The sequence below is a fragment of the Aythya marila genome (assembly GCF_965140915.1).
Source record: "Aythya marila genome assembly, chromosome: W".
NCBI lineage: Eukaryota > Metazoa > Chordata > Aves > Anseriformes > Anatidae > Aythya > Aythya marila.
In genome coordinates, this window is record NC_139081.1 from 13,401,272 (window position 1) to 13,545,450 (window position 144,179).

The 144,179-nt window shown below is 43.3% G+C and overlaps 2 protein-coding genes across 2 annotated transcripts; one reads left to right on the forward strand and one right to left on the reverse strand.

The window, feature by feature from the left end:
* Window positions 1-5,613: 5,613 nt before the first annotated feature.
* Window positions 5,614-34,403, forward strand: LOC309889509 (very low-density lipoprotein receptor-like; the record flags this gene model as incomplete). The annotated part of the gene is made up of 2 exons (XM_082782358.1): window positions 5,614-6,788; window positions 34,289-34,403. 2 exons carry the CDS (start codon window positions 5,614-5,616, stop codon window positions 34,401-34,403), a joined length of 1,290 nt encoding a protein of 429 aa, XP_082638484.1.
* A 943-nt stretch (window positions 34,404-35,346) lies between these two features.
* On the reverse strand, window positions 35,347-54,258 carry LOC309889510 (oncoprotein-induced transcript 3 protein-like; the record flags this gene model as incomplete). Its single annotated transcript, XM_082782359.1, has 3 exons — window positions 35,347-35,355; window positions 52,825-53,001; window positions 53,605-54,258. 3 exons carry the CDS (start codon window positions 54,256-54,258, stop codon window positions 35,347-35,349), a joined length of 840 nt encoding a protein of 279 aa, XP_082638485.1.
* Between the last annotated feature and the right edge of the window lie 89,921 nt (window positions 54,259-144,179).

The following is a 144,179-nucleotide window of genomic DNA, read 5'->3' on the forward strand; positions in this document are numbered from 1 at the left end:
CAGCAGAAGTCAAGCACACCCTTGCAGTACCCTTATCTCTCTTGTCTGGCTACTGCAACAATCCCCAGGCATAAATAGATCAGCTTCAACGCAGCAAGAGGCTGAAGAGGGATTTGTATTAGCCCAGGTGCAGAGTGTAAGGTTTGTAATGAGTACTTGGAAAAAGCATGAGTGAATCAGTTCTTGCAGCAGAGGTACAGAAGAAACCCAAGACAGCAAACCAAAGACAGGCCCAGAAGAGGTCTAAAGACAGCAGAAAGCATAATAACCAATAGGCAGAGGAGATATTTTCAATGCTTTTTCATTCTTTCAAAGCTGATCTCTTCTTAAAATGGACACAGACTGCTTTTCAGTGAGGGGAAAAGCAATTTGTGGTGAGACCTTGCTTATGTCTTCACCCAGAAAATTCCCAAAGAATTTTTACTTTCACAGAAACTTTACCCTGCTCCCCAGAAATCACATTCTAGGATTTCTTTCTGTTAGTCTCTATCTGTTTATCTGTTACTGGAACCACAATGTGGCCCTGGAACCCAGACTCATCCTAGACCTGGAGGCCTGCCAAGGTCTCCAAATCTTTTACAACTGGTATTTCATTCAAGTGATTTATTCACCTAATCAAAATGTAAATAATATATACAATTTCAGGACTTCAAAGATTCTGTCTCCCATGGTGGGATACAAATACCACCACAGTTTTCATAATGCTAGTGATAGCTGACAGTAGCTGTTTAGTAAAATAAGCTCTGGCTGACTCACACAGAACATGTCTCCTGGAAGCAAGAACTATTAAGAAACCAGGCTAAATGTCATAAATGAAGCAAGATTCAGAGCTCAAATAATATGGGTAGACATAGGTGCTACTGTATAAATATTAATTAATTAATAAATAAGGAAGGAAGAATTTAACTCAGAAGGGCTTCTCGCTGTTGTAGTGGTGTTTGGGCACAAAAACAAAGTGAATGAAAAGGCTCCCCAGTATGCTAAGTAAGCCATATTTCAAATTCAGTTGCAAGAGTACCTTGAAAGGTTTTTATGTGATAGATTTGATTGAATAAAATGAAATCAAACAAGAATTGGTGTTTCAAAATTCATTTCACAGTGTTATACTAATAAGTTACTATTTTATATCAGGATGAAAATTAAATAAGAATTTCACAGTCAGCAGTGCCTTCCCCCATTACCTGAAGGAACAAAGAGCAAGATCTGAAGCACATTTTTGGCCTCCACTGATTATAAACTATATCAGAAATCAAAGATGTGGCAACCATTTTGGGAAACAACTGATGAATGTGTCCAGAATGTCATAGTAAGACAGTCTACTTAAAGCAGTAACAAAAGACAAGAAAGAGAGAGGTGGTAGATCCATTTCCAGATGAGATCCATAAACAATGGGTTAAAAAAATAGTTATACTGGAGGGATATTTTGGAATATACGATTTGATAGAACAAGATCATTGTATTAACAACAGTGAGAATGAAATTATGACAAATAAGAATAGACAATCAAGAAATATAACAAAAAAGGAGTGCAGATAGAAAAGCCTGAGCACAGCACTGAAGACTAGGAAACACAAAAGAATAGATTTGAACTAGTCATTGAAATGGACCAGCTGCTTAGCAAGCAGAAGAGAAACATTTTGTGAATCTTGGTGCATTTTACTAGTTACTTTGAATTACAGAGGCAAACAGCTGACCTTGGAGAGCACTTCTAGTTCACCCCTCTTCTACCACCTTTTTTTTTTACTAACAATCTTTTCAATCAGTTGAGTTAGGCTGAGTAGGAGTACATAAACATTTCCATCAGATCTCTGAACAGAGCAACATGTTTCTGGCTTTCTCCCCAAGCTGAAGCTTGAGATCAGTTTGTTAAGAAATCTGTCAGGGAACTGTTAGTTCCCTGAATCCTCTCCCTCTGGCAGAGCTTTTAGCCTGAAAAAAAAAGCCACGTGTACTGATGTGTAAAGCCCTCCCTCCGATGGAAAATCTACATTTTTACCCTTACTGGGTATATGGGCACATGACAATGGTAAGATTCTCATTTGGGATCATTCTTACTTGACAAGCTCTGACTAGCATATTCACTTGTTGTAATAAGCAGTCAAGTTTTTTTTTTATAATAGATGCCACAAACAAAAGGATGACCCAAAAAGCTGATGTGAAAGGTGGCAATGCTAAGCTGGCAAAGGCAGTGTGAGTGCAAAACTTCCAGCAGAAGACTGATTTATTCCTTGTCAGACCAGAGCAAATCTGTATCCTCAACTATGGCATCAATGTCTATGTTTAGGTACTGAAAAAGCTAATAATAGTTTATCATAACTGGTAAATAGAAGATTATTTCCCTGGAATTATCTAAGCAGGATTGCTCTACTTATAAAATGTTGTTTCTTTATAGTTAAACACAGTGTTGTCTTGGTATCAATGTCTCCCCCTTGCTAGGTTTGCAAAGCCCCAGTGTAATCCAAGGGAGACAGTGGAGACAGGCATTAGGACCAGAATGTTAGATTTATAATGAACCTATGGGACTGGCACCAGATTAAGCCAATATCTGCCGTTACTATGTCATATGGATGTATTTGCTTAGCGCATCCATACCGTGATGCAAAAAGAGAGCAAAGCCACTTCATATGATGATCAGTAATTGTCTATGCTGTGTTAACCTGGCTGATTGCAGATTGTGAACACCCATGCAGTAATTTTGTGGCTTAATTAATTAAAAGAGATTAAAAGAGATTTTAAAAAAGCAGAACAGAATCGAAAGTTTGACACACAAAAACAGTCTTGCTGCATCCCATCCTGCTTTATGCTTCAGTGACATTTTCCCTTAGGAGACCACTCAAACACACACCAGCTGGTAATCTGTCTACTGTCCAAAGATGGGCTGTTTTACCAGTCTCTGGTACCTTGTATAATTATTCACACCTGTGAAAGGTCACTGTAAAAATAAGGCACATCAGAGCTGCACTGTTTAACACCTACTGTGTACAGATGTAAATGGCCAGCCACTGTGGAAAGCAACTGAGAAGGGATCCAATATGCTACACTAATTAAAAGTCTGACCAGACATAACTAGAGAAAAACAGAGAAGAAGAAGACTCAGTTTCTTATTTATTCAGTAGTCATCTGAATGCAGATGATTTTTTTTTTTAAAGCATATTTACACTTTCTATAACACCAGAAATAAACACAGCAACATCAACAAAACTTCCCATAATTGCCAATGAATGTATTATCTATATCAGAAATATGTTTCTGTACAGAAACTCATGAGTCACAAAGACTTTTGCCATTGCATCAAACAACATCTTAAATAAATGATGTTCCCAGGAGTGCCAATGTGAAGGTTGTAGCAAAAAATCATTGTTCAGATGGTTTGGAAACTTAGCTGAAAAAAGATAAGTTCACAAAACAGCAGATTGTACCTGATTACTCCAGTAGCTTCCTGATAGAATGATATCTGGTTTTCTAGACAAAAGAGATTTGAAAAGCCTAATTTATTTGGATTCTCTTACAGTGTTTGATAAAATGCTACCCAAGGCACAATCTACATACTTGGTGAAGAGGTTCTTCACCGAGAGGGTGGTTGCACACTGGAACAGGCTCCCCAGGGACTTAGTCACTGCACCAAGCCTGTCTGAATTTAAAAAGCGATTGGACTGTGCACTTAGTCACATGGTCTAAACTTATGGGCAGACCTGTGTGGTGCCAGGAGTTGGACTTGATGATCCTTATGGGTCCCTTCCAACTCGGGATATTCTATGATTCTATGAAGATGGAGAATTGTAGAGAAATCACTGGGTGGGAGAGGTAGTGGCTAAAGAGGAGACAGCAAGGGTTAACACTGAAAGACAAATTATTATTCTTCAGGGACAAAATGGTCCTGGACCACACTGTTTTCCTGCTCATGCTGGCAGAGGGCACCATCTTTCCTCACTTAGTACAGAAGAACATCAGAAGGGGGTTCAGGCACTGCATATGGCATGACCTTGGATACTTGCTTAAGAAAAATACCGTGTCATTCAATAGCATGGTGAAAAATTATGAATCCTGAGAGCAACTATCTCAATATTTTGATATTCTGATAAATGGAGTGTTTATCCTTTGGAACAATTGAGAAGGAGATGACCTAGAGGCAGTAGATGGTCACAGCCGGGAGTTGTAGATTGACAAACATGGTCTAATACTTCGCAAAAGGAGGAAAGAAATAAAGACCACTGGAAGTGGTACTTGTTGAGGGATTTCTTGAAACAGCAAAAATCCCATGGCTTGCGGTAGCTGAGCAAACCAAGCTACCAGGGCAACTATGAGAAGTTCCCATGACAGTGTTCCCACATCACCCAATTGAGGAATTCAGAAAAATATTGTTACCAGTAGCTGGCTTCAAGGACAAGGTCTATGTGACTGCTAATCACAAGGGGTTGTTTTCTTGCAGGTGGGGTTGTTTTCTTGTAGTTGTTTGTCTGAGTGCTTTTGACCAATAATCTTGTGTGAAACACTGTCCACCCCTGTTAAGTTCTCTATAAAAGTTAGGCTATTCGGGCAATAAAATGGAGCATGATCTGACTCTGCTGGTGTCTGTTGTGCTTTCGGCCGTGCTTCCTGCAACATATGGCGCCCGAACAGGCTGAGACCCGAACAGGCTGAGGCCGGGACATCGGAGTGGCGCCGGGACATCGGAGCGGCGCCGTGAGATCCGAGGCACACGGCAAGCCGACCACCGCACAGAGAGAAGCATTGAAACACCCTACTAACCGACCTGGGCAACGGCCTCGGGGTGAGAAACGGGACGCGGAATCGCGGGGGGACGCGGGAAACGGAATCGCGGTGGGACGCGGAATCGCGGTGGGACGCGGAAAAAGGAATCGCGGTGGGACGCGGAATCGCGGAGAGACACGGAAAAGGGAATCGTGGAGAGACGCGGAATCACGGAGAGACGCGGAAAAAGGAATCGCGGGGGGACGCAGGAAATTTGAAGTAATCGCATGAAATTGAAGAAATCGCGGTGCGATACGGGACATCCGAGATCGAGTTGCTACGGGAGATCAGAGGCGTCAGTGGACAACGGCAGCCGACCCTCACCGTGTGGCGAGTCGGCACAGAGCAGAGGGGCGGACATCAGGACCCTGCAGCCTGTCTGACGTAACCATGGAGGCAGCGGCAGCAGCGGCTGTGCTGCTTCTCTCTGGCATTCTTTTTATAAGAAGTTTATCTTGCAATGCAAAAAAGACTATTCGTCCCCAGATCGGTGTTATAACTATGTTTCTGGATAAGATTCCGTGGGGTTGCCACATTCTACAGATTACTAATGACAATTTAGCTCTATTGCAGGGCAGGAGTGCAGAGACGCAGATTACACTGCCAAATGACCACCGGCAGGCTCATTCACAAACAGCTTCTAGGGTTGCAGCTGGCACGGCCTGCAGCCGTATAGCAGACGTTACACTCTCTTTCCTAACTAGTAATCATGTGTCTCATCCAGTTGTGGTGAATGGTCAGTGGCAAAAAGAAAAGGGGGAGAGTAAGGGGCGACAAAGACAGAAACGGTACCAGGAGGATGCCACTGACACTAACAGCATGGGTAATAGTAGTAGTATAAATGACACAGGTGCAGGGTGGATGCTGCCGCACTGCGGGGCACTCTGCCTGCTGCTTGCCCTCGCCTGCCTGTGCACTGCTGCCGACGGTGCTAGAGCAAAATGTGAAGACTGCTTAGATGGCAGTGATGAGAGTGCTTGTGTGAAGAAGACGTGTGCTGAATCTGACTTTGTGTGCAACAGTGGTCAGTGTGTGCCAAATAGATGGCAGTGTGATGGGGATCCGGACTGTGAAAATAGGTCTGATGAGAGTGCTGAGCTGTGTCATACGAGAACATGCCGGGTAAATGAAATCAGCTGTGGTCCTCAGTCAACCCAGTATATCCCAGTGTCCTGGAAATGTGATGGTGAAAAGGACTGTGACAGTGGAGAAGATGAAGAGAATTGTGGCATTGTGACTTGTAGTGCAGCAGAATTCACATGCAGTAGTGGGCAATGTATTTCCAAAAGCTTTGTCTGCAATGTTCAAGATGACTGCAGTGATGGTAGCGATGAGCTGGAGTGTGCACCTCCTACCTGTGGTGTTCATGAGTTTCAGTGCAAGAGTTCTACCTGCATCCCTATCAGCTGGGTGTGTGATGATGATGCTGACTGCTCCAACCACTCGGATGAATCTTTGGAGCAGTGTGGCCGCCAGCCTGCACCTCCGGTGAAGTGTTCTGTGAGTGAGGTGCAGTGCGGCTCAGGTGAATGTATCCACAAGAAGTGGCGATGTGATGGAGATCCTGATTGCAAGGATGGAAGTGATGAAATTAACTGCCCTTCTCGGACCTGCAGGCCAGACCAGTTCAGATGTGAAGATGGGAACTGTGTCCATGGGAGTAGGCAGTGCAGTGGTGTGAGAGACTGTCTGGATGGCACTGATGAAGCAAACTGTAACAATGTTATTCAGTGCTCTGGACCCGGCAAATTCAAGTGCAGAAGTGGAGAATGCATAGATATCAATAAAGTGTGTAACCAGCAGAGAGACTGCAAGGACTGGGGTGATGAGCCCCTGAAGGAATGCAACATAAATGAATGTGACTGTCCAGCTGGGTTTGAGTTTATAGACAAGAGAAACTGTGGAGACATTGATGAATGTCAAAACCCTGGTATCTGTAGTCAAATGTGTATCAACCTGAAAGGTGGCTACAAAAGTGAATGTAGCCGTGGCTATCAGATGATTCCTGCGACAGGAACCTGGAAAAGGCCATACCGGTACAAAGACACAAATAACACCTGTGATTACAATGACGCTGCTAAGCAGGGTTTAGGGGTTTATAGCATGGAGACAAGGGGTAACAACTACAGTGTTTGGAACAATTGTACAGCTTTGGCCTTACCTCCTGATGTGCTTCTGATTTGTGGGGATGGGGACTGGCAAGGTATTGCTGCAAATGCTATCAGATGTCCATGTTACTTAGATAAACTCATTGTATTTGCTCCTAGCTTGTTACAGTTGCGTGAGATCACCAGACATAAATGGGCATTGCTTGCATGGGATTGCAATGATAATGTTGAATTGTGTGGGGTTGCAGCTAGAGCGGCATTAGCAATTTCAGTGCCTGGAGTGGCATCTGCAGCTGCACGTAACAACTTAGAAAAATTGGTATGCTGGGCCGAGAGGCAAGCCTATGCCACGACAGAGATACTTGAGGAGATGTTACCAGATCAAAATAGTCTGCAACATCTGCTTTTACAGGATCAAGCTGCTATTGACATCTTGCTTTTGGCCCAAAGGAATGGGTGTGAGGACTTTAAGGGAATGTACTGTTTAAACCTTTCTGATCATAATGAGTCAATTCACAAATCCATTACTTTCCTGAAAGAGCACATGAGAAAGATTCAATATGGTATCAATCCTTTCAATCAATGGTTCACTGACTTGTTTGAAACAAGGTATAGATGATTGCTGGGTTTAGTCACAAGGGGATTAAGGATTTGGTTTATGGTGGTGGTAATCATCGTTGTGTGTTGTAAGTATAGCTAAAGAGTCACTTGTAAAACTGCTGTGTCGGGCTTGGTTTGCTCAAAAGAAGAAGGGGGAATTGTTGAGGGATTTCTTGAAACAGCAAAAATCCCATGGCTTGCGGTAGCTGAGCAAACCAAGCTACCAGGGCAACTATGAGAAGTTCCCATGACAGTGTTCCCACATCGCCCAATTGAGGAATTCAGAAAAATATTGTTACCAGTAGCTGGCTTCAAGGACAAGGTCTTGTTACCAGTAGCTGGCTTCAAGGACAAGGTCTATGTGACTGCTAATCACAAGGGGGTTGTTTTCTTGCAGGTGGGGTTGTTTTCTTGTAGTTGTTTGTCTGAGTGCTTTTGACCAATAATCTTGTGTGAGACATTATCCGCCCCTGTTAAGTTCTCTATAAAAGTTAGGCTATTCGGGCAATAAAATGGAGCATGATCTGACTCTACTGGTGTCTGTCGTGCTTTCGGCCGTGCTTCCTGCAACAAGTACTGGTGAGGAAGTCCTCTGAAGAAATGTTCATGAGAGATGTACCAATTGTGCAAGAAGTTATAGCAGAATAGGACAAAGAAATTCTTGCAAATGTGAGGCAAGAACTAACCGTTTTTGAGATGCTTCTCCTTCTGAAGTAAAGGGAAGTTTAGTAAATTTATGCAGCAGATTATATGAGATACCTGTAGTTGTCAGGTCTGAACTCAGTGGTTCAGATCTGTGGAATGTAAAAATGTCATTTTTAAAGTTACTTGTGTGAGAAAAATCTCAAATAATTTTCTTCAGACAGGATCTTCTGTGAAGCTATTTTATTCGCGATTGCAATGAAGGGCATCCTGCCAATTAGGAGTGCATTTTAGTAAACAAATCACAACCTTTTATTCCCTATTACCCGACACCTGATCACCTCCCCTGTTTCCTTATTGGCTGAGTACTACAGGTTCACAAGCTACTTGACGCTCCTCTATACCATATATGTACATTTTTTCTTTTTTTCAACCCTTTAATTTATCCTTTCTAATGTTTTGAGAACTTCTGATCTTTGTTTTTTACTGTTTTCACACTGCTCATCCTGTTTTTCTAAGTCTTCTACCTTATGTGGTGGTTTTACTCAGGTGGGCAGCTGAGCTCCACCACAACCGCTCTCTCACTCCCCGTCTCCTCAAAGAGGAAGGGGGAGAAAATACAACACAGAGAGCTCGAGGTGTGAGATGAGAAAGGTTTAATTAAAGGGAAAGGGAATGGGGAGAAAAAGAAACAACAGAAAAAATAAGTCTGCACAGAAGCACAGAGAGAGGGAAAAAAAAATATTCTCTACTTCCCATCAATGAGCGATGTTCGGCCACGTCCTGGGAAGCAGGGCCTCAAAACACATAGTGGTTGTTCAGGAGGAACAGCCCCCTCCCCCACGAGAGCCCCCCTTTTTATTGCTGAGTGTGACATCAGGTGTTACGGAATATCCCTTTGATTGGTTTACGTCAGCTGCCCTGGCGATGTCCCCTCCCCATCACTTGCCCACCCCCAGCCTGCTGGCTCTTGGGGGCTTGGAAGGAGTCCTGATGCTGTGCCAGCACTATGCAGCAATAGACACAACACTGGAGTGATATCAGTGCTGTTCCAGCTACGAGTGCAGAGCACAGCACTGTGTGAGCTGCTGCAGGGAAAAAGTGACTCCAGCTCAGACAGACCCAACACACCTTATTTTGGAAAAGCGAGGCCTTCTACTGTCCACTTATCTACTTAGCATTTTTCCTTGTTATGACTACACAGCTGTCTTTGAATACAGAAAATTAGTTCTCTACTGCAAAAACACAAATTAGTTTCTCACACTTGCAGCCCTTTTTGCCCATTATTTCTCATACAAATTACATGTTTTGAGCTTAGGTAGCCTCTTTTTTCTTCCTAATGCTTACCCACAGCCCCCCTCATTTTTGCAGGCTAAGAGATTAAATTGTTAGAGCATTCATCTGTTTTGGTAGGCTGAAACCCAGGTGATCACACACTGCACAGTGAGGTATGACAACTCCAGTTGAGAAGCCATCTTGAGGCAGAGTAGCAACTTCCTCTTCAGCATGACTTGTTGTACCATCAGCTGTTAACTCAACCTGATGGCTTCTGGGCTGGAGCTTGTTCACATCTGAGGAGCCTGAAGAATCTGCCTATTCAGTTAACCCTCTCCACAAGTGTTGCTTTTCATTTAGGAGCTAAAGATTGGATTAACTGAAGACACTGCTGTGCTAAGGGCCATTCAAACACTTGCCCAAAGAAAATGCAGCGAAAGCCAAAGAGGCTCAAATGTTTGTAACAGCCAAAGTCATACCTTCTTAGGAGCTCTGTCATCAAATATAAAGAATTTGTGATATGCACTTTTTTAAAATTTTATTATTTTTATCATTTATCAATTGAATATAATTCATCATAGCTTACCAGAGAAAAAATAATGTACAGGGTATACATGAATTCCCCCTGTTTAAATATCAAACCAGAAACTGACAAAGGGGCAGGGAGATAACAATCACACAGAAAAAGTAAAGAGGATTCAGCATGAAAGGAGCATTCAGCAATTCAGCCTATTATGTCTCCATTAATGGTTTTGCAGAATCAGATTTTATCTGTCCAAAATCTGCTCCAGTTTTTCTTTGATTCTCTTACAGTCAATATTTCTCTGTTCCTATTAGTCTATAAAAAGGTTGGTCTATTCTGCAAATTTTATTTGTACTTTCAAATATCAAAATGTCTTCTTTTTTAACTGCAGCAAATTCTTCTACCTTGGAATTTCAGCTTATTTCACAATCTGGCTGCCTATAAACAATTACACAATGAACTGGCTCTTTCAACCAGCCTGATTATAAGCAGAGAGACACTGCTTTAAAAAAATTACTTCATTTTAATCTCTTTGCAGAATTACAGATTAATGCAAGATCAGTCAAGGTAAGAGGACTGAGACACGAGACACCCTGTGCTAAACTTTCTCATAATTTCAGACTCTTCAGACAAAGTAGTTTTGAATTCACTCCTTATTTTCCAGATCATCAGCTTTAATTGTAAACTCTTCATCATTACAGCCTATGGTCAGCATGAAATCTTAACAACTGTGGAAGCTTTTTAAGTCCAATATACAAACCTCCAGTGCCTAAAGGGTTCAGAAGGAAAGCTTTCTTAACCTTTTGTGTCCACGTTGGCTACCAGCTCCTGAAACACTGCTCTGGAAAGTGTTTTGAGATCTCTGAATGAAAATAAATCTCTTTCTCAAATCCAGAAAATATACAAAACCTGTAAAGCCATTCATGGTTTATTTGAAATGCATCTGTGCATTTGAAATGCTTCCTCTGCTATTTTCTGTAAGAGAAACCCTGAACCATGAGAAGTAATGAAGACATTTCACTGGTCAGAAGGCAGCACTGTCAGTGAACATATCAAAGCCTGATCACAAAAACAGAAAAAGGATAGAAATTTTCATGAGTTGTTTGAACCCATCAACCCAGAAAGTGAGATGTTTGTTCATCGGGCCAAAATATTCAGTTCAACCAGATTAGCAAGGTTTCTATGATCACTCATCTTTATTCTGAGAAACATTTTTTTTCTGTATGAAGGCTTCAGAAATTAGAATGCTCTATAAGAATAATCCTCATTAGAAATATGAAAAATGTGAATTTCTGTAGGGCTTCTTTGCAGCCTTTATGTCTAGGAGTGCAATTTAAATCAGCTGAAAATATCATTGTTAAGAAATACCAGCTTTAGTAAAGATAGAAACACTGAACATGAATCCTGATTAGAATAACAGTTTGGACCAGGGTTTGAGAAAGTTAGAATAAGGCTTTTTTTTTTTCCTTGTAGAAATAGCAAATTTTGTCCAAACCTATTACTTTGATTCAAGTTTGCAGTGTAGGGATGAGGTTAACTTTGCCAAGCATAACAGTAGATTAGGACTAGGTGATCTTGGAGGTCTCTTCCAACCTTGACGATTCTGTGATTCTATGCTTCTGTGATCTATTGAAATACAGCACAAAGGTTTCAGCAGACAAGACGATGAAAGGCCGGCCCTCCGCATGGCCCATAACCTCTGATTAGGACATTCACTGAAAATATAGGAGTTGTTCATTCAAATCCACGCTTTGAACTTTTCCTCTGTCTTTTCAGAAGTCTCCCACATTCTCTGTGCCTCAGTTTTCCACCTCTTATGGGAAAACTATTAGGTGACCAGAGCCTACAATGCTGTAGGCTTTAGAAATGCTTAAATTGTGCAGGAATGACACAGAACAAAAAATGAGTGCATGGCGTGGTTGGTTCCATCCCACTGAAAGGTGATCCCCCTGGGGTTAGATGGGTCATCATTGCACAGCCATGCAGATCAGTACAGTGTGGAACAAGCACATCATGTCATAGGATCCTACCATCATTTTGTAAAGTGGATGTATGCTGCCAGTGCAAATTGATTCTGACAAGAAGGAAAATAATAATAACACCATCCACTAGACCATCTGCTCCTTCCTAACAAAAAAATCTTAATTAGCTATTAGAGATATAGATATAGATATATAAATATAAATATAGATATGGGCTAAAGTTGCACCAGGGGAGTTTTAGGTTGGATGTTAGGAAGAACTTCTTTACTGAAAGGGTTGTTAGGCATTGGAACGGGCTGCCCAGGGAAGTGGTGGAGTCACCATCCCTGGAAGTCTTTAAAAGACGTTTAGATGTAGAGCTTAGCGATATGGTTTAATGGAGGACTTGTTAGTGTTAGGTCAGAGGTTGAACTCAATGATCTTGAGGTCTCTTCCAACCTAGAAATTCTGTGATTCTGTGATTCTGTGATATAAATATATATATTGATATAGATATTTAATATGCATCACAGCAATAATTATTTGTGGATATTGTACTGCAGCTGAAACCAAATGCAAAGAACAGACACCTGTAGTCTGAGCTAGTGTGGAGCAATGTAGCAGAGTCATTAAAGCTGCGCTGACTTGTGCTGGTTGAGCATACGGCCCATAATATTTAGAAACACAGTATTAAGAATGGTTATGCTCTAAAACTTAATAAAATTACAAATCAGAATATCTCTAGTGAAATTAATGACCCAAAATATTACAGTCAAGCAGAAGTCAGCCTTGTCTTGAATTCTGAAGGTCATTTGTAGTCATAAAAATACAGTTTTATGCTTTAGAGATTTGGAACAATAATAAGGCTAAGGGGACATTTGGCAGTGAGGGGGTGTAGTGGGTTTACGTGGCAAGGTTTTGGTAGCAGGGGGCCATAGGGGTGGTTTCTGTGAGAAGGATCTAGAAGCTGCCCCGTGTTTGGTAAGGGCCCCACTGCTGACCAGAGCCGAGACAATAAGTGATGTTGTTTTGCGCCTCTGTGAGAGCATATTTAAGACAGGGAAAAAAACACTACGCTACACAGCAGCCGGGAGAGAGAGAGGAGTGAGAAACAGCCTTGCAGGCGCCGAGGTCAGTGAAGAAGGAGGGGGAGAGGTGCTCCAGGTGCTGGAGAAGAAGTCCCCTGAGGCCTGTGGTGAGGACCATGTTGAAGCAGGATGTCCCCCTGCAGCCCATGGAGTACCACGGTGGAGCAGGGTTCCATGCTGCAGCCCGTGGAGGAGACCACGGTGGAGCAGGTGGCCCTGCACCGACGGAGGCTGCCGCCTGTGGAAGACCCCTGCCGGAGCAGATTCCAGACCGGACCTGTAGCCCGTGGAGAGGAGACCATGCAGGAGCAGGTGACCTGGAAGGAGCTGCTGCCCGTGGGGGAGCCAGGTTGGAGCAATTTTCTCCTGAGGGATGGACCCCGTGGTACGGACCCATATCTGGAGCAGTTCTGGAAGAGCTGCTGCCTGTGGGAAGCCCATGCTGGATTAGTTCATCAGGGACTGCATCCCGTGGGAGGGACCCCACAGCACAGGGGATGAGTGACCGAGAAGGAGCGGCAGAGAAGTGCTGTAGACTGACCATAACCCCCATTCCCCTGCGCCGCTCGGGGGGAGGAGGTGGAAGAGGGTGGATGGGGGGGGAAGGTGCTTTTGGTTTCTTTTCTTTGTTTCTCACTTCTCTAGCTTGTTAGTAATAAGCAATAAATCTTACTGTCTCCCTATGCAGAGTCTGTTTTGCCCGTTACAATAATTACTGTGTGATCTTCTTGTCCTTATCTCAACCTTTGAGCCCTTTTCATCATATTTTCTTCCTGTTCCTCTTTGAGGAGGGGAGTGAGAGTGCGGCTGTGGTGGAGCTCGGCTGCCCACTTGAGCAGAACCATGACAGGGGGGAAAAAAAGATCATGTCTCCTCCCATAATGCAATTAATTTTCTGAAAAATACTTTAACTGTCTATCTCTATAGACTTATTAAACATGAACAAACAATCAAACTTGACAGCATTGGTGGACAAAGGAAGGGCGATGGATATCATCTACCTGGATTTGAGCAAAGCCTTTGATATGGTCCCTCACCACATTCTTCTCTCTAAATTGGAGACGTATGGATGTGAAGGATGGACTGTTAGGTGGATAAAGAATTGGTTGCCTTGTTGAAGCCAAAGGGTTGTGGTCAATGGTTCTATGTCTGTGTGGAGGCCGGTCACAAGTGGTGTCCCTCAGGGGTCGGTCTTGGGACTGGTGCTCTTCAACATCTTTATCAATGACATAGATTACGGAATCAAGTGCACCCTCAGCAAGTTTTCATGACACCAAGCTGAGTGGAGCAGTCAATACAATAGAAGGAAGGGATGCCATCCAGAGGGACATCAGCAGGCTGGAGAAGTGAGCCCATGAGAACCTAATGAAGTTTAACAAGGCCAAGTGCAAGGTGTTGCACTTGGGCTGGGGCAGTCCCAGGTATTTATATAGACTGGGCAAAGAAGAAATTGAGAGAAGCCCTGCGGAGAAGGACTTGGGGGTCCTGCTGGACAAGAAGCTGGACATGAGACAGCAAGGCGCACTTGTAGCCTGGAAGGCCAACTATGTCCTGTGCTGAATTAAAAAAGGGGTGACAAAGGGGTGGCCAGCAGGGAGAGGGAGGTGATTTTCCCCCTCTACTCTGATCTTGTGAGACCCCACCTGGAATACTGCATGCAGGCCTGGGGCCCCCAGCACAAGAAGGATGTGGAGCTCTTGTAATGGGTCCAGAGAAGGGCCACTAAGATGATCAGAGGGCTGGAGCAGAGAGGTTGAGGGAACTGGGATTGTTTAGCTTGGAGAAGAGAAGGCTCTGGGGAGACCTCATTGCGGCCTTCCAGTACTTGAAGGAAGCGTATAAACAGGAAGGGGAATGCCTGTTTCTATGTGTTGATAGTGATAGGACAAGGGGGAATGGTTTTAAACTAAGATGGGAGATTTAGGTTAGATATTAGGAGAAAGTTTTTCACTCAGAGGGTGGTGAGGCACTGGAACAGGTTGCCCAGAGAGGTTGTGGATACCCCATCCCTGGAGGCATTCAAGGCCAGACTGGATGCAACTCTGGACAGCCTGCTCTAGTGGTTGCCAACCCTTCCCAGAGCAGGGGGGTTGAAACTAGATGATCTTTAAGGTCCCTTTCAACCCAGGCCATTCTGTGATTCTATGAAACAATCAAAACCCCACCCTAGTGACATTCAAAATAAGCTTGTGGCCATTATTAGATACATTTCTCCCTTGAGGTACATTCTGAGGGAGGTCATATCTGCATCCCTTCATCTTAGTGTCTGAATAATTAACGCTTCTGTTTGGGGTTTTCTCATGTGCAGAAGCAAACCCTCAAATCTTGTGCATCCTGTAAAGCTCAAGGCAAGAAACAGGAGTCAGTTGTAGAGTTGCAAGGCATTATAAGCAGCCTACATGTGTAACTTGCTTACAAATACCTCATCAATCTGGAGGCTACAATGCCCATATGCCTCTTCTGCCAATTTGTTTTAACTGTCAAAGAGGTTGTTTTCAACGGATTCAAGTGACAGCTCAGAAATCCATCTTAGTGGATTGGCAGGGCCTGGGAACTGTGTCTCTGAACTGTACAAAGGTCAGTCATTTAGTTTCATACTGGTTCACATGATTTATACATTCTTCAGCTCTCAATTCAGAACAGCCCATGCCTCCTCTGCTAGTCAGGTTATAATGCCTGTCTAGGGATTGCTCCCTCCTGTATAGCTTGTACAACTACAAAGCACAATGCTGGTGCTAAAGTAGATCAATACAATATTATTATTCTTATATCAAAAGGAGCAACATATAGGTGTCCTGTGAAAGTAAAATCTGACAAAAAGACTTGTCAAACATTCACTGGACCCCCCTCTGTCTGGTGGTTTGAGCTGCATTTTTGGGCATAGGTATAATAGAATCAGCACTCAGCCCTTGGTATAAGCAAAGAAAGACACATGATGAGAGATAAAAAGAAGAAAGAAGGAACCCACGAGGAACTTCTCTAGTGAGCAATAGGAATACTTAATAACACTAAAAACTTAAGATGTTCTAGTATATTCATTTTGGGGGGTAAAGAAGGCAACTTCTGTATAGGCAGAGGAATTTGTTTACCAAGCTCCCACAGTTTCAAAGGATGCAGCTGAGATCTCTGGGTTCCCAGTCCTGCCTCACTCCACACAATGTGGCACCTGTCACCCCTACATTTCTTCACCCATGCAGGGTCCTCTGTACTAGGAATAGTCAGGAGAATTCAAAGGTAGCCTACAAAGTTTCCCTGCAAACACCATCAGAGCAAATACATTGTCTAGGACTTGCTGAGAGATTTGCATTTGTGATCAGCAGAATGATTCCATCCCAGAACATTTGGCAAATTTCATGGAAAGAAAGGGGAAGAGGTACTGTTGTGGTTTAACCCAGCCGGCAGCTAAGTACCACACAGCTGTTCGCTCACCCTCCCCCCTCCCTCTCTGGGATGGGGGAGAAAATCAGGAAGAAATGAAAGCCTGTGAGTTGAGATAAAGACAGTTTATTAAGACAGGAAAATAATAACAAAAATAATAATAATAATGATAATTATTAGGAGGAGGAGGAGGAAATGTGTACAAAACAAGTGATGCACAATGCAGTTGCTCACCACCCGCTGACTGATGCCCAGCCTATCCCTGAGCAGCTGCCCCCCCCCCCCCCCCCCCCCCCGGCCAGCCATCCCATATTAATTGTTCAGTATGACATCAGATGGTATGGAATACCCCTTTGGCCAGTTTGGGTCAGCTGCTCTGGGTCTGTCCCCTCCCAGCTCCTGCTGCACCCCCAGCCTACCTGCTTGCAAGACAGTGTGAGAAGCTGAAAAGTTCTTGGCTTGGTGTAAGCACTGCTCTGCAACAATTAAAACATCAGTGTGATATCAACATTATTCTCACCCTAAATCCCAAACACAGCACCCTACCAACTACTAGGAGGAAAATTAACTCTATCCTAACCAAAACCAGGACAGGTACTCTTTTTCTCTTTCCTTTCCTTTCCTTTCCTTTCCTTTCCTTTCCTTTCCTTTCCTTTCCTTTCCTTTCCTTTCCTTTCCTTTCCTTTCCTTTCCTTTCCTTTCCTTTCCTTTCCTTTCCTTTCCTCTTTCCTTTCCTTTTGTTATAAATGAGGTCTCAAGTCAATCTGAATTTTGTAATATTTATAAAACAAATATTTATAAAAGGTATAAAAGCTATAAAAGGTATAAAAGGCATCAAACATTCTAAATATACAGAACATTGCTTTACATACTAAACCCGAGTATGCCTATACATACGTACAATCAGGAAAGCTAACAAACAATTCTTTAAGTTCCATAACTTACTAAAATCGAGTACGCCTATACATTTGTACAATCAGAAAAGGTAACAAACAATCCTTTAAGTTCCATGACTTAACAGTCTTCATTTTCCATTCCTTTTCTTGATTACTAAGAAGTCTCCATTTTCCATTCCTTTTGAACAATATGTCTCGCTTTAAGTTATCAAGCAACTTGGTCTTCAGGCCTTATGTATCCCGTTCTTCCCAGACTGAAGAAAAACATATCCATCTCCTTTTCAAGGCCAATAGGCCTGGGTCAAAAGGCACGTTCTGGTTAACAGGGGGCGTAACAGCAAAGGCCTTCAATGGCTGTAGCAGCAGAGGGGCCGATGGCGTAGCAGTCGGATCAGTAAAATAGCCCACAGCTCCTTCACTGTCTGGCAAGCCACACTTTTGTGATTGTGGCCCCACATGGCTCTTTAAGGCCTCAGAGACTGCTCACCAGGTGCCGAGCAATCCCACTGCAACCTTGCCATTTTCAGTTGCAGAGTCCCACACCTTGACCGCAGTTTGGTCCCATATTTCAGGCTCATAAACTGTCCAATTGTTAATAAGGAGAATAAGCTCTAAGGTTACCAGGACAGTCTTTGTTCCTAAGGACGTATGATTCCCCATAATGCACAACTGCTTACCAGTGAGAGGCAGTTGTGTGCATGGGTCCACTTCTCTCATCTTGAGCTTCTCTCCAGCTCTGGTGTGCCTGTTTCCAGCTATTTTCTGTACGAGCTTCTCTGAGCAGTTTGCTGAGTTTGGCCTAACCTATCTTCATGAGGCAATCAAAATGCCTGTTCCCGTCCTGGTCTGCGTTCTGCCAGCCTGTTCCTCTTCACTTCTTTTTCCTGATTCTTTATTGATGTAACTTCATCTTGTTGCCTTTTTCTTTTTTTTTCTTTTTTTTTTTTCTCTTGAGGGCAGTTTCCCCTCTTATACCCTTCTTCCCACAGCAGTTCTTTTCAAAACAACTTTTCATTGGTCAAACAACTTTGAATGTAACAACAACAGCAAACACCCAGAAACTTCCATGCCTTAATGGCTGGAGAACAAGAGACCATATGGAGAACAAGAAACCCGAGACTGCATGGAGTCTCCTGAATCACCCTTCTTTGTTCCCTCTAAACTCTTTTACATTCCTGATGGCCTCGTCCTTAAGAGTCTAATGTTATCTCAATCACGGGGTTTTCCAACCTCCATGGCCACATTCTCAAATCTCCCCTTTCTTTATTAATATCAACCATTTTCTCGACACGAATTACCACTCTATATATAACACTTTCCTTTCCTTTCCTTTCCTTTCCTTTCCTTTCCTTTCCTTTCCTTTCCTTTCCTTTCCTTTCCTTTCCTTTCCTTTCCTTTCCTTTCCTTTCCTTTCCTTTCCTTTCCTTTCCTTTCCCCTTTCCTTTCCCCTTTCCTTTCCCTTTCCATTCTTGCCTTGCCCTGCCCTGCCTTGCCTTGCCTTTATGAAGTGCCATAGCAATTTTCTTCTCTTTCCAAAAATTTATTTTTCCTACTTTTAGGTGGTCCATTATAGCTTTACATGTGTTCTAGCAATCCAAGTACATCTGTAAAAGGTTTGTTTGGAAACAGAGTGTTATAAATGGCTCAGGATTCAAAATAGGATTAAATAAAAAAATAGGATTTATTGAAAGAATATAAAGGAATAGAGGTAAGCAAACAGCGCTGGGTGCACCGGGAGTCTCCGCTCCACCAGGACACACACCAGTTACATCAAGCAGCTGATTTTTATGCTCCTAGACTAATACATATTCATGACTACTTCTAAAAAAATATAGATTATTAAAATTATCTTCCGGGGTGCAGTCCCTCCTACTGGAGCATGCGCAGTCTCCTCTCGGGTCTCTTCTGGGGGTCTCTAGGGGTCTTTCATGCTGAAGGCTCGTAGTCTTCCTCTCCCCCTTTGTACTTACTGGGCACCATACCAAGTTTACGGAACATCTTCTTCAAGTCTTGTCTCCCAGCCGCCCTTCAGCTTCTTTCTCCTTCCTCTTTATCTCTCGGCCCCCCCTAACCAGATACCAAAGATCCACATAGTATCCCATAACAGTCACTAGTTGTTATCAGTTGTTCTGAAACTCCCAGACATCAAACACAAACAGCTTCACGAGTAATTAAAACATTCTTCCCCAGCCATTCACAGACACATCTATAGCAGTGTTAGAAATAGAAGTCCGGAATAACAAAAGCAAACAGCTTCATAAATTTAAGGAGTGATAAATTGACTAGAATGAGGGGGAGACTGGGACACACTGCATCTGTGGTTCAAGAATTGAATTGCCAGTGCAGGGCCCAGAGGCAGACAGCATTCAAACAGAATTGTTCTTTATGGACACGAATTGTTAAAACATTCCTCACAATCCCTTATCTTCTTTTTAATATCAACAATTCGTGTCACTTCTGTTGTTAATAACTGGATTTCATCAGTCCATTCTTGGAGGGTCCAATTCTTAAACATCATAATTGACATATCCCCTTCCCTTTTTAATGAAGTTATTACAAATGTACTATTTATCACCCCGTGTATTAATAACGTAAGGCAAGGTATCATACAAGGTATATAGAATAACATAATTACACCACATGACAATAAAAATAACACTCTTTTAACCCATGGTCCACCAGGCAGTCATGAAAATAAATCCCATTCCATATCCTTCCAGGTTTGTGTTTGCTCACTCACCTCCCCCCCTTCCTTCTCTGGGATGGGAGAGAGAAATGGGAAAGTGAAGCCTGTGAGTTGAGATAAAAACAAGAAAATAATAACAATAATAATAATAACAATAATGATGATAATAGTACTACTAGTAATAATGTGTACGAAACAAGTGATGCACAATGCAATTGCTCACCACCTGCTGTCCGATGCCCAACCTAACCCCGAGCAGTCCGGCCCTCCTCCCAGCCTGCCTGCTGACAGAACAGTGAGAAGCTGAATTTGGCTTGGTCCTTGGCTTGGTGTAAGCACTGCTCTGTAACAATTAAAAACAATTAAAACACCAGCATATTATTAACATTCTTCTCATCCTAAACCAGAACATAACATTCTATCAGTTACTAGGAAGAAACACCCTTTTTATCAATCTTTAAATAGCAATTCCTAAAGCTAAATTTTCCATAGACTTCTCCTTCTTGTGCTAGTAAATAATCCAAAGCTAGGCAATTTTGATACAAAGCAGTTCTCATCTTTATAACTCATTTAAATCAGTTCTCATCATTTATAACTATTTCTATTACAGCTAATAACCTAATTATTCTATTAAGTATATATACTGGGGTCCTATAGCCCCAGGATCTGTCTTCTGCCCACGTAGCTGGATCATAATAGGCAAATGCCTTCAGTCAAGGAGTTAGGCCCGCTTTCAGGGTCACTTCAGGCTTGTGTTACCGTTCGGCCTGTCAGGGTGATCCAGCTCCTGTAAAACGAATCACAATTTTATATAGGTTTAAAAAAAAGTTTTTTTTATGTTATTTTCTCGGGACAACCTGATCTTAGTGTGGGAGAAGTCCGGTCGAGGCCCTCTCACTCGGCAGTCAATACCCATAGGGGTTGCCTCCCTCGGTAGACCATACACACCGCAGTGGAGGGTCCTGCCCCGGTCTTGCCTTCTCCCTTTCCTCCCTTTAGGCTTGTCCCCTTTATTTGGCATCCTTAATTCATGCAGAGCCTCGTTGCCAGAATATTAGTTCTCCCTTAGCTTGAGTTTCAGTTTCCCAGGAGCGGACTCAACCCTCCAAGTTTCAGTAGTTACTGGTCCTTTTATTCTGGATGCGTGGGTCCCTTTCCGCAGTTCTCACAGCTGTTTCAGTAGTCAGTAAAACAAGGTACAGTCCCTCCCATCGGAGGTTCAGTGATTCTTCCCTCCCATGGCTGCTTGTTGAAACACTTTCTTTTTTATCTTCTGACAAGTTAAATAACAGTTATCTAATTTGCTTTGCCGTATGGCCCTTTCCAGGTTCCTGTAGCAGGATTCATCTGATAGCCACGGCTACTTTCACATTTGTAGCCACCTTTCAGGTTGATACAGATTTGACTACAGATACCAGGGTTTTGGCATTCATCACTACCTCCACAGTTTCTCTTGTTTACAAACTCAAATTCAGCTGGACAGTCACATTCATTTATGTTGCATTCCTTCAGGGGCTCATCACCCCAGTCCTTGCAGTCTCTCTGCTGGTTACACACTTTATTGATATCTATGCATTCTCCACTTCTGCACTTGAATTTGCCAGGTCCAGAGCACTGAATAACATTGTTACAGTTTGCTTCATCAGTGCCATCCAGACAGTCTCTCACACCACTGCACTGCCTACTCCCATGGACACAGTTCCCATCTTCACATCTGAACTGGTCCAGGAAGGGCAGTTAATTTCATCACTTCCATCCTTGCAATAAGGATCTCTGTCACATCGCCACAATTCTCTTCATCTTCTCCACTGTCACAGTCTTTTTCACCATCACATTTCCATGACACTGTTCTCATATGACACAGCTCAGCACTTTCGTCAGACCCATCTTCACAATCCGGGTCCCCATCACACTGCCATCTGTTTGGCACACACTGACCACTGTTGCACACAAAGTCAGATTCAGCACACATCTTCTTCACACAAGCACTCTCATCACTGCCATCTGAGCAGTCTTCACATTTTACTCTAGCACCGTCGTCAGCAGTGCACAGTCAGTCGAAGGCGAGCAGCAGGCAGAGCGCCCCGCACCGTCACCTGTGTCACTTATACTACTCCTATTACCCATGCTGTTAGTGTCAGTGGCATCCTCCTTTTCTTTTTGCCACTGACCATTCACCACAACTGGATGAGACACATGATTACTAGTTAGGAAAGAGAGTGTTACCGTCTGCTATACGGCTGCAGGCAGTGCCAGCTGCAACCTTAGGTTTGTGAAAGAGCCTGCCGGTGGTCATTTGGCAGTGTAATCTGCGTCTCTGCACTCCTGCCCTGCAATAGAGCTAAGTCGTCATTAGTAATAGTTATAACACCAATCTGGGGACTAATAGTCTTGTTTGCATTGCAAGATAAACCTTTTATAAAAAGAATGCTAGAGTGAAGCAGCACAGCCGCTGCTGCCGCTGCCTCCATGGTTACATCAGACAGGCTGCAGGGTCCTGATGTCCGCCCCTCTGCCCTGTGCCAACTCGCCTCACAGTGAGAGTCGACTGCCGGTGTCCACTGACGCCTCTGATCTCCCGTAGCAACTCGATCTCGGATGTTCCGCAATTACTTCAATTTCCCCGCGTTTTGCAGCTTCTGTCAGGTCTATTCTGTGTCTCTCAGAGCCGTCCGTGGCTCTGCAGCGTCTCTCAGGGCTCTCTCCGTCCAGCGGTAGTCCCTCCGTAGTATCTCAGGTCTCCCAGCGCCACTCAGGTCTCTCGGTGCCGCTCCAGTCTCTCGGCCTGTTCAGGTCTCAGCGAGTCCAGGTCTCGGCCTGTGCGGGCCTCATATGTTGCAGGAAGCATGTCATATCATGCTCCTGCCTTTTTCTTGTCACAGTCAAAACATTTAAGAGCAAAAATAGGATACACAAGATACACAAGATACACCGGGCACCACCACTCAAAACTTGGATAAAACAGCACTTCTTTTCAGTCTGTCAAGCACTTCGTTCGTCTCTGCCCACTCCCTTTGCGGACAGTACGGAACAACAGATCGGAACTCTGCACTCGCTTTGCAGCAACGCTGCGTCTCACTCACACAGCACAATCGCACATGGAGGCCTCCAGCACATCTCATTCATACCACAGGAATATAACTTAGAATGATAACCAACCAAATAAGTATTGTCTCTGACTGTGTTCTTCGTGAAGTGACTTGTAACACTTTGTTTCAAACCCTTACACTTACACAAATACTTTCAACACAAAATACGTACAATATGCATATATTACAATATACAAAATTTCAACACAAAATACATACATAAAAACACATACAATTATTAACACTCCAGTTAGTATCCCTCCAGCAGCCGAAAACATACCGTTTGTCTGCAGCTTCAGGAGATCTTTGCTCCTGCGGTGAGCAGCTGAGAGTGGAGTCACCTCCGAGCAAAACACTCAGGGTGCACCTAGGGGCATCCGCACTGCAGCCGATCCCGCAGCCGAGCAGAGTGTCTCCTGCCTGGCTCACCAAAATGACTCACAGAAAGCTGACTCCACAATCAGTAAGATTGTAAAGTAGGTATGTTTACTCAGTTCCATGCAGCACGGGGCAGGTAGTCCCACCAAAGTCATGCACGCCTAACGTGGCAAATTGCTCTAGTAAAGAGTTACATATACATGAACATTCCTATACATATACATATGCATAACCTGTCCCTTTGTGAACAGTCCTCCTTATCTCAGACCCCTTGATTAAAGTCTGAACCATGAGGTTGTTTTTGATCTGGTTCTCGGGATCCGAGAGGCTCCTGTTATCTGGAGGTATAAGTGCAGCACAGGCACAAATGTAGCACATATTCATTCTTAATCAATTGCTCTCTAATTTCTAATTCCAATATTTCAGCTTGCTCTTTTCCGGATCCACAGGTATTCTACTATTAATGTTCAAAGCCTGACAGCCTGACAGACCCCGTCCTCCGTGGATCAAAATACATGGGGTCTTAAGGGTTCTTTTGGTCATTCTATCATAAAATACTGGATCATTTTCAATTTACTCTTTAATTTTCTGGGGCCCCTATTGTTCCAATTTCTAATCATTATTCATAATGGACTTTTTGGTCATATATCTGGTAATTTGCTCCCTTTCTGGTCCTTGGTCTTCGATTTTATCTGACCCATCCGGGAATTTTACTAGTGGCAATTCCCACAGCCCTTGGTTGCCCCCAGTGAGAGTGTCTTGCAGGGGGTTTAGGACCTATCACCCACCCACGTATCACTCCATTCACCAGCCCAGCCCCCCCGACAGGAGATTAGAACCAGTGAGAAAACAAAAAGACCTCCACGCAGACTTTAGAAGCCTCAGTTACACTCTCACACACAAACACGGGCAACCGTACCTTTACCCAACCGGACGGTATCTTACGAATCAGTCGTCTTCGTCCAGAGTCCAACCGGACGGTATCCACAAGCGTCTTCGTCTGGGATTGAACCAGACGGTATCCAAACGACTGTCGTCTTCATCCGGTTCGATTCCGGACACCGGAATCCAACCGAACGGTATCCAAACGACCCTGTCGTCTTCGTCCGGATCTTCGCGCGCAGAATTACGGGCAAAAAACAGCCGGCAAGGGAGCTCAAAAAAAAATCAAATTCTTTGCTTACCTTTATTCAGGTTCAGGATGGCATTAGTCCCGATCTGACTCAAACAGGAGCCACCAAATGGTGGGGCGCCTCTCCTAGATTAAATCAGAATTCAGGAACTATAGCCATCCCGGACGAGCCCCCAAATTGTTATAAATGGCTCAGGATTCAAATTAGGATTAAATAAAAAAATAGGATTTATTGAAAGAATATAAAGGAATAGAGGTAACCAAAGAGCGCTGGGTGCACCGGGAGCCTCCGCTCCACCAGGACACACACCAGTTACATCAAGCAGCTGATTTTTATGCTCCTAGACTAATACATATTCATTACTACTTCTAAAAAATATAGATTATTAAAATTATCTTCCGGGGTGCAGTCCCTCCTACTGGAGCATGCGCAGTCTCCTCTCGGGTCTCTTCTGGGGGTCTCTAGGGGTCTTTCATGCTGAAGGCTCGTAGTCTTCCTCTCCCCCTTTGTACTTACTGGGCACCATGACAAGTTTATGGAACATCTTCTTCAAGTCTTGTCTCCCAGCCGCCCTTCAGCTTCTTTCTCCTTCCTCTTTATCTCTCGGCCCCCCCTAACCAGATACCAAAGATCCACATAGTATCCCATAACAGTCACTAGTTGTTATCAGTTGTTCTGAAACTCCCAGACACACGAGTAATTAAAACATTCTTCCCCAGCCATTCACAGACACATCTATAGCAGTGTTAGAAATAGAAGTCCGGAATAACAAAAGCAAACAGCTTCATAAATTTAAGGAGTGATAAATTGACTAGAATGAGGGGGAGACTGGGACACACTGCATCTGTGGTTCAAGAATTAAGTTGCCAGTGCAGGGCCCAGAGGCAGACAGCATTCAAATAGAATTGTTCTTTATGGACACGAATTGTTAAAACATTCCTCACAACAGCAAAAGCCTTCGATGGCTGTAGCAGCAGAGGGGCCGATGGCCTAGCAGTCGGATCAGTAAAGGAGCCCGCAGCTCCCTCACTATCTGGCAAACCACACGTTTCTGACTGTGGTCCCATGGTTGTTAAAACATTCCTCATAAGAGGAAAAGAGAAGCCTGAAAAAGTAAATACTTTTCAGTAAAGTAATTGCCATTTCAGGATATCCTATGTTTCATCACAGCCTCCTGAACTTTCTTCAGAAAGCTTTAGCAGATCAGTCACCCCACACCAGAATGTATCCCAGTATAAGGAAACATTCCTGAAAACAAACTTTATACCTTTACATAGTGCCAGGTCTAAAGTGATAGGTAGGAAATGACCTGATGCTGTTGGTTCTGGTGTGTGCGATTTTTTATTTTATTTTTTTTTGAAGACATTAAGTCCAAGACAAAGAACAAGGTTGAGCTGGGTGGTATCCCATTTTACTCAGAGACCTCACCTCGTGCCAAGTACACTGATGTCTGGTTATCTGAGGAGCTGAGACATTATTGCCAGACAAAAGAATAAATCTAGTAAGATATGCCTAATATGCCATTTCATATACTACCTTGCCAGTGAGGTCAGTAAAATACAAAAGAGACTGCTTTCCTCCTGGTTCATGTACCCTCTGTGAAGGAGTGAAGGAGATCAATATAAAAGGGTGCTACCTACACAGATCTACATACAGATGGTATACGGTTTATTTCATACAACAGCAAATGAATTCTGTATTTCGCACACATTTCAGCTGGACAGGAAGCTCTCATACTGCATGCAGGTAAGGGAGGTGGTAAAAGTGATGCCTGCCTGTTTTCCTGCATTCCCAGCACATCATGTATGATTTGCAAGGACAGCTCTGTGGCATGTTAAAGGCAATGTGCAATCCTTTCACCAAAATGCCACAGGAGACAAAATCCTTTTGTCTCATAGGAGAAATGAAAGAGTGCTCCACTGCCTTTTGTAAATGGCAGCCTCCCATCACAAGTAGAGACTGTGAACAGTCCAGAAGACACTGCTAACTTTGTGCTTCTCAGCATTGTTAAAATGAAGGCAATGGAGCCAATTTACTTCTTTTGATGATCCTCAAATTAAAGCAGCAGAGACAAATGCAAAACTATGTTTAATTCAAACTTTTGAGTTATTCATGCTGAGAGGCATTTCCTTCTCAAAATCTGAGACAGAAATTCACAGCAAACAGCCACACAGTAGAATGAAATATATAGAATAGGATTGTTTGGCAGCTGTCAATTCCACTTTTGTTTATGGAACCAATATCTTACAGGAATTACTCCAAATCCACCAAGTTCATGATTATTATTAATGGCATTAAGCATTGTTAGAAATGGCTCAGTCTTCAAAATAGGATTAAATAAAAAATAGGATTTATTAAAGGAATAGAGGTAAGCAAACAGCGCTGGGTGCACTGGGAGTCTCTGCTCCACCAGAACGCACACCAGTTACATCAAGCAGCTGATTTTTATGCTCCTAGACTAATACATATTCATTACTACTACTAAAAAAATAAGTTATTATAATTAGCTTCCGGGATCCAGTCCCTCCTACTGGAGCATGCGCATCAGTCTCTGGTGGTCCCTCTGGGGGTCTCTAGGGGTCTTTCATGCTGAAGGCTCGTAGTCTTCCTCTCCAACTTTTTTTCTTGTCCTTCCCCTTTGTACTCCTTGGCAGCGTGTCAAGTTTACACAGCATCTCCTGCAGGTCTTGTCTCCTAGCTGTCCTTCAGCTTCTTTTTTTTTTCTTCTTCTTAATCTCTTGGCCACCTGGCCAGATATCAGAGGCTTGCATAGTATCCCATAACAGTCACTAGTTGTTAGCAGTTGTTCTGAAAACCCCAGACATCAAAGACTTCATACAAATACAAATAGCTTTCTTATTGACACTTCACGAGTAATTAAAACATTCCTCACCAGCCATTCACAGGGACAGTCACACCTATAGCAGTGTTAAGTCAATCTCGAAGAAGACAAAAAAAAAAGGCTGTAACTGTTAGAAATAGGAGAAAAGAAAAACAGAGCTGAGTAAACATACCTACTTTACAATCTTACTGATTGTGGAGTCAGCTTTCTGTGAGTCATTTTGGTGAGCCAGGCAGGAGACACTCTGCTCGGCTGCGGGATTGGCTGTGGCGCGGATGCCCCTAGGTGCACCCTGAGTGTTTTGCTCGGAGGTGACTCCACTCTCAGCTGCTCACCGCAGGAGCAGACAAAGACCTCCTGAAGCTGCAGACAAACGGTATGTTTTCAGCTGCTGGAGGGATACTAACTGGAGTGTTAATAATTGTATGTGTTATTCTTAAATGTCCAGGTATTTTGTGTTGAAAGTATTTGTGTAAGTGTAAGGGTTTGAAACAAAGTGGAATAAGTCACTCCACGAAAACACAGTCAGAGACAATACTTGTTTGGTTGATTATCATTCTAAATTATATTCTTGTGGTATGAATGAGATGTGCTAGAGGCCTCTCTGTGTGATTGCATGATTGTGCTGTGTGAGTGAGACGCAGCGTGGCTGCAAAACGAGTGAGGAATTCTAATCCGCGGTTCCATATTCTCCGCGAGGGGACTGGGCGGAGATGAACGAAGTGCGTGACAGACCGAAAAGAAGTGCTGTTTCATCCAAGTTTTGAGTGGTGGTGCCTAATATATAGGCCTGGCGGTGTATCTTGTGATCCTGTTTTTGCTCTTAAATGCTTTGAGTGTGACAAGAAAAAGGCTGGAGCATTATCTAAGTAACTAACAGTTGAGAAGTGTTGGTGTATTTGCTGCAGTGTTTGGTCAGTTTCCCAAGTACTGGCGGGGGGGGGGGAAGGGGGCTGACTGATTATCAAAGCAGAACAGAGAGAGTCATTTCTTTGGTGGTTCAGGCTTGAGCCCTGGGAATTTGGTAAGAAGGGGGAGAGCAAGTTTATTTAGGCATCAATACCTTTTAAACCCCCATATTGACGGATACACAGGAGTAATTCCTTGTTTTGTATGGGCTTACTAACAAAGTGCATGAGAAAAATTGGCATTCGGCTTGAAATTCAGTCCTGTTGAAATGTAAATTTTTGTGGAAAAGGTGGTAATGTTTGTCTAGAAGACTGGAGGCTGCGAGCTTCAGCTGTTTTCCTAAAGTTCCGTGGATTTATGATTGAAACGGGGCTCATTAATGATTTGAAATAGTAAAGTTTGTATGTGGGAAGAAGAGTTTAATCCCAGAGAATTGGGACATTTGGGAAGATTAGGAAAAGATAGAAAAAAACCTGCAGTAAAAAGGTTTGCATGGAAATCGAAACAAAGGACAGTAACTAGTAAGGAATAGTAATAAATAAATAAATAAATAAATAAATAAAAGGGAATGGGAAATCAAGGAAATGGATAATATCCAAAACAAAGACGTTTTAAAGAAAGCCTCCTTGGGTGCATATTGGCACATTCAAAGGATATTGTTAGAACTGGGGGCACAGAAAGCAAGAGGACTTTCACTAAGTATTGCAATCAGTGGTGGCCACTATATAAGCTAAAAGGCCACTTTATGGATCAATCGACTATAACACAATCTTGCAATTAATGTTTTTGAGGAGAGAAGGAAAATAGGATTAAATGTATTATACTGATATGTTGTTTCAGCATCTTAGAGGGAAAAGGAGTGGAATTAAGTTGGCCCCTGACTAAGCCTTTGGTGTTGGCATGAGAAAAGTACTGGCTAGAGAAAAATAAAGGAAGGGTTAAAAGGGTTGTTGAAGGTGTTAAAGGTGTAGCATGTAGTATTTAACAAAGCGAGTTGAATGAGCAGGGGAAGAGGATGTAGGAATGTTAATAGTTCTGCCTCAACAGGAGGCTGTGATATCAAAATCACCGGTGTGAGCCCTTTGGGGCAGAGGGACCATGATGGGTCCGAGAGAGTTGTCATGGAAACAGAAAAGCAGTTAACCCTTAAAACAACCTGAGTGAGCTCAGATTGCCAATGGTACTGCTCAGGAAACTGCTGACAATTGCATTCCCCTGACCAACGCCACACTGAGAGTATAGGCACCCTGGAAATAATGAACGGTAAATACCAAAATCTGGTTAAATTGGGAATGGAGAATCTATTCCAACAAGATCCAAAAGAAACCCCTATGGAATTTTTGGACTGACTTTGAAATGCAATGGAAAACAAAACAAAAGAAACAAACGAAACTGGAGAAAATAGGGGCTAAATTAGAACAAGGAAAATGGGCACTGCCAGACAGGCGAGAGATATTGCCAAAAATTTATGTGTAGCAAATATTGGGACGTTTGCATGCACAAACACATTGGGGTACAAAGGTGTTAAGTGATCATTTACTAAAACAATTTGGTTGCACTGTTGTTTTTTTTGTGTGTGTGTTTGTTTTTTTTTTAATAGCAAAGCAAATTACACAACATTGCATAACTTATCAGAAGATAAAGAAGAAGAGTTTCAATGAGCAGCCACATTTATTACATGTAGATCTATAGAAAAGCCACAGTTTGCAACTGTGGATTTCAGTGGGAAAATCGACTGAAATTGCAAATGCACTGGAGATGTTGGTCCAAGTCTTTTGGGAATTGGAAAGGACTTCTGAGAACCTCTGTGCTTGATAATGACTTTGTTTCATATGCCTTCTGGTGGGCTGCTTCTGCTCCATAAGCAATCACCGGCCCTATCTTTCCAAACATATTCACTGTTAATCTAGACTTGATTTAATTTTCCTGTGACTTTCTTAATACACTATCATTATTTTTTATTTTTTTTTAAATAATATTTTGGACATGTAGAATTGTGGTCTACAACATTTAGTCTTTATTTGCACCCGTGTAACAAAAGTGTAAGTACTGCTAAAAGTAATACAGAGAGGACGAGTTTTCACAGTGTTAACATGTATGTTTGGCTTCACACACCCAACCTTTCTGCCTATGTGTAGAGCAGTGACAATTCAAGTATTTTTTACTCCACTACTGTGGAGGCTTTAACTGTCAATGAAATAAATAGCGACGCCCTGTTGGTGATTAGTAGGAGCAAATAAAACTTAACTTCAGCACTGTAAAAACAAAACAAAACAAAAAACAAACAGCTTATAGGCCTTTTGAGAAAGTACAAGTTGATTTCACTGAATTGCCCAAAGTAGAGAGGATGAAATATCTATTGGCAAAAATAGATCATTTAACACAATGGGTAGAAGCTTATCCCGTAGCACAAGCTACAGCACAAATGGTGGTAAAAATTCTATTAGAACACCTGATACCTAAATATGGGATAATCCAGTACATTGATTCTGATCAGGACACACACTTTACTTCTAAAATAATAAAATTATTATGTCAATCATTAGGTATTCAGTGGGAATACCATACTCCATGGCACCCATAAAGCTCAGGGAAAGTAGAAAGACTGAATCAAACAATAAAACAACAATTGGCTGAATTAATGATCGAGACACAAATGCCCTGAACGAAATGCTTACCATTGGCACTTTTAAACATAAGAACTAAACCATACAGTGAGACTGGATTATCACCATATGAAATGTTATATGATATGCCTTATTCTCAAGGGATGCCTCTAGGGAACAATGTAGTTGAGGATCGTAGCATCCAGAAATATATAATTACTATTGGAAGGAGATTACAAGAGCTAAGAGAAATTGGAATGATGGCTCAAACACCACCTTTAGGATTTTCTATTCATAAGATACAACCAGGAGACAAGGACTTAATAAATAAACCTGGAGGGAAGAATCATTGAACCCCCGATGGGAGGGACTGTACCTTGTTTTACTTACTACTGAAACAGCTGTGAGAACCGCAGAAAGGGATTGGAGCCAGGCATCCAGAATAAAAGGACCAGTAACTACCGAAACTTGGAGGGTTGAGTCCGCTCCTGGGGAACTGAAACTCAAGCTAAGGAAGAACTAATATTCTGGTAACGAGGGTCTGCATGAATTAAGGATGCCAAATAAAGGGGACAAGCCTGAAGGGAGGAAAGGGAGAAGGCAAGACTGCGGCAGGGCCCTCCACTGCGGTGCGTATGGTCTACCGAGGGAGGCAACCCCTATGGGTATTGACTGCCGAGTGAGAGGGCCTCGACCGGACTTCTCCCACACTAAGGTCAGGTTGTCCCGAGAAAATATCATAAGAACATCTTTTTAAACCTATATAAAATTGTGATTCATTTTCCAGGAGCTGGATCACCCTGACAGGCCGAACGGTAACACAAGCCTGAATCGATCCTGAAAGTGGGCCCAACCCCTTGATTGAAGGCGTTTGCCTATTATGATCCAGCTACGTGGGCAGAAGACAGATCCTGGGGCTATAGGACCCCAGTATATATACTTAATAGAATAATTAGGTTACAAGCTGTAATAGAAATAGTTGTAAATAAAACTGGAGATGCACTTGGATTAATTGCAAAGCAAAATACCAAGATGAGAACTGCTTTGTATCAAAATCGCTTAGCTTTGGATTATTTACTAGCACAAGAAGGAGAAGTCTGTGGAAAATTTAACTTTAGTAATTGCTGTTTAAAGATTGATGATGAGGGTGTTTCTTCCTAGTAGCTGGTAGAATGCTATGTTCTGGTTTAGGATGAGAAGAGTGCTGATAATATGCTGATGTTTTAATTGTTGCAGAGCAGTGCTTACACCAAGCCACAGACTTCTCAGCTTCTCACTCTGTCCTGCCAGTGGCCAGACGGGGGGTGCAAGAGCTGGGAGGAGGGCCGGACTGCTCAGGGTTAGGCAGGGCGTCGGACAGCGGGTGGTGAGCAATTGCATTGTGCATCACTTGTTTCGTACACATTATTACTAGTAGTACTATTATCATCATTATTGTCATTATTATTATTGTTATTATTATTATCTTGTCTTTTATCTCAACTCACAGGCTTCACTTTCACGTTTCTCTATCCCATCCCAGAGAAGGAGGGGGGGAGGTGAGCGAGAGGCCGTGCTGCCTGCTAGGTTAAACCACAACAGAAAGAAAAGCTGTAAATGAGCTTGTAAAGGAAATGAAGAAAATTGCACATGTCCTAGTTCAAATTTGGAATGGAATCGATCTAAGAGGATTATGGGAGGGGGCTTTATGGGTGGTGATTGGTTTGCTAAAATAAGGATGGTTGTATTGGGGATATGGGGAGGATTGTTAATAATTCCATGTTTAATACCTTGTATTACCAGACTAATACACCCAGTTATACAAGGAATGCAAATATCTGCGGTACCTGTTGACTGAGCACCAGGGAAAGAGAAAACCCATTCCCTGATGATAATAAAAACAAACAAAGAATCAAAATTGGTATCAATTGGTATCAAATCAGCAAGTATTGGCTTGATTAGAAAGGAAAACACGAATCAATGCCATGAAAAAGGAGATGGGGGATTGTGAGATATGTTCATCTGATTCGTGTCAGTATGGAACAATGCTAGGGCCGCATGGTATGATGAATGTGACCTTCTGTCTTACATACCCTTGTATAACCACAAGTCTAAGAAAAACAGAATGGTTAATGTATATAATTCTTGTATCTTGCAAAGGAATTTTTTAGCAATTCGTGTCAATAGAGAGCTTGAAGGAAAATGTACTTGTAGACTTTTCCTTGAAGTCTCTGATATCTGGGGGGGGTGGTTCAGAATAACTGCTAACTATTATTACTGTTGCATGGGACACTATGCAAGTCTCTGATGTCTGGCCAGGAGATTAAGGAGATGGGGGAGCTGAAGAACAACTAAAAGACAAAGCTTGCAGGGGACATTGCATAAGTCTCTGACATACAGCCAAGTTGGGCAAAGGAGAAGGACAAGAGGGAGGAAGACTATGAGCCTTCAGCATGAGAGACCCCCAGAGGGACCACCGGAGACTGACACGCATGCTCCAGTAGGAGGGTTTGGATTCCGGAAACTAATTATAATAACCCTGTGGTTTTTTAGAAGTAGTAATGAATATGTATTAGCCTAGGAGCATAAAAATCAGCTGCTTGATGTAACTGGTGTGCGTTCTGGTGGAGCGGAGACTCCTGGCGCACCCAGTGCTGTTTGCTTACCTCTATTCCTTTAATAAATTGTAAACTTTCATTATAGTCCTATTTTGAAGACTGAGCCATTTATTACATGCAGGAACTCATTAAGCAGTGGTAACTTGTAGAGGGGACCTCAGTTTCATTGCTTTTGTACTCCTAGCATCCCTCTGCCTCTGATGACTATCATGTCTACCTCTGCATGTGGGAATCATGTTTTCATATGTGCCTTTGCAAACTGCCTTGCTTCCTCCTGGTGACTTGGTCTGTAATAAATGATGACCTTTAGGCCAGCAGAATCATCTGTGCAGCCACATCTTAATTTGCATTAATGTTAAATAATGTGTACAAAAGCATAAGGGAGTCTGCATCCATCTTTCTTTTTCTTTCTTTCTTTCTTTCTTTTCTTTCTTTCTTTCTTTCTTTCTTTCTTTCTTTCTTTTTTAAAATTTTATTTTCCAAAAGATTAAATTTGTATGCATGGTGTGGAATCTCCACGGTTTTCACTTATCTGCTACAGAGCTTGAACTTCAGTCTTTTGGTCCAAAGGGAGAAAAATCAATAGTATCATACAGATACACAAGAAACTTTATTAAAGTAACCATGGGCATCTCCGCAACCTTACCCTATCAAGTTGGCCTGCTAATTGGTTTGCAGCAGTGTGGCTGCCATGAAAATTACCCAGGTATGTCTTGTGAAAATCTGGCTCTATCAGCATCAAGAACACAAACATCCAAAGGTTGCTTCCTAGTTGTTGGGAACAGAAAATGAAGCTTGTTAACATTCTGCTGTTGCTTCTTCTAGGGAGAAAAAACACTGCTACAGGGAGCTGTCCTCTGGCGGACTGAACAAAGATGATCAAGCTTCTCTCTGCTCACTTCCACTCATCCACAAGGATTTCATTAACGGGGAAGCCTGAAAAAAAACCTGCCAGAAGTGTCATTTCATACCCTCCTGAAGTCTTTAGTTTGGAGCACTTCCCTTATTCATCCCTCACAACATAGTATCTCTCCCTTTTACACATTGTCTCTGCTCTTTGCAGCACCCTGGTTTGTAGCTATGCTAAAGCAAAGCCAAATTCAAAATGGCCTGAAAAATCATTGGTGTATCCAGGCAAGAATGAATTAAAATGTTGCAAGAAATGCCGATTATAGATACAAGAGGGAGACAACCACAATTTCTAAATCCCCCCCAACACTGTTCTCCAGTCCAGAAAGCAAGAAAGGCTTTGGCTATCTGCATGAGTTTGCATTTACATCTTTAAGGCAAAAATGTGACTTGAAGGAGCATGTTGCCAGAATGAATCAATGCCAGCAAGAAGCTGCAGCAGATCCAAAAACATCTGTGTAAGAAGCCTGCACTGCTGAACAGATTCAGTGCCCATCAGGTATGTTATCGACACTGCCCAGGGAACAGGAAAGGATCATCAGAGGTCTTCAGAAGGACCTGTGGGGTCTCTGGAAAGCATGAAGAAGTCATGGAGCCTTGTTGGGGTCCCAACTGGGCTGTGCTCTGCTCTCTTCCTGGCCAGCTCTGCTCCAGAAAGTGAACTGGTTCCTCTGGACTGGATAGTGGCCACAAGGAGGGGAACTGAATAAGGGAATTGTTTTTCCCAGGTCCAGCTGCCTGGGAAAAAAAGAAAAGAACACAAAATGGATAGAAACACTCAGAGCAATTTTACCTAGCCATCCCTTGAACACAGGACAGAATAGTTACAGATTTAGGTAAATAACCAAATTAGCACTGAGATACTCCCTAGAGTATTGCCTTCTATCAGTTTTTGACAGGATTCCGTGGTGGGAAAAAGAAAAAAAAAAGAAAAGAAAAGAAAAGAAAAAGAAAAGAAAAGCCTAACTACTTGTTCAATCCATCTGAAAGGTCAAACGGACAGTAGAGGATGTTCAAATACAACTTTTTGTTTTTCCAAGTCTTTAATTCAGGATGTCACCCGTAATACATTAAATACATTAGTTTTGTCCAGCAATAATGACCAGGATCTTCAGCTGCCAGGCTCTGAACACGCAATGAATATGGTGCTGTCCTCGTCCCTAAGAAACTGAGAGCTAAGTAGTTTTCTGCTACATAGTCAGTCTTCCATAACGAATACTTCACTAAGACCAGCCAAAACTCAAATACAAACTGTTGTCCATGGAATAAAGTGTGTCCAATGCAATGTCAAACACACAGAAGGTACGTATGGTTTACAGTCACTCTTGGCCCTGTTCAGTCTCCTGCCCATCTTATCTTAATGATGGAGCCTCTCCATAGCATGGAGGCTTTGCCTGTTTTTGTGAGCATGTAGGCACCATGAAGTGCTAGGATCTCCCTCCTGGCGCAGCAGAGTTGGAGCTGGCCATTCATAGCAGCTCCCTATAATTCACACAGCAGTTCTCAAGAAGCAGGTTAAACTGCCTTTAGGGTTGATGTGTGGCCTTCTTGTACCAAAAGACATAGCTCATGGTTTTACACTGAGCTAACTGTTTGCATTGATATAAGGCCCTGAAGACTAACTCAAAAATTTCTGCCTGTGTTGATGTTGCTGAAAAAATGAGGTACACAATTTGTCACAGAAAGCATATGGAGAACTCATAGAAGGAATAATGCCAAAATTGCACCTTTTTTATTCACAGTTTATTATGAAGATAATTATAATTTCTCCAGCCAGCTCCCTAGGGATGTTTTCAACTTTTCCATATTGGGATGGAAGGAAGTCAATTAGGGATCAGTCATGCAAAATCTTCCATCTTGGCCAGAGTAAAATATTAGGCTTCTAAGGGGTCAATAGATTAGGAGGAAAAAATCTAAGAAGGTGTGAAATCTGGCCTCATTAATTAATTTTGAAAGAAATGTAGGATTTCAGCATGAAGTTTGATGTATAATCTTTTTCCTTAATATGAAGTGCTTGTGTCAAACTATAAGAGTCTCATCTGCTTGTCCTGTTCTCTTTTCCATTAGTCTATTCACTCACACCAATAGATCATCCCAAATTTTCAAAAAGAAGAAAGATTAATTTTCTGTTAGTCATTTATTACATCATTAAAAAAAATATGTTTCTAAGGAGAAAAGCAGATTTTTTTGTTTGTTTGTTTGTTTTTTCAGGTGAAATGGAGGACACTGGATAGGAAAACAAATTGATTCAGAAAGCAATTGAACTTTATGAATAACTCAGATCTCTTCAAACTGGTAATGATTTGCAATAGTTTGTTATTATGCTACAAGTGTCTGCTAAAACGTCTCTTCCTCCACTTCACACACAGATGTACACACTTTAAATACAATATTAAAGACACCTTTGACTAGTAGGGATCCTGTCAAAGTATGCTAATCAAATCCAGCTTTGATTACATGCTTACTTTTCTGCTCATCCCAATTGTAAAGCTAAGCTGTAATTAATACATTAGAGGCTGGTGATTATACAGTATTAGGCTGAACATAAAGAGTGAACATAGAGCATTATATTGCATTTTAATAGATCAGACACTGTAAAGAAATAAGATCAACTCACAAGGTCTGGTATTAGCAGACCACTAACTTTTGAGAGGTGCCTGAAGACTGGAGGACAGTCAATGTCACTCCGGTCTTCAAGAAGGGCAAGAAGGAGGATCCGGGAAACTACAGGCCAGTCAGTCTCACCTCTGTCCATGGAAAGGTGTTGGAACAGCTTGTTCCGGATGCCATCTCCAAGCAATTGGAAGAGAAGAAGGTTATGAGGAGTAGTCAGCATGGATTCACCAAGGGGAAGTCATGCTCGACCAACCTCGTTGCCTTCTATGATGGCATCACCAGCTGGGTAGATGGGGGGAGAGCAGTGGATGTCATCTACCTTGACTTTAGCAAGGCTTTTGATACTGCCTCCCACGACATCCTGATAGCAAAGCTGAGAAAGTGTGGGATAGAGGAGTGGACAGTAAGGTGGGTTGAGAACTGGCTGACTGTCTGAGCTCAGAGGGTGGTGATCGGTGACGCAGAGTCCGTCTGGAGACCTGTGACTAGCGGTGTTTCCCAGGAGTCGGTGCTGGGTCCAGTCTTGTTCAACAACTTCATTGACGACCTTGATGAGGGAATAGTGTCTGCCCTCAGCAAGTACACTGATGACACAAAGCTGGGAGGAGTGGCTGAGACGACAGAAGGCTGTGCTGCCTTTCAGCGAGACCTGGACAGGCTGGAGAGCTAGGAAGGAAGAAACCAAATGAGGTTTATTAAGAGCAAGTGTAGAGTCCTGCACCTGGGAAGGAACAACCACATGTATCAGTACAGGCTGGGAGATGACCTGCTGGAGAGGAGCTCTGAGGAGAAGGACCTGGGGGTCCAGGTTGACCATGAGCCAGCAGTGTGCCCTCATGGCCAAGAGGGTCAATGGGATCCTGGCGTGCATTAAAAGGAGTGTGGCCAGCAGGTCAAGGGAGGTGATCCTCCCCCTCTACTCGGCCCTGGTCAGGCCTCACCTGGAGTACTGTGTCCAGTTCTGGGCTCCCCAGTCCCAAAAAGACAGAGATCTCCTGGAAAGAGTCCAGCGGAGGGCCACAAAAATGATACGGGGCCTGGAGCATCTTCCCTATGAAGAAAGGCTGAGAGACCTGGGTCTGTTCAGCCTGGAGAAAAGAAGACTGAGAGGGGATCTCATCAATGTGCATAAATACCTAAGGTGTGGGAGACAGAGGGATTTGGCCAACCTCTTTTCAGTGGTTTGCCGGGACAGGACAAGGAGTAATGGTCACAAGATAGAGCACAGGAAGTTCCGCACCAACATGCGAAAGAATTTCTTCACGGTGAGGGTGACGAAGCACTGGAACTGGCTGCCCAGGGAGGTTGTGGAGTCTCCTTCTCTGGAGATATTCAAGACTCGTCTGGACACCTACCTGGGCAGCCTGCTCTAAGGAGCCTGCTTTGGCAAGGGGGTTGGACCCGATGATCTTTAGAGGTCCCTTCCAACCCCTTCGATTCTGTGATTCTGTGATTATCTTGGTGACAATCTTGATCAAAATTGATCTCCTGCTACCAGTAATGTCTCTTAAATGTGAATGATTGGGTGCTTATACCCTTATACCTGCGTATGAGGACTAAATAGGTGATCTTTCCCTTTTAATTTTGTGGAAATTGAATTTTAAGCCATGTCACACAGTAAACTATTATTATTTCTTTGGAAATGGGTCTGATAGGTAACTGCCACGGCAGAGATGGTGTGCCTCCAGGAAGTAGAGCTGCAAGCTCCCCTCCCTCCCTGCTTGCCTGCGCAGGGACACCCCACAAGAAGGACAGACCATATAAAAGAATAAGCGTTGCAGTATTAACTGACACCCTACTGCCAGACACTCCATATAAACTAGAGGAATCCCTTCAGATTCCTTGTCAAGGATATGCTAAGGTCTTTTTTTTATACTCCTGCCAGCAAAGAAAAAAAAAAAAAAAGAAAAGAAAAAAAAAAGCAAGATTTCCATAATCTGAAATTGAAATACTTTGAACTAGAAATGTGACTCCAAGAAAAGTTCTAGCATTAAGTGTTATAGCATAGGAAATCTCACAAATTATAACAAATAGTGAAAAGCTAAGATGAGGAAAAAGTAGCCGCCTAAGATCCTGAACCTCCTTGTGTTTTTTTTTCTGAAATAAAACTGGAGCTATTGTATTAGAAACAACAACAAGAATAACAACAAAAACAACAGAGGTCCAGACCTTCAAAGTCCACTTGGCACCATAAAAAATTCAGTAGTTAATCCTTTGAAAAGTGCTATACCTCAAAACATTTTTTATTAAAAACAACAAAAAAAAAAAAGACAAGGAAAGGAAACGAAGGTTCAGCTCTAAGGAGTTTTATTTTGCATGCAGGAACCAATTGCATTTCACTGCAGAACCACACAAAAGCAATGCTCTTGTTATATATGGAGTGGTAATTCCTGTCAAGAAAATGGTTGATATTAATAAAGAAGGGGGAGATTTGGGAATGTGGCCATGGGGGTTGGAAAGCCCCGTGGTTGAGATAACATTAGACTCTTAACGACCAGGCCATCAGGAATATAGAGTTTAGAGGGAACAAAGAAGGGTGATTCAGGAGACTCCATGCAGTCTCCGGTTTCTTGTTCTCCAGCCATTAAGGCATGGAAGTTTGGGGGTGTTTACTGTTGCTGTTATTTTCGAAGATGTTTGACCAATGAAAAGTTGTTTTGAAAAGAACTGCTGTGGGGTGAAGGGTATAAGAGTGGAGCCTGCCCTTGAGATAAAAAAAGGCAAAACGATGTGATGAAGTTATGTCATCAATAAAGAAGCAGAAAGAAGGAATGTAAAGGAACAGGCTAGCAGAACGGAGACCAGGATGGGAACAGGGACGTTGATTGCCTCATGAAGATTGGTTCGGCCAGACTCAGCAAACTGCTCAGAGAAGCTCATACAGAAAGTTGCTGGAAATGGGCACACTGGAGCTGGGAAGAAGCTCAAGCTGAGAGAAGTGGACCTGCGCACACAATTGCCTCTCGCTTTTAAGCAGTTGTGCATTATGGGGAATCATACGTCCTTAGGAACAAAGACTGTCCTGGTAACCCTACAGCTTATTGTCCTTCTGAACAATCAGACAGTTTATGATCCTGAAACATGGGACCAAACTGAGGTCAAGGTGTGGGACTCTGCAACTAAAAATTACAAGGTTGCAGTGGGATTGCTCGGCACCTGGCGAGCAATCTCTGAGGCTGATCCGACTGCTACGCCATGGGCCCCTCTGCTGCTACAGCCATCGAAGGCTTTTGCTGTTTCGCCCCCTGCTGACCTGAACGTGCCTTTTGACCCAGGCCTCATTGGCCTTGAAAAGGAGATGAATATGTTTTTCTTCAGTCTGGGAAGAACGGGATACATAAGGCCTGAAGACCGAGGTGCTTGATAAGCGAGACATATTCTTCAAAAGGAATGGAAAATGGAGACTTGTTTGTAATCAAGAAAAGGAATGGAAAATGGAGACTTTTAAGTCATGGAACTTAAAGGATTGTTTGTTAGCTTTCCTGATTGTACGTATGTATAGGCATACTTGTGTTTAGTATGTAAAGCAATGTTCTATATATTTAGAATGTTTGATGTTTGTGTGTGCATGTTGGTGGAGCGTAGACTCCCCACACACCCAGCGCTGTTTACTTGCCTTTTATACCTTTTATAGCTTTTATACCTTTTATACCTTTTAGAAATATTTGTTTTATAAGTATTACAAAATTCAGATTGAGTTGAGACCTCATTTATAACAATAGCTTTTATAGCTTTTATACCTTTTATAGCTTTTATACCTTTTATACCTTTAATAAGTATAAATATTACTAAATTCAGATTGAGTTGAGACTTCATTTATAACACTCTCATGTTGAGCTCAACCGTGCTATAGCTGTGGCATTTCCACAGATCATAACAAGATCATATGTGAAAGCCTAAATTATGCAAATGAAAAGGCTCCACTAATACTGTTGAAATATTCCTGGAGTGTACACTTGACAACCTGAAAGTTCATTTCACACCACTAATGACATCATCCCTAACACAACTGTCATTAATCAAGCAGTTTCCATGGCAATGCCCTAGTACAGCTGTTTATTCATATAAAGTACTGCACCTACTTAGTTACATATACAGACAGATCACTAGATTCCTAGGTACTGAAATTGAAATAATTCAATTTTTAGTGTCTCTCTTTATGAAGTGATTCTGCCAGCTATAGGAATTACCATATCAATGTGACTTTGACAGGGCCTGCTGCAAAAGACATATTTTACAGGCACTTCATGTCAATTAGAGCCCTAACTGTTTCATGGAATAATCAGTCCTGCCAGATTAAGGTCAGGCAGCAAGGTAATTTAATTGGTGCCATTATATCTAGGTGGAAAAAATGCTCTAATAAAGTGCACATGCTGTAGCTGCCAGTGAGGAAGTGCTATGCAACATAAAAGGGATTGCCTTCCTAAAGTGTATGGGCAAACCATTTGAAGAGAAAGAAATAAAATGGAAGCAACTTCAGATGCTTTGTTTCCAAAAAAAATCCAGTGTGTTAGACCAAGGGGGTAATTTTATTTCACTTGAAGTGGTGTTATTCACAGGGGAGGAGTATTGAAGAAAAATAAATAGGAAATGGGAAAAAAAATCCCCTCACTCTATGTACATCTTCTTATCCCCTGTGGAATGATAAACATCTTAAAAAAAAATCTCTAAAAATCAGAACAAAGTCTCTTGTTCCCAGTGTGAGCAGGAACCTCCCCAGCCTTCCCCTGGGGAGTGGGACTGGGAGGCTTACTCCTTCCTTCTGCCAAAACTATGAAGTTCACCAAGGCCCAGGTTTTGCACCTGGGGCACAACAACCCCAAGCAGAGCTACAGGCTGGGAGATGAGTGGTTAGAAAGCTGCCTGGCAGAGAAGGACCTGGGAGTATTGGTTGATAGCTGAATATGAGCCATCAGTGTGCTCAGGTGGCCAAGAAGGCCAACAGCATCCTGGCTAGTATAAGAAGCAGTGTGGCCAGCAGGGCTAGGGAAGTGATTGTCCCCCTGTACCTGGCTCTGGTGAGGCCGCACCTCGAGTACTGTGTTCAGTTTTGGACCCCTCGCTACAAGAAGGACATGGAGGTGCTCGAGAGAGTCCAGAGAAGGGCGACCAAGCTGGTGAGGGGTCTGGAGAACAAGTCTTACGAGGAGTGGCAATGGTTGCTGGTTTACCTGAGTAAAACCACCAGAGTTCTGTATAATCCAAAGTGTTTACAGTTAGTTGTAAGGACTCTGTAGATGGTAGCTTTTATGTATCACTAGGGGGTTTTGTTGTTGTGCTTTTTTTGTTTGTTTGTTTTGCATAGGAATAAGTGTATTCCTAAAGTACATAAGACTGGTGAAGTCTGCATCCCTATTTATTATCCCTAATAAACTACTTGGTTTTTTTATGACTTCACCATTAAATAAAAAAAATGTCTGCTTAGAGTCACACTTACTATGTTGTGATGTGAAAACTAGTCATGAACAAATTGAGCCCAAAAAATCAGAACTGAGAAAATTTTCTTATTTTTTGAGTGAAAAAAATGTAATATCGAACAAAATTTTGTGAAATTGTACCAATTTTGCAAAGTTGAAGCAATGGAAAAAGATCAGACTCTGAGCCCTTTGAATTTCCCTATGAGTATTTCAAAAGACTCTATTAATTACTATTTCCTTTTACTATCCACTCAAGCTTACAGTGGAACTATTTAAAAAAAAATAGGAAAGATTTTTTGCAGCTATGAATATTGCATAAACTAACTGAATTAAGGTCAAGCAAAGGTAGATAATAAATGGAAACGAAAGTTTTTTGTCAGTATTATTTTCTTTTAAATATGTATGCTATAACATTTTGGCTCAACATCCCATCTGAACAGCATTTGATCAGCCGTAAATTATCCATTAAAAACTCCATTAATTCCATTATAAATGTAGTTTATTTTGCAGCATTTGATTCAGCGTTGGTCATGAATGCAGGAACAGGACATAGAATTCAGCAACTGAAAGCATCTCAAAGCTATTAGCTGTATCCTTCCTTCCTTCCTTCCTTCCTTCCTTCCTTCCTTCCTTCCTTCCTTCCTTCCTTCCTTCCTTCCTTCCTTCCTTCCTTCCTTCCTTCCTTCCTTCTGTTATATATGTTCATCTGATTCGTGTCAGTATGGAACAGTGCTAGGGCCGCATGGTATGATGAATGTGACCTTCTGTCTTACATACCCTCGTATAACCACAAGTCTAAGAAAAACAGAGTGGTTAATGTATATAGTTCTTGTACCTTGCAAAGGAATTTGTGTCACTAGAGAGCAGTTCTGTCTGTCTCTGGGTCCTGCACTGGCAATTTAATTCTTCCACAGATGTGGTTTCTTCCCTTTCCTCCCAGTGTCCCAGTCTCCCCCTCATTATAGTCAATTTATCAAATCTTCAGAAGTATTCCTCAAATCCATGAGCCTATTTGCTTTTGTTTTTCCGAACTCTTATTTCTAGCAGTTACAGCCTTTTTTGTCTTCTTTGTGGTTGATTTAGCACTGCTATAGGTGTGACTGTCCCTGTGAATGGCCTGTGAGGAATGTTTTAACAACACTGAAGTGTCAATAGAGAGCTATTTGTGTTTGTATGTTCTTTCTTTGAAGTCTCTGATGTCTGGGGGTTTCAGAACAACTGCTAACAACTAGTAACTGTTATGGCTTCTGAATGGGACACTATGCAAGCCCCTGATATCTGGCCAGGTGGCCAGGAGATTAAAGAGAAGAAAGAAAGAAGCTGAAGGACGACTAGGAGACAAAACTTGCAGGGGACGCTGTGTAAGCTTTTGACATGCTGCCAAGGAGTACAAAGGGGAAGGACAAGAAAAAACCTGAGAGGAAGACTACGAGCCTTCAGCATGAAAGACCCCCAGAGACCCCCAGGGGGACCACCGGAGACTGATGCGCATGCTCCAGTAGGAGGGACTGGATCCCGGAAGCTAATTATAATAACTTATTTTTTTAGAAGTAGTAATGAATATGTATTAGTCTAGGAGCATAAAAATCAGCTACTTGATGTAACTGGTGTGCGTCCTGGTGGAGCGGAGACTCCCGACGCAACCAGTGCTATTTGCTTACCTCTATTCCTTTAATAAATTGTAAACTTTGATTATAATCCTATTTTGAAGACTGAGCCATTTATAACACTTCCTTCCTTCCTTCCTTCCTTCCTTCCTTCCTTCCTTCCTTCCTTCCTTCCTTCCTTCCTTCCTTCCTTCCTTCCTTCCTTCCTTCCTTCCTTCCTTCCTTCCTTCCTTCCTTCCTTCTGTTATAAATGAAGATACAACTCAATCTGAATTTAGTAATATTTATAAATGGCAAGTAAACAGCGCTGGGTTCGCGGGGAGTCTACACTCTACCAACACGCACACACAACTGTTGAACTTTCTAAATATATATAGACATATTCGCAATATATAGACAATATATAGACAACTTTGCCCAGCAACCAGCAAATCCCCAGCAACTTCCATGCCTTAACTGGTGGAGAACAAGCAACCTGAGACAGCAAGGAGTCTCTTGAATCACCTTTCTTTGTTCCCTCTAAACTCTTTACATTCCTGATGGCCTCATTGTTAAGAGCCTGATGTTATCACCAGCCATGGGGCTTGTTGACCCCCATGGCCACACTCCCACATCTCTCCCTTCTTTATTAACATCAACCATCTTCTTGACACGAATTATTACTCCATATATCACACTTCCTCCCTCCCTCCCTCCCTCCCTCCCTCCCTCCCTTCCTTCCTTCCTTCCTTCCTTCCTTCCTTCCTTCTTCAACAAGCATCTCTGCTTTGAAAAGCCTGGCTTGTCATAGCTTTTCCCTGGTCTGGAAGAACGACCAATTCACTGTTGAAGCAATTCACCATCATTTCAATGCTTGTGAAGCCGTGAGCTGAGATGCCTACTGTGGTCTGGTTGATGAGGTCCTGCTCAACCAGTAAGCAACAAGTCCACGTTTATATCACTACTGTTTTCATGAGTGTCTGCAGCCACTACTGATTCATGGAAACTTACTCCACAGTCAGCAAGATTGTAAAGTAGGTATGTTTATTCAGCACTGGGCAGCACGGAGGGTAGTCCCACCAAAGTCGTGCGCACCTAACGTGGCAACTTGCTTTGGTTATATGCAGTAAAGAGTTACATATGCATGAAGTTTCCCAATACGCCTATACATATGCATAACCTGTCCCCACTTAGTATTAAAATTAGCTACAAGAAGTCATTTCCATAAATTCCTCTTGTCTGCGCTTGCTTGGTGCCTTGTGGTGGTGGGCTCTGAGGGTCGTGGGGATGAAGTAAGATGTCTTCATCAGGGTTGAACTTTTCACCTCATCTCTTTGTGCATGCTCTCTGAGGCCTTGGTCACAATCTAGGCCATAAGGTTGTTTTGATCTGGTTCTTGGGGTCCGAGGGGCTCCTATTATCTGGAGGCCTAAGCGCATCACAGGCACAGTACATTGCAAATGTAGCACATACTCATTCTTAATCAATTGCTCTCTAATTTCTAATCCCAATGATTCACTACTAGACTATGCTGAGGCCATCAAACTGGGCAACATCCTTTGAATATGGAAAACATCCTGCCCCTTGCTATGGGATCTTCATAAGGAGTTCGCAAGCAAATAAACTGCAGCTTCACTGTGACTTTAGCTATTTCTAATTTTACACTTGATATGCTAGTTACACCTTCCAGCTAGGCCTACACATCTGACTGGGCTGGAGGAGATAAAAAGGGTTTTGATGAGTTACACCTAGTGGTATAGTGGTAAGTATCCCCGCCTGTCACGCGGGAGACCGGGGTTCGATTCCCTGACGGGGAATTAGAAAAAATTTGTCGGCTGAATATGAGCCAGCAGTGTGCTCAGGTGGCCAAGAAGGCCAACGGCATCCTGGCTTGTATTAGGAACAGCGTGACCAGCAGGGCTAGGGAGGTGATCGTCCCCCTGTACTCAGCTCTGGTGAGGCCGCACCTCGAGTACTGTGTTCAGTTTTGGGCCCCTCGCTACAAGAAGGACATCGAGGTGCTTGAGCGGGTGCAGAGAAGGGCGACGAAGCTGGTGAGGGGCCTGGAGAACAAGTCCTACGAGGAGCGGCTGAGGGAGCTGGGCTTGTTCAGCCTGGAGAAGAGGAGGCTCAGGGGCGACCTTATCGCTCTTTTTAGGTACCTCAAGGGAGGCTGTAGCGAGGTGGGGGTTGATCTGTTCTCCCACGTGCCTGGTGACAGGACGAGGGGGAATGGGTTTAAGTTGAGCCAGGGGAGTTTTAGGCTAGATGTTAGGAAGAACTTCTTCACTGAAAGGGTTGTGAGGCATTGGAACAGGCTGCCCAGGGAAGTGGTGGAGTCACCATCCTTGGAAGTCTTCAAAAGACGTTTAGATGTAGAGCTTAGGGATATGGTTTAGTGGAGGGCTGTTAGCGTTAGGTTGGAGGTTGGACTCGATGACCTTGAGGTCTCTTCCAACCTAGAAAATTCTGTGATTCTGTGATTCTGTGACCTGGGCACACATGCTCTAGTAAGGCCACTTGCATCTTACAGGAGCCCTAAGTGCCAGGGAAGTGGCTGGCTGAAGATATGGGAGGCAGCAATGAGCAAACAGATTGATTTTCTGCTTGTTTTATGAAGTATTACTACCTCTCTCTCTCTTTCCCCCCTCCCCCTGAAACATGGGATTAAAAATTAGAGAGCGATTCAAGATCTCAATACTACATTCCTTACCTTTAAACAATGTAACTGCAAAAACATTTTTATTCCCAAAATCGCAAATGTAGCACTTACTCATTCTTAATCAACCACTCTCTAATTTCTAATGCCATGTTTCACCCCCTCTTTCTTTTCTCTTTCTCCAATAATTCCTTCCTTTTCAGTTCCTTCTGATAGGAAATAACTTGTTGCCTGAATCCATAGAGAGACAGGAAAATTGTTCAATTAAAGTGATCACAAAATCACGGAATCATCTAGGTTGGAAGAGACCTCAAGATCATCAAGTTCCACCTCTGACCTAACACTAACAAGTCCTCCACTAAACCATATCACTAAGTGTTGGGAATTGGCATAATTGTTCGATCTAAGCTTGCTTTAAGCAACCAGGGTAGGCCTTAGAAATCTCAGGGCCTGCTGTAGCTGAGCAAACCAGGCTGCCAGAGTAACTGTGAGAAGCTCCCACGGCAATGACTCCCACATCACCCAATTAAGGAACTCAGAAAATATTGTTATCAGCAGCTGGCCTCAAGGACTAGGCCTACGTGACCGTTAAGCACAAAGGGGGTTGTTTTCCTAACTTCTAATCAAAAAGGGGGGTTCTTTTCTTGCAGGTGGTGTTATTTTCTTAACAGTTTGTCTGGGTGCTTTTGACCAATAATCTTGTGTGAAACACTGTCCACCCCTGTAAAATTCACTATAAAAGTTGGGCGATTCGGGCAATAAAATGGTGAAGCATGATCTGACTCTGCTGGTGTCTGTCGTGCTTTCGTCCGTGCTTCGCAACAACTAAGCTCTACATCTAAACGTCTTTTAAAGAACTCCAGGGATGGTGACTCCACCACTTCCCTGGGCAGCCTGTTCCAATGTCTAACAACCCTTTCAGTGAAGAAGTTCTTCCTAATACCCAGCCTAAAACTCCCCTGGTCCAACTTGAGCCTGTTCTCCCTCATCCTGTCACCAGACACATGGGAGAACAGACCAACCCCCACCTTGCTACAGCCTCCTTTAAGGTATCTGTAGAGAGCAATAAGGTCGCCCCTGAGCCTCCTTTTCTCCAGGCTGAACAAACCCAGCTCTCTCAGCTGCTCCTCGTAAGACTTGTTCTCCAGACCCCTCACCAGCTTGGTCGCCCTTCTCTGGACTCGTTCAAGCACCTCAATGTCCTTCTTGTAGCTAGGGGCCCAAAACTGAACACAGTACTCGAGGTGTGGCCTTACCAGAGCCGAGTACAGGGGGACAATCACTTCCCTAGCCCTGCTGGCCACACTGCTTCTTATACTAGCCAGGATGCTGTTGGCCTTCTTGGCCACCTGAGCACACTGCTGGCTCATATTCAGCTGACTATCAACCAATACTCCCAGGTCCTTCTCTGCCAGGCAGCTTTCCAACCACTCATCTCCCAGCCTGTAGCTCTGCTTGGGGTTGTTGTGCCCCAGGTGCAGGACCTGGCACTTGGACTTGGTGAACTTCATACAGTTGGCCTCAGCCCATTGGTCCAGCCTATCCAGATCCTCCTGCAAAGCCTTCCTACCCTCAAGCAGATTGACACACGCACCTAATTTGGTGTCATCTGCAAACTTACTGAGGGTACACTCGATCCCCTCATTCAGATCATTGATGAAGATATTAAAAAGGACTGGCCCCAGTACTAAGCCCTGGGGGACTCCACTAGTGACCTGCCTCCAACTGGATTTGACTCCATTCACCACGACTCTTTGGGCCTGGCTATCCAGCCAGCTTCTATCCCAATGAAGCGTACGCTAGTCCAAGCCACGAGCAGCTAGTTTCTTGAGGAAAAACTGACCTTTCTATTTTTGTCCCTGAAAAGCCTCACAACATCGTTATAGTCCTTCTGAGTGGCCCGCCCTCTTTTCCAAAGATTATAAACCCTCTTTTTTTTCCAAAGCTCTGGCCACAAATCTCTGTTCAGCCAGGCCAGTCTTCTTCTATGCCAGCTTGTCTTTGGGCACATGAGGACAGACAGCTCCTGAGCCATTAAGATTTCCTTCTTGAAGAATGCCCAGCCTTCCTGGGCTCCTCTGCCCTTTGGAACTGCCTCCCAAGGGACTCTGCCAACCAGTGTCCTGAACAGCTCAAAGTCAGCCCTCCAGAAGTCCAATACAGCGGTTTTACTGATCCCCCTCCTGACTTTGCTAAGAATAGAGAACCCTACCATTTCGTGTTCACTTTACCCAAGACAGCTCCTGACCACAACTCCCACCAGTCCTTCTCTGTTTGGGAACAGAAGGTCTAGCAGGGCACCTCCCCTGGTAGGCTCACTAACCAGCTGCGTCAGGAAGCTATCTTCCACGCTCTCCAGAAACCTCCTATACTGCTTTCTCTGGGCTGTGTTGTGCTTCCAGGATATATCTGGGAAGTTGAAGTCCCCCACAAGAACAAACACTGACGATTTCGCAACTTCTGCCAGCTGCCTGTAGAGCTCCTCATCTGTCTCCTCATCCTGGTTTGGCAGTCTATAACAGACCCCCACCAGGATGCTTGCCTTGTTGGCCTTCCCACTGATCCTAACCCATAGAGACTCAACCTTATCATTCCCAGCCTCAAGTTCCACGACATCAGAACACTCTCTGATATAGAGAGCCACAGCACCACCCCTTCTGTGCTGCCTGTCCCTTCTGAAGAGCCTATGGCCAGTCAGTGAAGCACTCCAGTCATGGGAGTGGTCCTACCATGTTTCAGTGGTGGCAACCAAGTCATAGCTTGCCTGCTGCACAATGGCTTCCAGATCCTCCTGTTTGTTACCCATGCTGCGTGAATTAGTGTAGATGCACTTCAGTTGGGTCATTGCCTTCTTCCCCAGGAGGAAAACACCACCTGTAGTCCTGCTCCATCTACTATTTGTCCCAGTCCCCTAAAGTCCTGTTTCATAGCCTTCAGGCTTCTCTCAACAATATCATCACTGCCAGCCTGGACTATCAAAAGAGGATAGTAATCAGAGGGGTGAACCAGGTTTTGGAAGCTTTCTGGCAATGTCCCTGACCCAGGCCCCAGGGAGGCATCAGACTTCCCTATGGGTAGGGTCAGGCCGACATATAAGTCCCTCTGTTCCCCTGAGAAGGGAGTCGCCTACAACGATTACCCTTCTTTCTTTCTTAGTGGAGGCAGTCCTGAGGCGTGGAGTCGACTTCCTTCCCCTAGGCTTCCTCTTGGGTAGACTTTCCACCTCATCCTCACCCACCAGTCTCTCAAGCTCCAAGGTCTCAAACCTGTTGTGTAAGGGCACCTGAGAAGTTGAGGCTGGTAGGGAAGGGGTTTGCCTTCGTTGCCAAGCAGGGACCTGTTTCCTCTTCATCTCCTAGGTCCCCTCCCTCTGTCCAACAGCGACAGGGCAGAGGGTCCACCACTGTTTGGGGTGTCTCACCCCTGTGCCTTTCCTTCAGGCCTGATTTAAGGAGCAGGACAGCATCTATATCACAGAAGGAATAGCTCTTTTATTTTCCTTCTGAAAGACAAGGAAAAAGCTGGAAAGTTTTCACACTTGTGAAAACACTTTCTTTCAAAGGTTTTGAGAGAACAAATGAACTATACAGATGACGAAAGCTGATGAAAACTGGGAAAATATTGTCATAAACAGACATTTCCAAAATACATTTCCACCTGGCTGAAAGCCACTTGCATTCTTTTTTTTTCTTTTTTTTTCCTTCTAATCGTGTTTTGAATGAAATCACTTCTAAGAAGGCTCTCAGCAAATCTGGAGTTGCCCCTCTGATTATTAAGACTGACTGTTTAATTGCCAATAGTTTTATCTTTGTCAGGTGAAGCAAATCTGGTGAGTTTGGCTGGGATCACCTTGCCTTGAGAAGACCCTTTATACAGCAGGCAACATTTTTTGTTATACAGTATTTAAAGTCCAAAGCATCCTTATTTAGCCAGCAAAGAAACCCATTATCAGAAAAAGATACTTCAAGTTTTGAATGCTGCACACAGCTGCTGAGATGCAGAGGAGAGAAAATAGCTGAGAACACCTGCAAGGGAAGAATATATTAAGCTATATTCAATGTAATAAACCTGACAAAGGATTTTATGCCTGATTTTTTTTATAAAAGGAAGAAAACTTGCGAAAAGGAGGCGATAATAAACTAGGACGGTGCATTTCCCGGTAGGTGATAAGTAAGCTGAGGGATAGCTGCAGGATGCCGTGATGTACTCTGCTGTCACAAAGATTTTATACAAAGGCTGGACAACCTGTTCAATAAATCAACATAGATCTATCATTTTTTTCCCCCGGTTATCTGCTTGGAATCTCACAGCCACATTATAATGCCTGCACAGTGTTTGTTAACTTGGCATACCCTTTCCATCATCTCCAATCCTATGCTATCTCTTGGGGGTGAATCATCTTTCTATAACATAGAGCACATGGTACCATGTGATGGTCCTTGTCCTTGCTGGGGAAAAAAAAAAAAAAAAAAAAAAAAAAACCACACAGAGGAGGTTTGCACAAAGGTACACTCATATCCTAACAATCATATACAGGTCACACTGGGTACCCAACATTTTCCTCACCTCTCAAACACTCTTATTGATTTCAGTGGGAAATGTTCTTGACAAACTGATGCAGACTATAGTCTCTGGGAATTAATGGGAAAATTTGTTTTGCTATTTTTGAATTAGATTCTGACCTTTTTTGAAAGGAGGAATTCCAGCTAACTATAGTCATCAGAGTAGACCCCTGCACTTGGATCTTATTCACTCTTCCCTTCCTTTCCTGTGCACTGCACAAGTCTACCACCAGTAAGGTAGTTACTGAGATCAACTGGCTGATGTAAATCTGGAGAAGAGCCACTTGATGGTCAGAGAAATAAATAGAAAGAGTGCAGCTTTCACATAGGAAGTGGTCAGTTAAAACTGACAAGACTTTGAAATGTGGCTAGTACAAACAGCTTGGGCTATTTGCATCCTAGATCACACACTTCCCTGGGTTGGAAGGTATCAAGGAAATGATGAGTGAATTTAGTTGTCAACCTAAATGTATTGAAAATATTGACTGGAAGAAAAGGGGCAGGGTTAGTCTCAGATGCTCAGCAAGGATTGTGTCTATTTATAAGTGAAAGGTTTGTTCACCTGGAAAGACAGATTGATCCAGGCACCATGGACCTCTTCTTATGAACTATGTGGTGAGTTCTTTTTTCAAGAAAAATCATGCAACCTGCAATGGAAGCCATGAGGACTTCTGCTGGCACAGATAGCTGCTGCAAATTTAGAATCCTGCCACAGAGCATAGTCCTGCCTGAGACAGAAGCATCCCTGCAAGATGACAGCATTTGCACCACAGATGTGAAATAGCCCTGCATATCATAAAGCTGGCTCCCAAAAGTTTGGGAGGATAAACAAACAAACAAACAAACAAAACCATCAAGTCTTCCAGCTCTTGAAATTCCATTCTTCCTCAAGAACTTCAGGATTTTAATCTTTTCCATAAGCATTTTAGGATCTTTTCAGAAACAGCAACTTGTCTCAGTCTTTGATGTTTTACATCTTGGGAATATGGTAGAAAAGTTCCTTGTTTCTCTAATCTACTGGGACATCATGGGACTACATAGATAATTAGATCTACACTGAATTAGGAGTTATTTGGGGAACCATAAATCTAATTTTTCAGATCTGTAGCTTATCATTACAAATTCTTTCACACAGACTCTATCTCTAAACATTTATATCAAGACAATGGTGTGTATTAACATAAGCCAGAGTCTGATGGAATTTTTATCCGTCAAGAATTTCATCCTCTGAGTCCATGACTCATTATGTATGCAACAATGAAAGGGAGAAAAAGTAACTGCCAAGTATTCAGATAGTAACGGTAACACTTTGGCAGCGTCCCCTGCAAGCTTTGTCTTTTAGTTGTTCTTCAGCTTGTTATAAATGAAGTCTCAACTCAATCTGAATTTAGTAATATTTATACTTATAAAAGGTATAAAAGCTATAAAAGGTATAAAAGGTATAAAAGGCAAGTAAACAGTGCTGGGTATGCGGGGAGTCTATGCTCCACCAACACGCACACACGAACATCAAACATTCTAAATATACAAAACATTGCTTTTACATACTAAACTTGAGTATGCCTATACATATGCACATTCAGAAAAGGTAACAAACAATCCTTTAGCTTACCTTGTTGTCTTTGCCCACAAACTTAAACATGGGAGCCTGGAAATGCTTGGCGAGATGGTCTTTTGACGTGTACTGTTTCACTGAATCATCAGAAACGCAGCCGTCTTGAATCAGGTAGTACTTGAGGATCTCATCGATTTTGGAGGTGGGAGTGGCAAAGCAGCTCTCTATCAGCGTCTGTCGTGGTTTAACCCGGCCGGCAGCTAAACACCACGCAGCCGTTCGCTCACCCTCCCCCCTCCCTCTCTGGGACGGGGGAGAGAAATGGAAAGTGAAGCCTGTGAGTTGAGATAAAGACAGTTTAATAAGAAAAATAATAATAACAATAATAACAATAATAACAACAATAATAATAATAATAATACAATGATGATAATAGTACTACTACTAATATGTACAAACAAGTGATGCACAATGCGATTGCTCACCACCCGCTGACCGATGCCCAGCCTAACCCCGAGTAGTCCGGCCCCCTCCCCCCGGTTAGCCACCCCTATATATTGTTTAGCATGACATCAGATGGTATGGAATACCCCTTTGGCTAGTTTGGGTCACCTGTCCTGGGTCTGTCCCCTCCCAGCTCTTGCTGCACCCCCAGCCTGCCCGTTGGCAGGACAGAGCAAGAAGCTGAGATGTCCTTGGCTTAGTATAAGCACTGCTCTGCAACAATTAAAACATCGGGGTGTTATCAGCACTCTTCTCATCCTAAGCCAAAACATAGCATTCTACCAGCTACTAGGAAGAAAATTAACTCTGTTCTAACTGAAACCAGGACAGAGTCTCCAGTCCATTGACATGCACGAAGGGTTCAATCCCAAAGTACAGAGAGGCCCGAAGCTTGAGGGTGGGAAGGGCACCCCTGTAGGGTGCATCAAAGTCTTTATCTTTGAAGATCTCAAGAGTGAAGGGGAAGATGCCCTGGTTGTGACTCATTATTTCCAAGGGCGAGTTCTTTAGGTTGAGCACGTAACCTTTGGAGATGGTGTACCGGCGTGGGAACTCACAGGTCACTGGGATCAGCAGCTTGCTAGTGCAGATGATGATGTCCCCGTTGCTCCCTGGAGTCTGCTTTGGCAAGCTGGTCACCAGATTGGTGGCAGAGATTTTATCATTTATCACATCCACAGCAGTGCCGCAGGACTTCAAGGAGAAATGGATGTTGACGTGAGTGCCATTGGATACCCCTTTGAAGGAAGTGTTGATGAGGGAAAGGTCCAGGCCTCCAACCAGGTCCTTTGGGATGCTCACCTCAATAGAGCTGGACTTGCACAGCACTGGAACTTGGCAAGAGTGGTTGTCTTCTGACAGAACAAGTCCCCTCGGACATTCACATTGGTATGAGTCTTCCACTTCAAAAAAGGTATGGCTGCAGCCTCCATTGTTATTGTGACAGACTTCGATGTAATCAGGAAAGAAAAATCCTCTAAGTTTCATGACTTACTAAACTCAAGCACGCCTATACATATGTACAATCAGGAAAGGTAACAAACAATCCTTTAAGATCCATGACTTAACAGTCTCCATTTTCTATTCCTTTTGAAGAATATGTCTTGCTTTAAGTTGTCAAGCAACTCAGTCTTCAGGCCTTATGTATCCTGTTCTTCCCAGACTGAAGAAAAACATATCCATCTCCTTTTCAAGGCAAATGAGGCCTGGGTCAAAAGGCACGTTCAGGTTAACAGGGGACATAACAGTGTTATAAATGGCTCAGGATTCAAATTAGGATTAAATAAAAAAATAGGATTTATTGAAAGAATATAAAGGAATAGAGGTAAGCAAACAGCGCTGGGTGCACCGGGAGTCTGCGCTCCACCAGGACGCACACCAGTTACATCAAGCAGTTGATTTTTATGCTCCTAGACTAATACATATTCATGACTACTTCTAAAAAAAATAGATTATTAAAATTAGATTCCGGGGTGCAGTCCCTCCTACTGGAGCATGCGCAGTCTCCTCTGGGGTCTCTTCTGGGGGTCTCTAGGGGTCTTTCATGCTGAAGGCTCGTAGTCTTCCTCTCCCCCTTTGTACTTACTGGGCACCATGCCAAGTTTATAGAACATCCTCTTCAAGTCTTGTCTCCCAGCCGTCCTTCAGCTTCTTTCTCCTTCCTCTTTATCTCTCGCCCCCCCCTAACCAGATACCAAAGATCCACATAGTATCCCATAACAGTCACTAGTTGTTATCAGTTGTTCTGAAACTCCCAGACACACGAGTAATTAAAACATTCTTCCCCAGCCATTCACAGACACATCTATAGCAGTGTTAGAAATAGAAGTCTGGAATAACAAAAGCAAACAGGTTCATAAATTTAAGGAGTGATAAATTGACTAGAATGAGGGGGAGACTGGGACACACTGCATCTGTGGTTCAAGAATTAAGTTGCCAGTGCAGGGCCCAGAGGCAGACAGCATTCAAATAGAATTGTTCTTTATGGACACGAATTGTTAAAACATTCCTCACAACAGCAAAAGCCTTCGATGGCTGTAGCAGCAGAGGGGCCGATGGCCTAGCAGTCGGATCAGTAAAGGAGCCCGCAGCTCCCTCACTATCTGGCAAACCACACGTTTCTGACTGTGGTCCCACATGGCTCTTTAAGGCCTCAGAGACTTCTTGCCAGGTGCCGAGCAATCCCACTGCAACCTTGTAATTTTTAGTTGCAGAGTCCCACACCTTGACCTCAGTTTGGTCCCATATTTCAGGCTCATAAACTGTCCAATTGTTAATAAGGAGAATAAGCTGTAAGGCTACCAGGACAGTCTTTGTTCCTAAGGACATATGATTCCCCATAACACGCAAATGCTTACCAGCGAGGGGCAGTTGTGTGCGTGGGTCCGCTTCTCTCATCTTGAGCTTCTCTCCAGCTGCAGTGCGCCTATTTCTAGCGACTTTCTGTATGAGCTTCTCTGAGAGGTTTGCTGAGTAAGGCCGAACCTATGCTCATGAAGCGATCAATGTGCCTGTTCCCGTCCTGGTCTCCGTTCTGCTAGCCTGTTCCTTTACATTCCTTCTTTCTGCTTTATTGATGACATAACTTCATCACATCGTGTTGCCTTTTTTTATCTCAAGGGAAGGCTCCACTCTTATACCCTTCACCCCACAGCAGTTCTTTTCAAAACAACATTTCATTGGTCAAACAACTTTGAATGTAACAACAACAGCAAACACCCCCAAACTTCCATGCCTTAATGGCTGGAGAACAAGAAACCGGAGACTGCATGGAGTCTCCTGAATCACCCTTCTTTGTTCCCTCTAAACTCTTTTATATTCCTGATGGCCTGGTCGTTAAGAGTCTAATGTTATCTCAACCACGGGGCTTTCCAACCCCCATGGTCACATTCCCAAATCTCCCCCTTCTTTATTAATATCAACCATTTTCTCGACACTGGAAAGAAGCTCGAGCTGAGAGCTTCTTTCCTGGATAGAAGCTCGAGCTGAGAGAAGCAGACCCATGCACACAACTGCCCCTCGCGGATAAGCAGCTGTGCATTATGGGGAATCATACATCCTTAGAAACAAAGACTGTCCTGGTAACCTTACAGCTTATTCTCCTTATTAACAATTGGACAGTTTATGATCCTGAAACATGGGACCAAACTGAGATCAAGGTGTGGGACTCTGCAACTAAAAATGACAAGGTTTCAGTGGGATTGCTCAGCACCTGGCGAGCAATCTCTGAGGCCTTAAAGAGCCATGTGGGACCACAGTCAGAAAAGTGTGGTTTGCCAGACAGTGAGGGAGCTGTGGGCTACTTTACTGATCTGACTGCTACGCCATGGGCCCCTCTGCTGCTACAGCCATCGAAGGCTTTTGCTGTTACGTTCCCATGTTGACCTGAACATGCCTTTTGACCCAGGCCATATTGGCCTTGAAAAGGAGATGGATATGTTTTTCTTCAGTCTGGGAAGAACGGGATACATAAGGCCTGAAGACCGAGGTGCTTGACAACTTAAAGCAAGACATATTCTTCAAAAGGAATGGAAAATGGAGACTTGTTTGTAATCAAGAAAAGGAATGGAAAATGGAGACTGTTAAGTCATGGATCTTAAAGGATTGTTTGTTAGCTTTCCTGATTGTACGTATGTATAGGCATACTTGCGTTTAGTATGTAAAGCAATGTTCTGTATATTTAGAGTGTTTGATGTTTGTGTGTGCATGTTGGTGGAGCGTAGACTCCTCGCACACCCAGCGCTGTTTACGTGCCTTTGATACCTTTTATAAATACTTGTTTTATAAATATTACAAAATTCAGATTGAGTTGAGACCTCATGTATAACAATCATCAGGGAATGGGTTTTCTCTTTCCCTGGTTCTGGGTCAACAGGTACCGCAGATATTTGCATTCCTTGTATAACTGAGTGCATTAGTCTGGTAATACAAGGTATTAAACATGGAATTATTAACAATCCTCCCCATATCCCCAATACAACCATCCTTATTTTAGCAAACCAATCACCACCCATAAATCCTCTTAGATCGATTCCATTCCAAGTCTGAACTAGGACATGTGCAATTTTCTTCATTTCTTTTACAAGTTCATTTACAGCTTTTCTTTCTGTTGTGGTTTAACCCAGCGGGCAGCTAAAAAACACACAGCCATTCACTCACCTCCCCCCTTCCTTCTCTGGGATGGGATAGAGAAACGTGAAAGTGAAGCCTGTGAGTTGAGATAAAAGACAAGAAAATAATAATAACAATAATAATAATGACAATAATGATGATAATAGTACTACTAGTAATAATGTGTACGAAACAAGTGATGCACAATGCAATTGCTCACCACCCGCTGTCCGACGCCCTGCCTAACCCTGAGCAGTCCGGCCCTCCTCCCAGCTCTTGCACCCCCCGTCTGGCCACTGGCAGGACAGAGTGAGAAGCTGAGAAGTCTGTGGCTTGGTGTAAGCACTGCTCTGCAACAATTAAAACATCAGCATATTATCAGCACTCTTCTCATCCTAAACCAGAACATAGCATTCTACCAGCTACTAGGAAGAAACACCCTCATCATCAATCTTTAAACAGCAATTACTAAAGTTAAATTTTCCACAGACTTCTCCTTCTTGTGCTAGTAAATAATCCAAAGCTAAGCGATTTTGATACAAAGCAGTTCTCATCTTGGTATTTTGCTTTGCAATTAATCCAAGTGCATCTCCAGTTTTATTTACAACTATTTCTATTACAGCTAATAACCTAATTATTCTATTAAGTATATATACTGGGGTCCTATAGCCCCAGGATCTGTCTTCTGCCCACGTAGCTGGATCATAATAGGCAAACGCCTTCAATCAAAGGGTTGGGACCGCTTTCAGGATCGATTCAGGCTTGTGTTACCGTTCGGCCTGTCAGGGTGATCCAGCTCCTGGAAAATGAATCACAATTTTATATAGGTTTAAAAAAAGATGTTCTTATGATATCTTCTCGGGACAACCTGACCTTAGTGTGGGAGAAGTCCGGTCGAGGCCCTCTCACTCGGCAGTCAATACCCATAGGGGTTGCCTCCCTCGGTAGACCATACGCACCGCAGTGGAGGGCCCTGCCGCAGTCTTGCCTTCTCCCTTTCCTCCCTTCAGGCTTGTCCCCTTTATTTGGCATCCTTAATTCATGCAGACCCTCGTTACCAGAATATTAGTTCTTCCTTAGCTTGAGTTTCAGTTCCCCAGGAGCGGACTCAGCCCTCCAAGTTTCGGTAGTTACTGGTCCTTTTATTCTGGATGCCTGGCTCCAATCCCTTTCTGTGGTTCTCACAGCTGTTTCAGTAGTAAGTAAAACAAGGTACAGTCCCTCCCATCGGGCGATCAATGATTCTTCCCTCCAGGTTTTTATTAAGACCTTATCTCCTGGTTGTATTGTTATATATGTAGTGGTAATTTGTGTCGATAAAATTATTGATATTAATAAAGGGGGAGATTTGGGAGTGTGGCCATGGAGGTTGACAAGCCCCGTGGTTGTTGACAACATCAGAATCTTAACAATGAGGTCAGGGTTTCTTGTTCTCCAGCCATTAAGGCATGGAAGTTTGGGGGTGTTTGCTGTTGTTGTTACATTCAAAGTTGTTTGACCAATGAAATGTTGTTTTGAGAAGAACTGCTGTGGAGAGAAGGGTATAAGAGTGGAGCCTGCCCTTGAGATAAAAAAAGAAGGCAACACGATGTGATGAAGTTATATCACAGAATCACAGAATTTCTAGGTTGGAAGAGACCTCAAGATCATCGAGTCCAACCTCTACCTAACGCTAACAGTCCCCACTAAACCATATCACTAGTGACCAGCCTCCAACTGGATTTGACTCCATTCACCACGACTCTTTGGGCCCGGCTATCCAGCCAGTTTCTAACCCAACGAAGCGTGCGCCAGTCCAAGCCAAGAGCAGCCAGTTTCTTCAGGAAAATGCTGTGGGAAACGGTGTCAAAAGCCTTGCTGAAGTCAAGGTAGACCACATCCACAGCCTTTCCCTCATCCACTCAGTGCGTCACTTCGTCATAGAAGGAGATCAGGTTCATCAAGCAGGACCTGCCTTTCATAAACCCATGCTGACTGGGCCTGATTGCCTGCTTGCCCTGCAAGTGCCGCGTGATGACTCTCAAGATAATCTGCTCCATGAGCTTCCTTGTCACTGAGGTCAAACTGACAGGCCTATAGTTCCCCGGGTCTGCCCTCCAGCCCTTCTTGTAGATGGGCGTCACGTTTGCTAGCCGCGAGTCAACTGGGACCTCCCCCGATAGCCAGGACTGCTGGTAAATGATGGAAAGCGGCTTGGCCAGCTCCTCTGCCAGTTCTCTCAGTACCCTTGGGGCGCACCTTCATGTGGGGTGCACCTTCCTGTCTGTGGTGGCAAGAAATGTTCAGCGGGTGAGAAGATCCTGGACAAGCCCCCAAATTGTGAGAAACATCTCAAATAATTTTCTTCAGACAGGATCTTCTGTGAAGCTATTTTATTCATGATTGCAATGGTGGGCGTCCTGTCAATCAGGAGTGTATTTTAGTAAACAAATCATATCCTTTTATTCCTCAGTATCTGATGCCTGATCACCTCCCCTATTTCCTCATTGGCTGAGTACTACAGGTTCAGAAACTACTCGACACTCCTCTGTACCATATGTACAGTTTTTCTTTTTCAACCCTTTAATTTCTCCTTTCTTATGTTTTAATGAACTTGTAATCTTTGCTTTAATGTTCTCACACTGCTCATCCTGTTTTTCTCGAGCTTCTACCTTATTCTGGAACAGTGAGGCCTTCTACTGTCCACTTATCTACTTAGCATTTCTCCTTATTATGACTACATAACTACCTTGGAATACAGAAAATTAGTTCTCTACTGCAAAAACTCAACTTTCTTTCTCACAGGGATTTTCCCTTTGAACATCCAATGTAACACAGGTAGCCGTGGTGCCAAGAGGAGCTGTGCTTCTGTACCCACAACTTCTGAAGTGGCTCGAACGCCCTCATATGCCATATCTCTTTTTCAGTTGGGGTGTAATTGGCTTCTGATCCTTGATTGCTCCTGCTCCAGAACCCCAGAGGTTGACCTTGAGTTTCTCTTGGGGTTTTCTGCTAGAGGCTCCAGGTGAGGCCATGCTCCCCAGCTGCAGTACAAAGTACATTTTGCACAGCTGGTCTGGTACGGACAGGCCCGGTACAGACAGGCCCAAGGGCCACTGCACGAGCTATTTCTTGATTGATTTGTTCAAAGGCCTGCTGTTGCTCAAGGCCCCACTCAAAATAGTTCCTCTTTCGAGTCACTTGATATAGAGGACTCACAAGCTGACTATAGCCTGGAACACACATTCTCCAGAATCTCACAAAGCCTAGAAACACAAGGCCTTGTGTTTCTTTTTTGCTAGTTGGCGGAGACATAGCAGTTATTTTGTTGATCACATCCACTGGAATGTGGTGATGTCCATCCTGTCATTTTACCCCCAAGAATTGGATATTAGATTACTTTTACTTTTACTGGACTTTGGATTACAAGAACTGGAATTTGGATTACTTTCTTCCCTTTCTCAAAAACCTCTGCTGTGTTGCCCCACACGATGATATCATCGATGTCCTGCAGGTGTTCGGGAGCATCCCCCTGTTCCAGTGTCATCTGGATCAGCCCATGTCAAATGGTAGGGCTGTGTTTCCACCCCTGGGGCAGTTGATTCCAAGTATACTGAATGCCCCTCCAAGTGGAAGCAAACTGTGGCCTGCATGCTGCTGCCAGAGGGATGGAGAAAAATGCATTAGCAATAACAATTATGGCATACCACTTGGCTGCCTTTGACTCTAGTTCATACCGGAGTTCTGGCATGTCCGGCACTGCAGCACTCAGTGGTGGTGTGACTTTGTTCAGGCCGCAATACTCCACCATTAGCCTCTACTCGCCATTAGACTTTCGCACTGACCATATGTCGTGGTTCCGCTCGAGTGGGCAGCCGAGCTCCACCACAGCTGCTCTCTCACTCCCCCTCCTCAAAGAGGAATGGGGAGAAAATATGATGAAAAGGGCTCAAAGGCTGAGATAAGGACGAGAAGATCACACGGTAATTATTGTAACGGGCAAAACAGACTCTGCATAGGGAGACAGTAAGATTTATTGCCTATTACTAACAAGCTAGAGAAGTGAAAAACAAAGAAAAGAAACCAAAAGCACCTTCCCCCCCCATCCACCCTCTTCCACCTCCTCCTCCCGAGCGGCGCAGGGGAACGGGGGAATGGGGGTTATGGTCAGTCTATAGTGCTTCTTCTCTGCCGCTCCTTCTTGGTCACTCTCGTCCCCTGTGCTGTGGGGTCCCACCCATGGGATACAGTCCTTGATGAACTGATCCGGCGTGGGCTTCCCACAGGCAGCAGCTCTTCCAGAGCTGCTCCAGATATGGGTCCGTACCACGGGGTCCATCCCTCAGGAGAAAACTGCTCCAACCTGGCTCCCCCACGGGCAGCAGCTCCTTCCAGGTCACCTGCTCCTGCGTGGGCTCCTCTCCACGGGCTACAGGTCCGGCCCAGAATCTGCTCCGGCAGGGGTCTTCCACAGGCGGCAGCCTCCGTCGGTGCAGGGCCACCTGCTCCACCGTGGTCTCCTCCACAGGCTGCAGCATGGAACCCTGCTCCACCGTGGTACTCCATGGGCTGCAGGGGGACATCCTGCTTCACCATGGTCCTCACCACAGGCTGCAGGGGACTTCTGCTCCTGTGCCTGGAGCACCTCTCCCCCTCCTCCTTCACTGACCTTGGCACCTGCAAGGCCGTTCCTCACTCCTTCCACTCTCCCAGCTACTGTGTGGCACAGCGTTTTTTTCCCTGTCTTAAATATGCTCTCACAGAGGCGCAAAACAACATCGCTTATTGGCTCAGCTCTGGTCAGCAGTGGGGCCCTTACCAAACATGGGGCAGCTTCTAGATTCTTCTCACAGAAACCACCCCTATAGCCCCCTGCTACCAAAACCTTGCCACGTAAACCCACTACACCAAATAGGACTATTAAAAGGTGAATGAGTCTTGCTGATCGCTTCTTGGCTCTCCAGATGATGAACCAACTCATGGATGGGGATCAGGGAGTCTCGGTGCGATATTGCCTCTGGTGCACAGTTTTGGTCACAATTGGCACTTGCTGTTTTTCAATCCTCAGCAATTCTACAGAAAAAGGGTCTTCTGAGAGAACAGGCAGGATAGACAGCTGCTTAGTCTTCTCTGTACTCAAGGCAGCTATGCCAAAAGCCCACCGGTACCCTTTTGGATCCTCAAAGTACCCTCTCTTGAGGTAGTCTGTGCACGGAGCCTCTGGGCCAGTCACGATGTGATGCTTTTGCCACTCATTCCCAGTTGTACTCACTTCAGCTTACAATATAGTTAGATCTTGGGATCCCCCTGTCACTCCAGAGATAGGAAGGAGTTCTGCCCTTTGGTGGCCTGACGACATTAGGGTACACTGTGTGCCTCTGTCCACTAAAGCTTTATATTTCTGCAGTTCCAGTGTGCCAGGCCATCGAATCCACACAGTCCAGTAAATCCGGTTGTCCTTCTCCTCTACATGGCCAGAGGCAGGGCCCCACTAGTCCTGGTTGGAGCATCTATCAATTAATTCTTCCAAATGTGAAGCAGAGGTCTCTTCGTCAGGGTCAGGAGTAATACTAGCCCTTCTACTGCCTCTGGGGGACTGCCCAACAGAAACTGGGGCAGCAGTCCTCCTAGGGGCCTCTTTTCTTACTGCTGTGTCTTTCCTTTCAGTTCACGTACCCAAGCAGCTAGGGCCGAGGTCAGTTCACCGTCCCACTTCCTCATATCTTCCCTGTGGTCACGTAAATAAAACCACAAGGTACCCCATGATGTGCATCCTTGATTCTCCCTTGCTTGAGCCGGAGAATGCTGGCACTTAATGGCTGAAAGATTCCTCCATCTATGTGAGGAGGAAGTTGTGTTCTTCTAACCACTGGAACAGTTTCTCCATGGCTGAAATGCAGGCCCGTACGGGGGCAGAGAGATTTTCTTCATATTTATGAAGCTGGTTAGACACAGCATCCACTGTCGTCCTCATCCCCTCCTCCCAATTTATTGCTGCCAGCATTCTGGCATGTGATAGGGGTGCAGCCCATACAAACTTCCGCCACATGGATGCTATGCATTGGACTTCATCAGGTTTTTTAGGTGTCTGGGCATGGTTCAAATTACTATAGATCATCTCCAGCACAGCTAACTCCCTCAGTTGCTGGAGACCTTTATCCATGGTGGTCCACTTGCCTACTTAATATACAGTATCTTCCTTGTGGGGATACCTTTCTTTCACAGCTGATAGGAGTTGCCTCCAGAGGCTGAGAACCTGTGCCTCTCTCCCAATTACTCTGTCAATGAGCCTTTCTCTAGAGAGGGATCCCAGCTGCTTGGCTTCATTGCCTTCTAGTTGTTGGCTATTGGCCCCAGCGTCCCAGCATCCAGTCACTAGTTACATTATCATTGAGCAGTCCAGGAACAGGAGCAATACTGTATGACTGAAGGAACACATTATGCATAATGTATGGTTCAGGGTGAGAAGGCGCTATTCATGAATATGTCCTAGTCCAGAAACTGTTTGTGAAAGCTGCTTAGTGAATGCTTATGAATAAATCAATTTTTAAAAATCAATACTAGTTTATGAACATTTTCTGTGTTTGTCTTCTGTTAAGGGTTATTAGGGGGTATCTGGTGAATAAAAGTTTTGTTCTTACAGGAGAGGCCTATAATTACAATAAAGGGTCATTTTCCCATCACCAGCACAAGTTTCAAGGGTATCCAGAAAACAGTAGCATTATGCCTCCATGGTGTTTCCAGGAGTAACCAACAAAGTGCATCCTTGTGAAAGAAACATCTCCAGTGGTGCTTTGTCATACTGCAGGACAGTAAAGAAAACACATGGCCTTTGAAGGTCTTCTATGAATCTGTAACAGGAGCCACTGCACCATCTCATACCCTGCATCTGTTTTGGAAAAGTAACAAAAAAGAGAAAAATGCTGAAACCAGTTCTATCAGCCATTCATCAGTCAACACAAATGGACAACATTGATACATTTTTATTACTAAGTGTCCCCACAAATGAAGCCATATGGAAGAAATTAAATTTTATGTAAATTCTCTTACTCTGGAAAAAAAAAAATAGTTGGGTGGCCATTTGTTAATTAGCTATAATAGTTACACTTCCACTAAGCAAAAAAGAGCAGTCAGGATTTAGGCTGAAATAGAGTGGTGTTCAATAAATGCACTCTCTGACCCCTGTGGCAGTCTGATGCATTCCTGGAAGCTGTTTATCCAGTAAAGGGCATAAGTGTAACTTGTTCTCAGGAACAAGCCCAGCAAAGGTGTAATTAAAGACCAAAACTTCTTGCTATATACTATAAAAACCTCTTAATGACATTGGCTATAATGAAGGTTTATATTATAAATAGATTGCTAGGTTGGCTTTCTAAGCACTCTACTTTCAGATATATTGCTGAACTGAGGGTTTTCATTGGATAATTAGTTATGACAGAACAAATTTCTGCACCTTACATTGATTTAGTCCTTAGAGTCTCTGTCTGAGTTTCTGAAAACAGAAAGTATGTATATAATTGCTCAGCAATCTGGCTGGAGAGTTGTAAGGAACTGCAAGTTAATACCCATTAAGTGCATTTGAAAAACCTTCTGTGTAGGTAAGCTAAACACAGCGAGATCAGTACACGAGAGAAAATGGCATATTTGCACATTTGTTCACTCATGCAGGACAGACCACCATGCAAATAGTGTGACCCTGGGAGGTGGAAGAATGCATTTTTCCTTTTGTTCTGCTGCTAGCTGATGATTTGGCGCAATAAATGTATCTGCTTTGTGCCAGGATTCCTCTGTGTGTACAGTGCTCCTCTCCCGTCCCTGTGGGTGGGGAAACATGAAGTAACATCTGACACCCCAACCCATGTACAAGGCTCCCAGTATTCAGCTCCATGGAAGCATGCACTGGCATTGATCCCTGCTAACCATAAGTTTTCCCTTGTTTAACTTTCAGGAAAATAAAAATTTTGTGAGTTCTATGACTTTAAAAATAGTATACAGAGATATGAGCATGTATTTAAACCCATCAACTGTACCATCTTGTTTGCATGGGTACAAGCATAGAGCTACAGCATCATCCACATCTGCATTAATCTATGCACAGACCTGGGTTTCAGAGGAAACTCTTGCAGTGTGTGAAATTCTCCATGGGTGTGAAGCTTGGCATGGTCATTGCCTTTGTTTGCAATCTCTCAAAGTCGGGAAGGGAGTGGGTAAGGGAATCTGTTTTATTACAAAGGCACAACTGGGGGCAGTGACATAATATACAATAAATAGTAATAATAGTGCCAAAGTAGATGTCTTCTATCTAACAGTCTGTTTAGCATGTGAAATATTTAATTTAAGCATTTGTCTTCTTTCCTGTGTCTTTGAAAAACTATTTTTAACACAAAATCTGGCAGCATTCATTCATCTTCTCTGATTTAATTTTACCATTTCAGGGCTCACAATGCAAAATTTCAAGGCTTATTTTGCAGGTCAGACTACAGAAGAATAGCGATCCCTTTTGGCTCTAAAACATAGAAAAGAGAACATTCTATACATTCACACTGATTTCTATGTTTAACACAAAAGAGAAGCAAAGCCCTATCGCTAACACATATAACAGTACACATAAAGAAAGTATTGATCTGTTAATTTAGGGGTACAAACTCTATTTTCTCTTTGTCAATAAGGAACCAAACAGTGCTATTGGACTATGTACAGTAAAACCAGTGTTAATGGGAATGGTACTACTGAAGAGAAGAATGCTCTTTGGAAATGAGTGGTATCCACCTTATTCCCATGAATATCGGTAAATTATGAAAAAGGATACTGCTAAAATCCTAAAGATGAGAAGTGTAATCCCAGCACAGAAACAGCGATAACTACTGCTCTGGGCCCATCAGATACTTGTAACATGATTCTGAGGAGGATTTGTATCTTTCTATTATAAATGAAGTCTCAACTCAGTCTGAATTTAGTAATATTTAAAAAAGGACAAGTAAACAGCGCTGGGTGCGTGGGGAGTCTATGCTCTACCAACACGCACACATGAACATCGAACCTTCTAAACATACAGAACATTGCTTTAACATACTAAACCCGAGTACGCCTATACATATGTACAATCAGAAAAGTCTATTACTATCAATGTCCATGACTGGGGCAGCATAGCTGGCCTGGTTGAAGTGCTACCATATCTTCCATGACTTATAACGATCTCCATTTTCCATTCCTTTTCTTGATTACAAACACCGGAGAATTCCAGGGCAAGTCATGGGAACAATATGTCTCGCTTTAAGTTGTCAAGCAACTCGGTCTTCAGGCCTTATGTATCCTAATCTTCCCAGATCGAAGAAAAACATATCCATCTCCTTTTCAAGGCCAATAGGGCCTGGGTCAAAAGGCACATCCAGGTCAGCAGGGGGCGTAACAGCAAAAGCCTTTGATGGCTGTAGCAGCAGAGGGGCCCATGGCGTAGCAGTCGAATCAGTAAAGGATCCTACTGGACAAAATGTCCACCATACAGCTAAATAAAAACATCATACAGTGGGTGAGCAATTGGCTAACGGGCAGGGCCCAAAGGGTTATGGTAAATGGGGCTGCGTCAGGCTGGCGGGCGGTCACCAGTGGGGTCCCTCAAGGCTCCATTTTAGGGCCGGTACTTTTCAATATTTTTATAAACGATCTGGATGTAGGAATAGAAGGTATTTTGAGCAAGTTTGCTGATGACACCAAACTTGGAGGAGTTGTGGACTCGAATGAGGGTGGAAAGGCCTTGCAGAGGGATCTGGACAGGTTGGAGAGCTGGGCGATCACCAACCGCATGAAGTTCAATAAGAGCAAGTGCCGGGTCCTGCACCTGGGACGGGGAAACCCTGGCTGCACGTACAGACTGGGCGATGAGACGCTGGAGAGCAGCCTAGAAAAGAGGGATCTGGGGGTTGTGGTAGACAGCAAGTTGAATATGAGCCAGCAGTGTGCCCTGGCAGCCAGGAGGGCCAACCGTGTCCTGGGGTGCATCAAGCACGGCATCGCTAGTAGGTCAAGGGAGGTGATTGTCCCGCTCTACTCTGCGCTGGTGCGGCCTCACCTCGAGTACTGTGTGCAGTTCTGGGCACCACAGTATAAAAAGGACATGAAACTGTTGGAGAGTGTCCAGAGGAGGGCTACGAAGATGGTGAAAGGCCTGGAGGGGAAGACGTACGAAGAACGGCTGAGGTCACTGGGCCTGTTCAGCCTGGAGAAGAGGAGGCTGAGGGGAGACCTCATCACAGTCTACAACTTCCTCGTAAGGGGGTGTCGAGAGGCAGGAGACCTTTTCTCCATTAACACCAGTGACAGGACCCACGGGAACGGGGTTAAGCTGAGGCAGGGGAAATTTAGGCTTGACATCAGGAGAGGGTTCTTCACAGAGAGGGTGGTTGCACACTGGAACAGGCTCCCCAGGGAAGTGGTCACTGCACCGAGCCTGTCTGAATTTAAGAAGAGATTGGACTGTGCACTTAGTCACATGGTCTGAACTTTTGGGCAGACCTGTGCGGTGTCAAGAGTTGGACTTGATGATCCTTAAGGGTCCCTTCCAACTCAGGATATTCTACGATTCTATGATTCTATGAAACCTGATCTCCTTCTATGACAAAGTGACGCGCTGGGTGGATGAGGGAAAGGCTGTGGATGTGGTCTACCTTGACTTCAGCAAGGCTTTTGACACCGTCTCCCACAGCATTCTCCTCAAGAAACTGGCTGCTCTTGGCTTGGACTGGCGCACGCTTCGTTGGGTTAGAAACTGGCTGGATAGCCGGGCCCAAAGAGTCGTGGTGAATGGAGCCAAGTCCAGTTGGAGGCCAGTCACTAGTGGCATCCCCCAGGGCTCGGTGCTGGGGCTGGTCCTCTTTAATATCTTCATCGATGATCTGGAAAAGGGCATCGAGTGCACCCTCAGTAAGTTCGCAGATGACACCAAGTTAGGTGCATGTGTCAATCTGCTTGAGGGTAGGAAGGCTCTGCAGGAGGATCTGGATAGGCTGGACCAATGGGCTGAGTTCAACTGCATGAAGTTCAACAAGGCCAAGTGCCGGGTCCTGCACCTGGGGCGCAATAACCCCAAGCAGAGCTACAGGCTGGGAGAGGAATGGTTGGAGAGCTACCAGGTAGAGAAGGACCTGGGAGTGATGGTGGATAGTCAGCTGAATATGAGCCAGCAGTGTGCTCAGGTGGCCAAGAAGGCCAACGGCATCCTGGCTTGCATCAGAAACAGTGTGACCAGCAGGGCTAGGGAGGTGATCGTCCCCCTGTACTCAGCTCTGGTGAGGCCGCACCTCGAGTACTGTGTTCAGTTTTGGGCCCCTCGCTACAAGAAGGACATCGAGGTGCTTGAGCGGGTGCAGAGAAGGGCGACGAAGCTGGTGAGGGGCCTGGAGAACAAGTCCTACGAGGAGCGGCTGAGGGAGCTGGGCTTGTTCAGCCTGGAGAAGAGGAGGCTCAGGGGCGACCTTATTGCTCTCTACTGATACCTTAAAGGAGGCTGTAGAGAGGTGGGGGTTGGTCTATTCTCTCACATACCTGGTGACAGGACGAGGGGGAAAGTTGCGCCAGGGGAATTTTAGGTTGGATCTTAGGAAGAACTTCTTTACTGAGAGGGTTGTTAGGCATTGGAACAGGCTGCCCAGGGAAGTGGTGGAGTCACCATCCCTGGAAGTCTTTAAAAGACGTTTAGATGTAGAGCTTAGGGATATGGTTCAGTGGAGGACTGTTGGTGTTAGGACAGAGGTTAAACTTGATCATCTTGAGGTCTCTTCCAACCTAGAAATTCTGTGATTCATGTACATAATGCTCAGGATGTCAAAAAGATAGAAGGATGAACAACAGAAGATGCATCTGTTCGAGGTCAGCTGCACATTAGACTTTTGCATTTCATTATACTGTTCTTAGTTTCTGGAAGAAGTGAATTAACTGTGAGAGCTTTTTCTTTGCCTCTTTATTGCCCTTTGGTTTTAACAACATGCAAAAAAAAGGTCTTTGAACACAGAACCACTTGCAGGAAATACACTGCAATTAAGTCCTTGTTCACACGTACCAGAGCTGAAGGAGTGTTCCTAGAGCTGTAGTCCCTGTTCACATACCTTTTTTCCCCCCCTCAGAAATCATGCCTAGAGGACTAAGGTATCTATGGCTTAAACAGAAGAATCACTGGGAAAGGATTTCTGCTGTGTAGAGTACTAGAGAACAAACTACAATTTAGGTGATTTTTAGATCATCCAAAACTTCAGTCTTTACTATATAGAATGACAGCAGAATACAGGCAGGAAATGAACAACTAAGTACACAGTAGTTACTGCAATTCAACAAGCTTAAGTTACAGTTATACAATACTCTCTTTGAAGATATATTTTAATATTAGGAAACAATCTCAACAATCCTGGGAAGAGAATTCATACCTATCCTCTCCAGTCAAGTAGATCTCAGAAAATAGTAAGAAAAGTACCTTTAATACACTTCTGGTCGTTTGCCTGGCCATTTATGCCATTTCATCCCCTATTCAACTGTGACCTTTTTGATTAGAGTAGCAATTAAGATAATAGTGATGGTATTTTTCTGATAGCAATCGGTAGCATCTGGATATGAAAGCAATCCACTTCCTAGGCCCAGTAAAAATGGAGAAACACCATGACTTCAGGGAGCTACTCCTTATGGGGAAAGGCTCATCAGGTAGTGTAGCAATAGGCAAGGGATAGTGGTTTTAAACTAAAAGCAAGCAGATTCAGATTAGAAATTAGAGAAAAAATAAAAATCTTCACTATGAGGGTTGTGAGGTACTGGAACAGATTGCCCAGAGGAGTTGTGGATGCCCCATTACTGGAAGTGCTCAAGGACAGACTGCATGGGGCTTTGGACAACCTCATCCACTGGGAGGTGTCCCTGCCCATGGCAGGGATTGGATTTAGGAGGTCTTTAAGGTCCCTTCCAACCCAAGCAGATCTGTGATTCTTTGATTTAGTACTTTGCTGATATTACTGAGGTCATTTTCACATAGTAACAAGATTCTTGTGTTAACTACAGCATTATATTGTTTTAATGACTGAATGATTGATGCAAAGTACAGGTCATTCTCTGATACTTTCTGAAGTGTTTGAAACTTCTTGAGCATTATGCACCACATCTGAGCTCTGTAGGTCAACCTACAGAAGGATATTCTTTATAGCTCCTACAAAAGCATGGCCAACCTCCAACCTACAAGTTTATCAAGAAATCAGCCTTCAGAGACCTGAATTTTGGATACAGAAGAATTCCCAGAATTTAAGGCTATGGTTGTCACTGCCAAGATTATTATAAGTGCAGAAATGCAAATTGAGATGAAGTGACATATGTTTTCTGCTGTCATGAGAAGTGCATTGCTATTTTTCCAGGAAAATTTATGCTGGAATTCTGAGACAGATTTAAAAATTGGAGTTCTTAGAATCTGTTTTCTGGGTTGCTTTACTGTCCATGTGCTGCATTGTCACATCCTTCCTGAAAACTGCAAGTTTGCATTGGTGACTGAAGCTCTAAAGAAACTGGATGAAAGATAGTTCTGTCAGTTTTTGGCAATTCCTCTTAAGAAAATGGGTTTGAATAGATGGTATGTCTGGAAGAAAGATTAAAAATGCATAGTTAAAACTGTACAGAATACACAACATCGTGAAAGGCTAACAAGCAGAATGCATCATAAGAACTATCAAGTTGAAGTGCTTAGACAACGGCCTGATTTTAAAGAAAAGTTTTATACCAAGAAAAAAAAAAAAACCAAAAAAAAAAAAACAGAACTCCAGAATAGGAGCAAGAAGAATTTATTTTAAGTCATTTCTCTGCAATGAAGTATTTCAGCCTATGATTTATTTTCTAGAATTTCTATTTCTAGTGAGATTTATCAATAACTACATTTCTAGTTAGATTAATAAGTTATAAAAACATTACTTTCCAATCTGAGATAATAGCTGGACCTATATCCCTTCTCCAGTGATCCCAAAACCTCAGAAAACAGACACTTTCTAGTTACTATACTTCAAAGATTATTTTTCTATCTACTCTAGTAAAGACATAGCTATGTCCAGATTGGAAAGATGCCACATTGAATAGAAGTGAGATGTTGAAGAAGAAAGCATGCCTTTGACATGAGCCTAGACTGAGCTTGGGAGAGAACATTATGGTCACCTTGGAATACTAGGTATGCTGGTATAAACTTGGTGTCATCTCACAGACTTCCAAAGAACTTCATCAGTATGAACTAGAAGAGAACTTGACCCTTTCATGACTAAGCAAGGAGTACTGCAGAAACTGTGAGACTTACCTAGAAGAACACAAGAGACTAAGAGAGGAAGGCAGAGAGGAAAAAAATAGGGCTGGAGAAAGAGAGCAAAGATGCTGAACCTGAGCTGGTAATTTTATCTTCAGAGTTCAGCTACTCAATAGAAAGCTGGTTTTATAAGAGGTCACACTGTGCATATTCTCAATTTAAGCACGGAAAAGAATCATTAGTTCTGCTAAAATTATCAAATAATTTACATAGAGTATTAGCATTTTCTGTGTGTTAAACAAGAGACAGGGCTTTTAGTAAAGAGGACAGAGATGGAAGAAAAGCCTCTGGGAAAGTATGTACTAGAGCCTGAACTGACAAAATATCTATCTGGAAAGTCATCACCAAGGTCAAAGCACAGCTGATAAGTTGCTCTTCTGCTGATCAGCAGAAGAGTGAGAGCCTTGCAGCTCATCTTCCTAGCCATAGACAAGTCAGCACTGCAAATGCCTGTTTGGATGCATTACATTGGATAAGCTTGGTTGTTTTTCTTCCATCCAATCATTTAGTATAAAGGTGTGTAAGTAGCACACATTCAGTCCCTTAAGACCCTCAATCTGAGGGCCAAAGTTCCATTCCCTGTTGTGTCTTCATGACAGCTGTCACTAAGAAAGAAAGCAACTAACCCAAAATGCATAGTGTTATGATACTGGAAACCACCAGTTCTTGAACTGTAACTGTGCTTCTGCACAGAAGGAAGATGTAGGACTAGCTGAGAGCATAAGGGGTCATGGAATTGTTATTCTATCTTTCACTGTATTCCATTGCTCCAGGTTCCATAATTTGTTGGTGCACTCTAAAAATTCCTTTTTATATTTCACTTCAATATCTGAGGGTGTCACCTGTTAATTCCTGCAACACATAACACATATAATGCATAGAAACATACAGGCTACAACCTAAGCAATCCCTGTCATCACTTTACTATCTTCAATTCTTTTACATTCTTATCCTCTTCTATGAATCAACTTCCCCCTCATAAACAGGGAAGAATAATTATGCCCACAAGAATCTCAAGGACTTGAAAGACTTTCAAATGGATGAATAAGAACACAAAAAGCCTTTCTAACTTACATCAAATTTCAATAGAAGTCTCTCAATTCACTGTGGTTACACCTTTGAGAAAGTCTGTAATAATTTCTAGGGTACAACTCATTTGTCTTCACCATTGTTAACTATGTTACTGAGACAGGGCCTGTCTCATCCTGTATCTTGTGCTATGCAATGTATTCACATAGAACAACCTGACTTTATGGTGGTCTTTATGGAGGATAACAGACTAATGGATACGTCCACTATGCAAGTTTCACTTATTTCTGTTCATCCTTATAGATGCCTCTTGGGTGATAATGGACATTGAGTTGCCATTGCTAGCAGCTACTGATGTGTTGCATAAAAAAAGAAAACAAAAAAAAAAAACAACCACTCAGGCAGGTGTTTACTTCATAGGGGTTTTGATTTCAGCAGACGGAAGAACAACTAAAAGGCAAGAATAGGCATCCAGAAATATCTCAGTGGAAGGGGAAATACTTTAACAGAAAGCAAGTTTTCAAATTGTGACCTTTGCCAGATCTTGTTAGAACTAGTTGGGAACTTATCAAGTAACCAATTTATTCCCCATTGGGAATACTGATTTATCAAGAGTGAATCATATGGACTAGAATATCAGTTTTCTTAAGAGATTGCAGAAGAAGGGGTCAGAAAAATATCATTTTTTTTAAGCTGTTGAGATGTCTGACTTGATCTTCTTAAATAACTCCAGGCTTCAGTTCAGAACAATACTTAACACGATATTCTAGCAAATTTATGATTAAAAAGATAGCTTGAATTGAAATGAAGCATTATAGAATCTTTTAGGTTGAATTATTTAATTATATTTCCCACCTTTCACATTTGTTAGCTGCAACAGCAAGGAGGGTTAGCTACTATTTGAAGTTTGAAGCATTTGGTTGTTAAACCATTCAAAAGCCAGACACAACATACAGATGCACTCAGCACTTTGCAAGGACTATTTTCCCTGAAGACTTCACAATTCAAGCAAGCAGAAAAAAAAATATAGACAAATGAGAAGGGAAAGCAGGATCATAGTAACATCTTTGCTCAACCATCCAAACTGAAAGCTGAAGCATGACTTACGCCTTCTACATACTTTTTATGGCCAGTAGAGAAAAATAAGCACCCACACAGCTCAGTATTGGTCCAAGATATGAAAGATATCTATCTACAGGTGAAAAAACAAGTGATAAGTTTTTAGTAAGTGATAAAAAACACAGTCTTTTGTTTTAAAAATATTCTCCAAGGAGATGTACCATAGCAACTCAAAATAAAAAAAAAAGACAATTAAAGAGAGCAAACAGTAGCATTACCATAAAGCTTCAAACTGTAGGTTTGTTTCACTGCTGGATAAAGAGACCTATTCTTAGCTGAGGAAGGTTTAAAGCTATGCTCATCTCTCCTATTACTCTTACCAAAGGCAGCAGTTAAGACTTACCACAGCTTAGACCTGGATAATGCTTCCAGAATCCATAGATCAACCTCAGCTCTGCTCAACTGTAATTTTGTGATTGATAGTGAGTTACTTAATTTATACTAATTATCTTCTTAGTAAAAGCAGGTGTGGTTTGTTTACTTTTAGTTTCCCAACAGGAATCAAGAATTTACCACAGCTTTCTATAAGACCTCATAGTAATAGTTTTTCATAAATTAAGTAAAAAAGTTGATTTTGCCCCAGCTGCACTGATAAACTGACTTTGGGGTACTGAGTCATCTAGCCACAGAAGCCCTAAATGGCTTGCTAAATGTTGTTTCTGTGGTGTTGGGGTTCTGTCTGTTCCAAACAAAAGTTCAACCCACTGCAGGAGATCTAAACCACAACAAAGCTGAAAAGCTCAGAAACAAGGATTTGCAAAGCTGCTGGGGTGGGGGGATGGGGGTGGGAGGTCTCTATATTGTTTTACAGACCAAACTACCTAAAGCAACATCCTAATAAAGAGTAAATTATATACTCCATGAGTCTGATGGCACCAGATAGTTTCCACAGTGGTGTAGGAAGTTCTCCTAGATCATTCTCTTTATGAAAAACAAACTTTATAAGTGTATTTCACCTCTGAAAGAAAATAATGCAAACTACATATCAGCATTCCTTCCATCATCATTAACTGTGTTTGCTTCTCATCCCAGATTTTAAATGGTCACAATTAAAGCACGCATGTTGACTTTGAGATATTGCTGATCCCAATAGCTTTACTTCACTTTAGTATAGGGAATCTAAAGCTTTCAAAAGTCTTGACATTTGTGTATACAGTCTTTTTCATTTTCTAAAAACACAGCATTTGACTCTATTTCAAAAATCTTTGATCAATCCAAAGAATTTCAGCAGGTTTGAAAGCAGCCTGTGTCAACTTACTTTTTCACACTAACTTCCACATTAATTTAGCCTGCTTTTAGAAGCCATCAAGTTTCCTCTAGCTCCACAAGCATTTCTCTGTAACGAATCACCTGACAGAAAACAGTGAAAACATGTGGCTCTTTTGTGTGACTGCTGCAAATTCTCTCTCTTTAGGGGTCATGAGACCACTGTATTTGCTCATTGTGTCTGTCTTTGTCCACCTCTTATCTCTTCTTTTCCAATTAGACTAATTTCTTGGAGCAGGGGCTATATTTCTAACCTGCTTCTGTATAACACCCAGTGCAGCTGGACCGTAACCAGGTCTCCAGTGAACTACCGTCATACCGTACCCTTCCATGGATGCTCTCAACTAAATCCTCTCTTGGAAAGAGCCTGGCCTGGTGGGACGCACTGCAGTGGAATAGGTTTGATGAACTCATATTCTAATCCTACATCATCTAATGTTTAGTTTAGTTTCTTCAGAGTAGCTGCATTGTCTCTGCTTCAGATCTCCTCAGAGCAGCTATCTTCTCCAGGCATCTCTGTGGAAGCACACATTGCATAGTGCTGTAATTCACATGATTGTTAAGATTTAATCCCTCTACTTGCCTTTCCTCCTGCAGAAATTGCACAGTGACTTTACATCCAGGCTGGACCCTTCCAAAGCAAATTCTGTCATAGACAGAGTAAAACAATGAGGTACCTAAAAACATCAGAAATATATACAGCTATTCCTCAGAGTCCATTATCCAGCATGGAAAAACCTACATGAGTACTGGATGCTCTGAAGTTAGCACAGATCTGGTGTTGGGTTGAAGTGATATCAAGTGATATATTCTTTGGTGTAGGGAACAATAAATTCATGGTCTTTTTCATACTCTGACTCACTACAGTATCACTTCAATGACAGCAGATTTCTCAAGCTGTTGAGAGTGTGAATAATTACTTTAGTGACTACTGGTTTGTATGTCAGAAGTACGAGCCCCTGCCTCTAGTTACTTCTGCTGACTTCAGTGGCTCATTGTGACCTGCCAGATCCTAATGGAGGATAAGCATTTTTGTCACTGATGAATGTGCATTGATCTGTGATTTGGGTTTCCTCAATTCTGTACAACTACAGCAGTGATGCAGAGCTCAAATACAAAACCTTTGTTTCTTCCCCATATCACTCATGGTCTGGCAATAGCATGGTTTTTAGTTTTTAATCTCTCCTATAACCAAGTGAGGTTACTATTAACAAATTTTATAGATCAAGTGACTATCATTCTTATGGATAATTTGGCATGGAAAATGGCAATTTGTTATTTCTCTACATTACTCAAGAAGTTGTTTAAAAGGCTGGAAAGAAAAAGGCAAGGCAAGGCAACGAAGTAGAGCACGTCTAATTCTCTTGCCTTACTTTCTGACAACCCTTTTGTCCCCTCATATCAGAAGGGATTGGGGTTTGACTCCAGAGCATAGCAAATGAAGAGACAAATGGTTTCCCACACAGTAGTTTCTGAAGATGATGTTCTTTAGTAAGATTGGATGGTTGATGAATGCTAAAAACTATGAAGATGAATCTGCAAACATTGACTATTCAGGGTAGAAATTGCAAGCCCTGATAACTGCAGTGTTTTATTTCTTAAAGTTTTTAAAAATTTATAGCTCATTTATGTTCCAATATAATTAAATATGTGATAATGTGGTGTTCATAATTGCAGTCTTCAGAGCAAATCCTGCCCTTTCTAAAGAAGTATTGCTTTGATACAGAAATAATTAACAAAGAATTATAATTTAGAAGAGACCATCTAATCTGATGTGCATAACACCAGACCACAAAACCTTGCTATCCGTATCTATACCGAGCACTTAACTGAGTTTAAATAATAGTTTTTCTTGACCTCCTTTTGAGCTCAGTGGTGGAGGGTCCTCCATTGTCGCGTTAAGGGGTGTAGCCGATTAACCATGATGGGTCTGGTCGGATTCAGAGCACTGAACCACCACGGTCACGGAATCACCAATAATGTATAACCACGCTTACTCTAGTCGCGTTATATGAGAACTATCACGGCTAGGAACAATGCAATCAAGTTCAATTTATTACAGCAACGGGTACACAGGTTCTTTGGATTGCCAGCGATAGTGACTGTCTGCAAAAGCAAGTTAGCATGCATGAAATACACAGGTGACACAGGTGTGCAGCCTAGAAATTAACGCATTAAGAGAATCAAAGACTCAAATCTCACACAAAGGCGTCACAATGGGGGGGGGGGGGGGGGGGAAGAGAGGCTCAGCCCATCGACTAATCCCAGGAGTCAGGAGGTCCTCAGGATGGTGTATTCCCACATGGTGGTATCTTTCCTAACATCCCCTCTCTCTTAGGCCAATTTATATTATTTCCTTCTTTTAGGTGGAGCTTGAGTGACTCTAGTCAAGCATATCTTAGTTATGATTGGTGAAAAGTTTTCCCGTCTCCATTTAAAAGAATAGGCTCCGAGAAATTCAGAGCGCATGCTTGGTGAGGGGTGGTCGCACCTTGGAGGCAGGTAGCTTTTGGGATGGAGGTGTGTTTTTTTATTATAATGATATTATAATGAGAAAAAGTACACTAGGGTACAGCATTTGTCAAAACATGACAGGTCCTTGGCTCAGGGTAGCAAAAAGTGCAGCTTATCGGTCTCGGTGTGCACAAAAACAGTAGAGTCCCCACCTGGTTACAGAGCCTAGCCATGGTGTCTCCCCTCCATTCTACACTCCGTACTGTTTCTTAGAGCTAGCACACCAAGTTTCCCCAGTGCGATAGCATCTAATGTTGGAAGCCCAGGGAACGCTCAGGTAATGCAGCTACGCCCTACCCGGAAAGCCTCTTCAATGCTGTACATTTTCTTTAAAATGTGAATGTAACTTTTATTTTCCTAGTTACTTTAGGCAATTGCACCACATCCATACATCCAATTAAGCTGCTTCAATAGTTAATTATTTTCAGAGTCAAAAAATGTATGCCACATTCCTACACGGTAGCTTTGTTTTAAACTACCAAATATCATTAAGCTTCTCTCTGCTAATTTAAAGAATTGTCTGCTTTCTAAAATCCTTTCTCAAATAGATATTTTTAGACTATAATCAATTAACCTCTTAATCTACTCCTGGATAAGCTAAATTGATTGAACTTAAATCTTTCACATTGAGACGTGTGTTTCAGACTCTGTCATGCTTGAAATTGTTTCTGAATGCTTTCTGATTCACCCACATCCACTTTTGAACTGTGGAAACCCGCACTGGGATACCACCTTCCAGTAACAGTTGCCAGCATGACAAGAAACATTGCCTCCCTACTATATTTGTTAACTCCTCTGCTAAGATGTTCAGGACTGCATTTGCCTTCTTAGTAACAACATTAGGTACCTTTATGGACATGACTACCTACTTGACCACAAAGTTTATTCAGGACACCTGTTTCTTTTGTATTGTCCCTATATCTTTAAGAACCAGTATATGATTACAGAATCACAGAATCATCCAATCCAATGCCTAACAACCCTCTCAGTAAAGAAGTTCTTCCTAATATCCAACCTAGAACACCCCTGGCACAACTTTAGCCTGTTCCCCCTCATCCTGTCACCAGGCACGTGGGAGAATAGACCAACCCCCACCTCGCTACAGCCTCCTTTAAGGTACCTGTAGAGAGCAATAAGGTCGCCCCTGAGCCTCCTTTTCTCCAGGCTGAACAAACCCAGTTCTGTCAGTGGCTCCTCGTAGGACTTGTTCTCCAGACCCCTCACCAGCTTCGTTGCCCTTCTCTGGACTCTTTCGAGCACCTCGATGTCCTTCTTGTAGTGAGGGGCCCAAAACTGAACACAGTACTCAAGGTGCGGCCTCACCAGAGCCGAGTACAGGGGGACAATCACTTCCCCAGACCTGCTGGCCACAGTACTTCTGATACAAGCCAGGATGCTGTTGGCCTTCTTGGCCACCTGAGCACACTGCTGTCTCATATTCGACCAACTATCTACCAATACTCCCAGGTCCTTCTCCGCCAGGCAGCTTTCTAACCACTCATCTCCCAGCCTGTAGCTCTGCTTGGGGTTATTGTGCCCCAGGTGCAGGACCCGGCACTTGGCCTTGTTGAACTTCATGCAGTTGACCTCAGCCCATCGGTGCAGCCTATCCAGATCCTCCTGCAGAGCCTTCCTACCCTCGAGCAGATCGACACACGCACCTAACTTGGTGTCATCTGTGAACTTACTGAGGGTGCACTCGATGCCCTTTTCCAGATCATCGATGAAGATATTAAAGAGGACCGGCCCCAGCACCGAGCCCTGGGGAATGCCACTAGTGACCGGACTCCCCCCCTTTTCTCAGAAGACCAAAGAAGTTTTTCTCAACCTGTCTAAATCATTGAGTATTGCTTTTTTCAACAGAAACTGGATCTTGTGCTCTGTGAGCATTTCTGTACTTAATGAATATTAATTACCTAATTATTAAGCTAAACTATATAAGCAGTTAACACAAACATAACCAAACAGACCTCTATGAACGCAGAAGATCACAGCAACAAAGATTTTGCAGCTATGCTAAGAAATTTCCTTCATTTCCCCAAGGAAGGATATTGAAAGAAATCAACATTTTGGAAAAAAAAAAAAAAAAGGCTACTAAAGCCAAAACGTCTCAGATGGGAATAGTGAACTTGTGCTGCCTAGGCTTAATCCTGTTCCCCACATGGGAGCAGGCCAACCGGGTCACTGCGCAGAAGTGATTTCTTCATCAGCCTGTGCTTGCACCCGCTTTGGCAGCACAGGGCTGCCGGTGTTTCTCCCAGAGCAGCTCTCCAAAACAGTCCTCGTGCAGCCAGATTTCATCAAAACAAAGCCAACATTAATGCTAGGCTAGGCCCCTCTAATGGTGTTTTATTATAAGTAAACAAAAGCACAGCCATATTAAGTGGATTCGGGATTCTTTAGTTGGGAAGGAGCCACTGGGAGCTTTTGTCCTTACATCAGCATCCCAGCGAGCATGAGGCTTCACCCCATAATTCCTGCAGCAAGCCAATAATTTCTGCTGGAAGCTGGAGGATCTCAGGAAATCTTTGAGGGTTTTTCTTGCAACATTCCTGAAATTATCTGTTATCTTGGGATCTGATCTCTGCCTTGAAATGACCCCAGCCTGCTTCCACAGCACTGTGTGCACTAGGCACCCTCTCCACCATCCCCAGGGACCCAGGAGGGGAACCAACACGGAAGAGCAACTGGAGTCTCTGTTCATGGTCTGTCTGCTGGGCTTCAGTCTTCTCTCAGGGACATCTCAGGTGCATCTCAGAAATGCACTATTTGTATTTCTTTTCTCATAGAAGGACTAAGAGTTGGCCAACAGATACACAAATGGGTCCCCTTTGTAGCATTCACAAGGCACAGAAAAGACAAGGAAAGTATTACTGTTAATAGTGTCATGCACACATTTTCTCTGGAAATTGCTTTATATTAGAAATTTGGATTATTTTTAGTGCAACTTATTTTCTAATTAACAGTAGTTGCTTTTCCACTGAGATTGTTTATTACTTATTATATTACCATCTCAGAAAGACAAATATTTTTGGCTAAAGTTAAAGTGTCACAAAAGCCTCAGGGGTGAATTTTGCTGCCTCCAGTCCCGTTCTCACCTGGAAGCTGGAGTCTCCAGCAGGACAACATATCCCCTAATGTTTAACTCTCCGAGACTTCCCAAATGTTCAATTTCCCATCAATAAGAAAAGAAACCATGATATATTAAAGGGTTTTTAGCCCTGCTGGAAATTGGGTGATGGAAGAAGACATGAGATGCAAACTCCAATTTCATTGTGGCACAATATTCATAATATCTAGGGGACTGAATTCATATAAAATGAGATGTTGGATAATAAAACTCAAATCCTGCCTCCACACCCCCAGCCTGGGAAATTATGCAGGAAAGAAACTTCTGTCCAGTGAGTTTTCCCACATCTCAGATGGAAAGAAAATCACAGGGAAAGTAGATGCATTTTCTAAGAAATACATACTGAGCCTGTGACAAGGTATAAACTCAACATCGACACATCATTCCTAGCACTACACAGATTTCTCTCTGCTGGAAGCAGGAGTACAATTACACATAGGCCTCCAGACAGCTGGCCTGCAGTAAGAATTTTCAACACTTTGAATTTGAGATAGATGAGAAAAAGAAAAAGCAGCTATGCCACAAACCTGGTGGGAGAAGTTTTTCCTACAGGAGATGATGAATATTCAAATCACAGTTTCCATAAAAAATCATAGCACAAAAGTTGTTCCTCAAATGTTTTGGTTCTGGGCCACGAATCAAAGTGTTTCAGTTCAAAACTACCAAAATTAAAATGTTAGTTTAGTTTTTCCCTAATGAAAATACAATACTTGAGCAAACTGATATTTTTTCTCAAATCCCTAGCTCTTCCAAAGCCAATGTTTAGTGCCATTTGCATTATCTGTCTCCATCTTCTAAACAAGTTTCCTTACCCATATGCAGATGAATAGATTTGCCTACGGGCATCCCACAAGCCATTAGTCCTAATTATTTCACACGCTCAGAGTCTCTTCTCTCCTGTCCTGTGGCAGTGAGCCCCATAGTTTATGCTTGTATTGAAATGGAAAGACTTGCAGTGACAAATACAGCCTGACAAATGCTTGAGGAGAAAATTATTTACTGTATCAAATACTGTACCTTCTTGAACAGAAGGTGTAAACACTAATAAATTAGCAGTCATGAAATTAATGACGACCGTAAATTATTGAGGTACTTGATTCCTTCTACCAAACACATCCTGAACAATAAATAAGAAGAAAAGGTATTTAGAGATAAGGAAGACCTCATAAAAATAGTAAATGAAATAAGGAGCTCAGGGGAGCCTTGAACAAATATATCATTAGGTCCATGTGATAAGGGGTAGCTGATAAGGGAATTACTGCCAGCCTTTCGCAGCAGGGCCCAGTGCACCATGACCACCTTGCCAATGAGTCACAGGATCAGCATGAGACTGGGAACACCACAAAAATATTCAAACAAGGAAGGAGAAAAAAAAAATTGCTTCTTATTGTAGTGGGTTTACGTGGCAAGGTTTTGGTAGCAGGGGGCCATAGGGGTGGTTTCTGTGAGAAGGATCTAGAAGCTGCCCCATGTTTGGTAAGGGCCCCACTGCTGACCAGAGCTGAGCCAATAAGCGATGTTGTTTTGCGCCTCTGTGAGAGCATATTTAAGACAGGGAAAAAAATGCTGCGCCACACAGCAGCCGGGAGAGTAAAGGGAGTGAGAAACAGCCTTGCAGTTGCCAAGGTCAGTGCAGAAGGAGGCGGAGAGGTGCTCCAGGCGCCGGAGCAGAAGTCCCCTGCGGCCTGTGGTGAGGACCATGGTGAAGCAGGATGTCCCCCTGCAGCCCATGGAGTGCCACGGTGGAGCAGGGTTCCATGCTGCAGCCCATGGAGGAGACCACAGTGGAGCAGGTGGCCCTGCACTGACGGAGGCTGCCGCCTGTGGAAGACCCCTGCCGGAGCAGATTCTGGGCCGGACCTGTAGCCCGTGGAAAGGAGACTACGCAGGAGCAGGTGACCCAGCAGGAGCTGCTGCCTGTAGGGGAGCCAGGTTGGAGCAGTTTTCTCCTGAGGGATGGACCCCGTGGTACGGACCCATATCTGGAGCAGTTCTGGAAGAGCTGCTGCCTGTGGGAAGCCCACGCCGGATCAGTTCATCAAGGACTGCATCCCATGGGTGGGACCCCACAGCACAGGGGACGAGAGTGACCAAGAAGGAGCAGCAGAGAAGAAGCGCTGTAGACTGACCATAACCCCCATTCCCCCGTTCCCCTGCGCCGCTCGGGGGGAGGAGGTGGAAGAGGGTGGATGGGGAGGGAAGGTGCTTTTGGTTTCTTTTCTTTGTTTCTCACTTCTCTAGCTTGTTAGTAATGAGCAATAAATCTTACTATCTTCTTATGCTGAGTCTGTTTTGCCCGTTACAATAATTATTGCGTGATTTTCTTGTCCTTATATCAACCCTTGAGCCCTTTTCACATATTTTCTCCCCATTCCTCTTTGAGGAGGGGGAGTGAGAGAGCGGCTGTGGTGGAGCTCGGCTGCCCACTCGAGCAGAACCACGACACTTATCCCCATTTATGTTCTGGGCAAGGATCTCATTCAGAGTGAGAGCAGCTTAGGGATAGCAATCAAATGCCAGGAGCTTGGTAAAAGCATGAAAGACAAGAGCTACCATGCAGGAATAAGCCCCTCCTAATAGTAGCAGCGATACTCAGCACCTCACATGTTCAGAGGCACCTTGAGAAGTGGGAGAAGGGTCTATGTTGCTAGCCATATTTTGTAAGTGGAGAAATAAGACCCTGAGACCCATTCTCACGTTGACAAACTTCACATTGCTCAAGCCTTTGCACCAGGCAGGGTTCTCCTAAGCCACGGGCACCTGAGAGACCCATGAGTGGTAATTCACAGCCTGCCTCACTCAGTTCCCCCTCTAGGCAGCAATTCTGTGGCAAAGGACAGGTGTGAATGCCAGACATGACTTCTGCCAGTTTGCGTCCTTTTACCCTTGTCCCTGTGCCTGTCTTCCCTTCAGCTCAGGGAATATTTTTTCCTCTCCACAAAGGGATGGGTTGGTGGTGTAAAGGGACTTTGTCTCCAGCCCCTCAAGAAGCATGAAAAAGCCAAAAAGTCCAGCCAAAGCTACACAACTTTCCCCCAAAGCTGTCCCTTCCTAACTCAGTTTTTGAAATGATTTGCTTACATTATCTCTGGCTTCCTCCTCCCCGCCTGCCACTCAATCAGGTCTAAATGTCAAATGTCTTTGCCATCAGCTATGCCAGGCATACTATAAAAAGTAGCTGTCTTCCTGATAAACTGTGCTCTCTGAAAGTCCTGTCTTCAACTTCACCGTGCTCTGCAGTCTCCTTCTAACGTTATTTTTAACAACCTGTCTGCCCAGCAGTCTGCGTGACACCTGGGGATCGCTCTGCAGCAAGGGCATCCCAAAGGAGCGTGCTCCCCTCTGCAATGCCTGGTGGGAATAGCTGAATCCCCACAGACTCAGGGATAAACCAAGCGGTGCAATCATCCCCTGGTCCACTCCGATCACACTGAGAGGGAGATGGTCGTGGGGGACTCCTCAGTGACAGCTCCTACCAACTCCATGCTCCCTGTGCTTGCAGTGCAGACGTGGAGCATGGCCTAGGGCTTCCTCATGCCCTGTCTTTCCCCATGGGCACTGACAGCATGAGCAGGCAGCATGAGTCAGAGCAGGTTTCGAGCTGCCTACAGTGGCTTTGGGGATCTGCTCTAAGGAGAACTGCATAGGGTTTACCTGTGTGCGGTCACCTAACTGGGTTCCTGCAGCATAGTCCTCTCCTGCACAGGGACATCCTGCACATTTGGCACCGAGGCTTGTGGGCAGACAAATGTAAGCAACAAAATCCTGTTGACTGTCTGACAGGCACCTGTGATGCCTCCTGCAAGAAATTGCTGTCAGCACCAGTGAATTTCGCAGCTACCATGGCATCTTACCTTCCCTGTGAGTTCAGCCCAGCCTGCTTACTTTGAACTTGGTGTTTGAGTCTGAAAAGGGACTTTTCATGAAAAATGACAATATCTACTACCAAGCTTATTCAACCTCTATGACATCCACTCTTCTCTGTCTCTGGGCAGGAAAGGTATTTTTTAGCCTGTCAGCCCTGTAAATAGTCCACCCTTCGGACCTAATTCCTGCTGTCATACCCCTTGCCCCTAATGAAGATGCTGCAGTCAGAGTCAAGCCTGCAGTGTTATGTGTCAGCCACGAGAGAATCCAGCCCTCATCCCCTGAGATGCGTCACATATTCAGGATACCAACCCAAACCTGGCAAGCTTGCCTTTGTGAGTGCACAACAAATATGACTGATATACAAAGCCATCCGTGTAACACACAGACAAAACAGGGCTGGCAGTTAAGGGGCTCACTCTGAATTCTTCCCTTGAAGGATTATTTCTGCCAAGTTTCCTCATGTTTATATGTGAAGGAAATGGATTGAAACTTCAGGGTGGATCCAATTTAGAAATTGATGATGGAGTTTAGTTTAAATACTACTGAGGCAAGTCCATACTTGGGTGACATGCTTTCAGATGATTTCTTTCTGATATGTGATATTAAAAGTGCAAGTGGAATCATGAAAATTACTATAGGCTCAGAGTCTGGTCTGCCAGACAGGCTTTACCAGTTGATTTCAGCTGAATCTTTGCCATGTGGACTTCACCTACTCCCTGTTAATTCCTACAGCCACTTGCAGAGTCTTCACTGGGAAACTAAATTGACTGAGAGCACCCTGACTTGGATGCAAAATCAATCTCATTTAAAAAGCGAGACCCTGCCCAAAGACTTGAGAAAGCCCAATTCAACAAAGTCTGTAAGCACGTGCTTAAAATCCATCCCTACTAAACACAACACATTAGTGCTTCCCTAAAGATTTTGCAGATTTGGGGCTGCAGTGTGGTTCATAAATGGTGAGGAGCTTTGACTTCAGAATGCCAAAGGAGTTTGAAAGCAAATTAATTTTGTAATGAGAATCCTTCTGCCAACAAAATCCACATGGTTCTAAGTAAGTCTTTTTTGCTGACTATTTAAATTAGATTAAATAAGACTATGGTATTATTAGCATTATTAGGGTTATTATTAGGAAATTACTATTCACAGAACTTCTATTGTCGTATTCTACAATAAGGAAAATAAATCTATTAAAATGATTGAAGATTAATACATAAGCTCTTAATAATCAAATGGTAGCAATGAGTTCATCTTTCACATTCAGTCACAAAAATCATTGTTTGCTAGTTAAATTCCAATTGTTCATTAGCAGAGATTCTCCGGGACTCAGCAGCTCTCTAATAGTGATACATGTCATGTTAAGGGGTATAGCCAATTAACCATTATGAGTCTGGTCGGATTCAGGGTCACAGTCACAGATTCACCACTAACATATTAACCGATATGGATCCGGTCAGATTCAGAGCACCAAACTACCGCAGTCACGGATTCACCAACATAACACACCAACATAACATTCAATGAGAACTATCACGGCTAGGAATAATGCAATTAACTGCAATTTATTACAGCAACAGGTACACAGGTTCTTTGGATTGCTGCCGATAATTACTGTCTGCAAAAGCAAGCTAGGATGCATGAAATACACAGGTACATAGCCTGGCTATTAATGCGTTAAAAGGCACGAAGACTCTAGAGATTTCTAAGTTTCCGTGGAGACACCCAGTATAACCAAGTATTCCAATCTCTCCCAAAGGCGTCCCAGTGGGGGTGGGAGGGGGGGGGGGGGAAGAGAGGCTCAGCCCATCGACTGATCCCAGGAGTCAGGAGGTCCTCAGGATGGTGTATTCCCACATGGTGGTATCTTTCCTAACATCCCCTCTCTCTTAGGCCAATTTATATTATTTCCTTCTTTTAGGTGGAGCTTGAGTGACTCTAGTCAAGCATATCTTAGTTATGATTGGTGAAAAGTTTTCCTGTCTCCGTTTAAAGTAATAGGCTCCGAGAAATTCAGAGCGCGTGCTCAGTGAGGGGTGGTTGCACCTTGAAGGCGGGTAGCTTTTGGGATGGGGTTGTGTTTTGGTATTATAATGATATTATAATGAGAAAAAGTACACTAGGGTACAGCATTTGTTAAAACATGACAGGTCCTTGGCTCAGGGTAGCAAAAAGTGCAGCTTATTGTTCTCGGTGTGCACAAGAACAATAGAGTCCCCACCTGGTCACAGAGCCTAGCCGTGGTGTCTCCACTCCACTCTACATTCCATATTGTTCCTTAGTGCCAACACATCAGGTTCCCTCAGTGCAATAGCATCTCAGGTTGGAAGCCTAGGGAAAGCTCAAGTCTACGCCCTACCCTGAAAGCCTCTTCAATGCTGTACATTTTCTTTAAAATGTGAATATTAGTTTAATTTTCCTAGTTACTTTAGGCAATTACGCCACAATACATAGTCATTACATTTCAGTTAACCTACTCTTAGCACAGCCATTGAACGTCATTTAGTTGGTGCTATTTTATTATTATAATTGCCATGTAATAATGATATCATGACCTAGAGCATCACACCAGATTTTTATCTTGTCACACATTTTATGCCATGTCAGTGAGATGTGGCTAGTGTTCAAACCGTGACTTTAAGGCAGATGCACATGCTGCATGAAATAGGGTTGGTAGATACACTGCATTGCTCGTTCCTCCAGCTCGTGGCTGAGCAGTAAGACCCGTAGGTCCCCAACAATAGTGTAGTGATGGTATGCATCAGAAGAGATGTAAACCTGTTCACGTGTTTGCTGTCTATGAACTACTTGTTGGGAAAGCTTGGATTTCCAGCTCTCACTGCATAGGGGTGGTCTGACGGGGATGGCAGCCATCACAGGAAAAGCTTACAGGCAGGTGGGGAAATGTCACGAGCCAGGGACTTAATCGTTGACAGGCTGGACTCTGAAAACAGCATTTTATCTTCTCTTCCCTTGCCTTGTTCTGTCCTCATGCAGCAAACCACAGGAAATCACTTCATTTGAGATGGGAAGTGCCAAGGAGAGGAAAGACCTGGTCTGTGATGACAATTGAATTTGGGGGGTGGTCTTTCAGAAGTAGGCAGCTTTTTCTGCTCACACTGAAATGAGTGTCAGGAGCTTCTTGGACTTTAGTAGTCATGGAGTTGTTCAAAAAATATTGTGACTTTTCCAGTTTATTTCCAGCAATAGGGAGGGATATATTTTCAGTTATTTAGACTTGGTATTCTCACAGAATTTTTCACTGGTTAAAGTTTTGCACCTTCGTTTAGCTGTTAGTATTTGGATTTTGTGCCTACATGTATCCATTGCATTTATTCACATTGGCCCTTGCTACACAGACAGTGACATGTAGACAAGCATGTGTGGTGGTTTTACCGTGCTGGGCAGCTAAACCCCACAACCGCTCTCTCACTCCCCCTCCTTTAGATGAGGAGGGGGAGAAGTAAAGCAAAGAACAACTCACGGGTTGAGATAAGGATAATTTAATTAAAGGGAGATAATTATAATAATTAAATAAAGACTACCATGAACTAAACAATTTAACTAAGGGGAAGTAAAAGGGAAAAGGGGAAAAAGGGAGGAAAACAAACAAACAACATAAATGAAAGCTATATGGAAGTGCAGAGGAAAGAAATTACTCTCTACTTCCCACAAATGAGCGATGATTGACCACGTCCTTGAAGCAAGGCCTCAACGCACGCAGCCGGTGTTCGAGAGGAGGACCGACGTCTTCTCAACGAGAGCCCACCCCTCCCCTCTTCTTCCTGTTTCCACCTTTTATTGCTGAGTGTGACACCACATGGTATGGAATATCCCTTTGATTGGTTTAGGTCAGCTGCCCTAGTGATGTTTCTCTCCTCGCTTTTTGCCCACCCCCTAGGAGGGTTAGAGAAAGGCCCAATGCTGTGCCACTGCTGCTCAGCAGTAGACACAACACTGGTGTGATAACACTGCTGTTCCAGCTACAAGTACAGAGTACGGCACTGTATGGGCTGCTGCCGGGAAAGTTAACATTCCAGCCAGACCCAGTACAGCATGGCACCCTTGTCCCACACATTCAGATATTATAGCGTCAAACAACACATATCTCTGATATCTCTGACATTGCATCTGGCCTGGATATGAGGTAAATCTCTTTTTTTTTTTTTTTTTTAATATAACAACCTGAATAATAAGTTAAATCAATGTGAATAAAATACAGATCTTTTGAAATCACTATATTTATCTATGCATAAAACCAGTCAGAGATCCTAACAAAGCTCCAGCAAAAGGGATTTCCACTGTCCAAGAAGGATAGTGATTTTGAACCTGCCTCAAAGTTTAGGCTACTGAGATCCTATGTTTAAAGTGCATTTTTTGTTGTTGTACTTCTTAAACTGTGATAGCACTTAGAGCATGGGCCAAACCCTTCTGGCATCAGTTCACTTTTAGCTAGAATTTAGACACAGAGCTTCAGATTAGTAAAGAGGCTTCTAGGAGAAAGATTTCAGTATGCATTTAATATGGAGTACTGTGGTGGTTTTACTCAGCTGGGCAGCTGAACTCCACCACAACCGCTCTCTCACTCCCCCTCTCCTCAAAGAGGAAGGGGAAGAAAATACAACACAGAGAACTCGAGGTTTGAGATGAGAAACGTTTAATTAAAGGGAAAGGGAATGAGGAGAAAAAGAAACAAAAGAAACAATAAGTCCGCGTGGAAGCACAGAAAGAAGGAAAAAAAAATAATTCTTTACTTCCCATCAACGAGCAGTGTTCGGCCACGTCCTGGGAAGCAGGGCCTCAAAATGCGTAGTGGTTGTTCAGGAGGAACAGCCCCCTCCCCCACAAGAGTGCCCCCTTTTATTGCTGAGTGTGACATCAGGTGTTATGGAATATCCCTTTGGTTGGTTTAGGTCAGCTGCCCTGGTGATGTCCCCTCCCCATCACTTGCCCACCCCCAGCCTACTGGCTCTTGGGGGCTTGGAAGGAATCCTGATGCTGTGCCAGCACTATGCAGTAATAGACACAATACTGGAGTGATACCTGTTCCAGGTACGAATGCATAGCACAGCACTGTGTGGGCTGCTGCAGGGAAAGGTGACTCTATCCCAGACAGACCCAACACAAGTACATGCTTCTGTATTTTGCTGAGCAGGGGTGGATTTAAGCACAGAGTAAAATGCTTTGCTGAATGGGACTTAACTGAGTGAGAATGACTGCAGCTAGATAGGGCTAGTTGGGGACCTAAGGGAGACAGAATTGCACAACTTTGTTTCTTAAAATCCTCTGAGCTGTTTCAGAACCATTTCTACAAACTAGTTTTCTCCCATTTATCCTTCAGGAGCACTTATGGCATCATGACTTAAACCATAAAGTACCCCCAGCTCATATACTCCAGCCAAAAACTGGTGGTGTCTATCCTGTCTTTGCAATCCTTTTATTGCCTGTTCTGTCTTTTCAAAGAAATAAGCAATCAATTTTTTTAGAAAAGTGAGATATCCATTTAATCTGGTGGTAGTGTTATAAATGGCTAAGTCTTCAAAATAGGATTATAATCAAAGTTTACAATTTATTAAAGGAATAGAGGTAAGCAAACAGCGCTAGGTGCGCCAGGAGTCTCCGCTCCACCAAGACGCACACCAGTTACATCAAGATGCTGATTTTTATGCTCCTAGGCTAATACATATTCATTACTACTTCTAAAAAAACAGGGTTATTATAATTAGTTTCTGGAATCTAAACCCTCCTACTGGAGCATGCGTATCAGTCTCTGGTGGTGTCTCTGGGGGTCTCTGGGGGTCTCTCATGCTGAAGGCTCATAGTCTTCCTCTCAGGCATTTTTTCTTGTCCTTCTCCTTTGTCCATCTTGGCTGTATGTCAGAGGCTTGCGCAATGTTCCCTGCAAGCTTTGTCTTTTAGCCGTCCTTCAGCTTTCCCCTTCTCCTTAATCTCCTGGCCAGATATCAGGGACTTGCATAGTGTCCCATGCAATAGTCATAATAGTTAGCAGTTATTCTGAAACCCCCCAGTGATTTAAAGATCGAAGCCGAAATTCCTTTAAGTGGTATATTCTTTATTGCAGCGCTGGATGCACGGGGAATCTCTCCACCTATCGTGCATACCCAAAGCTGAGAGCAGTCTTGGATTTATACAATCAATCTATTAATATTCTACAAGCGCCTATACATATTCATCACCTATCCCCGCCTTCTCTCGCTTCTCATGCTAATTAGCTTTTTGGTGCCTTGCGCCTGCGTAGAGCCTCCCAAGAATTGCGGGCAGGGGTCTTTGGGACATGGGCGTCTTTGGGAGGAAGACCCCGAGTCTTCCTCACAGTGTACTTTTCACCTTTGGTCAGGATTCAGCTGAGTTGGCACATTTCTTAATTGCAAGAGCTGGCTTTTGCTGATTCTTCTGTTTGTTGTATCTTTGTCATGAATTCCAATGTTCTGTTTCGAGATTTATAGTCCTTACATCTGTTTCTCTATCCGTCTGCTCCTTCCTTATCTGGGGATTGTCCTTGCCTCCCCAATGTCTCCTTAATCACCAGATAACAGAGACTTCAAGGAAAAACCTACAAATACATTTCCCTTCAAGCTTTCTATTGACACAAATTGGTAAAACATTCCTCACAATCCCTTATCTTCTTTTTAATATCCTCAATTTGTGTCTCTTTTTCAACTTTTGTCAGTAATAACTAGATTTCATCAGTCCATTCTTGGAGGGTCCAATTCTTAAGCATCATAATTGACATATCCCCTTCCTTTTTTAATGAAGCCACACACCCAATAATGTCCCTTTAGAGCCCACGTCCCATTTGGAAAAGGACCATCCCATTCTCTTTTATTCTTTGTGATGTGAAAATACAGAGTGTTTTCATTACCAAGTGGTCCTGTTACAATGTCTGCCCCATTAGTACTCGTATATATACACCTCCAAGCTCCTGCACTAGATTCCCACTCACAATTACAACCAAGTTCTCCTTCACGGCTTGTCATATTACAAGCTGACCAGAAATGTTTAAAGAACACTTGTGTCCCATTCTCATCTTGCCACCTCCAGCGGTAGACTCTTACCACATGTTGCTACCTAGTGGTGTTATCACGCTGACAACTCAGGATCTGAACATCGAATTGTCCCTTTGATTGTGCTCTTGCCATGGCTTTACATCCAGGTCCAAAAAATTCATATATGAGCATTTCAGCCAAGTCCCATTTTTCAGCTGGACGTGTGTAGCGTTCCATTTTCCTTTACTTGCTGTACAGTTTATAGGTCCACATTCAGGATCAGTACAATCATATCCAGGAGATAGAGTCCAATTAAAAATGCTTTTTCCCACCTCTACTGTTCCTGTTCTGTTTAAACAGTATATACCCCACTCCGACGAGTGCAATTGCCACGGGCCTTCTTCCTCTTTCCAGAATTGTGTTCCATTATGAACTTCACTCAAATTACTAACCCACCACTTAGGTTCAACTGGGCCAGCTACCCAGGGTCAACTTTCAGTTCCCCCCAGTCCTCCACAAACCCATCAATTGCTAAGGTTAAAGGCCTTGGCCACTTCCTCCCCCAGAATGAAAAAGTTATTCCTACCTTCTTGCCCATGGCTTAATTGCCTCTATAAAAATAGTAACAGGAAGTATAACATCCTTCTGCGTCATCCAGGGGGTATCGTGGGGGTGTGAGAAATGCCTTCAATCAAGGGGTTGGGCCCACTTCCAGGATCTATTTGAGCTTGTGTTACTGTCCAGCCTTTGAGGGTGATCCAGCTCCTGGAAAACTAATTACAATAGGTTTAAAAAAAAATCTTATTTATTTTATACATATATATTTTTCTTTGTTTGTTTGTTTCTTTTCCCTGGGACAACCTGAATTTAGTACGGGAGAAGTCCGGTCGAGGCCCTCTCACTCGGCAGTCAATACCCATAGGGGTTACCTCCCTCGGTAGACCCTACACACCGCAGTGGAGGGTCCTTCCCCGGTCTTGCCTTCTCCCTTTCTTCTCTTCAGGCTTGTCCCCTTTATCTGGCATCCTTAATTCATGCAGAGCCTTAATGCCAGAATATTAGTTCTTCCTTAGCTTTAATTTCAGTTTCCCAGGAGCGGACTCAACCCTCCAAGCTTCGGTATTTATTGGTCCTTTTACTCTGGATGCATGGGTCCAACCCCTTTCTGCTGTTCTCACAGCTGTTTCAGTAGTCAGTAAAACAAGGTACAGTCCCTCCCACCGGGGGTGTAATGATTCTTCCCTCCAAGTTTTTATTAAGACCTTGTCCCCTGGTTGTATCTTATGAATAGAAAATCCTAAAGGTGGTGTTTGAGCCATCATTCCAATAGTAATTATATATTTCTGGATACTACGATCCTCAACTACCTTTTTCCCCAGAGGCATCCCCTGTGAATAAGGCATACCATATAACATTTCATATGGTGATAATCCAGTCTCACTGTGTGGTTTACTTCTTATGTTTAGAAGTGCCAATGGTAAGCATTTTGTCCAGGGCATTTGTGTCTCAATCATTAATTTAGCCAATTGTTGTTTTATTGTTTGATTCATTCTCTCTACTTTCCCTGAGCTTTGTGGGTGCCACAGAGTATGATATTCCCACTGAATACCTAATGATTGACATAATAATTTTATTATTTTAGAAGTAAAGTGTGTGCCCTGATCAGAATCAATGTACTGGATTATCCCATATTTAGGTATCAGGTGTTCTAATAAAATTTTTACCACCATTTGTGCTGTAGCTTGTGCTACGGGATAAGCTTCTACCCATTGTGTTAAATGATCGACTATTACCAATAGATATTTTATCCTCCCTACCTCGGGCAATTCAGTGAAATTAACTTGTACTCTCTCAAAAGGCCTATAAGCTGTTTTTCTCCCTCCCGTGGCTGCTTGTTGAAACATTTTCTTATTTATCTTCTGACAAGTTAAGCAACCTTGTGTGATTTGCTTTGCTATTTCAAAAACCCCTATGCAACCAAATTGTTTGAGTAAACGATTACTTAATGCTTTTGTACCCCGATGTGTTTGTGCATGCAAACGTCCCAATATTTGCCTTGCATAAGCTTTTGGTAATATCTCTCACCCATCTGGCAATGTCCATTTTCCTTGTTCTAATTTAGCACCTATTTTCTCCAGTTTTGTCTGCTCTTCAGGGGTAAACTTTTTTTCTTTTCCCTCTTGCCTTTCTTCCTCCTGTACTATATTAATTTTAGCAGCCTGAGTTCTCAAGGCTGCTTCCTGAGCTTCTTTATCTGCTAGATTATTTCCTCTGGTGTGATAATCTAATCCCTTTTGGTGTCCTTTTACATGTACCACTGCTATCTTCTTTGGTTCTCTTAATGCTCTTAAAATTTTTATTATTAATTCTTGATGTATAAGATTCCTCCCTTGAGTATTAATTAAACCTCTTTCTTCCCAATTTTTTCCAAAGGTATGAACCACCCCATATGCATATTTAGAATCTGTATATATAGTTCCACTTTTCCCCTTTAATAGTTCCAGGGCCCTATATAGGGCATACAGCTCGCAAGCCTGAGCTGACCATGATGGACTCAAGGGTCCTGATTCCACAGGTTCCAGGTGCTTATTAATTATTGCATATCCTGATTTTCTTTTTTCCTCCACTACTCGGGTGGAGCCATCTATAAACAGTGCTTCTCCTTTCTCTAACTCAGTATCCCTTAAATCTGGCCTTACTTTAGTCTGGGTCTCAATTACCTCTAAACAGTTACGTTGTAATTCCTCTGATGGTTTTCTGAACAAAAATTGTGCTGGACTCTGAGCAGAGGTTACCCTTAGTTCTAAGTCAGGGGAGTCAATTAGTATCGCTTCATACTTTAGGATCCGGCTGTCTGTTAACCATTTCTCTGCTTTATGTTGTAAGACACTTCTGACATTGTGTGGAGTATACACTTTTAAGGGAGCATTAAAGGTGATCTTTCTAACTTCCTCTATTAATAATGCTGTAGTGACCAAAGCTTGGAGACAAGCAGGCCACCCTCTACTTACTGGATCAAGTAACTTAGAACAACACCCCATGGGTTTCTTAATTCCTGCCCAGTCCTGAGTAAGAACTCCATATGCTGTCTGGTTTGATGTGTTCACAAAGAGATAAAAAGGTTTTTCCAGATCTGGGACGCTCAATACAGGTGCTGGTATTAATGCCTCTTTTATTTCCTCGAATTTCTGATCATCTTCTGTGAACCACTTAAGTTGGTTATTAATTAATTTCTCATATAAGAATTTAACTTTTTCACTGTAGCTTTCAAGCCATGGTCCATTAGGATTATATCCTAATAATCCCAATATTTGCCGGATTTCCTTTTTAGTTTGTGGGGGTCTTAAGGATAGGATCCCAGATACCCTGTCAGGATCTAACTTCTTTTTTCCCCTACTTAACCAATGTCCTAAGTATTTTACTTCCTGTTCCACAAATTGTAATTTTGATTGAGACACCTTTAATCCCTTTTCTCCTAGGAAATTTAATAATTTAATAGTAGCTTCTCGGTGTCGTGGTTTAACCCGGCCGGCAGCTAAACACCACGCAGCCGTTCGCTCACCCTTCCCCCTCCCTCTCTGGGACGGGGGAGAGAAATGGAAAGTGAAGCCCGTGAGTTGAGATAAAGACAGTTTAATAAGACAGGAAAATAATAATAACAAAATAATAATAACAATAATAATAATAATAATGATACAATGGTGATAATAGGAAAGTAATAATAATATGTACAAACAAGTGATGCACAATGCAATTGCTCACCACCCGCTGACCGATGCCCAGCCTAACCCCGAGCAGTCCGGCCCCCTCCCCCCGGCTAGCCACCCCTATATATTGTTTAGCATGACGTCAGATGGTATGGAATACCCCTTTGGCTAGTTTGGGTCACCTGTCCTGGGTCTGTCCCCTCCCAGCTCTTACTGCACCCCCAGCCTGCCTGTTGGCAGGACAGAGCGAAAGGCTGAGATGTCCTTGGCTTGGTATAAGCACTGCTCTGCAACAATTAAAACATCGGGGTGTTATCAGCACTCTTCTCATCCTAAGCCAAAACACAGCATTCCACCAGCTCCTAGGAAGAAAATTAATTCTGTTCTAACTGAAACCAGGACACTCGGGTTCCATCTTCAGTTTCTTCTGCTACTAATAGATCATTCACATATTGCAATAATTTTACCTCCCTGGGTAATGTAAAATCTTGTAAAACTTTTTTTAAAGTTTGTCCAAATAGATTTGGTGACTCTGTAAACCCCTGTGGTAGCATGGTCCACCTTAATATTTGTTTCCGTCCCATTTCAGGGTCCTCCCACTTAAAAGCAAAATAATCTCTGGATTTTTCATCCAGAGGGCAGGCCCAAAAGGCATCTTTCAGATCTATTACACTATACCAAGTATGTTTGGGAGAGATATGACTTAGTAAAGTATAGGGATTTGCCACCACAGGAAATTTAGTGATTGTTTGCTGATTTACAGCTCTCAGGTCCTGTACCATTCTGTATGACCCATCCGATTTCTTTACAGGGAGGATGGGTGTATTATGAGGTGACATACATGGTTCTAGAGTTCCTTTTTCCAGAAGTCTGTCAACTATAGGTTTTAATCCTTTTTGACCCTTCATTGGTATAGGGTATTTTTTAATTCTAATTGGACGATTTGGATCCATTATTTGAACATTTATGGGGTCCATTTCTATTTTTCCAATTTCCCCTTCCTTATACCACACTGAAGGGTTAATGAATTCTTCATCCTTTTGTGTTCAAGTGTATAATTTAATCTGCAATTTATTCCCTTGGCTTTGAATGCTTAAATTTAATTTCAAAATCAAATCCCTTCCTAGTAGATTGTACTCTGCTTCAGGGAGCAAAAGTAAATCATTAAGACAATTTTTTTTCTCTGTTTCTACTTCTACATCTTTCAAAACAGGTACCTTAAAGGGCTCTCCTTTTGCCCCTATTACAGACATATAACTCTTCCCTTCTTCTATTCCTTTTGGAAGTTTTTGAATAGTGGATTTTTCAGCCCCTGTGTCTACTAAAAATAAGACTTCCTCTTTATGGGGACCAATTAATAGTTTTATCAAGGGCTCTGTTGATGTTGAAGTCCCCAGAAGATATAGCCCCTGACACCCCTATTCTTCTTTGAATATTTTCTCATCTTTTTCCTGCTTAATACGTCCCTTCATATTCCTCTGAATACGTCCCTTCTTGTTGCAATAGTAACAGACGGGAATTGTGAATCTCTCTCGACAAGGCTGCCCCCTAGGGTTTTTTTCTATTCCTTTTTCCCTCCTCTCTCTGGACGAGGTCTTTTTCTGACTTTCTCTTACTGTTGCTACAAAGATCTTGGCTTTTGCTTTTTGTTTTTCTTCATCTCTCCTAACATATAATTTCTGTGCTTCCCGAAGTAATTCTTCTACTCCTCTGTCTTGCCAATCTTCTAGCTTTTCTAATTTTCTTCTTATGTCCCCCCAGGATTTAGCTACGAATTGTGTTCTAAGGAGTGCGGTTCCAACTACTGTATTCGTAATAATTCCCGAATACATTTGTAGGCTTTTCTTTAATCTCTCCAACCATTCTGTTGGAGATTCATCTTTTCCTTGTTGTTCATTAAATGCTTTATTAATGTTTTGTCCTCGTGGAACTGCTTCCCTTATTCCCTGTATGATTAATGTTCTCAAATCCCTCATATTCTGTCTTCCTTGGGGTTGTTGATGATCCCAGTGGGGATCCGCATTTGGCCATTTTTTGGTCTCCTGGGGGTCCTGCTTGATTTTGTCTTTCCCAAATCCTCATTCCAGCTTGCCTAATCATTCCCCTTTCCTCAGCAGTAAATAAGATTCTTAAAATGGACTGTATTTCTTCCCAGGTATAAGTATTAGGGCCTAGGAATTGGTCCAGTTTTTCAGCTACTCTGAGGGGGTCATTTAATAGGATCCCCATTTCTTTCTTAAAATTCCTTACATCTGTGGTATTTAAGGGGACTGCCACGAACCCGATGCCTCCCTGATAGCCTCCGAGGGGTACTTCTCTTAATGGATATAGAGAAGCTTTCTCAGATACGGCAGTCCTACTTCTCGTACATGCAGCCGGAGGTAGGTCTAATTCCGGTGCTGTCAGTGGTGGAGGCAGGGGCAACGGTGGTACTGATGGGGATATTACGGCCACCGGAGGGGGAGCCGCCGGGGGTGTATTGTTAGGATATGGCGGTGGTAAATTATCCAATGGCTCCCATTCATCATCTTTTTCCTGTTTTTCTTCTTCTTCAAAATTCTCATTTGCTTTTAGTGTAAATATTGAGGCTGGAAGTGAAGTCCTGATCCGTAATCTTGCATAATCACTTTCTTCCCAGCAAAAAGTCTTTTTTGAATTAACATGTATATTTAAGGCCTGGCAGATCCAGTCTTCAAAAGATCCAAAAACAGGCCAAAATACATGTGGTCTTAAAGGCTCCTTTGGCCATTCTATCATACAATACTGAACCGTTTTTAATTTACTTTTTCCCTTTCTGGGGCCCCTATCGTTCCAATTTCCAATCATTATTCCTAATGGACTTTCTGATGGTATATCTGGTATTTGCTCCCTTCCTTTTGGTCCCTGGTCTTTGACTTTGTCTGACCCATCTAGGATTTTTACTATGGCAATTCCCACAGCCCTTGGTTACCTTAGTAAAAGTGTCTTGCAGGGGGTTTAGGACCTATCACCCACCCACAGATCCTATAGGAATCGCTTCGTTCCTTCACCGGCCAAGTCCCTTGCGGGAGATTGGAACCACGGTTAGAAGACCTCTACACTCGCTTTGGAACTAAGTTCTGTCTCAGTCACACTCTTACACACACAGGCAACCGAATCCCACCCAACCGAACGGTATACGCCTTAAGCACTTACGACTTCATCATCTTCGTCCGGATCTTTGCTCACAGAATTATGGGCATAAGCAATGCTGCAGCCGGCAAGGGAGCTCATAAAAATAAATCAAAATCTTTGCTTTCCTTTATTCAGGTTCAAGATGGCATTGGTCCTGAACAGGAGCCACCAAATGGTGGGGCGCCTCTCCTAGATTAAAATCCAGGAACCAAAACCATCATGGAAAAGCCCACATTTGTAATAAATGGCTAAATCCCAAAATAGGATTATAATCAAAGTTTACAATTTATTAAAGGAATAGAGGTAAGTAAACAGCACTTGGTGCGCCAGGAGTCTCTGCTCCACCAAGACGCACACCAGTTACATCAAGCAGCTGATTTTTATGCTCCTAGGCTAATACATATTCATTACTACTTCTAAAAAAATACAGGGTTATTATAATTAGTTTCCGGAATCCAAACCCTCCTACTGGAGCATGCGTATCAGTCTCTGGTGGTGTCTCTGGGGGTCTCTGGGGGTCTCTCATGCTGAAGGCTCTTAGTCTTCCTCCCTCTTGTCCTTCTCCTTTGTCCAACTTGGCTGTATGTCAGAGACTTGTGCAACGTTCCCTGTAAACTTTGTCTTTTAGTTGTTCTTCAGCTCTCCCCGTCTCCTTAATCTCCTGACCAGATATCAGAGACTTGAATAGTGTCCCATGCAATAGTCATAACAGTTAGCAGTTATTCTGAACCCCCCCCCAGATAACAGAGACTTCAAGGAAAAACCTACAAATACATTTCCCTTCAAGCTCTCTATTGACACAAATTGTTAAAACATTCCTCACAGTAGGGAAGGAACATCTGCTCTTCACCAGATTGTCACAGGTCAGGTGCTCTCAGTTGCGAGCAGCCCCATCTCCATTTATGTTACATTCCCTGGGGTTGGCTGGAGCACCTTGGGACTGGCTGTAGGGCAACCCACCGAGGTATTCCCAAAGGAAACATCTACAGCAACAGCAGTTCAGAGCCATCAGGGTTAGCAGATTACTCTCTTAGGTCTGGATATTGCTTGCCTGCCCAGATCCCTTTCCTCTACTCCTTCCTCATCTGAGCCACCAATCTGACTCAGGAGGACAAGATGGTCTCGGGTCCGCCTTAGGGCCCTCACTGCCTCCCAGGAGTTGCACAGAGGAGGAGCACTGAGGTTCTAGTCCCTATGCAGCCCCCCTACAAAACTGCCATTTCTCCAGCTGGTTGTCTGATGAAACAACGCATGACCTTATGGTTTGTGGCATGAAAGACTGCTATGTGTCAGAAAAGCTCAGCTCTGAGTTGATGCATGAGAAAGAGATTAGGGAGACAAAAGAAGCCAAATATCTCAACAAGAAATATGAAAAACTGTGCGATCTGGCTTATTCCAGACGCAATACCACTTACATTATTATTTGATTCCAGTAGTTACAAAAATAGCAACTATGCTTCTTAGCTCACAGTGATTCTCTCAAATTGGCTGAGAACAGCCACATCACTATCAGCAAAATTATTGCATGCATCTGGAATAAAAACCCTAGAAGGAATGCAAAAACCATCACAAGTAGTTCAGTGCTCACCCATGTGCACGTCCCACGGGACAGCTGCATGCATGTGAGCTGGTCATGTCAATGAGGGTGAGACTGCCTTTCTGGGACAGTGTGCTGGCAAAGAGAAAAGATCCAAACCGTTGCCTGCACATGACTGCAGTTGGCTTCAGGACTGATACAAAAGCTGATGTTACATCATCCCACAGAAGCGATAAAGGTTTGCCATGGCTCATCTCCTTCCCACCGGGAAGAAGCTGTTGTCAGTGAGAAACAACCAAGGCAAATGTTTGAATGCTGAGCACTACTGCAGAATGAGGTGGCACGTATGTAGGAACAGATTTATGTAGTTAAAGATCCTGGATTCCCATCACTGAGCTGTCAGACAAGAGAAGACCAATGTCAAGAATAGAGGATAACCAAGATCCATGTCCAAGCTATGAAGCTGAATTTAATTCAAGATGCCCTATGGCTGTTTAACTAACTAGGAAAACTCAAACAGTCCCCCACAGTCAGGCTCAATCTTCTTCTGCACTCATAATACCTCAACAGATTATCTTGCCATGATAACAGCTGTCAAGAAAAAATATCTACAAGGAAGATTTTGAGCCAGTCAGTAATCATTTGTATCCATGTCTTCAAACTTGGCAAGAATGTGGGGTGGGAACATGTTGTTATATGTGTATTAGAGCTGCAAAATATTAAAATCTTCTACAAACGTCATGACCTAACTCATGATTTTGGCTGCTACCACTATTTCAAGAATCACCTACTTATGTCAGATTCCTTACTTTATTTAAGAGATGTTTTCAAATAACTGTCACGTGAAATTTCCTCTGCACCTGAGGAAGAGCCAACTGCAGAGATCGGGTGGGGTGGGACACCAATACCATGCATACCTCTGATGCAGCCATTTGCAAGAGCAGGACACTGCCTTGAACACGTACAAAGGTGAGGGGGGACAGTTCCTATGCCAGCAGAACTCAGACCATTTGTAGAACTGGTTGTTGCCTTAAATCTTAGTCTGCTTAGGGGCACCTTTATCCAGCGCTGGCTGGTTTCTGGTAATGCCCAAGTTAGTTAGTGTGCATTATCAGTAATAAAAAGAACAGCAATCTGAAAGACAAAAATAGGGGAAAACTAGGGAGAACATGGTCAAGTGAGGCAAACATCTCCGATATACAGGCTCTTTGACCCACTTTAATATTAAAGAATGCTAGTTTAAGATGGGTCACTTGGGTCATCCATCATAAATCACCCCTCCACAGTTTCATTTGGAGGTAATGTGTAGCTGCTTCCTGAGTGTTAGAAGATTTCTATCAAAATACCCTTGGGTGGGCTGAGCCATTCACTTGTAAACCTTGAAGCAAGAAAGACATCCATTAAAAGCTGAGAAAAAAAATCTTCCAAACAAACAAAAAACAACCTCCAAAAAATTCTTGCAAATGCACAAACAACGTTGTTTGTACTAATATGTCCAGCTTAACACATCTCCTGGTAAAAAGGTATATATATAAGCACTATCACATGTAGCAATTAGAACTTCCCTGACATCCTGTTCTTCCTGTTCCTTCCCCCTTTCCAGTATTCAAAAGACTTCAACTTCTAGAAACATGCACCCTCATATCCTGTTCCCCTTCATGTCAGCATCAGCCAAATTGCTGTCCTGGTTTCAGTTAGGACAAAGTTAATTTTCTTCCTAGTAGTTGGTAGGGTGCTATGTTTTGGCTTAGGATGAGAAGAGTGCTGATAACACCCCGATGTTTTAATTGTTGCAGAGCAGTGCTTATACCAAGCCAAGGACTTTTCAGCTTCTCACTCTGTCCTGCCAACGGGCAGGCTGGGGGTGCAGCAGGAGCTGGGAGGAAACAGACCCAGGACAGCTGACCCAAACTAGCCAAAGAGGTATTCCATACCATCTGACATCATGCTAAACAATATATAGGGTTGGCTACCGGGGTGGGAGGGCCGGACTGCTCAGGGTTAGGCTGGGCATCAGTCAGCAGATGGTGAGCAATTGCATTGTGCATCACTTGTTTCATACACATTATTATTAATAGTACTATTATGATCATTACTGTTATTATTATTATTGTTATTATTATTTTCCTGTCTTAATAGACTGTCTTTATCTCAACTCACAGGCTTCACTTTCCCATTTCTCTCCCCCAACCCAGAGAGGGAGTGGGGAGAGTGAGCGAACGGCTGTGTTTAGCTGCTGGCCGGGTTAAACCACAACAGTTGCCCTCTTCGTTACCTTCTTTAAGTGTTCAAAGGTAATTTTGAATTTGTCGTGGTTCTGCTCGAGTGAGCAGCCGAGCACCACCACAGCCGCTCTCTCACTCCCCCTCCTCAAAGAGGAATGGGGAGAAAATATGTGAAAAGGGCTCAAGGGTTGAGATAAGGACGAGAAAATCACACAATAATTATTGTAACGGGCAAAACAGACTCAGCATAAGAAGATAGTAAGATTTATTGCTCATTACTAACAAGCTAGAGAAGTGAGAAACAAAGAAAAGAAACCAAAAGCACCTTCCCCCCCCATCCACCCTCTTCCACCTCCTCCCCCCGAGCGGTGCAGGGGAACGGGGGAATGGGGGTTATGGTCAGTCTACAGCACTTCTTCTCTGCCGCTCCTTCTCGGTCACTCATCCCCTGTGCTGTGGGGTCCCACCCATGGGATGCAGTCCTTGATGAACTGATCCGGCGTGGGCTTCCCACAGGCAGCAGCTCTTCCAGAACTGCTCCAGATATGGGTCCGTACCACGGGGTCCATCCCTCAGGAGAAAACTGATCCAACCTGGCTCCCCTACGGGCAGCAGCTCCTGCCAGGTCACCTGCTCCTGCGTGGGCTCCTCTCCACGGGCTACAGGTCCGGTCTGGAATCTGCTCCGGCAGGGGTCTTCCACAGGCGGCAGCCTCCCTCGGTGCAGGGCCACCTGCTCCACTGTGGTCTCCTCCACAGGCTGCAGCATGGAACCCTGCTCCACCGTGGCACTCCATGGGCTGCAGGGGGACATCCTGCTTCACCATGGTCCTCACCACAGGCCGCAGGGGACTTCTGCTCCGGCGCCTGGAGCACCTCTCCCCCTCCTTCTACACTGACCTTGGCACCTGCAAGGCTGTTTCTCACTCCCTTCACTCTCCTGGCTGCTGTGTGGCGCAGCGTTTTTTTCCCTGTCTTAAATATACTCTCACAGAGGCGCAAAACAACATCGCTTATTGGCTCAGCTCTGGAAAACAATGGGGCCCTTCCCAAACATGGGGCAGCTTCTAGATCTTTCTCAGAGAAACCACCCCTATGGCCCCCTGCTACCAAAACCTTGCCACGTAAATCCACTACAACTACTCATTTAGCTTTCATTTTACTGAGATTCTGCCTGCCCATAAATCAGAGCTGAATGGGAATTGGAGAGGGTCTCAGCTAATCGAAGCTCCAATCTCTAAATGTTTAAATATAAATAAAAATAGTTGAAGGCTCTCCAAAGCTTCAATTTTCTTTGAAAGCCCTAGCTCTAGCTCTTATTTTTTCTGTGCTTAGCTCTCAATTTCATCCTCTTCCTTTGAATTTTTCCTTGAATTTTTCCCTTGAATTTTTCTAAGCATTTTTAGTCGTTTTCTCCAAGACATTGAGCTGCCTGGTTCAAGAATGATATTAAATTTTGACCTGTGAGTGAGTTGCTATTGCTCCCAAGTAGAAGCGCTTTGTCCAAAGTAAGGTTTTAGGGTTCAGCTCCTAAAATGAAGTTTACTAATGACTAATGAAGTTTAATAATGACTTTTTTATATATATACTAATGACTTTAAGGCTAAAAATGTTCCTAGAATCTATTGAAAACATGACTTTGATCATCCATTCTATACTGCAGTCAGCACTGCATGCTCCATATGTCAGAAATGATAAAATGTTCTTGCCTCCCTCTTTTGCTTCAGAAGCCTGGAAGTCTGCTAAATTAATCTAGTTACCTGTCTTTACCATGTCTTTACCACATCTTATAGTTCTGGAATGCAATATGGGTTAGGAAAGTTAAGAATATAAGCTTATTTCTCTCTCTTACTCCCTCCCCTCTTTCCTGTGTTAAAGTTATTGTGAGAAAGGAAAAAATTACACATTGTAAAAGATATTTTTGTCCTTGGGTTTAATCATTCAAGCATGTGAGTTTACCTAAAGAGTTTTCATTGCAAAGTTGATCCTTTCATTCTTCCCAATATGTGGAGTATCAGTGCATCTTGTCGCTGCGTTTCGTTTTCTAAAAAAGCAGTTTTTCAGAAACCTCCCTTGCAAGAAGGGGAAATGGGAAATGTGTAATGTATGAGTGGATGGGCATTTGTCTGGGTGTGTGCTGCACATTCACAAACATCCATGTGTGAAAGATTTTCTGTGCAAAAACAGACCAGGTGTCTGTTAACAGGGGATGTACACGTGGTTTGGAGTTGATGTATTTACACTGGGTACATAAGGTTATGCAAATCAGGATTTAAGAACATGTTCTGTAACATGCCAGAATGATGCCTGACCTATCTAAGATGGCTATTTGGGGGTTATTGAGATCCAGAATCACTCTTCAGTGAGTGGGGTGGCCTTGTCAGATCTCCCTTCTAGATGCATCAGTTAGGGCAGATGGACCTCAATAAAAAATACTGAGATTTGTGCAAGGGTTGGTAGACTGCTTGGGAAAGTTTGTCACAAAACATGTATTTTTGCTTACCTTCGTTGTGAAACAAATTTCTCTGCATTGATGTAAACAGAATTTTGAAGCTGGGTTTGTTTCAACTGCCTCACAAAACAAGAAATTTCCTTGGTAAAAAAATCATTCAGAAAGTGCACTTTCTACCAACAAAATAGTTGATAGATCTCTGACTGCGTGAGAGTAAGGATTTCTCCAAACTCTGTTTTGCCCCTTTATACAATAAGTAAACAGAGCAGCCAGTTCAGAAATAATCCAAGAGAGCATCAAACTGAATGGACCTGTGTACCCTGGAAGCAACAACTCCTGAACAGGAATTAATTACAAACAAACAAAAAGAGATCGGCAGAGAGAGAGAGAGATTTCATACCTATATCTCTGCACAGAATATAATGAAAAATCCAAGATCCTTAGGCTGACAGACAATCAACTTTAGCCTTTACCCTTAGAAGATATTAATCACAAAGATCTCTTACAATATTTTGCCTGGCCTCATAGGTAGCTCTTACTTTTCTCTTTCCAAGGGAAGCAAGTTGGAAAAGGTACCATTTCTCAGTGGCTACCTCCCAGAAATAAAGAAATTGCTGCTTAGCAATTGAAATGTTCTGCTTCACATTCTCTTTTCTCTCACATTACTATTATCCAACACAAAATTGGGAAATATTAAACCAGAGAAGCATCAAAAAATTAGTATAGCAATTTTGGAGTCTTGCTCTGATTACCTCTTGAAACAAGGTCTCACTAATATTAAGCAACTTTTGAAAACAGTGTTAACAGTTGCACAAAGCAACTTCCACAGGTGATAAATCATTCAGATAATTTTTTTTATGAACCAACTAAAATGCAAAGGAGGAAGAAAATGATTTTTTATATTGTTCCAAGATGAAGTCTGGCACAATGCATGTACACACACATGTATAAGTAAGCAAAAAAATATATATTATTTATAACAGAATGAAACAGTTGTCCACATTCAGAGGAATCAGGTATACAGAAAAGGGATATAAGGCAAAGAACAATATTGCCAAAATAAAGGAGGTATTTAAACTCTTTGTGGTGGTTTTACTCAGGTGGGCAGCCGAGCTCCACCACAACCGCTCTCTCATTCCCCCTCTCCTCAAAGAGGAAGGGGGAGAAAATACAACACAGAGAACTCGAGGTTTGAGATGAGAAAGGTTTATTTAAAGGGAAAGGGAATGGGGAGAAAAAGAAACAAAAGAAAAAATAAGTCCGCGCGGAAGCACAGAGAGAGAAAAAAGAATTATTCTCTACTTCCCATCAATGAGCGATGTTCGGCCACATCCTGGGAAGCAAGGCCTCAAACGCGTAGTGGTTGTTCAGGAGGAACAGCCCCCTCCCCCACGAGAGCCCCCCCTTTCATTGCTGAGTGTGACATCAGGTGTTATGGAATATCCCTTTGGTTGGTTTAGGTCAGCTGCCCTGGTGATGTCCCCTCCCCATCACTTGCCCACCCCCAGCCTGCTGGCCCTTGGGGGCTTGGAAGGAATCCTGATGCTGTGCCAGCACTACGCAGCAATAGACACAACACTGGAGTGATATCAGTGCTGTTCCAGCTACGAGTGCAGAGTATAGCACTGTGTGGGCTGCTGCAGGGAAAAGGTGACTCCAGCTCAGACAGACCCAACACACTCTCCAAGACTGTGTTTAGTCTGGAAGTGAGGAGAGCACTCCTATGCTCCAGAGGAATTAAGTCCTAGGATGTCCATCATGGCAGAAGGATGGAGGAGGGAGATATTCAAGCTGCTTTTGACATGGTACTCGATCAGCTTCTGAATGGTGATGTGACTTGGGACCTGCAGTAGAGGGAAATTAGGTTTCACGTGGGGACCTGTGGCAAGGGAATATATTAATTTTTAATGGAAAATGTTATTCTTTATGGTCAGCTTTTTCAGTAGAATCATTTATCAAGACTGACACCAACCAGATACACTGTACATTGCTAAGGACTGGTGTTGCAGCAGAGTGGGGGGGGGAAGGGGGAAATTGAGTATTTACAGATGGCATGGTTTTTAAAACACCTCTACTTAGAATCATGTGCAATTACAGTGCATTTAAATGAGTATTAAAGTATTTGTATTGCCGGTTTGCAAATTCAGCATCTTGAGAAACCTGAATGGATTTTCATATAATTATTGTCATTAACTCAAAGGAGTAAATGCTCAGCAGAGAGTCTGCTTTTAAAAAAAAAAAAAAAAGTGCATAAATGTATCATTACGTGGCACCTTTGTGCTTAATTCCTCATGTGATCTTCTAAAATATACACCTCATAAGTGCTGAGTACCTCGGTGACATAGTACAAGCTTCTTGTCTGAATGGCATTAGCTTCAGGGAAGCTATATTTGAGGTCTTCTGAGAAGGTTCTGTCAGGAAGGTGACATTGAGATATTTTTTTTTTCTCTGCAGCCCTATTTATCTGACTTTCTTGCTAAGAGATCCATGCCTGCCTTTTTCTACAAGCACTATGCGCAAAAAAGCATTCCTGCATGTTCTTGCTCTCACAGCTGTCACAAGTTGCCCTAGTTGTTAGTCCCTTACTAAAAGCAATAGCTATGGTTCATGAAAAACCTCCATCAAAATTGCCTAGAGTTCTCCAGTTTGTCAGCTTTGTGTATGCTGTGGAGGAGATGGTCACTAGTGGAGTCTAGAAATAGCTGATAATCCTAGGCTGAGAAATGAAGACTACTGAGAAATACCTTGTCTTTGCCATGTTGCCCTGAGGTCCCACGGGGTCTTACACCAGTGCAAGGGTTTGATTCCACCACTGCCTCAGCATGCGGCCTAGCTGAGCCTGCATTTCCCAATAGTGTTGTGGTTTTACTCAGGTGGGCAGCCGAGTTCTACCATGGCCGCTCTCTCACTCCCCCTCCTCAAAGGGGAAGGGGGAGAAAATACAACACAGAGAGCTCAAGGTTTGAGATAAGGATAATTTAATTAAAGGAAAAAGGGAGAGGAAAAAAAAAAGAAGAAAAAAAAAAAAGAAACAACAACAACAACAAAAAAGCAAAGGCCTCATGGAACCACAGAGAGAGAAAAAAAAAAAAAAAAAAAGCAGCTACTCTCTACTTCTCTTCAATGAGCGATGTTCAGCCATGTCCTGGGAAGGACCGTGTAGCGGTTATTCAGGAGGATGGACGCTTCCACGAAGAGAGCCCCCCTCTCTCCTTCCCCTTTTCCACTTTTTATTGCTGAGTGTGACAAATAAGAAGTCAGTGAAGGAGGATGGTCCAGCACTGCAGTTTTTGGAGAGAACATAGGTGCAAAACGTACTGCAGAACAGAGATAATATCAAACAAACAACAAGCAAAAACAATCATCAGAAGTTTAAGGAACAATGTAGGAGAGAAGCTAGTGTTGATGAATGACAATGTCCTAACCATTCTGTGGTTTTGCAATATATGTTTGCAATATGTTTGCAATATAGGTTATGACTAGGCTGGAGGACTATCTAGTGAAGGGTAACTGAAAGGGGAACCTTTGTTAACCATTTACTTAACATGAGTGTTAAGTAAAACTAATCTTTAGAAAGCCTGTTTTAAAATTTCAACACTAACACAAACTGATTCACACAGTCTTTGTGAAACAGCTCAAAGATTCTTCATGAAAAGTCTCAGCAAGAACAAGCAGCAAAATACTAGAGATAAAAAATATAAATCTTTCAGTGAGCTTTTGTTCATCAAAAATTTAGAAAACTTGTAAAGGGAAGAAGGGCGACTGTTGAAAATCCTTGGCAGGATACTTTTAAACACTCATTCCCATATAAGTTATAAATCATACAGAAGAGCAAAGCCAAGTTGCATCTCTTTATAAGATACAAAAGAGCATAAAGATTTCTATAAAGAGCCATTTTCTGCATTAAAATCCACCTGCTGAGAATATTCCTATCTTGCTTTCCAAAGAAAAAAAAAAGGACTTACACAATCCCAGCTATGTGTGCATCAGCTCATCTCTTTGTGTCCTTCTGACAACTTTTGAACCTTTTTCAACACAATTTGATAGAATTGTACAGGTTTAATGAAAATTTACAACCTGGGGGAAGACAGGGCTTGATTAGTTGCACCAGCCAGAATAAGACAGGCTCCTGTTACCCTTTATCAGATACTGGAGAATCCATGCTGGAGAGAGACATTATTCATATTGCAACTATGGAAAAGCTTCGGTTGGTGCGCTTCTTTGATTAGAGGGTTCAAACCTGAGATCCATCCACAAGAAACACAGTTTCATTAATTGTGCTGCTCAGTCCGTTGGGATTGATGGTCAGAAATGCTGCTACATTTCACACCTGGCTCGTGGAACTTTTGGGGAAAGGCCATGCCTAATGAAGCCTGGTTTTGATGAGGGACTCTGAGGGCTACTATGAATATAAAGAATATAAAACTGTAACCCACCCCCCTTCCTTTATTTCAAATAACTAAACATCAGAAAAATCAAGAAGATTCAACTCATATTACAAACTGCAAGCACTGAGTGATTTTGAGCTAGTTGCTGTGAGATAAAAACTATGTTAAAAAATCTTATAATTTGGTAATACATTTCATGTGCCCTTGCATGATGGCAGCCATGGAAATTTTGCTCAGACTTTCCAAGGTGATTCACTCTCTGCAAACTTATAGCAAACTTGGTTAACTCCAGGTAACAAAAAAATCCTTCAAAAAACATTTTGAACTAGAATGAAAGTTTCAGTTCCAACAGTAACTTTAATAGTTGTTCATTATTCCACACTTCCAATAAGGGTCTTTTTAGGAACCCCTCACAAGAAATAAATTTGGTAGATATCTTCAGTTCATTTTCAAACTCTTAAGGGAAATTTCAGTGATGGGGTTTTAATTTCGAAGGTCATTTTGTGACTTGAACTCCTCCACGGTTGTCAATGTCCTGCTTTTTCCTATTCATTCCTTCCAACACTGCAGCACAGGCAAGGCTCACAATGTTTTTAATGTCTTTTTAATGATTCTTAATTGCCATTTCTTAAAACAATTTGAGCAAAGGTCCTGATTTTTGGAACACACTATCTATCTTCCTCCTGAAACTAAAGTCAGTAATGATTTGCAGATTGGATGACCAAACGCTGAGGCACATAAAAACGTTAGATGTGTTTTGTGTCTCTAGTGGGTCTGAAGGACAGAATCAGCCACCTCTGGCAATAAAACAGAAACAAGAGAAGTAGGTGAATTCTGGTCCGTGCATGAATGCAGGCTGACTCCCCCCTGAGAGAGGAGCTTTGCCGTCTCAGTTCCCATAGGTACAAGAGCACAGCAGAGCTCTGTGGGCTCTTTACAGATTCCATGCCATGTACGTTTGGCTTATTAATTAAAACATATTCTTTACTGTTTTCAATACATTAAACTGAATGCATCTAATGAATATCCAGCTGCACTTTTCCTTCTTTATGCATAATAATTTAGAATCATAAATTGCTCTCGTTCCAACCCAGGAACATTTTGCCCATTATATGGCTGCTGGTGATAATGTATCAGATGGCAATAATGATGCTTGATTTTCATAAGCTGCACTAAATGCAAAGTGCTCAGAGCTACATGTTTTGATTAGTAGACTAAGCAAACCATGACATGAGAATCCTTATTTACATGGAATACTAAGGATTCTTTTCACAAAATGATCTACTTAGCTGGAGGGAGATTTTAAATACACCTGACTGACCTGCTGTAACTGAGATCTAGATCATGCCAAGGTGGACATCTCTGATGCACGAAGCACTCCAATGATTGTCTAGTCTAAACTAGGTATGCAAAATTGTATCATAAAATTCATTCTGTAGGTGATTTACCAAGAAAATATATATATATATATATTTTAATATTTTGGTACTGTACATGTAGAAATTAAATCAAATGAACATACTGTGGAGAGTTCTGTAGACTGAGAAAAGATATTTTGCCCCAGATGAAAATTTCCATGCATCTAATTATTTTCCTAATGCTCCTTCACCTTACTCTGGAGCAGTCCTGTGTCCCGTATGCCCTATACAATTACATGTCTGTCATTCCACCAGTTCAGTCCCTTCCAGATCCACAGAAAAGCAAACCAACCCGTGTATGCATTCACTTGTGTGCTCTGCGTTGTTTTTCAGCTCCACCTATTGGTGTCCTAAAAAAAGAGTGTTTGGGGATAGCAAGTCTCTGCAGTCCACGTGGAGCACATCGCTCAGTCTTGTGCATGCACACAAGTGACCCTTTTGCCAGACAATGTGCAGTTTAGCAGGGTGAGGGACATGACTAATCTCTGTGGTTTCAGGACAGCTGGTCAAGACAAACCATATGTTATGACGTTTAAATAGAAATTCTGCTTTGGATTATGGCAGCACTAGCAACTGTGCTCCTGCTAAATTGAATCTAAGCCAACCCAAAGGAAGAACCACCACCATAACAGTATCCAGGATGGCCTGGTTTCACATCTGACCAAAAGCCTACTAAGACTTTGGTGGCAGAAAGGACAAACTACAGAGATGTGAAGCAATGAAGATGAAAGAACGAGTAGCCAGTGGAATAAATTTGCTGTTTCAGATTTTTTTTTCCCTCCCTTCATTGTGAAAAGCCTTTGTAGGCCAACAGAGACTAATCACAAAGCTGTAAAATCTCAAATTGTGAGGTTCTTCCTAAATAATCATTTTTTTTGTTGCTCTTTCAAAATTCTGAGTGAAATGCGTACATGGTTATGGGTGGAGCCAGGGCGAGAGGGAACAGCTGGCGGACATCTGACAACCTGCCACAAAGTCCTGTTCACCTCCTGACTAAGATGAGCCTCTCACAGCCACACTTGGGTAGCTCTTTCCCTGGGAAGAGCATAGCTGGTCAGTCCCACAGACCTTGTACTTGGGGCACTTCCATGGCTGGCTCTTCTTTCAGCTCTGGACAGGACAAGGAGCAGGCAGAGGAGTAGGGGGCACAGGGCCAGGCCACAAGAAATCAGAGCTCCCATTTAGTTCAAACTCTCTATGAGCATTTGACCTTGGCTGAAAAAAGCACCTTCTCGCTTTGTGTCTCTCAACCTGTCTTTCACACATAGCTTTTCAAAGTTTCCTTGTAGGGGGATGTGCCAGGTAATCCTCATCCTACCTGCAGCCACAGTCACCCAAATAATTGATTGCAAAAGAAGACACATGGGAGAGAAGTTCGGCTTCCAAAAGTGTCATGTTGCTCCAGTCCAGGAATTCACCTGCAGCCCAGCAGTCAGCCAGAGCTGGGGGGTGGCAGTGGGAGACTTTGGAAAGTTGCTCTGAAACACTGGAAAGATTAATATTTTTGAATAATTTCTTGATCCCTGGCTGGAAGGCACTTGTGAAGAGTTAAATAACTCAATGAAACGAGGACTTAGAAACTCTTCCCCAGTGATATATTTTTAAGTACTAGGTTTACGGTTTGTTTGGTACATGGCCCAAAGAAACACACAGTGCCTCTGTAAGTGTTTATTGGAGATGACTCTGAGTGCTGATTACATTCAGAGAAGCACTGGCAGCTCTGCAGGTCTCTAGGCATTATCTGAACACTCCCAGCCTACAAATTGATCCTGGCAGTCACATAGAAATGGGTATTTCCATCACTTCTGGGAGAAATGTCTCGACATCAGTCTCTCCATATCTTGGCACTTCTAGTTCCAGAAAGTAGAAGATGGAAGGGGTAAGGGGGATGTAGAGGTATTTTATTTCCAGGACTTTAATAAAAGGTTTGGTTGGAGACATTCAACACAGTCAGAAATGGAGCAGCATATCCATCATGGGAACTGATGGGCATCGTTATAGCTTTTAACTTCTCTCCTATATAGCTGAAGTTTACAAAGTAGCTTGGCAGACTTTCAGAGATTACCTATCACCTGGAAGGTTTACATCCTCATGCCTTGTTTCTGCTCTGTAGCACCTAAAGAGGAAAAGGAGGTAGCCAAATTCATCACTGTGTAAATTGGCTGGGCTGAGGAGAGTTAGCACAGGGAACAAATCTGACCTGCAATTTGCTGTATCTGATGTGAGTTAAATGACCTGATAGGATGTGATCCAACTCAAGACTTTGCAACAGCATAGGCAAAAATCGCATATAGGCATCCCAGGAATGAGGGGCAGAGCTGAGACAGAGGATCTTGCAAAGGAAACCCTGGAGAGCTGGATTTGCAGTTCCTCCTGCTGCCATGGGAATCAACTGCTGTTCCTATGAGGGCTTGACATCTTCTGGGAGGAAATGCTGCCCTAGGCACCCCAGTGTCTGCCCTGCAGCAGTAGCCACAGCCAGTCAGGCACTCAGAGAGCCTGGTGAAAGCTGAACAGACAGGGAGCCATGCCATGCTGCCAAATGACTGCTCGCGATCCTGCCCACAGGGTGTGCTGTTTCCAGCTATTCATTTGCCTTCTATCTGGCCCCATAGTGCCTGCAGCTTGAAGCCATTAAGCTCACCACTTTCCTGCTCTGAATAGCTCTGTCAGCATGTAGCTGCAGGAGCCACATATTCTGTCGAGCCGCTGCAGTCAATAAAGGAGACATGTCCACACCCTGGGCTCTTTGACGGAGACTTTTGCTCATTCTTGCAGTAGTTTTTTTGGATCAGGAATAAAAGCAGTTTCCAACCCAAAAGTTTGTTTGAGTGGGAGAAAATGTGGGAGATGCTCAGACTGCTGGAGGGAGCGTAGGCTGAGGACACACAACGTCTTCTGTCTAGGATCGTGAGCCTGGGAGGGAGCAGCTTTCCTGCACATGGCTAAAAGATGTGGCTGCACAGAAAGCCTGCTGAAGCACAGCTCAGATACCTGAAGTCATGAGCACCAGATAAGCCTTGTCATTTTAAATAGGTGTGTGTTGGGGGGGGGGGGGGGGGGGGGGGGCAGAACACTCTGCAAAGAGAAAAACCATGCAGCCTGCGCTCTTGGTCGAAGTCCAAAACTGCACTGCCTTTTTATACATGAGGCTGTTGACTTGTTCCATGGCCCCATGCTATTTCTGCATCATTGCACACACATTTAGGAAACCAGTGCATAATCCTTACAGCTGTATATTTGTACTGTAAATTTACCAGCTGGTTTGTTACCCTCTCCTTCCACACACGCACACATATATATATACACACTCATAGATAGGCCATAACAAGGCTGCAGAACCAAATCACAAACAACGCTTAAAACTAGCATACAAAACTTTCTCCTCAATCCTCAACTTCCTGCAGTATGATAGACAACTGCCCCTTGGTCAGTGTCGTGGTTTAACCCGGCCGGCAGCTAAACACCACGCAGCCGTTCGCTCACCCTCCCCCCTCCCTCTCTGGGACGGGGGAGAGAAATGGAAAGTGAAGCCTGTGAGTTGAGATAAAGACAGTTTAATAAGACAGGAAAATAATAATAACAAAATAATAATAACAATAATAATAATAATAATAATACAATGGTGATAATAGGAAAGTAATAATAATATGTACAAACAAGTGATGCACAATGCAATTGCTCACCACCCGCTGACCGATGCCCAGCCTAACCCCGAGCAGTCCGGCCCCCTCCCCCCGGCTAGCCACCCCTATATATTGTTTAGCATGACGTCAGATGGTATGGAATACCCCTTTGGCTAGTTTGGGTCACCTGTCCTGGGTCTGTCCCCTCCCAGCTCTTACTGCACCCCCAGCCTGCCTGTTGGCAGGACAGAGCAAAAGGCTGAGATGTCCTTGGCTTGGTATAAGCACTGCTCTGCAACAATTAAAACATCGGGGTGTTATCAGCACTCTTCTCATCCTAAGCCAAAACACAGCATTCCACCAGCTACTAGGAAGAAAATTAATTCTGTTCTAACTGAAACCAGGACATCTATCCACCCCTTATTCCATACCACTTATGTCATGCTCAGGTTACACTCTTTTCCAGACATTCTAATTAGTCACCTACAGTAGTCATAGTAGTGATAACATATAGTATTATATAGTAATTAACATGGTACAATTCAGTTCATGGGCTATTCTCACCCAGTATTAAATCTCCTTGCGGTACACACCGGACCTCTCCGTTCTTTTGCATCACCCACCAAGTGTATCCAGGTCCCTGAGCGAAAACAATTCCACGAATAGGTTTGCCTTTTCCTGAGGCAGGAGTAGCCCAGACTGTTTTACCCAGCATATTTCTTACATGCACTACAGGAACTTTATCCCCATCTACAGTACGTAACAGGTTTGATTGCGCAGGTCCAGCTCGGTTGGCAGATCCCCTAGTATTGACTAGCCAGGTGGCCTTTGCCAAATGCGTATCCCAGTTTTTGAATGTCCCAGCGCCCATTGCTTTCAATGTAGTCTTTAACAGTCCATTGTATCGTTCAACTTTCCCAGAGGCTGGTGCATGATAGGGGATGTGATACACCCACTCAATACCATGTTCTTTGGCCCAAGTGTCTATAAGGTTGTTTCGGAAATGAGTTCCATTGTCTGACTCTATTCTTTCTGGGGTACCATGTCGCCATAGGACTTGCTTTTCAAGGCCCAGGATAGTGTTCCGGGCGGTGGCATGAGGCAAAGGATATGTTTCCAGCCATCCGGTGGTTGCTTCCACCATTGTAAGTACGTGGCGCTTGCCATTGCGAGTTTGAGGGAGTGTGATGTAATCAATCTGCCAGGCCTCTCCATATTTATATTTCAGCCATCGTCCTCCATACCAAAGAGGCTTTGACCGTTTGGCTTGCTTGATTGCAGCACATGTTTCACAGTCATGAATAACCTGTGCTATAGCGTCCATGGTCAGGTCCACCCCTCGATCACGAGCCCATCTGTATGTTGCATCTCTACCTTGATGGCCTGAGGTGTCATGGGCCCATCGGGCTATAAATAATTCACCTTTATGCTGCCAATCCAGGTCCACCTGAGCTACTTCAATCTTAGCAGCCTGATCCACCTGCTGGTTGTTTTGATGTTCTTCAGTAGCCCGATTCTTGGGCACATGAGCATCTACGTGACGTACTTTCACAGCCAGGTTCTCTACCCGAGCAGCAATGTCTTGCCACAAAGCAGCAGCCCAGATGGGTTTGCCCCTACGCTGCCAGTTGTTTTGCTTCCATTGCTGTAACCATCCCCACAGGGCATTTCCTACCATCCATGAATCGGTGTAGAGATAGAGAACTGGCCATTTTTCTCGTTCAGCAATGTCTAAAGCCAGCTGAATGGCTTTCACTTCTGCAAACTGACTCGATTCACCTTCTCCCTCAGCAGCTTCTGCAACTCGTCATGTAGGACACCATACAGCAGCCTTCCATCTCCGATGCTTCCCCACAATACGACAGGACCCATCAGTGAACAGGGCATATTTCTTTTCATTCTCTGGTAACTGGTTGTACAGTGGGGCTTCTTCAGCACGACCCACCACCTCCTCCTCTTATGATATCCCAAAGTATTTGCCTTCTGGCCAGTCCATAATCACTTCCAATATTCCTGGGCGACTGGGGTTTCCTATTCGAGCCCGCTGAGTGATCAGTGCAACCCACTTGCTCCACGTAGCATCGGTTGCATGATGTGTAGAAGAGACCCTTCCCTTGAACATCCAGCCTAGTACTGGCAATCGGGGTGCTAGGAGGAGCTGTGCTTCAGTACCGACCACCTCCGAAGCAGATCAAACTCCTTCATAAGCTGCCAATATCTCCTTTTCAGTTGGAGTATAGCGGGCCTCAGATCCTCTGTATCCCCGGCTCCAAAACCCCAGGGGCCGACCTCGAGTTTCCCCAGGTTCTTTCTGCCAGAGGCTCCAGGTGGGGCCGTTCTCCCCGGCTGCAGTGTAGAGCACATTCTTTACATCTGGTCCTGTTCGAACTGGCCCAAGGGCTACTGCATGGACTATTTCCTGCTTGATTTGTTCAAAGGCTTGTCGTTGTTCAGGGCCCCATTCAAACTCATTCTCCTTATGGGTTACTTGGTAGAGCGTGTTTAAAATCAGACTGTAATTTGGGATGTGCATTCTCCAAAACCCCATGACACCTAGGAAGGTCTGTGTTTCTTTTTTGTTAGTTGGTGGAGACATAGCTGTTATTTTGTTGATCACATCCATTGGGATTTGACGATGTCCATCTTGCCATTTTATTCCTAAAAACTGGATCTCTCGTGCAGGTCCTTTGACTTTATTTTGTTTTATGGCAAAACCGGCTTTCAGAAGGATTTGGACTATTTTCTTCCCTTTCTCGAAAACTTCCTCTGCTGTGTCACCCCACACAATAATGTCATCGATGTACTGCAGGTGTTCAGGAGCTTCCCCCTGCTCTAGCGCAGACTGGATCAGTCCATGGCAAATGGTAGGGCTGTGTTTCCACCCCTGGGGCAGCCGATTCCAAGTATATTGGCCTCCCCTCCAAGTGAAGGCAAATTGTGGCCTGCACTCTGCTGCTAGAGGGATGGAGAAAAATGCATTAGCGATATCAATTGTGGCGTACCACTTGGCTGCCTTCGATTCAAGTTCGTACTGAAGTTCCAGCATGTCCGGCACTGCAGCACTCAGTGGTGGTGTCACTTCGTTCAGGCCACGATAGTCCATTGTTAGTCTCCACTCCCATTAGACTTTCGCACTGGCCATATGGGACTATTGAAAGGTGAATGAGTCTTGCTGATCACTCCTTGGCTCTCCAATTGACGAATTAGCTTATGGATGGGAATCAGGGAGTCTCGGTTAGTGCGATATTGCCGCCGGTGCACAGTTGTGGTAGCGATTGGCACTTGCTGTTCTTCGACCCTCAGCAACCCCACAACAGAGGGGTCCTCTGAGAGACCAGGCAAGGTAGATAATTGTTTAATGCCCTCTGTCTCTAAGGCAGCTATACCAAAAGCCCACCAGAACCCTTTTGGGTCCTTGCAATATCCTCTTCTAAGATAGTCTATGCCAAGGATACATGGAGCATCCGGGCCAGTCACAATGCGGTGCTTTTCCCACTCATTCCCAGTCAGACTCAATTCAGCCTCCAATACAGTCAACTGCTGAGATCCCCCTGTCACTCCACAAATACAGATGGGCTCTGGTCCTTTATAGCTCAATGGCATTACAGTACATTGTGCACCGGTGTCTACTAAAGCCTTATGCTTCTGTGCATCTGACGTGCCAGGCCATCGAATCCACACAGTCCAATAAACTCGATTGTCCCTTTCCTCCCCCTGGCTGGAGGCAGGGCCCCCCTAATCCTGGTCAGAATCTTCTTCATTTCTGTGTTTGAAGGACTGTCTGCTGGAAGTTGGAGCAGCAAACTTTTCAGAGAATCCCTTTTTCTTGATTGTTTTCTTTTGCAACTCACGTACCCGTGCCTCTAGGGTTGCGGTAGATTTTCCATCCCATTTTCTCATGTCCTCTCCGTGGTCTCGTAAGTAAAACCACAGGGTGGCACGGGGTGAGTACCCACCATATCGTCTTCCTTGTGTGGATGAACGCCTACCCCTGATAGCTGAGACACTGCTTTGTACAGGTGCGGAGGAGAATAATCTCTCTTCAAGTTGGTGAACCTTTTCAGAAAGTTTCTCCACAGCTGAGACGCAGGCCTGTAAGGAAGAAGAGAGACTTTCTTCGTACTGCCGGAGTTGTTTAGCCGCTTCATCCACTGTGGGTTCCTCATCCTCTTTCCAGGCCATTATTGCCAATGAGCTGGCATATGATGATGGTGCACTCCGTACAAACTTCCGCCACATGGGTCGTGTACACCTGACTTCATCTGGATCTTTGGATGTTTGTCTGAGGTCTGGATCCTCATAAATCACTTCCCGTACGGCTAATTCCCTCAGGTACTGGATTCCCTTCTCCATAGTGGTCCACTTGCCTGGTAGACATAAAAGTTCTTCCTTGAAGGGATACCTTTCCCTCACAGCTGAGAGGAGACGCCTCCAGAGGCTGTGAGATTGTGCTCCATCTGCAATTGCTTTGTCAATGCCTGCGTCTCTAGCAAGGGATCCCATTCGCTTGGCTTCCCTGCTGTCTAATTCCACACAATTTGCTCCAGTGTCCCAGCATCGGAGCAGCCAGGTGACAAGCTGCTCACCTATACAGCGACCAAAATCTTTTCGCACATCTCGTAACTCACGCTCGTTTAGGCTTCGGGTAGTTACTGTTGATTTTTCAGCATCCTCATCTTCCTCCTCCTGAACCCTTGATGGCCCAGCGTCGTCGTCGTCTCCGTCGTCTCTCTACCTAGATTTGTCAGAAGACTCTCTGCGTTCTAAACGACCTGAATCTCTATACCATTTTTTCACCTTCTCTACAGGGGCAGCTTGCACTGCTACTGCTCGTTTCTCTGACCTTGTTACAGGGTCTGCCACAGAGGTTGGAATACTCTCTGCAGGGTCAACTTGCACTGCTACAGCTCGTTTCTCTGACCTTGTTACAGGGTCTGCCACAGAGGTTGGAATACCCTCTGCAGGGTTGACTTGCACTGCTACAGCTCGTTTCTCTGACCTTGTTACAGGGTCTGCCACAGAGGTTGGAATACCCTCTGTAGGGTCAACTTGCACTGCTACAGCTCGTTTCTCTGACCCCGTTACAGGGTCTGCCACAGGGGTTGGAATACCCTCTGCAGGGTCAACTTGCACTGCTACAGCTCTTTTCTCTGACCCAGCCACAGGAGCTGGAGTGGCTGCAGGAGCTGGAGCAGCTGCAGGAACTGGAGCTGGAGTGGCTGCAGGAACTGAAGTTGGAGCAGTTGCAGGAGCTGGGACTGGAGCAGCTGCAGGAGCTGGGACTGGAGCAGCTGCAGGAGCTGGAACTGGAGCGGCTGCAGGAGCTGGAACTGGAGCTGGGACTGGAGCGGCTGCAGGAGCTGGAACTGGGGTGGCTGCAGGAGCTGGGACTGAAGTGGCTGCAGGAGCTGGGACTGGAGCGGCTGCAGAGTCCACCGTAGGGGTCACAGTGGCCGTTGGATCTGTCACAGGGCTTGGAGTGGCCGCAGGGTCTGTCACTAAGTTGATAGCAGTATCAATGGCAGCTCGATAGGCATGAGCCAGGCCCCAGCATGTTACAATGATTTGTGTTACTTTGGAACTGCCAGAATCATGACACCTTTTTCTCAAGCATTCTGCCAGTTTTTGAGGATTTTGCAGTTGTTCAGGGGTGAATTTCCAAAACACTGGGGGTGCCAACTGCTCTAGATGCCTGCCCATATCCTCCCATACTCCCTGCCACCCACAACTATACTGCCTCCGGGCAGATCTCCGGATGAGCTTCCTAAGTAGTTGTTTAACTTTAAGCAGAACCTGAAGTGCATTCAGGAGGCAGAACAACAAGACTATGCTGGTCTGAGTATCCCAAGGATATTCAATATCTTGGAGAGCTATTGTAGCAAGCTTGGAGGGTAAGAGGGTGGTGAAGGAGGAAGGCATAGTGATCCAGGAGGATACAGGGGTGGTGAAGGAGAAAGGGAGAGTAATCAAGTAAGAAAAAATATCTTCTCCTTTCCCTCCACAGATTGACTCCCTAATGGAGAAAAACAATAGGTATAATTGCTAATAGTTTCCAAGATACAGTTTCCAAAGTACAGAGTCGACGATGTTACTGAGTACAAATACCAAGTTAGAGTCATGAGCAGATATCTCATCATCTCATAAGCCATTGCTACAACACTCAGTACCATAATGATCTGAAACCAGGGTCCGGAGAGGATAAACAACATGACAGAGAGCAAATACGGAAAATAATGTACTATAATACTCAATTTGGAAAACAGGCGCAGCAGAGTTGAGATTAAAGCAATCAGCATTATGACAAGTGACTATTAAGCAGGTCTAATACTTACACCAATTTTAGTTTAACACACTCTGGTCAGATCTGCCGTTATCTCAACCTTTCGAGCCGCACGTTGGGCGCCAAAAAGACTGTCGTGGTTTAACCCGGCCGGCAGCTAAACACCACACAGCCATTCGCTCACCCTCCCCCCTCCCTCTCTGGGACGGGGGAGAGAAATGGAAAGTGAAGCCCGTGAGTTGAGATAAAGACAGTTTAATAAGACAGGAAAATAATAATAATAATAATAATAATAATAATAATAATAATAATAATACAATGATGATAATAGTACTACTACTAATAATATGTACAAACAAGTGATGCACAATGCAATTGCTCACCACCCGCTGACCGATGCCCAGCTTAACCCCGAGCAGTCCGGCCCCCTCCCCCTGGCTAGCCACCCCTATATATTGTTTAGTATGACGTCTGTCGCGTTAAGGGGTGTAGCTGATTAACCGTTACGGGCCCGGTCAGATTCAGGTTACTGAACCAGTCGGACATTCACCAAAAACACATTAACCGCCTGGGGGTCCAGTCAGACATTCACCAAAAACGCATTAACGGCCTGGGGGTCCGTTCAGACATTCACCAAAAACGCATTAACCATCTGGGGGTCCGCTCGGACATTCACCAAAAATGCATTAACCGCCTGGGGGTCTGGTTAGATTCAGAACACTGAACTATCACGGATAACCACCCTCACCCTCGTTGTACTCAATGAGAGTTATCACAATGCAATCAAGTATGGTTTATTACAGCAACAGATAATCAGGTTCTTTTGGATTGCCGGCGATAGTGACTGTCTGCAAAGCAAGCTAGTATGCATAAAATACACAGGTGTTATAGGTGTTATAGATGTTATAGATGTTACAGGTGTTTATAGGTGTTACAGATGTTACAGGTGTTACAGATGTTATAGATGTTACAGGTGTTACAGATGTTATAGATGTTATAGATGTTATAGATGTTACAGGTGTTACAGGTGTTATAGATGTTACAGGTGCGCAGCCTAGAAATAAACGTGTTAAAAGGATCAAAGACTCTATAGAGATTTATAAGCAAGTATTTAGATCTCACCCAAAGGCGTCCCAATGGGGGGGGAAGAGAGGCTCAGCCCGTCGACTGATCCCAAGAGTCAGGAGGTCCTAAGGATGTTGTCCTCGGGATGGTATCTCCCCTGACGGTGGTATCTTCCCTAACATCCCCTTTCTCTTGGGCCAATTTATATTATTTTCTATCTTTTAGGTGGAGCTTGAGTGGCTCTAGTCAAGCATATCTTAGTTATGATTGGTGTAAAGTTTTCCCGTCTCCGTTTAAAGTAATAGGCTCCGAGAAATTCAGAGCGCATGCTCAGTGAGGGGTGGTCGCACCTTGGAGGCGGGTAGCTTTTGGGATGGAGGTGTGTTTTGGTATTATAATGATATTATAATGAGCAAAAAGTACACTAGGGTACAGCATTTGTCAAAACATGACAGGTCTTTGGCTTAGGGTGGCAAAAAGTGCAGCTGTGTGCACAAGAACAATCGAGGCCCCATCTGATTACAGAGCCTAGCCGTGGTGTCTCCACTCCACTCTACGCTCCGTGCTGTTCCTTAGAGCTAGCACACCAAGTTTCCCCAGCGCGATAGCATCAAAGGTTGGGAGCCTAGGGAACGCTCAAATAATGCAGTTATGCCCTACCCTGAAAGCCTCTTCAATGCTGTACCTTTTCCTCAAAAAATGTGAATGTTAGTTTTATTTTCCTAGTTACTCCAGGCATTTACACCACATAATCCACCCCGTGACTATAGTCACTCAAGCTTCACGACAGTTGGAATATGTCGGGGATATCACATACATTCTCGGATTGAGGTTTATCGAGTGTATGTACATTGTGTAGAGATGCTAAGCGTTTCATCATAAACCAGAGTTTAACATACAAACTAATTGTCAGTATAAAACATAATACAGTGAGTATTAGCAGAACAATAACAGGGTGAAGCATCTTGTTGAAGATTCCCTTGGCAGCTGGCGACCATCCAAACAAAGTGTCCCACCAACGGTGTCTCTCATCTCTCTGCACTCTTTCCATCACTCGATGTATTTCTTGTGCATCATGATGGACAGTAATCAGAGTCTTTTGTCCATTTTCTCGGACCCGTGTCATCAGCTGCTTCAGGTCCTCATGTACCAGCAATTTCTTCACCAAGGTAAGGTTCATTCCAATAGGAGTAGGCAGCAGTTCATGAAGCAGAATATAATTAGATGCAATAAGTTGATAAGAAGTGACAGGAGCTGAGTATTTAAAATCACATCCTAGAATTTTGGTAAAATTGCAAACACAAACATTTGAGTGATTATTGATATCTACCACTGCATTATCTACGACTATAGAATCACAATGAGTCCTCATGCAAACACAACCTTTCCCAATATATACAAGTACAGTTTCAAGGGTCTCATTAGGATGTATCTCAAAGTGGCAAATATTTTGCTCAGTGTCAAGACAAATGTCTTGGGATTCCAGCGTGTTACTTTCACAGATGAAACCTTTTTGTTCACGCACAATACATGCATTTACATCAATTGTTTGCCACTTTCCTCCCTTTTGATGGGCCCATACTTTATGCTCTTTAGGATAAAGTATAGTTCCATTATGATTGAGTCCTAATGCAATGATTGGATATACATTGTATACGGTGGCATTGCTTATAGTAAGTACAAAGGCAACAATTTTATCATTTTCTGCATAATGGGTAAAGTTGACTAATTGCCACCATGCTTGAAATTCTTTTTCAAATTCTGAAGCGTTATCCCAAATCAATTTTCGAATTTCAGTGGGCAAAGTTCCTCCTTCTCCCTCTCTAATTATAGCTGCTGCTACAGATTGTATCCATAACTGTGCTTGGATACAGCTCAAGGCAAGGGAGGTATTACCTTGGGCTTTTCCAAGGGCATTTACAATTAATTGATGATCATTTTCCTCAATTTGTTCCCAATGGGGTAAAATATCCGATAGAAGCCATTGATTTGCTCCTAAAGCCAATAAGGATGATTTTATTGGTTGTTCCAGTTTCCTTAGGTCATCTGTAGTAGCAGTTACTCTACTCATTAAAACCTCAGCATCGATGCTATTTAATATACCTAATCCTGTCCCCAATAACCCAGTTGCATCCCGTGGCATGCGCTGAGATTGTTTTAGGGAACGTCCATGTAACCATGCTAACCAGCCGGTGTAGGCAGTTCTCAGAAAGGTAGTACATTTTGGGTTAATTTCAGAGATATTAATGTGTAGCACTAGCTCTACCCTTTTTAGGGACCAACTAGGGTTAAAGAGAATTTGTTGTTGCCCCACATTCTTAATTATGTAAGGACCTGTATTGAAGATGGAGGGAGTTAGACCAATGGGGGGCTGAGTCGGTTCATTTTCAAGTATCTGTGGAGGCAGAGGCTTCTTATCCTTTGTAGTCGATGATGTTTCTGTATTAACCATGAATTCAAATAATATTTCTGTGCCTCTGTAACCCCAAAGACAGTACACAATTATAGGTTTAGTGAAAGTAAAATTGTACCAGCAATCAACATTTGGTTCCGTTATTTTGGTACAATCAGTACTATAATTTTGTGGTCTAGTAGAATCAGTGTATACTGTCTTAATTTCAGTAGGCCGATTATAAGTGGATCCATTAGTTATTCGACAACCAATTTGTATTATCTGGCCAGATGTGGCTTGAAGCTCAGCCATTTTTAGAGAATCGTTCCAACTCCATTCATCTTTTGAAAATATTTTGTTTCCATGTAGAACTAAGGTAGATAAATTTAGGCCCCTTTTGTTCTGAGGTGTTCCAATGATTGCGCTGTATCGTGATAATGCATGATTCCAAGGATCGTCATAAGGTGTTATGGTATCACTGGGTATATTTCTAATTCCATACTGCAGTATATCAAATGTAATGTATGGAGTTAGGTCAGGTGGTGTAGTTGGATCAGGTTCAACCACATCTATTTTGAATCTAAATAGTAGTCCTGTACACCGTGACAGCGACAGGCCTGAACCTGAGCAGTGTTGTTGCCATATACAAGTTACAATAGTGGGTTCTATCAGGGTAAAATTATACCAGCAATCCCACTCATCTGTAGTACAGGACTTTGTTGCCACTTTGTTTCCAGATACTGTTATTGATGTGGCTTTCTCATGAGTTGAGCCATTGACCATTCTACACCCCACCTGAATTTCCTCTCCTATTCTTCCCTTTAGGAGTGGAAGCCATCTCTCATCCCAGCCCCACTCGTGTCTTAAAAACACCTCAGTTCCATGCATAACCACGGTAGCTAAGTTTAATTTTTCTTTTAAGGCTTGCGTTCCCAACATCCCAGTGTATTTAACATAGGCTTGGGACCACAGCCAGCCTGGGTCTCCTTGGCTGTAAACCAGGAGTGATTGCATCAGGGTCAGGGCGGAGCATAGTATTATTAATCCAGACTGTTGATTCATCATCTTCCAGCTGCCCATATGCTGTTCGCTCAGGGTTCCTGTGAACATAAAAGAAAGAAAAAATATGCTCGGTTGTATTCAACCGGCAGGGTTAGAAAGAAGGTGATATCCACCGGGTGCTGATCCGGTGTATTTTTCCTGAGCAATCTTTAGCTTCCCATGCATAGGGATTTTTGGGAGTAGTCAGTATCATGGGTACTGTTCCAATCTGAGGCATTTTTACCAACACGGGCTGTCCAGGAGAAAATTCTACAAGGTGCTTTTTCATTTTAGTTTGATGCTTTTCTATCTCAGTGTAGTGCTTTGGAGTGATGGTGGTAGAAGATGCACAGAAGGCTTTCATTTTGGGGCAGCCATCTCCACTCCATCTATTATTTAATTGATAGATGGTGTCATGTAACCGCAAATGCCATCCGGATTCGTGAGTATTTGCGAAACGCTTAACCAATCCATTAGTGCGTTCTACAATACCGTTTGCTTGAGGATAATAGGGGGTGTGGAATACCCATCGGATCCCTTCCTCTCTGGCCCAGTCCTGTACCACTGCAGCTGTGAAATGTGAGCCATTATCACTTTGAATTTCTTCAGGTAGGGGAAGTGTACTAAACCATCCTTTTAGTCCTTTTACCGTGTTTTCCCCAGTAGCTGATGCAAAAGCAGCAGCCATAGTGAGGCCAGATATTACCTCTACTCCTACTAGAACATACTTTTTTCCTCCTGATGATCGCAATGGGCCGATGTAATCAATCTGCCAGGAGTGCCACAATGTTTTCCTGTCTCGAATGTGCAAGGGAGGTGCCTTACTCGGATGGTCCTTGTTAAGCCGTAAGCGACATTGGGAACAGGCAGTCACCACTTGTTCACACAGTTTGACTGATACAGGCCATCCTCGAGCTATACCTTCCCGGTATAAGTCAGCCCGTCCAGTGTGGCCACGCTTAACATGTAACCATTCTAGCAACCGTTCCCACTCTTGGTTATCATTAGTGACATCAACTTGTCGCAACCGTGTGAGGCTATCTACCTGCTGATTGAATTGGGCAGCTACAGTGTTTGACTGATCATGTCCTTTTACCCATCCTAGATGTAGTGTTCGCTGCTTTCCTATCTCCAACAGTTGTTTCCAACTTTCGGTCTGCCAGACTGGAACTCTATTTACCTGCCAATCATTAACTGCCCAGTGACCGATCCACTCGGTAGCTCCTTTAAAAACAGCATATGAGTCAGTATAGATATGGGTAGCACCATGTTGTGCAGCTAATAAAACTGCTCGGAGTTCCCCTACCTGTGCACTGCCTTCACCAGTTTCAATCAATTTCTCTCCTGTTGCTACTTCCAATGCCACAGCCTTGTATTTCCACTTATTGTTTTCCCTATGAGACGAGGCATCTGTAAACCATACTCCTGTAAGATCACTGTCTTTCTTTAGAGGGGGTGCTTCCTGGATCGGGGATGGTTTGGTCGGTGGAAGCTGAAACAGGAGTGTACTATCTATATCCTTTTGTAGTTTGGATATTTTAGTATTACCCTCAGTGATTGGCATAATCTCACTAATACCTTCTAGATAGGCATACCATTTACGAACCGTGGGCTTCTGAGCAATGCCAGCAGGTGGTATTGTTCCTTTACGGACTACATCCAGGATACGGAAAGGTCCTCGGACAATCACATTCTGTTTTCTCCTTAATTGCTCTGTCTGTTTCACTGCTCGCACTAGAGAAAATAATCCCTTCTCAAGATCCGAATACCTTCTTTCAGTATCATTGAAGGAGTGGGAGCTGAATTCTAATGGTCTCTCGGGTCCCTCTGGCCCCCTTTGCCATAAGTTACAATGAGAGCCATGTTCACTGAACCCCCACTCCACATGGATAGGGTCAGTAGGGTGTATGGGGCCAAGCTGTTGGAACAACCTCAATTCCTTTATTAATAATTCTATTGCATTAGTATGCTGTTCAGTCCACTCCCATGATTTTCCTTTCCTAAGCAAGTTATAGAGAGGACGCGCAATGATAGCAAAACCTGGAATATGTTTACGCCAATAACTTAAAGCACCCAATACTTGTTGTAATTCTTTTACACTAGAAGGTCTTTGTCCATGTTCTATTTTTTCCAGCGTGTCCTGAGGAATAGAGGCAGCTCCATTTACCCACCATACTCCCAGGAATTTAACTTCCTGTGCAGGCCCTTGGCACTTTGAGTCAGGGATTTCCAATCCTAAATCAGTCAGTGTCTTCCGGATGTTTTCCATTGTGCCTCTTACACTTTCCTGATCCTTTCCCCCTATCAGGATATCATCTATATACTGATATACTGTGTTATCCGGTGGAATAGGAATTTCTGCTAGAATTTTAGCCAAAGTATTATGGGCAATTGTGGGAGAATGCTTGTATCCTTGGGGAAGCCTATTAAAAGTATATCGGATTCCTTTCCAGGTGAAAGCAAACTGAGCTTTGTCCTGCTCAAGGAGAGGAATCATAAAAAACATATCTTTAACATCCAAAGCAGCCATCCAAGGATGGGCAGCGCCTTGTATTAATGTCACTATTTCTGCTATGTTTGGGACTGCAGCAGTTAAGGGTGCGGTGTTAGCATTTAACTGTCTGTAGTCCACGGTGAAGCGCCACTGCCCAGTTGATTTCTTTACTGGCCACACTGGTGAATTATAAGGTGAATGGGTCCTTTTAATAATGCCTCTTTCTTCCAATTCTGTCACCACCCCGTCAATCCCCATAAGTGCTGCTGTTGGCAACGGATATTGCCGAACGTTAGTAATTTTAGAGGGAGGTAAGGGTATAGATGTTTGTAGCAGGCTCAGTTTTACTGTGTCCGAATCCCTTTGATATGTCGCGAAACTCCACATCGTTCCATCAGGGAGTTTCCACATACGACCACGCAGTACATCAAATCCTAAAATATTAGTGTATGCAGCACCAACTAATACTTCTACCCTGGTTAATTTTTGTTCCTCTGGCAACCAGAGTGAAATTTTTGCGGTAGGGCATTGTTTTTCCACACCATCGACTCCTGTAAATTTAACCCTGCGTCGACCAGGTGTTATGCCCAGGATCTGTGCGGTCTCATGTGTAATTACTGACATTTGGGCCCCAGTGTCAATAAGAAAATTTACCAATATTTTTCGGGGTCCAACAGGAATGGCAATGATAGGGTCAGATTGTTCATTAGAGAGCCATTGAATTGCTAATACCCGCCGAGCTGGGTGGCTCACTGCCCTCCCCGGGGATAGGAGTTTTTTTGCTGAGGTTCTGTTTTGTCAATTAAGCTTGGTGCTGAAGGTGTACATTCCTTTCGGACGGGATTTTTTCCTGTTAGACAATCCCCTCCATCTGGGTCATCTTTCTTACCTAGAGATTGGACTAATTTACGGAGGTCATCTACAGAGGCACCACGCATGAGTGGTCGGGATGCACCCAAAGCTAGGGCCTTACGCCAGAGCTCATCCCGTTCTTTATTAAATTTGAACCTGTTTTTAAAATTAGGGTATCTGGGATTTTTAGTGTGGATTTGCCGGACTCGCCGAGAGTGATCTTGGGGCTTAATACTGGATGAATTAATCCAGCCCATTCGGCGTCCGTATTTATCTAGGTCTTGGACAAATTCACTCCATGTGGGAATAGGAGAGTTTGGATTCCGCCTACGACCACGGTCACCATCCCTACGAGCAGCTTGTATGCGATTCTGGGTGTTTGCTACAAACATCTTAAGACAATCAGGGAGTCCACGAATGAGAGGAGTTAACCGAACTGGATCAATGGGAGCCAACATCGGGGATTTCCTAAATTCATCTCTTTCATATATCGCCTGAATACAGGCTGCTTTTTGTACTGCTACAGCCAGGTCAGAATAGCCTGTAGCTCTAATTTCCAGGGGTTCCCCTCTCTCTTGGGGATCTATACCACCTGCCCAATATGCCGCTCGTGCAGTGATAGAGTAGCTATGGTCTCCTGGTGTGGTGGTTAAAAACACTCCAGGTCCCCAAAAGCCACCTGCTTCTTCCTCACTCAACATAATTCGATCTCCTCCTTCAAGAGAAACTCGCCACACATACTCCACCTCTGATTCCCCTGGTCGCCTTGAGAACTTCTCCTGTATTTTAATTAACTCCGCCGGTGACCACGGAATTGTTCGCACAGTAGTGCGGATTTCATCATTATCATCAACAGTAGTCTCAGTCTTAACCAAAGGTCTCAAGGAAATCGATTGAGGTTCAGAATCAGAAATCTCTTCAACACCATCATCACTGTCAAACCAAATATCACCATCCCAGCTCTCGGGGTCTACATTATACAACAGTCTACGAATCTGCTTAACCGGAGCACAAGGCTGTATTTTAGTTAACAGATGACTAACCCTCTCCAGCAATTGTTTAAGATAATTATTTTCACTCACAAGTTTATCCACTCTGACTCCTAATGCCTTTCCTGTCTCCCTTTCAAAGGCCAATGATGACTTCAATATTTCATTCTCTGATTTCAAAACGGTATGTTCCGCATCAGAGATCAGTTTGGGAGCAGGAGTTTCCTTAGCTTCTTGCTGAGCACAAGACAAACAGGCTCCTAACACAGCACAAATCGCACCTTTACCCTTTCTTTGACCAATCTTTCGTGAAGCCTGACACTGCTCAATGCGCTCCACCACCTTTTCCTCATCTTTCCAAAACCTTTGGGCCCACTCCTTCCCCGCCTGGGAAGGGGCACACTTGTATTTTTGCAGAAGTTTATCCATAGCAATCCTGCCGACTACGCCAATTTTACTGTCGCGTTAAGGGGTGTAGCTGATTAACCGTTACGGGCCCGGTCAGATTCAGGTTACTGAACCAGTCGGACATTCACCAAAAACACATTAACCGCCTGGGGGTCCAGTCAGACATTCACCAAAAACGCATTAACGGCCTGGGGGTCCGTTCAGACATTCACCAAAAACGCATTAACCATCTGGGGGTCCGCTCGGACATTCACCAAAAATGCATTAACCGCCTGGGGGTCTGGTTAGATTCAGAACACTGAACTATCACGGATAACCACCCTCACCCTCGTTGTACTCAATGAGAGTTATCACAATGCAATCAAGTATGGTTTATTACAGCAACAGATAATCAGGTTCTTTTGGATTGCCGGCGATAGTGACTGTCTGCAAAGCAAGCTAGTATGCATAAAATACACAGGTGTTATAGGTGTTATAGATGTTATAGATGTTACAGGTGTTTATAGGTGTTACAGATGTTACAGGTGTTACAGATGTTATAGATGTTACAGGTGTTACAGATGTTATAGATGTTATAGATGTTATAGATGTTACAGGTGTTACAGGTGTTATAGATGTTACAGGTGCGCAGCCTAGAAATAAACGCGTTAAAAGGATCAAAGACTCTATAGAGATTTATAAGCAAGTATTTAGATCTCACCCAAAGGCGTCCCAATGGGGGGGGGAAGAGAGGCTCAGCCCGTCGACTGATCCCAAGAGTCAGGAGGTCCTAAGGATGTTGTCCTCGGGATGGTATCTCCCCTGACGGTGGTATCTTCCCTAACATCCCCTTTCTCTTGGGCCAATTTATATTATTTTCTATCTTTTAGGTGGAGCTTGAGTGGCTCTAGTCAAGCATATCTTAGTTATGATTGGTGTAAAGTTTTCCCGTCTCCGTTTAAAGTAATAGGCTCCGAGAAATTCAGAGCGCATGCTCAGTGAGGGGTGGTCGCACCTTGGAGGCGGGTAGCTTTTGGGATGGAGGTGTGTTTTGGTATTATAATGATATTATAATGAGCAAAAAGTACACTAGGGTACAGCATTTGTCAAAACATGACAGGTCTTTGGCTTAGGGTGGCAAAAAGTGCAGCTGTGTGCACAAGAACAATCGAGGCCCCATCTGATTACAGAGCCTAGCCGTGGTGTCTCCACTCCACTCTACACTCCATGCTGTTCCTTAGAGCTAGCACACCAAGTTTCCCCAGTGCGATAGCATCAAAGGTTGGGAGCCTAGGGAACGCTCAAATAATGCAGTTATGCCCTACCCTGAAAGCCTCTTCAATGCTGTACCTTTTCCTCAAAAAATGTGAATGTTAGTTTTATTTTCCTAGTTACTCCAGGCATTTACACCACAACGTCAGATGGTATGGAATACCCCTTTGGCTAGTTCGGGTCACCTGTCCTGGGTCTGTCCCCTCCCAGCTCTTACTGCACCCCCAGCCTGCCTGTTGGCAGGACAGAGCAAAAGGCTGAGGTGTCCTTGGCTTGGTATAAGCACTGCTCTGCAACAATTAAAACATCGGGGTGTTATCAGCACTCTTCTCATCCTAAGCCAAAACACAGCATTCCACCAGCTACTAGGAAGAAAATTAATTCTGTTCTAACTGAAACCAGGACAGTCAGGCATAGCACAGGGACAGAAATGACCTGGGTTTTCGTGCAGTAATGAGTTGTGAGGGGTTTGGGGAAGGAAACACAGCACTTATTCCAGGAAGCTGCTATCAGAAACATGTTCAAAAACGGCAGTCATCTCACTAACCTCCCATCCCTATTATTCCCCTTCCCCCATCATCTCCACGTTATTATCTGTTTACCACATTTTTAAAGTATAACAAAGAAAACAGAACAAAATCAATAGCTCTCTTTACAGCTAGGAAGACAAAAATGTTCAGTTCCCTGGTGGGAGAACTGATCCATCCTTCCTTCCTTCCTTCCTTCCTTCCTTCCTTCCTTCCTTCCTTCCTAATTTTAAATGTCACTTAAGGTTTAGTGACTAAACAAAAGCAGACAAAAATATTGCAGTTATCTGACATACAGAAGTGCAACATGAAGTCTGCTTATTATGGATAATATTTATGGCAGATCATAACATTAAATTACAACTCAGCCGCCTCAGCCAGAAATTTGTAACACCACACATGTGTTTCTAATTAAGGGCTTTTGAAGTTGCCCTGGATATTTATTTTCAGGGGATTTAGTGCACAGAACGATGAAAGTTTGCTTGTGTTAGGAGTTCTGCAAACTCAAAAAAAAAAAAAAGACTGCAAATGGACCTCAAACTAATACATAAATTCATTTTTCATGTGTATAAGTGCACCTGTGCTTATATATATATCTATTTTTAAAAAGTGTATGTAAAATATTAAAAAGAGGGAGACAAAGGGTCCAAAATTAGTGACCGTAATTTTGTTTATAGGAAAACCTTTATAATGCTAGTTTAGTGTTTCCATATGGAATTCTCATAGGACTCTTTTTTTCCCCTCCCTTTTTTATTTGGATAAGGCAAGAGAAAAGTGAATGTACATTCCAAAGATGCATAGTCATTCCGGATCAAATTCAATGGATTCTGGCAAGAGTTGAAAATCAAAGATGCAGTGTTTCAGGTCTCCTACTGTGCAGCCTCCAGCCATGAGTGTCTGGTTGAAGCACTTTGTAAAATCATGAAAACCCTATTAAATTCATGAAATATGATATACTGCATTTTTAAGCTAACTTTCCATTGAACTCTCCATGAAAATGGATTTTAGCTGGTTTATAGAGCGAGTGTGCACAGACACACACGCACACATCCATGTGCACATGAGCAGCAAACCAATAGATGTGCTGCAGTCTTTCAGAGGGGTCTTTTCCCTCTGCTTCTACAGCTGAATATTCCCCTCCAAAGTTGCAGAACCTGAATCAAACCCTGGAAGACAGTTCCCATCAAGCCTACTCTACCTTTCATACCACCCAGCTTACCCAACGACCTTCGTACAATTAAATTTGAGGTCCTGATGTTTAGGTGAAGGGCAGCGAGCCTCCGACACAACTTCCCTCTTCCAAGTTAAAACAAAATCCCTTGCTAGGAAACTACTCAAATGAAAGCAAGCTGATATTCTTACTTCATTTCCTATTGGATTTCACATAATAAAGCCATCATATGTTTAAGCTAGGGTTTCTTTTCTCCTTTTTTAAATAAAAAAGTGAGAGTGGTCCCCTGAGGTGAATGGTCTTGCTGTTAAAATTGTCCTTGATACACAGGCAATTGCAGCCTCTTGCATGCCTATCAAGGTGAGAAAAATATGTATTTTAGTAAAACTAGTCTGGCCTTGCTTATTTATGTCTAGGCACCCACTTGGTTGAAATTTTGTAACAAGTTCAATAAAACGTGCATGTACCTGAGCTCACTGTACAAATGTGTGAGGTTTTCTTTACCGCCACACAAGGCAGATGGAACTCTCCCATAAAACATGCTGTACTTCCAATTGTTCCTTTTATTCAAGGATCTGTAGGCACTTTAGAAACACTGAAATTCATAAATGTTCAGGCCAGAAGGTACATTTCAGCATTCAGCTCATGTAATATAGACTGTAAATTTCATCCTGTAGCTGCTGTATTGAGCATAGTGATGTTGACTTCCAGTTTTGAGATGAAGACTTAAGAAGAGGAATCCACTGCTTTCCCTAGTAGTTTGCTCCAACAGCTAATCAGCCCTTCTGTTAAAAACTTTACCAGCAATAAATAACCCACAAGTTTTAAGACAATATTGCTAATGGGAGGATTTAAGTTGTATATCCATGATTAAGTTTGTCCAAAGGAGATTTAACTCCAGCCTTCTTGAGCAAAAGCATTTATAATGTGCTTCCTTTTCTCTTCATGATCTCCATCAAGTCTGCTCCATCCCATCCATGGATAACATTTAAGATTTTGAGTAGAAATGCACAGTGATGACACATGAATATATCATCATACTTTTGGTACAATCTTTCCAATTTCTGTTGTGTAAGTTTTCTATTGGTAAAGGTTTGATCTTATTAAGTGGGCTCACATCTTCTGATGGAAGGTACTATTGCAAGCACTAGAAAAAAATGGAATTGGAATTTGCTTTGCAAAAGAAATATCCAGAAGTTTGGCCATTTGCTTAAAAATCTGAGATCCCTCTGGAATGGAGATAAAAGCTTGAATTTCGGTACCACAGTGCACCTCTGACACATTTTCTGGCCTCAGACATGCCAAAACAGAGGCAATAGGCTGTTTGCTATTTCCTGTTCAGAATAAGAAAGGCAAAGGAATGCCACAAGTCCCTTAAGAACTCACTTTTTGCTAAATAAAGCTTTAAACTCAAGCTTGTTTCAACACTGGTGTTTGCATAAGGGTTAGATGTGAATTCTCTTAGCTTGTGATCAGGTGAGTTACCTTCTGGAGCTGCCTGCTTATCTCTGTTGATCAAAAAGCAAGTCTAGTGGGTCTCATTCAGACCTCCATGCCTTTTTAGATGTTTATTTTCAGTGAGAATCCCATTATTTCCTTAACAAAACACATTCACATGAAGACAATTGTCAAAATGTTGCTATAGCTGTGATTGTCTAAGAACATAAGTACACGTGCAGTTAGCAGAGATAAGACTTGTGGTTTTTTTTGATTGGAGGGTGGCGTGTTTCTGTGCCATTTGCCACAATGTCAAGGAGTCAGCTAAGCTATTTCATATGCCTTTAAATGGTATTGATATTATGAGTCATAACACAATACTCTGTGGTCTTCCATTTTCCTTTAAAACACTTATAATATATTTGCAGATGCTAAAGGAAGATTAATTTATGAGGTTTATGTTAACAGACATCTTGAGAGGATTAACGTGAAAAAATTAGATAACTAAGTGCATGCCATTTAGGTTTAAAGTGCAACTCCTGCTGTGTTGTGTGAAAATTTTATGCAGAAAAGCACCTGTATTCTCCATAGTGCAACAAACTAATGGGGGACTTATTAAGCTTTACTAATTCAATATACAAAGTGGCAGCTACAGGACACGTGCATTTACAGCTCTGCATTTTATCAAGGAAGGCTGTTCAAAGGGAACAAGCAGAAAATGGTCTAGGGATATTTTACTGGATAGCCAGTAAGCAAGCTGAGAGAAAAGAAAATTTGGAAGGCTCTTGGCTTCATCCTAATCAACCCCAGCCCTTGCTGGGTACAGCCATCAGCACAGGACATGCCACCCTTTTAACAGGGACACACCAGAGGACATGTCCTGTGCAGGGCTCCCTTGGGTGACAGTGAGTGATGTGCATGCTTATGAATCCCTGCCCTTCCAAAGCCTCCTGAGACAGGAGGGAATGTAAACTGGAGCTAACATCAGGCTCCGAAGAGCACTCGTTACCACCTTTGACCAAGACATTGTATCCTGCCAGACAGCACCAGCTCTCCCTAACTCCCCAGTTGTGTAAGTCTCACCCAAGCCTCATGAGCACTGATTTACAGATTGCTTCCAGAGATGCCATCGAAGTGAGGAATGCAATCCAAAAACCTTGCAAAGGTCTCTAACTCTCATCCTTTACTTACACAACAAACCAAAGTCCAGATAAAAGAATGATATTATGCACTTCTGTGGCTCAGCTCTCTCCCCGTTTCTGCATGGTTTGAACTTGGATTTAAGTCTTTTTGTCAAACCAGGATCCTATTTACCTCTGAAAAAGATGATTTATTTTTCCTTCTTCCCATCTCTCTAGTGGCTGGAGAGATATGTCCTTTTTGTAGTCTCATCCTCTGGTCAGGCCCAGCAGATCTCCTCAGTTACACACGCAGAGCATTTCTTCTCAAAAGAGACTACTCTTTACTTGATTAGTGTTTTCAAGTAGATCATGAAGCTTTAACAAATCTTTACAGTCTTCCCTGTGCTCCTCTTTTTTAGAATTTCAGACCACCACCAAGGCAAAAATAAGGAAGCAAAACACTCCTACATTCAAAACAGAACTCAAACTTGATAATACTTAAGGTTAATAATTCCAAAATAAAGTTCCCAAGCCACTTGTCTCAGTTGAACCCTTAATTTATTTCACTTGGACCATTGGGCTGTCAACAGACCACCCTTCCTACCTAGCTGTCCGTTGCCACATTCCTTACAGTAAGGAACAGACCTTACTGTAACTGGGCTGTAAATTCTTGGGGGCAGAAATGATCTTTTGTGCGGCATCTTCCAGAGTGTCCAGCTCCATGATCAGCACACAGAGTGCTACCACTATGCAAATAATACTACCTGGCGAAATACTGGTCATTAGGATCCGCAGCAATAGCCAACGGCTCCATAAATTGTCACTACCAACAACCACAGCTATTCATTACTTCAAAACCCATTTAAGGTGAGTGATGTGTTGGATCACAATCTTTCTTCTCCCTCTCCAACAACAATAATGACTGTTAAAAAGGAACACTGTGCTCATTGCTTAAATGTAATGAAATGAATGAAATGCTTTGTCCACCACACAAGGAGCTAGATCTCAAAGCTTTCTCTGTTTTGTCAGGCAAAACTACAAGACCACATCATTGCTGGCATCCTGCTTAATATGCGTTAGGAGGTTCATTATGGAGTAGCAGGGATGGGCACAGTTCAACAGTTATTTCCTAAAAATCCAGTTTAGAATATTTATAAGTGGAAAGGCAAGTTTGTTGAAATATAGTTCTCGCATCCGCTTGTAAATACCAGTGACCAAAAAAAAAATAATCACTCAAAATGAATCTGAACATCTCTCTTGCTTGTGGCATCCTATTTTTAAATATAGGATTTGTATTAGATGTTCTATGGCAAGATATATTATATATCTATATTATCTATATCTACATCTATATCTATATTATCTAGTTTTATTCATACTATTATTCATATTGTGTTCCTTATGGAAGTCATAATCATAAATCCCACTGGGACTGATGTTATATATATTCAAGCCAAAAAGATGGCCTGACTCCAAAGTAGCTTTGGATTGAAACATGAAATAAAAGAAAAGATTGATACAGACGAACAGATGGGAAAACATGAGCACAGTACAATGCAATACTGGTCAGCTGAATAGGCAAGATCTCAACACACCAGAAGCCTGATCATTACCAAATGCTACATTTCACTGTTCAGACCACTGGGCTAATTTCCTGCAGCTCACTTACTTCTCATAAGGCATTTAGTTTCCTCACCACCACCTCGTTTTCCTAGTAAGCCTGGAAAAGACTGGCAGAGAGAGGTAAAAGACAAAATAAGAAGGAACAAATTAACATCAAATGTGATGAAGCTCTAGAACAGCCTTTCCATGAAAACACCAGAAGAAACCTGGCACCTGGCTGGTCCTCAGATGCCCAAAGATGGGTCTGGGGTTGCCTGATGGCAACCAGGAGACTGATTTGATGGTGTAAGGACAGGGGAATGGTACTTCTGAAATACTGGAGTGAATTACGGGGTCTCCATCCCATTAGCTTTGAATGTACAAACTTAAGTTTGCCTTGGAGATTTGCTTCACTTTACATTGAAGAGAAGCACAAATTTGCAAGAGACTAAGCCTGCTCCAGAAGCAAGATCAGGATGGAGGAGAGGGGCAGGACCACCTCGCTCCTCTGACAGGCATCCCTGAAAGGGGACTCCAACTCAAAAGTCTCTTAAGCACACCAGAAAAGTCACTCGTTTCTGGTGAGACATCTCACACCTCCTCAAGTATTTAGCAAACTCCACAAATAAATCTAAATAACAGAATTAGAGTACCCATGTTAACACTGGCACTCATGAAACTATAAAGTCAAGTCATGCAGCCCAAACTCAGCTCTGGTGTGAAAAAGGAGTATGACCATCTTATTTTTACCTATGGTTTGAAGCCATGGAAATTTCAGTCTAATATCTAGTTGGGGAAGGAACCACAGGCCTTCATAAGCAAGGAGGAGAACTGAAACGTGGAGGGACTGAGGAGAAATATGAAGCAGTCTCTGTCTGTCCCTCGGAGCTGAGTTCATTGAGGGCCAAGTTCCTGCTGGGTTGTGCCTGTTCTTGTCACGTCTCCTGGCCCAGCCCCCTGGGATGTGGTAGATACCCAGGATCACGTGGACTCTGCATTACCACAAATCCTCACATTTACATCGAGTGGCTGCCTGGATGTGATGTTACAGATCTGACAGATGTTTGGGGCTTTTCCTACACCGACTAGCTGAATCCCACTTTGGCTAGACATTAACAGAACTTTCCCTGGCAATATAAAACATAAATCTCCTTTAATCATGGGTACAACAGCTACCAATTCACAGCGTTGATTGTTGCAGGAAGCATGGCCGAAAGCACGACAGACACCAGTAGAGTCAGATCATTCTCCTTTTTATTGCCCGAATAGCCTAACTTTTATAGTGAACTTAACAGGGGAGGACAGTGTTTCACACAAGATTATTGGTCAAAAGCACTCAGACAAACAACTGCAAGAAAACAACCCCACCTGGAAGATAACAACCCCCTTGTGATTAGAAGTCACATAGACCTTGTCCTTGAAGCCAGCTACTGGTAACAATATTTTCCTGAATTCCTCAATTGGGCGATGTGGGAACACTGTCATGGGAACTTCTCATAGTTGCCCTGGTAGCTTGGTTTGCTCAGCTACAGCAAGCCATGGGATTCTTGCTGTTTCAAAAATCCCTCAACAGTTGATCATAAACACCTTTTCCTCATTCTGTCTGTCTCTACAGCCAGTTAATATTTTTGTAATAGGAACAATAACAAACGTCCCTAGCTGCTTGACCAGACACAAAATTTCCCTAATGCTGGCAAGGGTGACTGTTTGGACACACTTCGGCTAAGGCAGCGTTTCCATTTTCACCAAATTCCCGAGATAGCCCAGTGGCTCTCCTTTGTCCTCTCATCTCTTTGACTTGCTGGGTTTTGTGATCAGGTCTCCCTTGCTCCGTGACAACACTTTTCACCCACAGATCTCACGGCATGTTTGGGAGCATGCATCAGTTGAATTACGTGAACAACCGCTAGCTGAAATTTCTGCAGCCCCTGAAAAGGCTGTATAAACTACAGTGGCAAAGGCCCTCATCCTGAACCCGCTGAAGCCAAGAGACTTATAAATGACTTCAGTGGGTTTTGCATCTAGCTTGTGAGCATTTGATTTCTGAGGCTGTCGATCTGTTGCCTTTCATGAGCACTAATTTTACTAATGTATTTTTCAATGCAGTTCAGCTATCACTCAGATAATTTCAAATCTGCCAAGTCAGATGAATGTGCTGCATGCTATGGTCCATAAAAATGAAAGGTCAGCTACTAATTGCCTTCAGTTTAAGCTTGATGACTTCAGAAAACTCATTTTCACAGCCACTATATTTAATTTATGGATAGATATATTCGGATCTATTTATTACAACAACAAAATTCTCTGGTTTGCAGCCACTGATTTTATAAAAGAGATAATAAAAGTGTAATGAGTATGGAGATACAAAAGTGGAAATGACACCGAGAAAGTAATAAATATTAAAATGAAAATATAAACAAGTCTATAAACCAAACCCTCGGGACATTTGCCATGTGCAATGTAACTTTTATACCTCTTACTTCATAATGCATAACTTTCAAAGAAAATTAATGTAATTATTTTGCTAACCTTACCCAACCGCAATCAAGTAATAGGTAGCAGGAAAAACAATTCCATGCCTACACAGTAAACTTTCATTTAGTTCAAATGGTGATTTGAGTATTTTGATTGCATAATAAAGACCTGAAATCCATTTTATTTTACCAATAGCAATACTGAAATTCCAGTAACTCCATTTTTTACATGAGACTGCTCGGATGCTTTAACCCTGCTTAAGTTTCTAAAACAGGGCTTTTATAGGACACTTATCTCTGCTTCCCTCTGCAAATTTCACCAGCTACTTTTTCTGCGATTCAGAAATACGCTGTAAATATGGGAACAGCCTTGTAGGAGGGACTGAGCGCATGGCCAAAACTCACAGATGGATGTGAAAATGAGAAGAAACTCTGGGTCTGAGTGGGCAGAGTGGGAAGGGCTAGCTGGCATCAGCCCACCCCAGGTAGGGCGGCCCATGTCAGGGTCTGGCTATGGCCGCACCTACTACCAGCCCAACCCTATAGCTTGATGAATCACCATCATTGCTGGGGAAGCCGGCGGGCATGGTGATCCCAGGCAGAAGGCACTTCCCGGGGTGCTGTAGCGGGTGGCCAGGATGGAGGAGAATGGTTGAAGAGCTCTTTACCCGCCAAGGTCCCGTCCCTAGCTCTCAGCAGCATCATTGTGGCTTCACTCTGCAGAGGGAAGGACTGAATCACGGAGAGACTGAAGTCAGTAGGCTGAAATAGGGGCATTTGATCCTTACACCTACCCCAAGACGTGTGGCTTGATTTTCCTCCTTTCTAAGCCTCCCTGTCTCCTGCTGACTTCAACTGACTTAAAACAACAGGCATACATCATAAAATCACACTAACTGTTAAGATGTGCAATTACAGATATTTCCATAATCACTGGCAAACATGCCAGCCTTAAATGGTCCTACTCTCAGGTTCCCTACCTGTAAAACAGAAAACAAGGCACTTCAACATGCCTTTCCAAGGCAAGGATGAGGCAGTTTCTAGAGCCAACTGAAGCCTTAGGCAATGGAAGATGAAACATGATCAGAAAGTCCAGAGATAAAAGACGGTATATGCTGCAGAAAGAGGCTTTCAGAACAAAGAAAAATTGCTCTGTTAATAAATCCCTGAAGGTTTTCCTGCCCTTGAGTTCCAGTGACACAGCTGAGATATCTCCAGCTGTATAAAGGCTGCAGTTCTGTTAGTGGCTTTGCTGACTGCTAAAGACAAGATCTACATTATCATGATTGTCCTGGTTTCAGTTAGAACAGAGTTAATTTTCTTCCTAGTAGCTGGTAGAATGCTATGTTTTGGCTTAGGATGAGAAGAGTGCTGATAACACCCCGATGTTTTAATTGTTGCAGAGCAGTGCTTATACTAAGCCAAGGACGTCTCAGCTTCTTGCTCTGTCCTGCCAACAGGCAGGCTGGGGGTGCAGCAAGAGCTGGGAGGGGACAGACCCAGGACAGGTGACCCAAACTAGCCAAAGGGGTATTCCATACCATCTGACATCATGCTAAACAATATATAGGGGTGGCTAGCCAGGGGAGGGGGGCCGGACTGCTCAGGGTTAGGCTGGGCATCAGTCAGCGGGTGGTGAGCAATTGCATTGTGCATCACTTGTTTGTACACATTAGTAGTAGTAGTACTATTATCATCATTGTATTATTATTATTATTGTTATTATTATTATTGTTATTATTATTTTCCTGTCTTAATAAACTGTCTTTATCTCAACTCACAGGCTTCACTTTCCCATTTCTCTCCCCCATCCCAGAGAGGGAGGGGGGAGGGTGAGCGAACAGCTGTGTGGTGTTTAGCTGCTGGCCGGCTTAAACCACAACACACCGTCATGCCAAAGTTCAGCTACAAGCTTGGATCTTCAATGCTTATTTCAAGTCCTGTAAAAGTAACTTGAACAATAATATAGGGAATGAAAAAGGCATAAAGCACCACAGAAAACTTGAATTTAAGGTATTCAAATAAAATGATACCGATACTCTCCATCATAGGAGAAGAACATTTGAAAATAACCATAGCTCTGTAATCACCAGTTTCATAAAGGTTATCCCTAATTTAAGACCAGTCTCTGTTAAGAACACATATTGAGCACAAATTCACAATAAAGCAACCAAATCAAGTGAGATCAATAAAATTCAGCTCTACTTCTCATTCTGCAGCAATATTTTTCACAACCAGAACCCCACCTGAAGGCTGTTTCCTTACAGGCACACACTGATAACCAAAAATGAGGAATATAGCATTTTATTTTAAAAACATACAGATCCTGAACATATGTCCTGAACAAATTCTAAAACTTCAAATTGTTTTTTAATTTTTAAATAACTTTTAACAAATAAAATTAAATTTAAAATTCCAAGACCTGCTGCCATGCTCTTCCAAATCTCTTCAGTACGTGCAACTCACCACAAAATTGCCCAGCCTAGGGGTGAGACCCAAACTGGCTCACCCACCCAGCACCGAGAAAGAACGGGGTGTTATTCACACACATGGGGTGAAGTTGGGAACACATCTCAGACACCAACACATTTCCACCTCTTTCCAATTGAATAATTGAGTATGAACTGCAGAAACTGTCCATGATTTTGGCCCTGCTTCCCTGTTCACATGCCATAACTGATCAGGACTCTAACTCCCACTCCCTCTTTTGCTTTCCTCTGCATGAGTTGAGCTTTGACCTAAGCCTGGCTTTCCAGCTTTTCTTCTCTGGAAGCCCAGCCTGAACACATCTCCAGCCCTTGGCTGGGCTCTTTGCAGTATACACACTTGCAAATGAAACACAGAAGAAGGTCTGGCAAAATGCTCTTATGTCTTTCTGACCCATCCCTTTCCTCACAAGCATCAGTGCTTCAGCTAAAATATATCCCTGCACAAACCGTAGTCTCATCTGTCCCCTGCACTGAGGGCACTAACCCCACTCCGTGTTCATACTCCCTCGCCCCAGCTCCCACCATAGCCAAGACAAACTGGTAAAAAAATGCCCTTTGCATGGACAAATAAATCAATAAACTGGGATGTGCAGCCCTAAAAGTCACAAACCATAACCCTGTTTCTAAGTCCATAACTCAGTCTCTGGAAAACAAAAGGCAGATTCTGGTGTTGTCTGAAGTCCTCAATCAGGAGCCCGTTTGGCACCTGGAGATAACATCACATGTGTCCACTGGGAAGACTGAACTTTCAGACAACACGTGACACAACCCAGGTGGCCTTAACATGAGACAGCAATATCCCCATTGCCTCCCAGCTCACGGGGCACATGTGCATCACGGTGCCCAGAGCAGTTCTCCTAGGCAAGGTCATCCACCTGGGATCTTAAATATGACAGACCATTAGGGATGTCTGTACAGGTCTAGGAAGCACAAGAAGGTGCAGAGAACTGAGAATTTGGGCTGGGATACGTTTCTGATTGTGGCCCCACATGGCTTTTAAGGCCTCAGAGATTGCTCGCCAGGTGCCGAGCAATCCCACCGCAACCTTGTCGTTTTTAGTTGCAGAGTCCCACACCTTGACCTCAATTTGGTCCTGTGTTTCAGGATCATAAACCAGGACAGTCTTTGTTTCTAAGGATGTATGATTCCCCATAATGCACAACTGCTTACCAGCGAGGGGCAGTTGTGTGTGCAGGTCCGCTTCTCTCAGCTCGAGCTTCTTCACAGCTCCGGTGCGCCTATTTCCAGCGACTTTCTGTACGAGCTTCTCTGACTGGTTTGCTGAGTTTGGCCAAACCTATCTTCATGAGGCGATCAATGTGCCTGTTCCCGTCCTGGTCTCCATTCTGCTAGCCTGTTCCTTTTCATTCCTTCTTTCTGCTTCTTTATTGATGACATAACTTCATCACATCGTGTTGCCTTTTTTTTCTTTTTTCTTTTTTCTGAGGACAGGCTCCCCTCTTATACCCTTCACCCCACAGCAGTTCTTTTCAAAACAACTTTTCATTGGTCAAACAACTTTGCATAAAACAGCAACAGCAAACACCCAGAAACATCCATGCCTTAATGGCTGGAGAACAAGAAACCAGCTGGAGAACAAGAAACTGGAGACTGCAGGGAGTCTCCTGAATCACCCTTCTTTGTTCCCTCCAAACTCTTTTATATTCCTGATGGCCTCATAGTTAAGAGTCTAATGTTATCTCAACCACGGGGCTTTCCAACCCCTATGGCCACACTCCCAAATCTCCCCCTTCTTTACTAATATCAACCATTTTCTCGACACGAATTACCACTCCATATATAACAATGGTATCACAGCAACAGCCACGCAGAAAATAATGAATGAATTTTGATAGAAATGGACAAACACAGTGATGTGATGGAACGAGAACAGGCCTCAACATATGACAATCCAACATCACAAAATCACAGAATCATCTAGGTTGGAAGAGACCTTCAAGATCACCTAGTCCAACCTCTGACCTAACACAAGTCATCCACTAAACCATATCACACACCATCTCTTCTGCCCTGAAAGACTGCTGTGACAGATGGAGCCTGAAGTCGGTCATGGACTATGCAAACTCAGTGGACATTCTATATACCATAGATGAAAATGGTGATTAATTAGAATGTATTGGAAAAGGTGTAACCTGAGCATGACATAAATGGTATGGATTAAGGGGTGGATATATGTCCTGGTTCCAGCTAGGACAGAGTTAATTTTCCTCCTAGTAGCTGGTAGGGTGCTATGTTTTGGATTAAGATGAGAAGAGTGCTGATAACACACTGATTTTTTAATTGTTGCATAGCAGTGCTTACGCTAAGCCAAGGACTTTTCAGCTTTTTGCTCTGTCCTGCCAGCAGGCAGGCTGGGGGTGCAGCAGGAGCTGGGAGGAGACAGACCCAGGACAGCTGACCCAAAGTGGCCAAAGGGGTATTCCATCCCATCTGACATCATGCTAAGCAATATATAGGGGT